The 144179-nt window shown below is 38.4% G+C and overlaps 7 protein-coding genes and 2 long non-coding RNA genes across 18 annotated transcripts; all 9 read left to right on the top strand.

Annotated features, from left to right (window-relative positions):
• Nucleotides 1–1093: 1093 nt before the first annotated feature.
• Nucleotides 1094–37034, top strand: LOC135740975 (uncharacterized). Its single transcript, XM_065259575.1, has 9 exons — nucleotides 1094–1240; nucleotides 3190–3242; nucleotides 3723–4070; nucleotides 4144–4356; nucleotides 6020–6343; nucleotides 26472–26681; nucleotides 36204–36306; nucleotides 36419–36479; nucleotides 36576–37034. Exons 1-9 carry the CDS (start codon nucleotides 1227–1229, stop codon nucleotides 36624–36626), a joined length of 1377 nt encoding a protein of 458 aa, XP_065115647.1. The 5' UTR covers nucleotides 1094–1226; the 3' UTR covers nucleotides 36627–37034.
• LOC135741219 (uncharacterized) lies at nucleotides 11568–15392 on the top strand. 5 transcript variants are annotated; one of them, XR_010529381.2, is made up of 7 exons: nucleotides 11568–12007; nucleotides 12992–13072; nucleotides 13211–13284; nucleotides 13899–13991; nucleotides 14149–14208; nucleotides 14275–14369; nucleotides 15072–15392. It is a non-coding gene; the product is annotated as an uncharacterized lncRNA (long non-coding RNA). The 5 variants fall into 5 exon arrangements; XR_012335957.1 differs by lacking the exon at nucleotides 11568–12007 and adding an exon at nucleotides 12377–12416; XR_010529380.2 differs by lacking the exon at nucleotides 11568–12007 and adding an exon at nucleotides 12429–12820.
• On the top strand, nucleotides 29525–35024 carry LOC135741061 (uncharacterized). Its single transcript, XM_073813621.1, has 5 exons — nucleotides 29525–29570; nucleotides 30235–30582; nucleotides 30656–30865; nucleotides 31535–31855; nucleotides 34825–35024. Exons 1-5 carry the CDS (start codon nucleotides 29525–29527, stop codon nucleotides 35022–35024), a joined length of 1125 nt encoding a protein of 374 aa, XP_073669722.1.
• A 5284-nt stretch (nucleotides 37035–42318) lies between the features above and the next one.
• Nucleotides 42319–48165, top strand: LOC135740832 (uncharacterized). The gene is made up of 4 exons (XR_010529270.2): nucleotides 42319–42444; nucleotides 42709–42848; nucleotides 42937–42989; nucleotides 47834–48165. It is a non-coding gene; the product is annotated as an uncharacterized lncRNA (long non-coding RNA).
• A 93-nt stretch (nucleotides 48166–48258) lies between these two features.
• Nucleotides 48259–51504, top strand: LOC135740971 (uncharacterized). Its single transcript, XM_065259571.1, has 6 exons — nucleotides 48259–48464; nucleotides 49823–50146; nucleotides 50627–50836; nucleotides 50987–51089; nucleotides 51202–51262; nucleotides 51359–51504. The coding sequence occupies exons 1-6, from the start codon at nucleotides 48269–48271 to the stop codon at nucleotides 51407–51409; spliced, it is 945 nt and encodes a 314-aa protein (XP_065115643.1). The 5' UTR covers nucleotides 48259–48268; the 3' UTR covers nucleotides 51410–51504.
• An 8668-nt stretch (nucleotides 51505–60172) lies between these two features.
• LOC135740969 (sialoadhesin-like) lies at nucleotides 60173–70712 on the top strand. Its single transcript, XM_065259567.1, has 8 exons — nucleotides 60173–60219; nucleotides 65844–66191; nucleotides 66265–66477; nucleotides 67839–68162; nucleotides 68639–68848; nucleotides 68946–69054; nucleotides 69292–69346; nucleotides 69440–70712. The coding sequence occupies exons 1-8, from the start codon at nucleotides 60174–60176 to the stop codon at nucleotides 69620–69622; spliced, it is 1488 nt and encodes a 495-aa protein (XP_065115639.1). The 5' UTR covers nucleotide 60173; the 3' UTR covers nucleotides 69623–70712.
• A 1286-nt stretch (nucleotides 70713–71998) lies between these two features.
• On the top strand, nucleotides 71999–99781 carry LOC135740967 (sialoadhesin-like). Of its 4 annotated transcripts, none has more exons than XM_073813506.1 (9): nucleotides 71999–72113; nucleotides 72535–72618; nucleotides 73066–73413; nucleotides 73487–73696; nucleotides 95876–96205; nucleotides 96874–97083; nucleotides 97183–97273; nucleotides 99201–99255; nucleotides 99346–99781. In XM_073813506.1, exons 2-9 carry the CDS (start codon nucleotides 72570–72572, stop codon nucleotides 99526–99528), a joined length of 1476 nt encoding a protein of 491 aa, XP_073669607.1. In that variant the 5' UTR covers nucleotides 71999–72113; nucleotides 72535–72569; the 3' UTR covers nucleotides 99529–99781. The 4 variants fall into 4 exon arrangements, with proteins under 4 accessions (XP_073669607.1, XP_073669606.1, XP_065115638.1 ...); XM_073813505.1 differs by lacking the exons at nucleotides 95876–96205; nucleotides 96874–97083; nucleotides 97183–97273; nucleotides 99201–99255 and adding exons at nucleotides 78450–78779; nucleotides 79617–79838; nucleotides 79954–80044; nucleotides 80257–80311; XM_065259566.2 differs by lacking the exons at nucleotides 95876–96205; nucleotides 96874–97083; nucleotides 97183–97273; nucleotides 99201–99255; nucleotides 99346–99781 and adding exons at nucleotides 78450–78779; nucleotides 79629–79838; nucleotides 79954–80044; nucleotides 80257–80311; nucleotides 80405–81087.
• Nucleotides 99782–101777: 1996 nt separating this feature from the next.
• On the top strand, nucleotides 101778–124069 carry vtg8 (vitellogenin 8). Of its 3 annotated transcripts, XM_065259560.2 has the most exons (30): nucleotides 101778–101924; nucleotides 102257–102505; nucleotides 102588–102749; nucleotides 102825–102961; nucleotides 103047–103197; nucleotides 104747–104904; nucleotides 104979–105144; nucleotides 105235–105360; nucleotides 105532–105735; nucleotides 105831–106048; nucleotides 107444–107541; nucleotides 113453–113577; nucleotides 113658–113753; nucleotides 113981–114100; nucleotides 114357–114543; nucleotides 114612–114891; nucleotides 114990–115122; nucleotides 116557–116758; nucleotides 117606–117874; nucleotides 119964–120014; nucleotides 120127–120333; nucleotides 120413–120555; nucleotides 120778–120916; nucleotides 121423–121549; nucleotides 121630–121813; nucleotides 121889–121983; nucleotides 122097–122191; nucleotides 122283–122448; nucleotides 123331–123489; nucleotides 123578–124068. In XM_065259560.2, exons 3-30 carry the CDS (start codon nucleotides 102699–102701, stop codon nucleotides 123685–123687), a joined length of 4197 nt encoding a protein of 1398 aa, XP_065115632.2. In that variant the 5' UTR covers nucleotides 101778–101924; nucleotides 102257–102505; nucleotides 102588–102698; the 3' UTR covers nucleotides 123688–124068. The 3 variants fall into 3 exon arrangements, 2 of the variants coding, with proteins under 2 accessions (XP_065115632.2, XP_073669605.1); XM_073813504.1 differs by lacking the exons at nucleotides 101778–101924; nucleotides 119964–120014 and having other exon boundaries at nucleotides 102385–102505; nucleotides 123578–124069; XR_010529309.2 differs by lacking the exons at nucleotides 101778–101924; nucleotides 123331–123489; nucleotides 123578–124068 and having other exon boundaries at nucleotides 102385–102505; nucleotides 122101–122191; nucleotides 122283–122421.
• Nucleotides 124070–127814: 3745 nt separating this feature from the next.
• LOC135740963 (vitellogenin) lies at nucleotides 127815–135480 on the top strand. The gene is made up of 28 exons (XM_065259561.2): nucleotides 127815–127952; nucleotides 128088–128108; nucleotides 128214–128365; nucleotides 128462–128713; nucleotides 128789–128950; nucleotides 129031–129179; nucleotides 129268–129418; nucleotides 129506–129663; nucleotides 130589–130754; nucleotides 130865–130990; nucleotides 131071–131289; nucleotides 131370–131587; nucleotides 131698–131795; nucleotides 131926–132050; nucleotides 132135–132236; nucleotides 132330–132449; nucleotides 132536–132722; nucleotides 132808–132910; nucleotides 133003–133188; nucleotides 133272–133383; nucleotides 133469–133676; nucleotides 133757–134097; nucleotides 134190–134234; nucleotides 134329–134406; nucleotides 134488–134694; nucleotides 134780–134922; nucleotides 135010–135148; nucleotides 135248–135480. The coding sequence occupies exons 1-28, from the start codon at nucleotides 127913–127915 to the stop codon at nucleotides 135368–135370; spliced, it is 4131 nt and encodes a 1376-aa protein (XP_065115633.1). The 5' UTR covers nucleotides 127815–127912; the 3' UTR covers nucleotides 135371–135480.
• The last annotated feature ends 8699 nt before the right edge of the window (nucleotides 135481–144179 follow it).

Below are 144179 nucleotides of genomic sequence, written 5' to 3'. Positions count from 1 at the left end.
AAGTTGATATAAGCTATGATTAGCGATGCTAGCCCTGGCACAAGTCACGGACCGCACAGACACGGTAAACATGCCGACAGAAACTTGTAAACAGAGCGAAGAGAAGAACTGAGCTCCTGCATGCTCTCTCTCTGTCTCTGTCTCGTGCACGCGTTTAACAGGCGTTCCCTCTCGGGAGGAGGGAGAGGGTTGCGTGTGCATTGTTTAAAAAATATCGAGGGGCGGTTCTTTTAAATAATTCGGGAAAATCTTCCGCTATACCTTTAAGTCAGATATAAGAATGTCTAGGTCTCGCATGCTCTGCATAGGAGGAAGAGTTGACAGGATTTCACGGATTTTGACAAATGTGGGAAAGTTTGTGGTTTCTGTCCAAAGGTTTACGAACGTTAAAATGTTACAAAACGGCTAAACTTTGGTTAAGTAAACATTAAATAGGATCATTGTGGTAAGAAATTATAAAAGTGTGTGCTAGTCGGATCATTGCTAGTGGTTTCGGACTGAAAGCGGCGTCGTGTTCATCTTGAAAGAGCATTCATGGTGGTTGTAAACATTTTGACAGATTCTGCAAATCAAAGCTCTGTTTGATGGCAGCTAGAGCAGAGGTCCTCAACCACCGGATCGCAACCCAGTACCAGGTCATGGACAAGTTGCCACCGGGTTGCAAGAACATCCTGAAAAAATTTGTATAATAGCCACATAATAGCTTATTTGGGTACATTAGACAATAAGCCTTGAAAAAATTCCCCAAACCACCTGAAAATAATTCATATGTTGGCTAGGAAATATCCAAAACCTGGTAAATTTTTTTGCAATGAGAACAAGATACAAGAACTCCAAAAGGCTTGGATAAAAAAGTAGGCTTCTGTAATGTTATCCACTCGTCATTATATTAAATCCATCCTAAAACTTGCTAGATTACGCTTGTCAACATTGCATCCGCGCCTCTTTTTGACTCCAGCTAAGCTCCGCCCACCTGCAGACGTTGCAATGTTTACAAACTTTTAAGGAGTCTATTAGACTTTTGAAATGTCTTTCATGGCTGAGTTTGAGTTTTCTGGGTTGTGGGTTGGTGGACGGAGGAGCGAGAAAAAGAGGAAGCATGAATCTGAGAAACACCCAAAGTATTTTCTCTAACTTTTGATCTTGTGCTCACTGCTGTAAAACACATTGACATCAACAACTGTGCTGGAGTTTGGAGCAGCGATATGAAAATAATTTATGCATAAATGTGCACAACTCAGTAAGTATGTTATGATTTTTATTCCTCTCTTACGTGAGGTTAATTTAGCTGTTCTGGCATTGATCTTAGTGTTTATGAGTCAGCGTGTTAAACATGGCCGAAATATCACGGGGGTGTATAATATTTAATATTTTCATATTTAAGAGTTTAGCTCCTTTTATTGACCATTTACTAATAAAGAAATTGATTCACTCGGTTTGTGTTAGACTGCATTTTACTGTTTAAGACTGTTGTAAATGTTTCACGTTGGCTTTAATAAGAAAAAGGAAGGAACTGAGATCAGCAGCTTTTTATAGCTATCAGCTTATTAAACCGAAAAACTTACAAACCACTGCTGCAACTCCAACCAAGTCAGACAACTCCACACCAGTATATACTGTATGTGTGTTTAATCTTAATAAAGCAATAAACCCCGAGAAGCAGTGGGTTACCAGTGCATTTTATAACAGCTAAGGGGCGTTGTTAGGCACGACGCGAAGCGGAGTGCCTAAACCCCCTTAGCTGTTATAAAATGCACTGGTAACCCAACGCTTCGAGGGGTTTATTGCGTTTATAAAACGGTTACTTCATATGCATAACGTTAGCGGGATTTTATAAAATAAAACCCAAAAAAGTTGTAATTATATTAGTACAAATATTACTCTTCCGCCAAACAAAGTAGTTCCTCAGAATCAAGTGTGACTGAAACAGAGCGCAGTTCCCAACCAACACAGACACAGCAAAGACACAATGAAAATATGATTTAAGACTGTGGTGTTTATTTTATAAATCACCATTCATCTAATTTATACATTAACATTTATATCGTGCAACTGTTGAAGTGATGATCAAATATGCTTGGAAGCATGCTGAACTCTTTCCCCGTCAGCGTTTTTTTTTTTTTTAAGTTGCCACCCAGTTTTAGTTTAATGCCTTCCAGAAAATTATCTGCTTTATATAAACATAAAATATCAAATGAAAGAACAGACCATCCGCTTTGAAACAAAAACAAACAAAAAAACGTTTCATCCTACCTTCATTTGATCTCTTATCACCTTTCAAATTTTTTTATTAAAAGCGGAGATAATTCCATTTTTGTGAAGAACTTTAGTAAGAGATCAGATTCAGACGGAGCCATGAACAGTACTACACGGTGTTTTCAGTGAATGCGTCAGTGTTTAAGTTGGGCAAGATCGCCACCCAGTGGATAATAGCGGACGTATGAACTTGAGTTATAAAATCCTCAGACAACGTTTTCTCTTTATCGACGAGATGACTCAACAATATTTATTGACATTCATCTGGATATCGCTATTAATTGTGCAATTGTAGACAAATTAAAAATATGATTAAAGACTGTGGTGTTTATTTTCATAAATCAATACGCAGTAACAGTGGCGCAGTGATACTTATGTAATGTGGTCTGAACCATGAGGTTACCGGTGTATTTTATCACGGCTTAGAACGCGTTTCAACCAATCAGAATGAAGAACCAGAACTGCCCGTTTTATAATCATATTTTTTTCAGCATGTTTGAATAAGGGGCTGGACACACCAAAGCTTTTAAACGCGGCTGAAAACGCCTTGAGGACGCCGAATGCCAGCTGTTTTTCAGCTGAGGGCCAGCTTTCTTCAGCTGAGCGCTTTGGTAGCTGTGATACTTCAGCTGCGAGCCGGTTGGTTGCTGTGGTAATGTCCCGCCCCTCCTCCACTGTGATTGGGCGGCCGTGTGAGAACTGACATTGACGAGCGCAGCTTTTCTCCCAAAGTTGAATCTCTTTCAACTCTCGACGCTCAGCGCCGAGCGCGGAAAAACCGCCGAGCCCCGGTTTTCAGCGCGGAAAAAACCCGCTAGCTGCTGGCTTATTTGAAAACCGCCGAGCTACCATTGGAAACAATTGAAAACATGCGCCGGCCGCGGGCGTAAAAGTTTTGGTGTACACAGCCCCTAATTGTGAATTTCTTTAAAGTGAAATGATGAACTCCAGACTCTCATCTCTGATCCTGCTGTTACACATTCAAGGTATGAACACTATTAAGTGCACTACAGTTTTAGTTGTTTTTGAAGCAAGTACTGTAGATGTACCAAAGCTTTCTTCTTGAACCTTTTTAATCTCATTTCTATATAAGAGAATTGCGTCCATACAATAAAGTGCAATTTTTGTTTCTGGTTTGTTTGTTTAAAAGTTATTTCTCCATAATTGTTGTAGTGGATTGAATGAACAGTAATATTGTTCCTCTGAAATGCTGATAGCACTAATAATATTATTTTTAATAATAATAACAAAATTGCAATATATGATTGTCAGGTAGCTATTCCATGTTTTTTTTTCATTTTATTAAAGGTTATTATACCTAAATATGTATAACTGTTAAAACATGTCAATGTAAGATATTTAACTTGAAGTTGGTTTTATTAAGATTAAAATCTTGATTTTTCTTTACTTTAAAAAACAGTTACGTTTACTGTACAGTATCAGTATTATGCCTTTTTCTTTTTCAGACTCCCTCACATTGAACAGCTTTACTGTTTACTGTGATAAACAGAATATTTGTGCTGTAAGAGGGACACAGGTGAAACTGAGGTGCGATTACTCAAACATCAACATCAAAACTGTGTTCTGGTTCAGCCAAAAACAGAAAACAAACTGGAGAAACAAAGATGAACCTGAAGATTTGACTTTAGATTCAGATTACTCAGGACGATTGGATCAGTGGATTGGAAACTACCAATCACAACTCACTATATCAGATCTGATAGAGAGAGACAGTGGAGAATATCAGCTCATGTTCATTATGAAGGATGGAGTTAAACATCTCAGCTCAGTCACAGTCAATCTAACAGTCACAGGTACATTTACATTCTCATCAGTTCAGTTCAACTCTTTTCATTTCTCATCTAATGTAAGGTTTTGATTATTTAGTTTTACAGGTGAAGATGAATCCTGAATCTACAGATGAAGTAAAACTGAGCTGTGATTCTTCCTGCAAACTGACATCTGATTACAACTGGTACAAGAATGGACGAATGGTTTCAAAATACAGCACAAACATATTTGAGCCATCCAGGGGAAGCACTGACAGCTATTCCTGCTCTCACTACACGTATGGAAAATACACTCAATCCTCTTCTGTATGTAAGTGTGACATTTAATATTTAGTTTAAAGGCTCACTGAAGTGCTTTGAAACGTGCAGCATCATTTGATGTGGTGACGTCATTTTAACTGAAACATGAAGCAGTTTTGCTATCTATTATACACAACCTTGTGTTCGGGGGACAGTACTGGGCAAACAAAATGCATACAGCTCGTCCAAAAAGTAGATCGATTTATGGCTAGGCGCTTTTTTTGGTTTCTAAAGGGGTCTGAAGAAGTGCTAAATCTAACAAACAAAGTCCCCAATTTGCCAACAATGACGAAATGTCAGAACGAAACTATCGAGAAGAACCTCCCCTCTTTTAAATAACCAAATAGCGTTTCATTTAGCACAGTCCAGCAAAGCCGTATTTGACAGCTTGTCTGCATTCGTTTGTATAGCTCTAAATTATCTCATGCTTATACTATAGTATATAAAACAATGATTAACAATAAAATGTTTAGGTGAGGATTTATTTGAGGAAAACCCTTCTCTACTTTCAGCAACCTCCCAATACCTCCTCATATTTTCATGATTCTGCCATCTTGTCCTTTGTTTAATCTAGTCTTGTGGCAGGATCATGACAGACCCATGTTTTTTGTGGGATCACGTGGTCTCAGTATTGGTTTTACTAGACCACGTGTTCACTGGGTCTTGTCACTTTTACCCTGCTCCCTTGTCATCATAACGCATATGTTTCATTTAAGGAAAGCCTAACCAGCAAACTACAGTCAGACAGTTAATTTAAAATAGCCCAACGCTAATACTTGTTACAATTTTATTGTTTAAAAAAAAACATAAACATTGTTAATTCTCATTAAGTTTCAACATTTATAGCTAAAATAGCGATATCTCTAGCTAATCGTTTGCTTCCAGTTGCCAACTCTTTATCAAAATAATGTTATAATGATCTAACACAACCAGAAACAACTGTTCAGTCCTATTTGTAAAAGGTAATTCCCCGAGACTCTTTTTGAGGCGTTTGATGGTTTGTACAGTACAAAGGTATTTTTACCTACAGTTGCTGTAAGATTAATGGAGAACTTGCCACTGCTAATATGGCAGCGCCATTGACCCACGATCCAGCAACCAATGCGCTGTCTAGTTATTTCTTTCATGTCTGTGCTCTGTGCCTCCACATTGTGCCGTTATGATTTAGGCTATTGTGCTGCGTTACGTCATTTTTCCCACTGTGTCCGATACTAAAAATCAGTGTAACATACTTTGCAAAAAGTGTGGGAATTGCCGGTGTTGATTCACTGTAAGAAATTAAATTTCTCGGTCCAGCTGTTGTTAAATTTGCAGATATGTTTTATTTTATGGCAGTAGCACAGCCTAAGCGACAATGGTTTGAAAATAGGACAAAACAGTTGAGTAACAAATACGTGACAGTGACACGTAAACAGAAATATGTGACATGTTCACGCAAAAAGGCGGATAAACTTGTCAGTGTCACGGAAAATACTCACAAAATTACATGACTATAGGTACATAATTTTGTGATACAAGGTTGCATATTTATACTAAAAGCTAAAAGTTTAATTTTGACTATAAAATTAATATCAGAATGTGTACAATCTTGTGTTTATCTATATATGAGTTTATTTATACAGATGTTTTAAATGAATTGTGAATTTTACAGCAGTGATTTGTGACTCTTTCAGGTCTTTCTAACAGTGGCTGTTGGGGTGTGACTTACACCTCTAGAAGAGTTTGTGCTTTAGTGGGATCAACAGTAGATATTCACTCTTCATACTCACATCCCACTGGATATACAGTAGAGAAAACATACTGGCATTTACCAAACAATCCATCTACAGACAAAGATTTGCGTGAGGAGCGTAAATTTTCTGGTCGTGTGGAGTATGTTGGAAACACACTGAGAATCAAAGACGTCATCACGAGTGACACTGGTGAATATGCATTCAGGTTCATCACTAACACAAATGGATTTTCTGGTTATCCTGGAGTCACTCTTACTGTTACAGGTAACTGCTCATAATGAACTCTCTGTAAAGCTGCATTCACTGATCAGATTTATAATGAATATATTTATGCTACTGATTTGGTGTCCAGACGGCTGATAAATATTCTGTTCTGGATTCTAGAAACAGTATGATCACGTTTTAAAATTAAAATATTTTATTTAATTTACCTGCTTTTCTTCCCATCAAGTTTACACTGAACGTTTGAGGTTTAAATTGCACAAAACGAACGTGCAATGGACAATAGACACAAGGGCAAATAAATAGGGAGAAACTAAACAAGGTAACAAGGGAAAACAGTTGACCATGAGAATAGAACAATAGACCATGAGACTTTCAGAACCCAAGGAACTAGATACAAACATAAAACAAGACTCTTGGCAGGATCCTGACAACATCATTATTTATTAGAGGACATCTGATCTTATCATTTGACAGATGCTTTTAAGTAAATGCCTGCTGTAAAGAATATAATACATACTTACATTTTTTATTTGTCCTAAACATCACATACACAATTAAATAAAACATGTGTTGGTCTCTGTTGGATAGGCAGTCTATTTTTGTCTATGTGGACCTGAATATTTTGCCCAGTCGATCGATGACACTCCTCTTCGTGAAGGCTTGATTTCTTCTATTTATGTTTTCTGAGTCTTAAGAAAAGTATTAATATTACATTAAATCTTTGCATTTATATTCGTAAAGTATACATTTCATCAATTTATTTTCTGAATCAAATCCATAGTCTTGGCTTTTTCATGTCATGCTCCACCAGTTGAGTTTATCGACAAACTATTTAAATCCTACTTCTGAAAAGTATTTCATGTGAATTCTGTTTTATGAAATCTCAGATACACAGGTGATAAGCAGCCCAAACCCTGTGATAGATGGAGAAAAAGTGATATTAAGCTGTTCAACCAAATGCACTCTGGATAACAAACATACTTACATCTGGTATAAGAATGGACAACAGGTAACAGATGGATTGAGATTATTAAACAAGCTGTACCTGAACTCAATCAACAGTGAGGAGATACAAGAGTATTCATGTACTGTAAGAGGTAACACAACATCTCATCATACATCTCACTTTAGTACAAAATGATAAAATAGCCAATCAACATCAGTAATTGATTCTGATTTATTCACAGCTATGACATCATCACTGAGCTACTAACATTTGTGTTTTTTTTTTTTCAGAAACAATGGACAAATCCAATGAAACAATAAATATCTCAGTGTTTGGTCATCTCACAGTCTGTCTGCTGGTGTTTCTGCCTCAGTTTCTCATTTTAGGAGCTTTGTGGATGTGGTAAGAATATCAAGTAAAATTCAAAACTGCACAACACACTGTGAATATTTTGATATGAATTCAGATTTGAAGACTGTGAATTCTGATCCTACAGGTTTTTCATCAGCATGAACAAATTAAAATCTAAAAACAGAACTGATGACAAACATGAAGAGGTGAGAAATTCTGTATATAGAGAATCTTCTGTAATACAATAAACTAATGATCATATTTTATAACATCATCTCTTTCTATGTGTTTGTCATTGTTAGACTCAAGTGGTGCACATGTCTGTGATCAGCTGAACTATTGGAGTGATGTCACAACTCTCCATGACATCATCACCTATCAAAAATCTCTCAGCAGTGACATCATTGATGCAGTGATGTCACATACATTAACATAATAATGACAGTCTTGTGTCAGTGTAGGGTGATACTGCAATCTACTTACTGATATTTTCTTCCCTCTCTTTAATGAGACATAACACAACACTTTGAGGGCCCTATCTTGCACCCAGCGCAATTGACTTTGTCAGTGACGCATGTATCATTCGTATTTTGCACCGGCGCACAGCAGGTTTTTCCCTCCACAGACGCACATCGGCAAACTAGGTAATGAACTTGCGCTCCCTGGGCGGTTCAGTGCAAAAAAGGAGGCGTGTTGCGGCGCAAACCATCCCTGATGCTATTTTGCAGTTTCAAAAAACAATTGCACCACTGACCAAAGAAAAACTAGTCTAAAGTCAGTGGCGCGTTGCGCGTGGTTCATTATGCTATTTTAAGGGCGCATGCTTGACCATAATGTATAGAGTGCACAACGCGCATACACTTTGCTTATCTAATCTACACAGATGCAACAGTTATTTTTGCAAATCATAAATTGTTACAAAAAATATTAACACATGAGATAAGGGAAATCATTGTGGTGAGCATTGTGGTGATAGTTTTTATTTATTGTGTGGAGGCGTTAAAAAATTCTCATGCAAATAAAGATTAAAATATTTTCATAAGTGTGTTGTGTGGCTGTATTACGTTTATTTTATGTAAAATAATAATTACAATGTTTTCATAAGAAACCTTAATGTATGTGAACTGGATTTGTAAATGTACTTTGGGGTTGGACCTTGCTTGCATTTCTTGGGTCCGATTTCAAAGCCCCCAAACCCTTTCAGCGGTGAGGGTGGACGCAGATCTGTGTAGAGGCAGATCCACCTCCCGTTACACAGCGAAAATCCTGGACGGGATGCGTCCGGGAAGAATGGCACGTATGGTCACCCTAATCATTGTAGCGCTTGGCGCAACGATGGGGATGCCAGCTGATGAGACTGTGGCTATTTCCTCTCACGCCTGTTTAACCGACACTGATTTGGGCGGGTTTCTCCTATCCCCATACAAAACAACTTCTCTGTCTTTGACTGCTCTTACAAGAACGTCGGTCTCCTCGGCTGTGAACCGCTCCTGGCGTGCGCCTGGTAAATCCGTCATAATAATAGCAACCCGATATGGAACTTGCGCCCTTGCATTTAAAGGGAATGTTGGATAGCGTTTTGATTGGTTTATTTGACGTAACGCCCAAACCACACCTATGAATAATGAACCTACTTCAGACCAACCCCTTATTGATTTGCGCCTGGCGCAAGAGTTATTTCTCCCGCCGGGAAAATAGCAACAGCGCCCAAGATCCGCCCACAAAGTCACTTGCGCTTTGCGCTTCGCACTTGCGTTTCAGAACGTTAAAATAGGGCCCTGGGAGTCTTATCAACATATGAGTGCTACACAAATTAAACAATATAAATTTAGAAAAATATACGCACACACACACAAACTTAAGGCTGGTGTCCAATAAAACAATTACAATTATAATTTCTATTACATTCTTACATTACTTTTAAGTTACTTTTGCATTACTTTTTCTTACTTGGCTAAGACTTGATCTCTTTCAGGCCTTGCATGTGTTTTATGTCTGAGAATTTCTGCATTCAGAAATTGCATATTTTCATTGCAAAAATGTCAAGCTCTGGCCTGCCATCTCTGTTTCTGACTCAAACTGTTCCTGCTCAGGCGCACAGAGTATGTAATTATACGTTAATATGTTCAGTTTAATTCCGTATATTATTTTATTTTTAAATTGAAATAATTCAACTGAAAAGTAACTTGCATTACTTTTTTTAAAAGTAACTAAAATATTAATGTGTACATTTATAAAGTAATGCGTTACTTTACTCGTTACTTCAGAAAAGTAATATTATTACGTAATGTGCATTACTTGTAATGCGTTACCCCGAACACTGCTTGTTACTCGTTCTGTCGGCTTTTAAGTTAAGGTCATATTTAAGTCAGGGTTTTACTTACAAGATTGCAATAATAGCAATTAAAGTTTAGTAAATGTAAAATTGAATAGCTTCTTTAAATACTGACACAATTAACCTTCTTAAGGAACTCTGCGGACCCGGTAGTGGGTCCAAAATTACTTATTATTACTTAATATAAAATATTCCTTTAATTTTTAATGGTCTGTAATGGACCCCATATGAGATACTGTTTGAAAGCTTAGAGTCTCGAATTTCTGCAGATATGCATGACTTTGAGATATATTTTACTGTAAGAAAGTTATTTACACTTAATTTACACTTTCACCCCCCCACAATTTTGTATATTATTTAAAATTCACATATTTCATATTTTTAAAATATGACAAACATGGGCAAGTCATATATCAAATGAAAGCTCTATTAATTCTCTAATTGTTCTAGTATCATCACATATCCAACAATCGTTGAATAAATAATAATAAGGTAAAAATGGTCTTTTTTAAATTTACATAAAACTTGAGCGTGAATGACCTCAGATAACACAAATGGCCACAAATGCTACACCAACTTTTAACTTAGGTCCTATTAAAAAAAAAATAGTCCATTCACATCATTTTCTTTGGTTGTGTGCATGAATAATCCCTTGTTATTTATTATATGTGCAAAACAAAACAAAGTATTTTATATGAAAAATTTATTTTCACACCCTTCAGTAAAATGAGAATAACTTTTGAATGCGACATGCTAAAGAGTTCATTCTTTTTTTGGGTGTTTACTGTCTGCTAACAACCAGACCCTTCTGCAGTCTGCTAGAGCACACAGAACCAGAGTTATACATTATCTTGACTGCAAAAATTGTATTATTCCTCCCTTCAATTGGAACAGAATAACTTTTGCATATATTATGATGGAGAAAAGCTGATATTTGCTGGAATCAAACAAAACTATCTGGAGCACTCAGGGCCAGAGCTATAGACTTTCAAATACATTTCTGTGTTTATTAGAGGATTGATAACACATACAATCATGTTTAGCACTTTCACCAGTGTTTTATGTAATTTCAAGGGGTTTCCTGTAAAATGATACCAAACTTTTGTATGTGCACCTCTGCATGTGGGAATGGGAAGCTTTTGAATTTGTGTAGGCCCAATACAGGCAGAAATACCCAAAAGCGTGACTGGTTAAGCTGTCTGACAATTTACTGGAAAAAAAACTTCTTCAGTTTTAGACTCTGTCCTGCGAAAAGAGCTAGCAAGGGCTATTGTATTTTTTCACACCAACGTCAGTAAAATATAAGGAAGAAACCTAGACTTAAAGTGAGAACTTCACAAACCACCGCTGCCACAATATGTAATGTGAATATATTAAATATTTTAAATGTAATACTGGATGATAAATAATCAACTTTAAGTTTATTTATGAAGAGACATTGTAAAACGATTAAACCTCAGGTGGTGTTGTTAACTCAAATTTGACCCTCAGGTTGAACTGGTTACAGACATGACATGAAACTCTTGGTGCTCCTTTTCTCTTCATCACAAAGGCTTTTGCATAGCCTTCAGGCTCACATCACTGAGTATCTGCTGAAATATATGATGTAATGTATACATATTATGTGGTTCTACCCAGCGGGCATATGACCGACCTTCAACGTTGAAATTTGGTTGAAATTAGGTCAGTTGTTTGTTCAACGTTGAAACAACGTTGAAACAACGGTGAGTGGTAAACGGTTGAAAAAGGTTAATAAAATGCTTAAAAATCAACGTTGAAATTTGGTTGAAATAACGTCAGTTGTTTGTTCAATGTTGATTCAACGTTGAAACAACAGTGAAGTAAATGGTTGCAGAGAGACAATAAAATAATGTTTTATAATATGTGAATCATTCAGAAAAAAATTTAAAAACTCATTTAATAAAATTGATGACATTATAAAAAAATTAACAAATAATTGAATATACAGGTAGCGAGGTGATCTCGCGAGATTACACGAGACTGGACTGTTTTAACGGCTGTCTGCGAGATCTTGCGTATCACACAAGAAAATGCTTCAGAGAAAGAAGAGGTAAGGAAATATAAAGTCAATGTAAACGCATAACGTTATTTTATTCACATATACAAAGTGGTATGACAAAAAAGCACGATGCCAAATCGGTTTTTTTTCTGTTAGTTGTGAATGTATTTGTTATAGTAGTTAATTTGCTAGTCCACGGGATGTTCCCGCCGAATTTGGACTTCGTTATTATGAATATTAATAAATTAATATGAGGTGTGTTTTTATCAACTTAACCACTTGGTTGTTTTTGCTTCAGAAAAGCAACTAGTTATAATTTTAAGGGCTTTTTTGGACAACTTCGGTGAAAAAGTGTTGATTTCGTAGTTCAGTCAGCGTAACTTATATCCGAGAGGTCTTACAGGCGCCACAGAGACACCTATCAGCCTTTTGTAAGGAGGAGCAGCTCGAGTGCGGTGCGGTCAGTGTTAAGCTGCTTAGTTTCTCAAATTCATATTACTGATAAAGTGTTAAAACTTAGATGAGATGTTGGTGTTTTATGGCTCACGAATTCGCAATAACGGATACGTATAGCAGTTCGTGTTAATGGCATTAATCCAAACTTATTGATAACGTGATGACGTGAACATGGGCGTCGAATCCAATATTAATCATGCTGAGGTTTTCTCGATGGGGTAATGTGTATAAATGCTGTTATAAAATTAAAAGGGACAAGATAGTCGACGTGACCCTCATGTTTCCATGGCAATGAGTCAATTACATGTTACGCTTATGATCGCACCTGCGGTCATTCGCGCAGTATCCATGATTTTAAGCGGCATGAAACACTTAAGTTAACTCCTTTGTACGAAAATATCATGTCGTGTAAGTTGGCATGTTCTATTCGAATTGAAATACATTGTAATGGTGTAATTTTGCTTACTTGTTAAATAGTTAGCAAGTTTTAATGGAAATAGAAAATATTGGTTATCTAGACAAATGTGCTCTTGTTTTAAGTATATTTTTATAACTCTTTTGTAATGTCTTCGTTATCAGAGCCCTTCAAATTAGAATAGTGATGATGATCTTGTCAATGCTGAGATTTTCATGCATCAACAGCCACTACATCTGGATCAGGTAATGTTGTGTTAACCCTGCTATTCTACAATATTTACTTAAATACAGTATGCAAGTGTATGTATTCATGTTCTGATAAAAGTCATTATAATTCTCTTCCAATATTGCACTAATTTTACTTTTTTATATTTTGTCAAGATTGAACAAGAAACAGACAGCAAGGGTTGTCAGATCAGAAACAGAATGACACACAAACACAAGAAACTTCACAGGTGAGAATTGAGAGTGGCTTTTTAAAAACACCTGCTACTTTCTCAAGACTGGTTTATCATTGTCATTAGGAAAATATAAGAAACTAATTTAGGATACAATGGTTAGTTTTCAGCACAGCAATTAATTTCTTTTGTATGCCACTATTCCTTCTACAGTATGTAGGCCTACATATTTCAAACCCTTTGTTTTCAGTATACAGAGACAAAAGTTAATCCAGTGTTCAGAGTGGATGGTGATGCAAGTTTTATAGAGGCTTCATATTGACAGAAAAAAATGGGTCTTTGTGGTGGTGTACATGACAGCATTTATTTGTTCTTATCTTTATGTATTATGGCTTTAATCATAATTTTTTTAATTGTCAATGAGCTACCACCTACCCTGGTAATGCACCACCAAGATACCATGTTGTAATAGAAATCTGTAATTTAACATTTCTTTTTTGTGAAGCGTCTCCCCTAAAACCTTACAATGCATTTAATATTTGTTTTGTAACCAAATCAAGTTCTACTAATCCTAATAATTAAGATGCAGTGTTTTGTATTTCACAATTTATGTTTTCTTTTTAAAAGGGGCTATGACTTGTTTTTATTTTATTATGTGTTTTAAATTGTAGGCAGATCAACATGCAATTTGAAGACGTGTGATAAAATACAGAGAGGTGAAGTAGTGTGTCTTTCCAGATCCCCAAATCATTCCCCCTTAAAAGGTAATGAATTGTTTTATGACAAAATATTTAAACATTCTTAATTTCTTTAAAAGTTGTACTTGGGCCACAGTTTTCTGTATTTCTTACCACAAGATTACATTTATATTTCTATACTAATGAAATATGTTTTTCTTTTTCCAAAATTTATCAAATGCAGGCCTGAAGAGGAGATTTGGGAAGATGCTGTTTCATAAGTCGCTTTGCCAGATCACCTGTGGTAAGTTTGTAAAACATATATTAAAAATAGGATTATAACATCTCCTAATCAAAAGTTTTTGATCAGGTCGGGATGTCTGCTAACAAGATGCCTTGCTGGTCTGGGCGAGTTTAAAGGCTTACACAGTCCAGAAGTTCTGAAGTCCATCTTCGATTTCATTGGTAAGGGACTACACAAAAGGCTGTTTGACCCACACGTAAAGCAACCTGTCAGTGTTTGCTTTAAGCATCTCATTTGGGTGTGTTGAAAATATAAAGTTAATATCACTTAAGCATTCAGTATTGGACTCATTTGTAACCAAATCGATCAGAAGCACCATTCACTACCATAGTATTCTTTTATCCTACTATGTAAGTCAATGGTGCTTCTGGTCAGTTTGGTTGCAGACATTCCTTAAAAAATCTTTGTGTTCATCAGGACGCTTTAAGGTGTAGAAACATCTCAGCAACCTCAAGAGAAATTGGAGGCAACTGAGCTAAATTGCAGATGTTGTTTTAAAGGGTCTGAATATGTATAATGTAAATATGATGTGTTTTCTTTTTTCATACATTTGCAAAAGTTTCTAAAATTCTGTTTTTAACAATTATATCTAAACAATTACAGTATCATGCAACAACATAAAATTGAAAGTGAAAGGTGTATGATTTCTGAATGCACTGTAGATGATCTTAATTGAACCTCATTGTCATCTTCGTAAACACAACAGCTTTGTTCTTTCATCAGATGGCTATGCAATGTTTCAAGTCAGACTATCAAAGAAAACGCATCTTGCCCTGATGTGTAATAACAAGATTTTTTTGTACATGGGCTAAAATGCAGCATTTTTTGAAAATTAAATATCTTGTGTTTTTTTCCCTCCTTAGATGCTGTCATCGTATTAAGTACAGCATGAGCCAGAATAGATGGGTGGTGGTGGCCATAAGAAGACTGTCAACTAAACCAACAACAAAATTCATAATTGCAGTTTTTCTTGAATAAAGTTTTTCTATTCAGATTAATAAAATGACTTTTAAACATGATTTTGTTTCATATTTTATGATTTTATTCTATATTTAGAAAATTCCACTTCTGCACTACTAACTGGAAACCTAACTGTTTGAAAGAATGTGTTTTTATCCATAAAAAATATTTTTAACAGCTGCTTTCATGTTTATTTGGAAAGGGTAGGCACCTGCCATCTTATTTGTCCACATTTAAACTTTACCTTCCTTAAGTGTTAAGTTTTATGAATGGGGTTGTACTGAAAGTTATGCGTAGCAAGTTGCATTCATATGATAACTGCACTAAAAATGACACGTTTACAGTAAATCATTTAGTGAGTATTGCAGTGTAAAGTAAAAATCTATATTTAGTGTTAAAAACAACAAGGAAATAGAAGGTTGAAATTGCATCATGATATCAACCATAATTCACCTATGTTGAAAGTGTGACGTTGAAACAACGTCGTGATTTCAACGTTGAAATTTTTTGCAAAACCTAAAGGTAATCCAACGTTGATTCAACGTTGGTTCCTGACGTTGATTCAACGTTGAATCAACGTTGAAATGCCGACTGGGTAAGATTGTAATTTTATATTTATGTTAAGTATTATTTTAAAGGTCATGGTGCGATGAGTAAAAAGGTCTCATTCCTATAAGTCTAAGATAAGATGGATTAAGGTTTTAGAACTTAGGATAGAAGATGCATTTCTTGTAGAGGTGGGGTTTTTGCCAGGATACTTCTGACTAGTTTGACCAGGTGTTCTTTAGTATCACTTGGTACAGGTCAAACTGGATTTTTCTCAAACTGTGTATAAAAGGTGGCCTGGCAAAACATTCTGAGAGCCATTCTGTAACCAGAAGCTCTTTTAAGAAATATTGGAAGAAATCTTTAACAAGAATCTTCCTAGACCACTTTGTGTGTATTTAATTGCCAGGTATGATTTTGACATTGTGCTGATCTTTTTAGTTGTGGATATTTTTGATTGATGAATGATTGATTTAAGTGTCTTAAAGTCTTTTGTTATATTTTATAAATATACTGGAGGGGGGTAGAATAGGAATTACCTCGACTGAAAATATGATTGGAGTAAATACCCACCGTTGTAGATTGGAGGTAATAATGACTCAATCACCACATAGATGGATCCTTCTATTTTATAGTGTGGTTGGATAAACCTCTGACTTTAAGTTAGAAGGAGAAATGCTTCTACACCCAGCTGTACGGAACTGCCTTAAGCACCTCCAGAGATACATTATATTCTCTATGTGAATGCAATTCATTCTAAATAATTAAGAGAATTAAAATATAATAATAGTGAATATAAATTGTGATCAGCATCAGAATAACATTGATAACTAATAAATTGGAGTCAGATTATAATTTAACCACAGAGGTCAAAGAAACAAATTAAATAAATGGAATTATTCTTCTAGAAGCGCTACGGACGTAAAGAACACGTGATCCCTTCACCACGCCATTGGATACCTTCGTTGAACCAGTGGGTGGAGTCTTACATAAGTTAAAAAAAAACATGTTTGTGGTCATAAAAGTTGTGTTTTACTGTTATTATAATTTAACTTCAACGATTAAAATCAAGTTAAGACAGAACAATTAAATGATGAATGATGATGAAAAGAGAGGTGAATTTATATGTGCGTCAGGTGCTCCTCTGAAAACCTCCTCACTCCTCCATCCTCAGCTTCTCGCTCTGCTATTAGACTTTTGAAATGTCCTTCATGACTGAGTTTGAGTTTTCTGGGTTGTGGGTTGGTGGATGGAGGAGCGAGAAAAAAAGGCAGCATCAACCTAAGAATCACCCAGAGTATTTCCTCTTCCTCTTGATCTTCTTGTGTTACTGGCAGCTGTAAAACACATTGACATCAACAACTGTGCTGGAGTTTGGAGCAGCAATATGAAAATAATTTATGTGTAAATGTGCACAACTAAGTAAGTTATGATTTTTATTCTTCTCTTACGTGAGGTTAATTTAGCTGTTCTGGCATTGATCTTAGTGTTAATGAGTCAGTGTGTTAAACATGGCCAAAATATTGTTCAGTGGATTGAAAAAACACAAAGTGTATAATATTTATTTTGACACTGAAATTGTATTCAATTTTTTCGAAGAGTTTAGCTCCTTTTACTGAACATTTACTAATAAAGAAATTTATTCATTCGGTTTGTGTTAAGCTGCATTTACAGTTTAAAGGCGGTTTCACGTTAGCACTTTGGTGCACACCCGGGTTCGATTGACGTCAGAGTTCGGTACGTTTGGATGATGTGAACGCTGTCTTCCGAGAGACTGAGTGTGTGTGTGTGTGTGTGCGTGTGTGTGTGTGTGTGTGTGTGTGTGTGTGTGTGTGTGTGTGTGTGTGTGTGTGTGTGCGTGCGTTTGTGTGTGTGTGTGTGTGTGTGGTCAGGTTTATATTACGTTGTGGGGACCAAATGTTTTCTGTGATGGGTAGGTTTAGGGCTAGTGTAAGGGGTAGAATATACAGTTTGTACAGTAAACAACCATTAAGCCTATGGAATGTCCCCACTAAGATACCAAAACAAACGTTTATGTGTGCATGCGTGCACTTACCTTGACGACAAGCGTGATTGACAAACTGCAAGCAAAGAGATGATTTCTGAATGCCTCTGCAAAAATTGACGTTGGCTTACAGCCTGTTGTTTTCAAAACGACTTTAGTATATTTGCGGCAGACAGACGAAAGTGCATTTCTGTATTATTTCTTTGAAAACAAAACCAAAGTTTAAAAAAAATAAGAACCAAAGTCAAGCAAGCAATTCTATGCATTTTGGCACTTCCTTGTTTACAGTGGTTGCCAAGCAACATGAGTACACGCCGGCTGCAGCTTGTTGATACAAAAATAATATGTGAACACAATCCATCGGGGGCAGGTGGAGGAGGGGAGCAAATTAACTCGGGTTCGGACCAGGCAATCGCATGATGTGTGAACCGTCCTAAGGCTGTTGCAAGTGATTCAGATTGGTTTTAGTAAGAAAAAGGAAGGAAGTGAGATCAACAGCTTTTTATAGTTATCAGTTTATTAAACAAAATCTTAAACACCACTGCTGCAACTTAAAGTCAGACAACTCCACACCAGTATATACTGTATGTATGTTTAATCTTTTAACTGAAGTTGAATTATTGGAATAAAATTTTATTTTCAGCATGTTTGAATAATTGTGAATTTCTTTAAAGTAAAAATGATGAACTCCAGACTCTCATCTCTGATCCTGCTGTTACACATTCAAGGTATGAACACTATTGAGTGAATGACAGTTAAGTTGTTGTTGGAGCAAGTAGATGTAACAAAGCTTTCCTCTTGAACCTTTTTAATCTCATTCCTGCTATATAGAAGAAAATAGTATAATAGTAGATGTACAGTTGCAGACAACAATACGGAAACAATACAAATGAAAAACAAAATAGAAATCATGGTTGTTTAAAATGCTTTTCAAATGTTGTAATTCTTAACTAACTTAAGTGCAACTCCAGCAACAGATAAACTAAAACAAGATAATATCAAAACAAAACAAAGTGTGACATCCCTTCACAAATCTTGTGATGACAACCGGCAATAAACACTTATAAACACACAATAAAGGCTTTTAAATGTTGTGATCGAGCACATGAGTTAACCAACTCATGTCACGTGGGTAAGTTACACATATCCGTGTATGTATTGTTTACAAACGAGGACGCGTTACTCACGTGGCGTGTATTTCTCTACATGTCGTGCAGTAGACACGGTATTACATTCGCTGTTATGTTATCTTAATAGTAAGGATGCACTACAGGATATTTTAAGTGTGTGCTGTAATATGATTCCATACATTCAGTTTATACGCGTTTACAGAAACACACGCATTAAAACATTACTAAAAACAGAAGCTTACCAATCAGTCAATGGGCATCTGAAAACAGCTTTTTATATAACGAAGCACTGCAGATGTTCACCAAGTGCTGTGAGAAAAGGCTTTAAATATCCACATCCATCATCCTCACACACAATATAACCTACTAGCCGGGTCTCTTTCATCATGTGTGCAGAAATGACGTAATGACGCAAACACGTGCTCAAATTTCCCGCGGAAATCCACCAGTACCACTGGAATTAAAATCATTATTACAAGCTTACCGTTTTGAATCAAGCTAAGGCAAGCAGATAGTTTTGAACACTGGCAGGTTATGTATTTTCCTCAAAAATGTTTTTTTTTCCGGATATTTTTAACCCTCTGGGGTCCGACTATTTTGGGACACTGGCAGAGGTTCTCACATGCTCTTACATATGGTCTTTTTTCAGTTGCTTTAAACATATTAATGGCAAGTGTCTTATAACACTGCGTTCAGCATGAACTGGGCTACAATATTATATGAGCTACATGTATGTACATGTTTGTATTTTTGAGAAAATAATGTTTATGTGTGGTTTTTAAAAAAGCTAAATTTTTAAGTCACTGATATAAGTCCACAAATCCCATACCAAACATGTTTTAACAAGACTTCTCTAAACAGAATCTAGTAGTCTAGAGTTTTTTCTTTAAAATGATGTGAAAATCATTCTGACTAGTCATTCACATAAAACAATATATTGACATAAAAATTGTAAGACACTTTTTTTAAAGGGGCGGTATGCAAGAAGGATTGATTGACAGCTCAGGAAACAAAAAACTTGTATAATGAGCTACATAATGAGCCTTTAAGCAGGAATGTGAGAGCGAACAGTAAAGAAAGTAAGGAGGACATATAAATGTATACATGTTTTTTGAGGTTTATTAATAAGCTAACAATATAATCAAAATAGAAATGAAGGTCAGTAGGACATTTTCAGTTTTTTTGGAAACAAACCCTATTCAAAAACTTAACTTGTATAAACTAAGAAAGTGATACACAACAGAGCTGCTCATGTGGCTCATGTTACCATATAACTTCATGTCCAAAAAATGTTAATATGTTTTTCCACTTCATAGTTTTGTACTGATGAGAGGGATGCAGACCTGTAAGAGAGTTAGAAAACAGCTGTTAGCATAAATTGTCCACAGAAATACCCTTACATACATAACTGATGGGTAAATATCACTGATAGCACTACATTCAGATAAACTATCATGTACATAAACTAAATTCAGAACATCTCAGATAAACATCTGCAGTGATTAGTTATATAAAAAGCTGTTCTCAGATGACTGTTTTCAGATGCCCATCCCCTTATCGTCTAGCTTCTGTTTGTAACAATGTTTTAATGTGATTCTGTAAGCGCGTATGAACTTAAAAAACACATTGCATATGGCGTCCATGTGCGCGAGTACTCGTGTCTCCACATAAAAAACGCTGCACTCATAAAAACGGTGTCACGTGTAAAGCGCAATGAATTGCGTTGCATGTAAACAATATATGGAATCATATTACAGCACACAGTTAAAAGATCCTGCAGTGCAGCTTCACTCAAAGTTGCCATGAAGGATACGAAAGTGAATTACTGTGTTTAACACTGTACGGCCTGTAACAGTTACCCGCCATTATGTGAGTTCACGCGTCCTCGCTTGTAAACAATGCGAAAGTTTTACAATCAGAAGCATGCAGGCTGCTGAGGTCGCTTATGTAGGCTGAACTGCACAAGCCATAAGCATATTACATGATAGCAAATATAAATGAGGATAAATTAACTTTTGCTTACTTCAAGTATATATCCTCCTCCATTGTGCCTTCCATTGTTCTTCTTCTTAGGTAACGTTAAAGTTAAACGCTTCTCTTCCTCAATGTCCAGACATAAATGAAGATATTCCTCACATGTGTGTATAAAGTTTATCATCCAAACATGCGGTAAAGTCTTTAAATCTGATCAAACTTTACACTTTGTTTGTTACTGTTTGAACTGTTCGTCTGTTCATTACCATGTGAACATCGGGTACCCCCTGTGGGCGTGACCGCATTAGAGATAATGAAGTCAGCCAGGAAAAACTGTACTGTCTTTACTTCAATACAGATTATATAAACAGGCAATATTTGTTTAATGATTATAATTAGCTTGTTTAAAAATAGACATCATGAGACCTCCTGCAGACCTATTATAGATTGTGTCAAGAATGACAGGCTGATGACATCAAAGTACCGCTAGGGTGAGTCGAGAAATCATCGGAAGAGTTTGCTTTTGAACCGCTCTCCCAGCACTTTGATGTAATCTGTTTGTCGGTTCCTGTGTTATAGCATGAAGTCGAACACACGTATAAATTATCCCTATTAGTGATGTACCAATGTTCAGATATATTCTACTAAAAATAGAGGGTATGGCAACTGCAGAGACAGTAAACTAGACAGGAATAACTTGACTTGACAAAGTAACAGGATCTCAAAAACTCACAATGTAACACAAAACAAACCAACACAGGACAGCAAATGCAAGTGCATTCAATAATGCAGCAAATCAAGAGGGGAACAAGTGATGATCATGAAATAATAATGGGATAATAAATGAGGAGAACGAGACAGGGAAAGCACTGGACAAACCAAGGCACATGCTTTCACACAAAACATGTGGATCTGTCATGATCCTGTCACTAAAAAACTGTGATATGAAGACAAGATCATGTCAATTTCTCCATAATTGCTGTAGTGTATTGAATGTGCAGTGATAATAGTTTCTCTAAAACACTGATAGCACTAATATTATTATTATTAATAATAATAATAACATTGACATATGTGATTATTTTCTTAAATAATTTTTATATCTAAATATTTATAACTGTTAAAATAATTCAATTTGAGATGTTTAAGTTGGTTGGATTAAGATTAAAACCTTGATTTTGCTTTACTTTAAAAAAAGTTACCTTTACAGTACAGTATGTTACAGTACAAATATCAGTATTATGCCTTTTTCTTTTAGGGTCTTTAACATTGAACAGCTTTACTGTGAGCTGTGATAAAACAAATATTTGTGCTGTGAGCGGGGCAGAGGTGACAGTGTTCTGCACTTACTCAAAAATCAACATCAAAACTGTGTTCTGGTTCAGCCAAAAACAGAGAACAAACTGGAGAAACAAAGATGAACCTGAAGATTTGACATTAGATTCAGATTACTCAGGACGATTGAAACAGGAGATTAATAAAGATTACATAAAACTCACAATATCAGATCTGATAGAGAGAGACAGTGGAGAATATCAGCTCATGATCATTATGAAGGATGGAGTTAAACATCTCAGCTCAGTCACAGTCAATCTAACAGTCACAGGTACATTTACATTCTCATCAGTCCAGTTCAACTCTTTTCATTCCTCATCTAATGTAAGGTTTTGCTTATTTAGTTTTACAGGTGAAGATGAATCCTGAATCCACAGATGGTCGAGTAAATCTGATCTGTGATTCTTCCTGCAATCTCATATCTAAAAAGAAATACCACTGGTACAAGAATGGACATTATTTTAAATACAGCACAAGCATATCTGTGCCATACAGAGAAAACACTGACAGCTATTCCTGCTCTGAGGCTGTCAAATACATTCAATCCTCTTCTGTGTGTAAGTGTGATTCAATATTTAGTTTAAAGGCTCACTGAAGTGTTTTGATACGTGCCGCATTATTTGATGTGGTGACGTCATTTTAACTGAAACAGGAAGCAGTGTTGCCATCTATTATACACAACCTTGTGTTCGCGGCATGGTACAGGGCACAAAAAGCTACACTAAAGCTCGTCCAAAAGCCAGTAGCATTTAAATTACAGCACAGACCAGCAAAGTCGCATTTGAAACTTGTGAGCGTTGAGGCTGGTTGTTGGAAACGTGGGGGGTGGTCATAAGATGGTAAGAGCTGTCAGAGACCAATGACAGTGCTGACCGTTGTCACGTGGTGTACGGTGTGGCTTTTTAAGTACAGTAAAAACAACACATGTGAACATGAACCACACTAACTGAAAAATTATGTGTGAAAACACCCTAATAGAGTCCTGACTTAGATATAATATAAAACTGTTATGTAAAAAATAATTGATGACAGGCTGTTGAATTATTTGAAAATAATACACTTCCAAGGTGGTAATGCAGCACAATGCGAAGCACAGAACACAGTCTGAGTACACTATGTGCCAAAAAACTAGTAAATGTATTAGCGTCTCATTTCAGCCACTTGTTATTTTTAGGCGGAGGTGAAGTGCAATGTAGCTGGTGGGACACTTAAGCGCCTAGAGAGCATTTGATTGGACAGGAAATTTGATGGTAAGCTGAAGTGTAGTGGCGGTCGGTGACTTCTCTTCTGAGGGGCGTGAATTCAAAATATGTGTTTGAAATGTTATGTCATGTGAACCTATGAGCATCATGCATTATGTCAAAACAGGTGCCTGCTGCAGACACATCAAAGGGTTTATGATAAAGAGACGCTTGCCTAAAAAAAAAACGTCAAGACACTAACCTAACACTAAACTCTGATTATCTGGCACACACGAGCGTCTGTTTTATCATAAACCCTTTTGAAGTGTTTGCAGCAGACATGTATTTTGAAATGATGAGCCACACATGACGGGTTAAATACATATTTTCATGAGCTACGCGTCCTGCACCCTCGAAAAAAAAGTCACCGGCTGCCACTGGTAGGGTGACGTCAAAGAAAATCTTAACTGTTTTTGGGCACATGAAATGTTTTTAAAATTGAATGCTTCTATATGCAAAGCATAACAGCTTATACAGTATATACTGTATCCTTAAGCCTAACATATTTATACTAAAAGGAAAAAGTTTAATTTTGGTTTTATAAAGACTTTAAAATGAAAGAGCAAATGTGTACAATCTTGTGTTTATCTATTTATGAGTTTATTTATACAGATATTTTAAATTGATTGTTATTTTACAGCAGGATATTTTGACTCTTTCAGGTCTTTCTAACAGTGTCTGTTGGGGTGTGACTTACACCTCTACAAGAGTTTGTGCTTTAGTGGGATCAACAGTAGATATTCACTCTTCATACTCACATCCCACTGGAGATACAGTAAAGAAAACATACTGGCATTCAGGATACATTCGGGATCTACATGAGGATCATCAGTTTGCTGGTCGTGTGGAGTTTGTAAACAACACACTGAGAATCAAAGACGTCAAAATGAGTGACTCTGGTGAATATCAATTCAGGATCTTCACTAACACATCAAAAGAATTTTCTGGTTATCCTGGAGTCACTCTTAATGTTACAGGTAATCATAATAAACTCTCTTTAAAGTTTTATTCACTGATCAGGTTTATAATGAATATTATTTATACTACTGATTTGGTGTCCAGACAGCTGATATATAATTTTTTTTATTTTAGTGTTGTGGATTCTAGAAACAGTAAGATCACATTATAAAACTGAGAAGCCCAATGTTGTTAATCATTTGAGCTACAGGTTTAATTTTATCTGCTCTTCTTCCCTGAAGTTTACACTGAATGTTTGAGGTTTGAATTGCTAAGAAGAGCAGAATATTTTTCAGTATGAATAATTGATAGTTAAACATTTTCTTTACACACATAAGTAGGGTGAAGTCATTCATTTTCATACTTAAATTTAAGATTTGTCTTAAACATCCCATACAATAAAACAAAACCTGTGGTTGTTCTCTGTTGGATAGTCAGTTTATTTTTGTCACGATCGGGAAACAAAGGAGACGAGGAAAACCCAAACGCAGACTAAAATGAAGAATACTTTAATATATACAAACAGACAGAACCAAAACACCCACGAGGGGGTAAAACATTACAATAAACAGACACAAGGACTAAACTAACTAACATAAACACTGAGAACACTAAACTACATAAACTCACACAGGAGACCAGGAACAGGAATACACTCAGGGAAACTTGCAGGGAACTAGGGATGGCTCCCGCGAAACTGACGTTTCGACACTGTGTCGAGATCCCGAAGCGTAAATGTTTCGAAACACTGCTCCGAAATGTGATTCGAAACTCCCATGTCACGTGATGAAGTGATTCGAAACACCAAGCGGTGCATTTCACAAGTATTTCGAAAGGTGGCGTACCTGTCGAAACTGCTTCGAATCTTAAACTGACAGGGTAGGAAACAAAACTGACAATACCTCATAGATGCGTTTTTGGCTAGATCAAATACTAAAAATTACTGAAAATAAGTAATTTTTGCTCATAGGTATGTAACACTTAGGCTACTTACAAAAAATGCATGCCAGCAAGTGTCCCTTGTGTGAGAATGTTTTCAAAGGCTGGAGAAATTATATGTAAAAAAGTAGCTGGTTGAGTTTACCAACACAGAACAATTTATATATTTCAATAAAGATCTTTATATGTAAACAATGTGGCATATTATGGCTTGGTATATTTTATGAATCTCTTATTATTTATTTGGTATATCTCTATTCTGTTTTTTTTCATTAAATAGACCCGAATAGCCTATAGTTATCGACAATTGTGAGCCTAAAAGCTCATGTAGTTGTCAAACAGATGTTAAAACAACAACAAAACTATTTTATTATGATGACGTAGCGCATGCATTTCCCAGGTTCGATCCTAAGATCTACGAATGAGAGTCGAGAGCACTATCCACTCTCCCATTCTATCACTTGTGTGTCAATCAAACAACATGTGGGATATAATTTGTCAGGGCTCGTCTAAAATCTTGTCAAGGCTGCTTCATGTAAAGACATGCAAACGACCGCTAGGTGTCACTGTGGAGGCGGTTTCGGATTGATGTTTCGAAGCCTCGAAACATACGGCACAATTGATTCAACTGTTTCAGTGTTTCACGAAGCCTCGCTCTGCCCACCACTACAGGGAACACAGAAGAATACCAACGCACGGAGGACAGGACAGAAGGGTATTAAATAGGGAGTTCTAATAACAGACACCTGGAGCTTAATCAAACATAAGGGAGCGGGAAACAATTCACGAACCCTGAGAGAAACGTGGACCGCGGAAGGGCATGTCACACAACTCTCTCAGGGCAGACACGTACTGTCACAACCTAATCTCTCAAACTCGGATAAGACAAGAAATAGAGAGATCAGGTCATGACAATTTTTGACTACGTAGGCCAGAAAACTTTCCCCAGACGATCGATGACACTTCTTCCTGAAGACTTTATTTCTTCTATTTATGTGTTTTGAGTCTTAAGAAAAGTGTTTTTTGAAGTATACATTTAATCAGTTTTTTTTCCTGAATCAAATTCATAGTCTTGGCTTTCTCAGTTCATGCTCCACCGGTTAAGTTAATTGACAAACTATTTCAAGCCTAATTCTAAAAAGTATTTCATGTGAATTCTGTTCTCTGAAATCTCAGGTACACAGGTGATAAGCAGCCCAAACCCTGTGATAGATGGAGAAAAAGTGATATTAAGCTGTTCAACCAAATGCACTCTGGATAGCAAACATACTTACATCTGGTATAAGAATGGACAACAGGTAACAGATGGATTGAGATTATTAAACAAGCTGTACCTGGACTCGATCAACAGTGAGGAGATACAAGAGTATTCATGTACTGTAAGAGGTAACACAACATCTCATCATACATCTGACTTTAGTGTTGAATGTTTGCTGCAGTTTGTATGTAATAAATTAATCTTATTTATTTCTGAACTGGTTAGATTCAGTGTCCTCTACAGACCATGAGAAATCCACATGGTTACGAAACACATCAATCATATTGTCTGTGTTTCTGACTCTTGCACTCATAGGAGTCCTGATGTGGTACAGGTCAGTAAAACCTTTATTTAAAATGTGTTTCAATACAGTGGGATCTAAAAGTCTGAGACGTTTGTTGTTTACTTCATTAATGTGTGCTCTGAAAGTTTCTAAACAAACAAAAAATATGACATTAAATGAAGAAAACATATGTCTTGATATTTAGAATTGTGATTTATGAAACTGATCATGTTAACTCTTTAAACCTGATGAATAATTTAATCTGTTTCTTTATAAGGATGAAAAGCTGTGTCTTGTCTAGAAATCACAAGGATGCAAAGGATGAGGCACAGGTGATAATGTCTGATAAAAGATTTGATTTGTCACACATATATTTTAAAATGTTTCTTGTTTGTAATCTTAACTAAACTTTATTTTATCTTCAGTATGACTCAGTGCACATTGATGCAGCGCCGTCTGAACACACACAGAAAGAAGATTGCAAAAAAAAGGATATTCATTATAGCAGCATTAATTTTGTAAATTCAAAAACAAAGCAGACATCTTCAGACACCACAAACACCACAGGAAAAGAAGATGTTCAGTACGCCACTGTAATGTTTAGTTAGCAGACTGTTGCAATCATTGCACAAATTTGTCATTGCTATGTTGTCATGTTGTATCATTTATCCCAAACGTGTTTGTTGTAAAGAAGAAGAAATATCACCACATCCTCCTGTCGAGGCCAAGGGTGTCTCCGACACAGCGCTTCTAAGTCGTATCTCTCAGGTAGGTCATTTAGGGTATCCTGGAGAGGTGATGTCTCCGAACCCCAACGTCTCAATACCGGGGTGCCACAAGGCTCCGTGTTTGAACCACTGCTCTTTTCGATATACATGACATCCCTGGGTTCTGTCATTCGAAAACATGGCTTCATGGAGCATGTTGCCAGCACTGCCCGGAAGTCCGCCTGACCTTTCCAAAATGAGGTCCTGTCCAGGCTGGACTATTGTAATGCGCTACTGGCTGGACCTTCAGCCTGCACAACCAAACCCCTACAGATGTTTCAGAATGCAGCAGCAAGAGTGATCTTCTATGAGCCAAAGAGGGCGCATGTCACTCCTCTCTTTTTCAAGTTACACTGGCTTCCTATAGCAGCTCACATCAAATTTAAAGCTCTGCTCCTGGCTTTTAAAACCACCACTGGGTCAGCAGACTCAGCACCCCCTTACCTTCACTTGCTTATACAGCCTTATGTGCCCTCTTGATCCCTGCGCTCTGTCACCGAGTGATGGCTTGTGGTGCCATCTCATGAAGGGAAAAACATTATTGGGTACGTTCTCAGGAGTATTTTATATATATATATATATACGCACAGCAACACCACAAAAGAAAGTAAACTTTAAGTATGAAATGATAATAGGAGCAGACTCCGTGTATCTCCGTTGCTGAAGCTGCGCTGAACTGAAACCTTGGCTTGTGCATGCGCCAGACAAGGTCAACAGGTTGAACTCGCACATGCATTTTGTACAATGTGCTTTAAATTTATGATTTTTTTAATGCATCTTTGTGTAGTCCTAATGTCATATAAAAATACTATCATCATGAATTACTGATTTTATTAATTTATTCCTAAATGTCAGTTTCCACTTTCTCTCACGTACCCCCTGCAGTACCCCAAAGTACCCCTAGGGGTACGCGTACCCCCATTTGAGAACCACTGCATTAGACAATAAGCCTTGACAAAATTCCCCAAACCACCCGAAAGTAATTCATATGTTGTTAGGGAAATATCCAAAACCTGATAAAAATGTTTCCAATGAGAACAAGATACAAGAACTACACCAGGCTTAGCTAAAAAAAGTAGGCTAATGTTATCCACTCGTCATTATATTTTCTAATAAATCTCTTCTTAAACGTGCTAGATTACGCTTGTCAACATTGCATCCGCGCCTCTTTTTGCTTCCAGCTAAGCCCCGCCCACCCGGAGACGTTGTAATGTTTTCAAACTTTTAAGGGGTCTATTAGATTTTTGAAATGTCTTTCATGGCTGAGTTTGAGTTTTCTGGGTTGTGGGTTGGTGGACGGAGGAGCTAGAAAAAGAGGAAGCATCAATCTGAGAAACACCCAGAGTCTTTTCTCTTCCTCTTGATCTTCTTGTGCTTACTGCTGTAAAACACATTGACATCAACAACTGTGCTGGAGTTTGGAGCAGCAACATGAAAATAATTTATGTGTAAATGTGCACAACTAAGTAAGTATGTTATGATTTTTATTCTTCTCTTACGTGAGGTTAATTTAGCTGTTCTGGCATTGATCTTAGTGTTTATGAGTCAATGTGTTAAACATGACCGAAGTATCACGGGGGTGTATAATATTTCATATTTTCATATTTAAGAGTTTAGCTCCTTTTATTGACCATTTAATAATAAAGAAATTGATTCACTTGGTTTGTGTTAGACTGCATTTTACTGTTTAAGACTGCTGCAAGTGTTTCACGTTGGCTTTGATATGAAAAAGGAAGGAAGGAAGATCAGCAGCTTTTTATAGCTATCAGCTTATTAAACCAAAAACCTTACAAACCACTGATGCAACTCCAACCAAATCAGACAACTCTACAACAGTTTATACAATGTGTTTAATCTTAAACATATATATTTTTTATTTTCAGCATGTTAGCATAATTGTGAATTTCTTTAAAGTGAAATGATGAACTTCAGACTCTCATCTCTGATCCTGCTGTTACACATTCAAGGTATGAACACTATTAAGTGCACTACAGTTTAGGTGTTGTTGGAGCAAATAGATGTACCAAAGCTTTCATCTTGAACTTTTTTAATCTCATTCCTATAGAAGAGAATTGTGTCCATACAAAAGTGCAAAAACTGAGTGAATTTATGTTTCTGGCTTGTTTGTTTGTTTGTTTGTTTAAAAGTTATTTCTCCATAATTGTTGTAGTGTATTGATTGTGCTGTAATATTGTTCCGCTAAAACACATATAACAACATTGCAATATATGATTTTCATGTAGCTATTTCAAGTTTTTTTTCATTCTCTGAAAGATTTTTGATACCTAAATATTTATATTTGTTAAAACATGTCAATGTAAGATGTTTAAATTGAAGTTGGTTGGATTAAGATTAAAACCTTGATTTTCCTGTACTTTAAAAACGATGCCTAAAGAAGACATTTAGTCCTGAAAATTGTTTTGTTTTTATTTTTGTGTACATATTTCCTGTATTTTCTGTGTGTATCTTAAAAAAAGAGTAAAAAAATACACAGTACTGTATTTCATTGGATTAAATGTTTAAGATGTTCGCTTGAAGTTGGTCGGTTTAAGATTTTCCCTTTACTTAAAAAAATTATCTTTATTGTACAGTATGTTATAAATATCAGTATTATTCCTTTTTCTTTTTCAGACTCCCTAACATTGGACAGCTTAACTGTGACCTGTAATAAACAGAATATTTGTGCTGTGAGAGGGACACAGGTGACACTGTGGTGCTCTTACTCAAACATCAACATCAAAACTGTGTTCTGGTTCAGCCAGAAACAAAGAATAAACTGGAGAAACAAAGATGAACCTGAAGATTTGACTTTAGATTCAGATTACTCAGGACGAGTGATACAGGAGATCAGATACTACTACTCAGAGCTCAAAATATCAGATCTGAGAGAGAGAGACAGTGGAGAATATCAGCTCATGTTCATTATGAAGGATGGAGTTAAACATCTCAGCTCAGTCACAGTCAATCTAACAGTCACAGGTACATTTACATTCTCATCAGTCCAGTTCAACTCTTTTCATTTCTCATCTAATGTAAGGTTTTGTTTATTTAGTTTTACAGGTGATGATGAATCCTGAATCTACAGAAGTAAAACTGATCTGTGATTCTTCCTGCAATCTCATATATGAAAATTATTACTGGTACAAGAATGGACAATATTTAGCAGATGGCAAATCCTTATTCGTGTCATTCAGTGGAAACACTGACATCTATTACTGCTCTCAGTACATAAATGGCAAAAACACTCAATCCTCTTCTGTGTGTAAGTGTGATTCAATATTTAGTTTAAAGGCTCACTGAAGTGCTTTGAAACGTGCAGCATCATTTGATGTGGTGACGTCATTTTATCTGAAACAGGAAGCAGTGTTGCCATCTATTATACACAACATTGTGTTCAGGGCACACAAAATGCATACAGAATAGATCTCAAGCTACAGCTTGTCCAAAAAGTCTATACTGACAAAATTTGCAGAAGATATAAGCATTCAAAAATTACATTTTTAACATGTGCACAAAAAAGCAGTGTATATTTCCTATGATGTCACTCTACACTTCAACTTCGCATCAAATTTCTTGTCCAATCAAATGCTCTATATGGGCACCTAACTGTCCCACTGTCAAATGCAGCTTTGCTGGACTATGCTGTAGATGAAACGCTATGGGTTATTTTAAGGGGGGGGGGGGGGGGACTTTGCTGTTAGATTTAGCACTTTTTTAGACCCCTTTAGCGAATTATTTTAGCCATAAAAGATTATATATATACTGTGTCCTTAAGCCTTAAGTATTTATACTTTATACAGTTTTCTATTTTAATTTAAAGTAAAAGAGCAACATTTTTTCAATCTCGTATTATCTACAGTACATATGAGTTTATTTACAGATATTTCAAATTGATTGTAAATTTTACAGCCATGATTTGTGACTCTTTCAGGTCTTTCTAACAGTGGCTGTTGGGGTGTGACTTACACCTCTACAAGAGTTTGTGCTTTAGTGGGATCAACAGTAGATATTCACTCTTCATACTCACATCCCACTGGATATACAGTAGAGGAAACATACTGGGGTTTAACAAACTATAATAGTTTGGATCTGCGTGAGGTTCATCAGTTTGCTGGTCGTGTGGAGTTTGTGGGAAACACACTGAGAATCAAAGACGTAAACATGAGTGACTCTGGTGAATATCGATTCAGGATCATCAGTAACACATCAGATGTATTTTCTGGTAATCCTGGAGTCATTCTTACTGTTACAGGTAACTGCTCATAATGAACTCTCTGTAAAGTTTCATTCACTGATCAGGTTTTTCATAAATATGCTACAAATTTGGTGTCCAGACAGCTTATAACTAATTTTTCAACCTAGTGTTCTAGATTCTATAAACAGCAAGATCACATTTCTAGAATTAAAATATTTAGATTTAATTTTATCTGCTCTTCTTCCCATGAAGTTTAAACTGAATGTTTGAAGTTTTAATTGCTTAGAAGGACAGCATATTTTGTGTTTTGTTTTCTGCATATGATGCTGTTTTGCTAGTTCTTCTCATACACTGTAAAGAAATTCTGTAGAAATTGCAGCTGGGTTGCCGGCAATTTACCGTAGATTTAAATTTATGTTTTTGACTGGCAACATTTTGTTCAAAGTTAAATGAAGATTAAACGTTTACAAGTCTTTGTCTTTATAGAGTACAACTAAAAACACAGCATCAATCAAAACATTCTGGGAAACAAAATCTGAAGCAAAAAACAGAAAAAGGTTGATGATGACTTCTGGTTCCCAGAATGCTTTGCATGAGGCTGTTATTGTATAGTTTAATTCTGTAAAGATAAAAACTTGTTAATATTTAAAATGTATTTAACTTAGAACAAATTCTTGCCAGTAAATAACATAAATGTAAGTCTACGGTAAATTACCGGCAACCCAGCTGTAATATCATTGTAATTTCTACGGAATTTTTTTACAGTGTAAGATTAAATGAGTATAGAGTTAATGACATTGATGTACAGTTGTACTGTAATGTCTATGAGTAGATCATTATTCATTTGAGGACATCTGATTTCATCATTTGTCAGATGCTTTTTAGTTAATGCCTGAGGTAGAGATTTTATAAGAAATACTTATATTTTAGTTTCATCCTAAACATCACATACAATAAAACTAAACCTGTGTTTGGTCTCTGTTGGATAGGCAGTCTATTTTTGTGTACGTTAACCAGAACATTTTGCCCAGTTGATCGATGACACCCCATCATGAAGGCTGTTTTTGTTCTATTTATGTGTTTTAAAGGGTTAGTTGATCAAAAAATGAAATGAAAATAATGTCATTAATGACTAACCCTCATGTCGTTTTTCAAACTCGTAAAACATCCGTTCATCTTCGGAAACACAGTTTAAGATGTTTTAGATTCAGTCTGGGAGCTTTCTGATCCTCCATTGAAAATCTATGTACGGTATACTGTCCATGTCCAGAAAGCTAATAAAAACATCATCAAAGTAGTCCATGTGACATCAGTGGGTCTGTTAGAATTTGTTGAAGCTTAACAAATATTTTGGTCCAAAAATTTAAAAAAATCCACTTTATTCAGCATTGTCTTCTCTTCCGGGTCTGTTGTGAATCCGCGTTCAATGATGCTGCTGACGTACGACTAGGGCTGTGCGATTTAGGGAAAATATCTAATTGCGCTTTTTCTGCCAGGAATTGCGATTGCGATTTGATTTGCGATTAAATTTAATGTGCATCTGCCTCTTTAGATGGTTAGATCTTACTGATACTGCTTATGGGTCTGGTGATTTAACTGCATTTTTATGTTTTTGTATATAATTAACACTTTTTATTGTATGAAATGTAAAATGGTCTTTAGCTTGGACTAACACTGTAACAGTATTTAAATAAGTGGGTTCATTACAGCTGCAACTTTAACAACAAGTTAAAATATTTAAATGGGTGACTGAGTTTTACTGGAAAGATTTGTATGCATGTTTGTTTGTTTTTGAAAACAAAGAACTGTAATACTCAACTTCATAACTATCAAAATATTAAATAGCTACATTTGGGATTTTTAAAATGAACATAAAATCCAAATGCGTTCAATGTCATTTCATTCCATTCAAGTGACATTAGCAACCCAGTTAAATAGTATTTTAGTTCGTTTTAAATAAGGAGTCGGGCTTGTAAGCATTGTTGGGCGTGTGTGAGTAAAGTTTTAACGCATCATCCGTTTTGGGAGACGCGGGCGTGAAGTCTTGCAATGCGGACTTGCGGAGACAGGCGTGAGTATTTAATAAGCATAGAAACACAGGCTGCGCATGTGTGTCAAGTTTAAACACCTTGTCTGTTGCGCGCAAAGTCTTGCAATGCGGAAACAGCCGGGAGTATTTAACAAGCATTGAGAGACACAGGCTGCGCGCATGCTTTAAATTGAAACCCCTCGTCAGTTTAGGGGAAGCGCTGTTTTGGTTGACGTGCGTCTCACGGAGAAAGCACAGCCATACTTGCGCTCGCTCAATTGGTTAGACTGTGACAAAGCATATTTCTCAAATCGCATCATATCGCATCCTTTCACGATTTGCTAATCGCAACGTTTCACATCGTGATTGTGCTTCGATTTCGATTAATCGCCCAGCCCTACGTACGACGCTGCTGACGTGTTATCTGGTGCGCCCGAGCTTCGTGTACAGCCCGAGGGAGACGTACGCTGTATTCAAACTATTCTACATTGTTTGTATTTTGGTACTGCTATATATTTTTTTAAATGTGCATAAGTGTGCATGTTCCGGATGTCCTAATCCCTCAGACTGTAAACAAAGCTCGGGCGCACCAGATAACACATCAGCAGCGCCATTGAACGCGGATTCACAACAGACCCGGAGGAGAATTTAATGCTGAATAAATTCATAGTTTTTGTTATTTTTGGACCAAAATGTATTTTCGATGCTTTAACAAATTCTAACTGACCCACTGTTGTCACATAGACTTTGATGATGTTATATTTATTTTTGAAAGAACTAACCATTTAAGTCTTAAGAAAAGTAATTTATTAATATTACATTATTTTTTTGCATTTCTATTTAAAATGTCTTGAAGTATACATTACATTCGTTTATTTCCTGAAACAAATAATCTTGGTTTCTCATGTCATGCTCCACCAGTTGAGTTGATTGACAAACTATTCCAAGCCTAATTCTGAAAAGTATTTCATGTGAATTCTGTTATATGAAATCTCAGGTACACAGGTGATAAGCAGCCCAAACCCTGTGATAGATGGAGAAAAAGTGATATTAAGCTGTTCAACCAAATGCACTCTGGATAGAAAACATACTTACATCTGGTATAAGAATGGACAACAGGTAACAGATGGATTGAGATTATTTAACAAGCTGTACCTGAACTCAATCAACAGTGAGGAGATACAAGAGTATGCATAGGGTTGCCACCTGTCCCGGTTTTACCGGGATAGTCCTTCTTTTTAATAACCTGTCCCGGGAAATTTATCAACTCTCCCGGGACACTGAATGTCCCGGTTTTCGAAAAGCTATGTGAATATGAAATTTAGCGCGCGCACGGCAGAGAGGGAGACCTTGCGTCTGTGTGTGTGTTTGCCTCATTTAGCGCATGTAAGACAGAGAGCATCCTGATTGGCCTGTTTCAGGACATCAACCAATCAATTGTCAGTGTGGGCGGGCTTTTATCTCTTCTCCCGAACCAAACTAATCAGTGTATCTAGAAACAGGAGCGCCATGGCAGAGGGAGAGTGCCCCAAAAGCGAAAATATAAGACACATTTTACACTAGACTACACGAAAGTGTATCCCTGTCTTAAAAGAGTTTAAATCTTGCATGGTGTAGAGTTTGTAACAGTGACTTCAGCTTTTCCCATGGCGGGTTAAATGATTGTAAAATACATGTTGAGGTTAGTTCAACAAGTTTAATTTCATGTGCATATTTGCTAGATGCTATTTAGACCTGTTTAGAGTTGCAATGGAATATAAATAAAAACAGTTTACATAAATAGCATAAGCAGCTTTAATAAATTGTAAACGTGATTTACATATTTTAACATAATGAACAAATAATTGGGTAACACTTTACAATAAGGTTCATTAGTTAACACATGAACTAATAATAAACTGCACTTATAGCATAAAGCAATTTTTTATCTTTGTTAATGTTAATAATACATTTATTTAAATCTTGTTAACATTAGTTAATGCACTGTGAACTAACATGAATAAACCATGAACAGCTGTATTTTTATTTACTAACGTTATCAAAGATTAACAAATACAGTAACAAATGTACTGCTCACGGTTAGTTAACAAATAAGAATTGAAAAAAAAGAGAATTGTAAAGTGTTGCCAATAATGGCATAGGCCTATAGAAATATTATGCTATGGGGGCGGGTCATCATCGATATGTCCAGGTTTTTTATCAGACATGGGTGGCAACCCTAAGTATGCATGTACTGTAGGAGGTAACACAACATCTCATCATACATCTGACTTTAATTCAAAATGATTAAAATGATCCTTAATTCTGATTTAATCACAGCTATGACATCATCACTGAGCTACTTTCAGTATTACTAACTTTGTGTTTTTTCTTCAGAAACAATGGACTCAATCCAAACAATCTCAGTGTTTGGTCATCTCACAGTCTGTCTGCTGGTGTTTCTGCCTCAGTTTCTCATTTTAGGATCTCTGTGGATGTGGTAAGAAAAAATATCAAGTAAAATTCAAAACTGCACAACACACTGTGGATATTTTGATATGAATTCGGATTTGAAGACTTTGAATTATGAAGTGTGAATTCTGATCCTACAGGTTTTTCATCAGCATGAACAAATTAAAATCTAAAAACAGAACTGATGACAAACATGAAGAGGTGAGAAATTCTGTATATAGAGAATCTTCTGTAATACAATAAATTAATGCTCAGATTTTATAACATCATCTCTTTCTATGTGTTTGTCATTGTTAGACTCAAGTGGTGCACATGTCTGTGTGTAGATCAGCTGAACGGTTGGAGTGATGTCACAACTCTCTATATGACATCATCACCTATCAAAAATCTCTCAGCAGTGACATCATTGATGCAATGATGTCACATATGGACTACCTGCACATCTGGGAACTTGACTGTAAATTTTGTCACCACCCCTTTTTGGGGGAAAACAAACTAGACTTCCCATAGACTTCCCATTATTAGTATTTAAAAAAAAAGAGATACATCCAGGTCATTTGAACAGCACCAAAGAAAGACAAACTATGATACACTGTGCTACTGTTTATTTAAAACCTTTTAAACATTGTAGCCATTTTTTATAAAGTTGTCATGATGCAAACATGACAAATTAAGAACTACAGTCTCTTAATTAAAGTTAAATTAACAATTGTAAAAACTTAAAAGTGATAGTTCACCCAAAAATGAAAATTTTGTTTTCTCTCATGTTGTTTCAAACCCGCATAAATGTCTTTGTTCTGATGAACACAAAGATATTTTGAGAAATGTTTGTAACCAAACCATTCATGAGCCCTATTCACTTTCATAGTATTTTCTTTTCCTACTATGAAAGTGAATGGGGTCCAATGGTCCATGAAAGGTTTGGTTACAAACATTTCTCAAAATATCTTGATGTTCATCAGAACAAAGATATTTATGCGGGTTTGTAACAACATGAGAGTGAGTAAATGATGACAGAATAACATTTTTGGGTGAACTATCCCTTTAAACTTTTAAGAACCCAAACACACTGTAAACATTTTACATCAGTAAAACACTGACCATAACCTACATTAACTTTCCCCGCCATTGACGAGATATCTCGTCAATCTGCAATACCGCTATTATCCACCTGGTGGCGCTCTTCCGCAACTTATAAAAACCGGAAGTATTGCTCTAGGGCAAACAGCTGTATGTCCATGTATGTTTTAAAGATCGCTCTGCATTTGATCTCTATCAAAAGTCCTTCACAAAAATTTATTTATCTCAGCTTTTTGCTAAAAATTTTGTGTTTTTGATGAAACCTACACATATTTGAGAGGTGATAAAAACAGAACATATGAAGGTAGGATGAAACGGATTTTTTTGTTTGAAAGCAGAGGGTCTGTTATTTTATTTCATGTATGTTTATATATTTAAAAAGAAGCATTTTCTGGAAGGCATTAAACTTTTGTGAAAATCATGAAAATGCTGGCGGTGAAAGAGTTAAGGTTGAAACAATGACAGCAAAGTTTCTGCCATTTAAAGTGCAAAGAACATGAATAATTCTGAGGCAAAAGGGCTTTAAGAAAACCTTCACATTTAGATTTTCATATTGCTTAGGGTAATGTGCTTAAAGATTTTTTGACAAAAAGAGCAGCATATCCACTCTCTCTGGTTTGAGGCATGACCATTGACATGTTACTACATTGCCTGCAGTACTGAAGAGTCTTTCCGAAGGTGTGCTTGTGGCAGGAACACACAGGGATCAGCAAGCCAAACTGCTCAACCTGGGAAAGTTAATCTGGTGCTAAAGTAGCTGTTTAGCTCCGTTTCCACCACATGATGAAAATTAGGAGGTTCTTCCTGAGACACTTCTGGGGAAATCTTGAAATAGCTTCCAAGTGACTTAGCTTTCACAGATGGGGCTGCTGCTAAATCCTGCTACTCTGAGACATGTGATTGTTTCTCCTGTAACAAAAAGGGCAACAAATTACTTAAGTTTTAACATTTTCAGTTTGGAAAGAATGCTCAAAACATTTCCTCATTAAGTGCCATTTTCTTACCTTTCTTACAACATCATCATTCTGTCTTTTATGGTTGGAATGTTGTCTTGACTGATGTAATTTATTTTGAAGCGAGGATCTAAGAATGATGTAACATCCAGAAGTTCTTGAGTGGATGGGTCATCATATTTTTCCTTTAGGTACCGAAGGACTTTGTCTTTGATTGCCCTTGTCAGATTAGTGTCATCTTGATCTTCAGCGAGTGTCTTTGTCCTCAAAAGGTAAATAACTGGCTTAAGATAGGAGACACTAACATACTCCTCTCCCGAGAGCACATCTGTAAACTCCTGAAGTGGATGCAGAGGTTTGTGGATGGATTCTAAAGCCGAAAGTATACTCGGGACGTCCGCGTGACGTCATTTTCGTCATCAGAAGGGTCTGCGTGCAGCCCAAAATTTGAGACCGCGCGGACAGTGCGCATGCGCAAGAAAATATTTAGACAGGGCACTCCACTATAAACAATTATACAAAGGAAATAGACAGCTTTTGCACACACACTATCGTTTTTCTTCTTTAACTTTTACTTCTTCCAAGAACAGAAAGTTCTGGAGCATATTTGTTTGATTCCTGTTCTTTGTTGTCTTGTTGTTTGTTCTAAACTGTGTTTGCAATGGTGGATCAGTTACTTTTCTTCACCTATCCTAATGTTTTAATGTACTGTAAATGTCGCCAAATCAGTGCTGCCCTGACAGCCTGTTAGACTAATAATTTGAATAAGAAATCATTTGTATTGCGTATAGTGTCGAACGCGGCCATCCGCGTGTAGCCGCGGGGACTATACTCGGAAAGCTGCGCGGACGCGTGCGCGCGCGAGACGGACGCGGAAAAAAGTATACCCGGGCCTTTACACCTGTATGTCTTGCCATGTCAGCGTTAGATGCCTTGTTTTCTTGTCTGCAGACAACACAGGATTCAAAGCTTTACACTGCTCCAGAACCCTTGCAATCATTTTTTCCTTGGTTCCCCATCTTTTGGGGCACTCTGTAATCAATGAATGCTCAGACAGATTCAGCTCTTTTTGGGCTGCTGTCAATGCCATTCTTTTCTTCCAGCTGTAGGAGAATTGACTGACCAGCCTCTTGCAAATGCCTACTGCTCGCTGCACCCTGTCATCTTTCAGTGCGTTTTCTGAAAAATTCCATTAAAAGCTTAGCATGCAATTATCTCAGTTAGCATTAGTTAATATCCAAGATGTGAATTAATCTAAAAGGGAGGCATGAGGACTGCTGATGTGACTAGGGCAATAAATTGCCATGTCCGCACTGTGAGACGCCTAAGACAGCGCTACAGGGAGACAGGAAGGACAGCTGATCATCCTCGCAGTGGAAGACCACGTGTAACAACACCTGCACAGGATCGGTACATCCGAATATCACACCCAGGTACAGGATGGCCACAACAACTGCCCGAGTCACACCAGGAACACACAATCCCTCCATCAGTGCTCAGACTGTCCGCAATATGCTGAGAGAGGCTGGACTGAGGGCTTGTAGGCCTGTTGTAAGGCAGGTCCTTACCAGACATCACCAGCAACAATGCCGCCTATGGGCACAAACCCACCTTCGCTGGACCAGACAGGAGTGGCAAAAAGTGCTCTTTACTTATGAGTCACGGTTTTGTCTCACCAGAGGTGATGGACGGATTTGTGTTTATCATTGAAGGAATGAGCGTTACACCAAGGCCTGTACCTTGGAGCGGGATGGATTTGGAGGTGGGGGGTCCGTCATTGTCTGGGGTGGTATATCACATCACTATCGGACTGAGCTTGTTGTCATTGCAGGCAATCTCAATGCCTTGCGGTACAGGGAAGACATCCTCCTCCCTCATGTGGTACCCTTTATGCATGCTCATCCGGACATGATCCTCCAGCAGGACAATGCCACCAGCCATACTGCTCGTTCTGTGCGTGAGTTTCTGCATGACAGCAATATCAGTGTTCTGCCATGGCCAGCGAAGAGCCCGGATCTCAATCCCATTGAGCACGTCTGGGACCTGTTGGATCGCAGGGTGAGGGCCACCCCCCCCCCCCCCCCCCGAAATGTCCAGGAACGTTCAAGGGCCTTGGTGGAAGAGTGGGGTAACATCTCACAGCAGGAACTGACTAATCTTGTCCAGTCCATGAGGAGGAGATGCACTGCAGTACTTCAAGCAGCTGGTGGCCACACCAGATACTGACCGGTACCTTCATTCAGGGACACATTATTCTATTTCTGTTAGTCACATGTCTGTGTAACATTTTTAGTTTATGTCTTATGGTGTTGACTCTTTTAGTGTTCATACAAATATTTACTCACATTAAGTTTACTGAAAGTAAAAACAGTTGAAAGTCAGAGGACGTAAGCTTTGCATTTCTATTCAAAATGTTTGTGAAGTATACATTTCATCAGTTTATTTCACGAATCAAATCCATAGTCTTGCCATGCTTCACCAGTTGAGTTAATTGACAAACTATTTCAAGCCTTTATATTCAGTATGATTTAGTGCACATTGATGCAGCGCCGTCTGAACACACACAGAAAGAAGATTGCAAATATGAGGATATTCATTATAGGAGCAATAATTTTATACATTTAAAAACAAAGCAGACATCTTCAGACACCACAAACACCACAGAAAATTAAGATGTTCAGTACGCCACTGTAATGTTTAGTTAACAGACTGATGTCTGTTTGTCATTGCTATTATGTTGCTGTGTTCATTAATCCTGAACATGTATGTTGCAAAGAAGAAGAAGAAAAAACAGACAAATTGAGTCTTTTAGCTTTGCTTTTGAAGCGCTCAAAACACCTAAATATTGCGCCACCTGCTGGTGAATATGTTGTAAAAGCTCAGAAGATCTCAGTCCAAACATTTTACACTTTATACAAAATAATTGCAAAGGTTTTTCAAAAATATGTTTTTAAGAAAAATAAATTATTTAACGTAAGATATTAAGTAAAAGTGTATTCTTTGTTTTTAGTTTTATTTAGGGCAAACAGATCATTAACACTCTAGCTACACTTTTAATTATGCACATGTTTGTCAATGGATCTGTCTATAAACATAAAGTGGATAAAATGGTAGCGTTATCAGTCAGAGGGATGAATGTTTTATGAGTTTGCATAATAAAACTAACCCCAGTTCACCTAACCATATTAGACACTGGTCATTAGTGATCAACTCCACCTAGTGGAGAAACCTAAACGTTTTGAAACAGTTATGACGTCATGAAGCCTCACTTGCTAAAATCACGTGACTTGGGCTTCGTCCAAATACACACACTTGACTGCTTACATGACGTATTTCCTGTATTTGGCCCAAGTGTTTTATTGCAGTAGTTCACAACCTTTTTCACTTCAAGGGCCCCTAGTTGCCCACAACAATATTTAAAGGCCCCCCACTCACTAAAGTTTTTCCACATAAAATTAAGTAGAACTTAGAATGACTACACAGATGTATATTCGCTACTAAAATTGAAACTTCTTGATTTTTTATTGTATTTATGGCACACCAACGTCAGTAAAAAATAAGGAAGGAACTTAGACTTAAAGTGTGAACTTCATAAACCACCGCTGCCACTTAAAGTCAGTCAACTCCACAACAATATGTAATGTGAGAATATTTAATATTTTAAGTTTAAAAAGAATGTTTGTGGATATAACAGGTGTGATTTACTGTAATTATAATTTAACTTAAATGATTAAAATTAAATGAAGACAGAATGATGTAATGATGTGAAAAGAGAGGAGAATTTATATGTGCGTCAGGTTTTGTCAACACAACACGTTCACGTATGACACACCTGTGTATCTTTCACAGCTCCTCTGAAAACCTCCTGACTCCTCCATCCTCAGCTTCTCGCTCTGCTATTAAACTTTTGAAATGTCCTTCATGACTGAGTTTGAGTTTTCTGGGTTGTGGCTTGGAGGACGGAGGACCGAGAATAAAAGGCAGCATCAATCTAAGAAGCACTCAGAGTATTTCCTCTTCCTCTTGATCTTCTTGTGTTTACTGGCAGCTGTTAAACACATTGACATCAACAACTGTGCTGGAGTTTGGAGCAGCGATATGAAAATAATTTATGTGTAAATGTGCACAACTAAGTAAGTATGTTATGATTTTTATTCTTCTCTTATGTGAGGTTAATTTAGCTGTTCTGGCATTGATCTTAGTGTTTATGAGTCAGCGTGTTAAACATGGACGAAATATTGTTCAGAGGACTGGAAAAAACACAAAGTTTATTATATTTATTTTGACACTGAAATTGTATTTATTTTCTAAGACTAAAGTCTCTTTTATTGACCATTTTCTAATAAAGAAATTGATTCATTCAGTTTGTCTTAGACTGCACTTTACACTTTTTACAGACTGTTGCAAGTGTTTCACGTTGGCTTTAATAAGAAAAAGGAAGGAAGTGAGATCAGCAGCTTTTTATAGCTATCAACTTATTAATCTTAAACATCACTGCTGCAACTTAAAGTCAGACAACTCCACACCAGTATATACTGTATGTATGTTTAATCTTTTAACTGAAGTTGAATTATTGGAATAAATGTTATATTAGCATGTTTGAATATTTGTGAATTTCTTTAAAGTGAAATGATGAACTCCAGACTCTCATCTCTGATCCTGCTGTTACACATTCAAGGTATGAACACTATTGAGTGAATGACAGTTGTAGTTGTTGTTGGAGCAAGTAGATGTTACAAAGCTTTCTTCTTGACCCTTTTTAATCGCATTCCTATAGAAGAGAAATGCATCCATACAATAAAGTGCAATTTTGGTAAATTAATCTTTCTGGTTTGGGTGGACAGAACCCAAGCGCAGACAGGTATAAACTTTTTAAAGCTCCACTGTGTAAGATCTACTCCCATCTAGCGGTGAAATTCTATATGACAACCAACTGAATATTTCTTTCTAGCTCCCCCCCCCCCCTATTCGAAGCGCGTTTCATGCCAAAGTTAACATGGCTTCCAATACAAAGCAAAAGCAATGAAAAATAACTTTTTTTGTTATTTTTGCCTGTGATTGTTCATAGCACACAGATCATTATATGTCCGCTTTAAATCACATACAAAAAGCAACCATAAATGTAGCTTAGACACTCCTTTTTCATCGAGGCGAGGAAAAATATCTTAGGGGCTGTTACACCTGGTATTAAGATGTGTTTTCATCAATCAGATCACAAGTGGATGAGAGAGACACATCACGTTTAGATTACTCCAGATTACTGAGGGGATGGTCTGTGGACGAGTCCCTCTCCTGTCAGGGAGTAATGACGGATTTAAATGGACGCAAACTAATATTATGTCAGATATTATGTCAGAGTCCACTGCTTGTGTTGTAAGTAAACATGCTACACAATGTTTTGTCCGTGTATACTGTTTTTAAGAGCTTTCTCTGATATTTCAGCGCAATTGCTGAAATAAGATTGCCCAATTTTTATACGCTTGTAAAATGAAACGAATAAAAGCAGATCAGCCGCTTTAGTTTTATCAATGAAAGGCTGTACACCGTATGTTCACGCTAGAGATCAGAAAAGATGCAAAACATTGATCTCAGTACCTCAGATTACATAAATGGGCAGAGAGATGATGTATGGCTGTTCAAACACATTCAACCACATGTGCGTTTACACTAACAAGACGTAGTGTTATGCATAACCATGCTATAGTTGGCCAAGGAACTATAAAACTTCGAGTTTACACAATAGACTGTATTGATTTAAACGAATATGCTGAATTACCTGTGGAGAAGATAGAAAGCAGGCAACTTCGGTATCCCTTTGCGACTTGTTTTAATGTCCTCGAGAATAGGTCTTCAACAGGCTTTCAAGTCTGCCTCAAATCAAAACTGTGTGTGGCTGTTGTTCAATCCGAAGGCTTTCAGCCTACACTAACTGAGCATTATATTCGCAGGTCATAAGCATATTACATCAATTTACAATTAACTAAGAATAATTGTCAGCTTTATAGTTGTTAAAGGGACACAAGACAGCATTTTTATGTCAATAAATAATCTTCGTAAGTCGGTATATGGCTAAATGACTCAATACAGGACGAATGAAGACTCTCTCATCTGTCCCTACGGCCTGTAGGAAGAATACCCCACTTGCAAGTTTGCTGTATCCGACCCGCCATCCTTCAGTCTCGCAAAGTATCAGATACAGCAAAGTCCAGCAGCCATATCACCCTGTAGCCCAAGACAGCTTGCCCACTGAAGCTAAGCAGGGCTGAGCCTGGTTAGTTCTTGGATGGGAGACCACCTGGGAAAACCAGGTTGCTGCTGGTAGAGGTGTTAGTGAGACCAGCAGGGGGTGCTCACCCTGTGGTCTGTGTGGGTCCTAATGCCCCAGTATAGTGACGGGGACACTATACTGTCAAAAAAAGCACCGTCCTTCGGATGAGACGTTAAACCGAGGTCCTGACTCTCTGTGGTCATTAAAAATCCCAGGATGTCCTTCGAAAAAGAGTAGGGGTGTGCCCCGGCATCCTGGCCAAACATGCCCATTGTCCTACTAATCATCCCTCATACTAATTGGCTATATCACTCTGTCTCCTCTCCACTAATAAGCTGGTGTGTGGTGGGCATTCTGGCGCAATATGGCTGCCGTCGCATCATCCAGGTGGATGCTGCACATTTGGTGGTGGTTGAGGAGATTCCCCCATTCATATGTAAAGCGCTTTGAGCACTGGAAAAGCGCTATATAAATGTAACTAATTATAATTATTTTTTTTTATTTATATTGCGAGAAGCAGGATCAGTTTACGGCAAACAACTCGGAGGTATTGTAAACCAGAAGTGCACATGGAATAGCGTGAGCTTAATCAGATAGGGTCTACTTCAAAATGCAAATGCAAAATCTTTCATTCTGGACGGCAAGGGCAGTGACTGTAACATTGAGCATATGTAAGCAATAAGGTACTTGAGGCAAGTGCTGTATCGTGAATAAGTTACGGATGAAGGGGTTTCAGGCCCTTCAGCCGTTACTTATTCACGATACAGCACAGCCTCTCGTACCTTATTGCTTACATATGCTCAATGTTACAGTCACTGCCCTTGCCGTCCAGAATGAAAGACTTTCAACTTAAACCCATTGTGCGAGCTGTCTCTTTAGTACCAGGTGGTTTATTTACATGTTGCTGCTGATTGGACTGCAGTTCTGACACACCCACCAATTTGAAGTTGGTCGGATTAAGATTAATACCTTGATTTTGCTTTACTTAAAAAAACAGTTAAGTTTACAGTACAGTATGTTAGTGTTGTAGTCAAGACCACCTAAACCGAGACCAAGTCATGACCAAGACCAAGACAGGCCGAGACCGAGACAAGACCAAGACTATTGCAAATCACCGCATTAAAACATTATGATAAAATGTGGAATATGCATATGATTAGGCACTTCTTGTCTGTGTGTGTGCACGTGCGTGTGTGTGTGTGTGTGTGTGTGTGTGTGTGTGTGTGTGTGTGTGTGTGTGTGTGTGTGTACCTGGTAATTATCACGTTGTGGGGACCAATTGTCCCCACAAAGATAGGAATACCAGTGTTTTTGTGACCTTGTGGGGACATTTTGATGTCCCCATGAGGAAACAAGCTTATAAATCAAACAAAATGATATTTTTTGAAAATGTGAAGTAGTTGAAGGGTTTCTGGTTGGGGTTATGGAATGGGGCAGGTAAGGGGAATAGAATATACAGTTTGTGTTGTATAAAATGCATTATGCCTATGGAATGTCCCCACAAAACATGGAAACCAGAATGTGTGTGTGTGTGTGTGTGTGTGTGTGTGCGTGCGTGCGTGCGTGCGTGCGTGCGTGCGTGCGTGTGTGCGTGTGTGTGTGTGTGTGTGCCATCAGAGAAGTTGAAAAAATAATCAAAGGCATTGCAGATATGTGGGAATTTATCTTTGTCTATAAGCAAATAAAAGTGAACAAACACTAAAGAGCTGAAATCAACTTTTTTTCTGAACTGTCTTTCCATGGCTTGCCATCCACTTGACACAATGCAGGTGTTTTTAGTAATAAAATTAGAAAAATTGTCATTGGGAGAAACTTAAACAATGCTTAAACAATGCCAACATCATATGCCAAAACTGAATAAACTGCATAAACTTAATGATAAAAAAAATAAAGCTGTGAAGTGCACTGCAAAAAATGATTTCAAGAAAAAATGTTCTTAGTATTTTTGTCTTGTTTTCAGTAAAAATATCTAAAAATTCTTAAATTAAGATGCTTTTTCTTGATGAGCAAAACTACCCAAGAAAATATGTCTAGTTTTTATATCAAAAATATCAAATTTAAGTGATTTTGTGAATAAACAAGCAAAAAAAATCTGCCAATGGGGTAAGAAATTTTTTGAACCTTTTTCTTAAACACTAAATTCAAGAAAAAAATTTGTTTTATGCAGAATTTGATATTTTTGGTCTAAAAACTAGACTTATTTTCTTGGGTCGTTTTGCTGATAAAGAAAAAGCATCTTAATTTAAGAATTTTTAGATATTTTTACTGAAAACAAGACAAAAATACTAAGATTTTTTTTTTCTTGAAAATCATTTTTTGCAGTGTGCCATCAGTTGTGGTCTTGACCAGTCTTGAAATAAAATTCTGAGTCCTCTTTGTCTGAGACCGAGTAAAAATGCGGTCGATTCCAAGACGAGACCAAGACCTTTAAAAAGTGGTCTTGAGACCGGTCCTGAGACCGAGACCGGTCTCGAGAACTACAACACTACAGTATGTTACAACTAAGGGATAATGTAGAGGCAGCCGGTAGTTATCGGGAAATAAGCCCCGACAGTGTGATCAGGACCCGGCGCGAAGCGGAGGGTCTTGTATCACACTGAAGGGGCTTATTTACCCGATAACTACCGACTGCCTATACATTATCCCGCTTATTACACGGTTACTTGCCACATAAGAAAAAAAACTGGACATGAATATGAATTTGAAACATTTTATTGGCATATTTGTTTTAAATTAAAATTTTTATCCTTCCACGAAACTTTGCGCAGATGCATAAAATGATCGTAATACCTTATTAAGATCCTCTGCTTCATACTTGTTTCCATTTTTTTCTCTTTTAGCCAGTCTTTGAGAAGTTTTAATGCCCATTCTGTATTTTTTTGTGTGTTGGCTTCGTAGCTGTCATGCTCTCTTTTGTCAAGTTCAGTCTCAGTAAGATCTCTGTGTCTTGTCGTTGTTCGTTCTTCTATCCACTGTTTAAATGTTTTGATTTTACCGTACATGTTAATGTCGACATTTTCCATTGTTAATTGTTGTTGTCCAGTGTTTGACACAAGATGGCGCCAAACAGTAGCCTAATCTTTGTTGGTGCGGAGGGATTTTAAACATACAAGTAGTACCGGCTATGCGTTATTACTTTGGAGCGGTTATTATTTGAAAAGAACGAACCTGCAAATGTCTCAACTGACCAATCAGAATCAAGCATTCCAGAGAGCCATGTAATAAATATCAGTATTATGCCTTTTCTTTTTCAGTGTCTCTAACATTGAACAGCTTTACTGTGATCTGTGGTGAACAGAATATTTGTGCTGTGAGAGGGGCACAGTTGAAAGTGAAGTGCTTTTACTCAAACATCAACATCAAAACTGGGTTCTGGTTCAGCCCGAAACAGAGAACAAACTGGAGAAACAAAGATGAACCTGAAGATTTGACTTTAGATTCAGATTACTCAGGACGAGTGAATCAGGAGATTACAAACCGCAAATCAGAGCTCTTAATAGATGATGTGAGAGAGAGAGACAGTGGAGAATATCAGCTCATGATCATTATGAAGGATGGAGTTAAACATCTCAGCTCAGTCACAGTCAATCTAACAGTCACAGGTACATTTACATTCTCATCAGTCCAGTTCAACTCTTTTCATTTCTCATCTAATGTAAGGTTTTGTTTATTTAGTTTTACAGGTGAAGATGAATCCTGAATCTACAGATGAAGTAAATCTGATCTGTGATTCTTCCTGCAATCTCATATCTGAAAAGAATTACTACTGGTACCAGAATGGAAAAAATATAAAATACAGCACAAACCTATTAGTGCCATCCAGAGGAAACACTGACAGCTATTCCTGCTCTGAGGTTGGCGTAAACACTCATTCCTCTTCTGTATGTAAGTGTGATTCAATATTCAGGTTAAAGGTTCACTGAAGTGCTTTGAAACGTGCAGCATCATTTGATGTGGTGACGTCATTTTAACTGAAAGGGAAGCAGCGTTGCCATCTGTTATACACAACCTTGTGTTCACGGGGGTCTAAAGGGGTCTGAAACCAATAGCATTTAATTTACAGCACAGCACAGTCAACTTGTGAGCGTCACTGTTTTTTTAAAATAAAGTCTGATAGAGTCCTGATTTTTATATAAAACTGTTATTTAAGGAATAATTGATGATGGGCTGTTGAATTATTTGAAAATAATGCACACCTAAGGTGGTAATGTGGCACAATGTGAAGCCGAGTACACAGTCTGAATTGTTTCTTATCCCCTACAGAGTGCACTATGTGCCAAAAAAAAACTAGTAAATGTATCGACAAGTGTCTCATTTCAGGGACTTATTATTTTTAGGCAGAGGTTAAGTGTAATGTAGGGTGTGGAACACTTTAATGCCTAGAGAGCATTTGATTGGACAGGAAATTTGATGGTAAGCTGAAGTGTAGGGTGCAGTGGCGGCCGGTGACTTCTCTTCTGAGAGGCATGAATTCAAAATATGTGTTTGGAGTGTCATGTGTGTTGCTCGTCATGTCAAAATATGTGTTCAGTGAGGCATGTGAATCTATGAGCATCATGCATTATGTCAAAATAGGTGCCTGCTGCAGACGCATCAAAAGGGTTTATGATAAAGACACGCTTGCATAAAAAACTCCCAAGAAACTAACCTAACACTAAACTCTGATTATCTGGCACACACGAGCGTCTGTTTTATCATAAACCCCTTTGAAGCGTCTGCAGCAGACATGTATTTTGAAATGATGGGCCACACATGATGGGTTAAATACATGTTTTCACGAGCTACACGTTGTGCGCCCTCGAAAAGAAGTCACGGGTGGCCACTACAATTCAGCTTACCATCAAATTTCCTGTCCAATCAAATGCTCTCTAGGCGCTAAAGTGTCCCGCCCCCTACATTGCACTTAACCTCTGCCTAAAAATAAGGCTGAAATGAGACACTTGTTTATACATTTTTTTGGCACATAGGGTCTAGGGTGAAGTCATAGAAAATCGAAACCGCTTTTTGTGCACATGCAAAAATTTAAATTTTGAATGCTTATATCTTCTGTATGCAAAGTTGGTTTTGGGCCATAACAGCTTATATACACTGTGTCATTAACCCTAACATATTTATACTAAAGGAAAAAGTCTAATTTTGATTTCATGAAGACTTTAAAATGAAAGAGCAAAATTTTTACAATCTTGTGTTTATTTATATATGAGTTTATTTATACAGATTTTTCAATCAATTGTTTCTTTCAGGTGTTTCTAAGAGTGGTTGTTGGGGTGTGACTTACACATCTAGAAGAGTTTGTGCTTTAGTGGGATCAACAGTAGATATTCACTCTTCATACTCACATCCCACTGGATATACAGTAAAGGAAACATACTGGCATTTGGTAAACAATCCATCTAAAGACAAAGATCTGCGTGACGATCATCGGTTTGCTGGTCGTGTGGAGTTTGTGGGAAACACACTGAGAATCAAAGACGTCAACACGAGTGACTCTGATGTATATCAGTTCAGGTTCATCACTAACACAAATACATTTTCTGGTTATCCTGGAGTCTTTCTTACTGTTACAGGTAACTGCTCATAATAAACTCTAAGAGCAGCAGCGTATTTTGTGTTTTGTTTTCTGCATAGGATGCTGTTTTGCTAGTTCTTGTCCTAAGATTAAATGAGAAAATAATTTAATGCATACTCATATTTTAGATTTGTCCTAAACATCACATACAATTAAACAAAACATGTGGTTGGTCTCTGTTGGATAGACGGATAGACAGTCTATTTTTGTCTAAGTATTCCAAAAAAATTTGCCCAGTTGATTGATGACACTCCTTCCAGCAGCTTTATTTCTTTATTTCTATTTATGTGTTCTGAGAAAAGTATTAATATTACATTAAATCTTTGCATTTCTATTCAAAATGTTTTTTTATTTCCTGAATCAAATCCATAGCCTTGGCTTTCTCATGTCATGCTCCACCAGTTGAGTTAATCAACAAACTATTTCAAGCTTAATTCTGAAAAGTATTTCATGTGAATTCTGTATTATGATATCTCAGGTACACAGGTGATAAGCAGCCCAGACCCTGTGATAGATGGAGAAAAAGTGATATTAAGCTGTTCAACCAATTGCACTCTGGATAACAAACATACTTACATCTGGTATAAGAATGGACAACAGGTAACAGATGGATTGAGATTATTAAACAAGCTGTACCTGAACTCAATCAACAGTGAGGAGCTACAAGAGTATTCATGTACTGTAGGAGGTAACACAACATCTCATCATACATCTGACTTTAGTACAAAATGATTAAAATGATAGCCAATCCGGATCAGTCCTTAATTCTGATTTAATCACAGCTATGACATCATCACTGAGCTACTTTCAGTATTACTAACTTTGTGTTTTTCTTCAGAAACAATGGACTCAATCCAAACAATCTCAGTGTTTGGTCTTCTCACAGTCTTTGTGCTGCTGTTTCTGTTTCAGTTTCTCATTTTAGGAGCTCTGTGGATGTGGTAAGAAAAAATATCAAGTAAAATTCAAAACTGCACAACACTCTTTGGATATTTTGATATGAATTCAGATTTGAAGACTTTGATTTATGGAGTTTGAATTCTGATCCTACAGGTTTTTCATCAGCATGAACAAATTAAAATCTAAAAACAGAACTGATGACAAACATGAAGAGGTGAGAAATTCTGTATATAGAGAATCTTCTGTAATACAATAAACTAATGATCATATTTTATAACATCATCTCTTTCTATCTGTTTGTCATTGTTAGACTCAAGTGGTGCACATGTCTGTGTGTAGATCAGCTGAACTGTTGGAGTGATGTCACAACTCTCTCTATGACATCATCACCTATCAAAAATCTCTCAGCAGTGACATCATTGATGCAATGATGTCACATATGGACTACCTGCACATCTGGGACAGAGGTGTAAAGTACTCGAGTAAATGTACTTCGTTACTGTACTTAAGTATTTTTTGGGCTACTTTGTACTTGTACTGAGTATCAAAAATATAGGCAACTTTTACTCTCTACTCAATTACATTTTTGATTTGGTATTTGTACTCTTTACTCCACTACATTTGAAATAACACTTAACGTTACTCGCTACATTGTTTATTCGTCAAATAAAAACGAGACGAAAGTGTCAGAGGGTGATGATGGATAGAATCTGTGGTCGCGAGGTGTTACACGCACACACACAACTGAGGGACTTCATTTGGCGCTGCGCAGAGCAATAGTATGAAATCAAAGTACTGCGACAGCGAATCAAATGCATATGGAGAAGTCTGGTCTCGCGGTACTTTGATGTCAAACGCTGAATGGCTTGCGTTGAGCCACCGTAGCGGGACATCTGCGTGCTGCGTATGTCATAAACTGTAGAGAAAAGTTCGCGTCTGGACTGAAAGAAGAGATAAAGAGCAAACATATGGATGCATATCACATTTGCTTCAGTCAAGGGACCCTTTGTTAAACATGTGATGCTACAATCAAAACAAAAGTGATGCGCGATTGCAGGAGGGTCATCCCGCAACTCAAAGGCAAGCACAAATGTTTGTATACTCTGATGCTACCTTATCAGCTAACCTGAGTTACATAACTTAATATAACTTACTATATAAGCCAAAATAAACCAGCGATGTCCTGTACTGATTGCCTGAGTAACTTGAGTACATTATAAGATTGATAATAAGTTAATTTCACTGTCCTCACATTTAATCAAGTATGCTGTAATGTATTTACTGTAAAGAGGGATGCATGACGGAAGAAATGTAGTGCACTTAATGTGAGAGAGTGGTGTTAAGTACTACATGTGTTTACAATTAATCTTTCAAATGAACTACTTCACGTTTTTAATATGCATTATCATATATCTGTTGGTGTAATTTTAGTTTACTGGATTTTTTTTAAATATTAAAATTATATCTTTTTTAGGATAGGCCTATATAAGAATATTTGGTAACACTTTACAATAAGGTTCATTAGTTAACAGTAGTTAATGTATTAACCAACTTGAACAAACCATGAGCAATACATTTGTTACATTATTTATTCATCTTTGTTAATGTTAGTTAATAAAAATTTAAGCTTTAATTGTTTGTTCATGTTAGTTCAGAGTGCATGTTAATGTTAACAAGATTTAAATAAAGTATTAGTAATTGTTGAAATTAACATTAACAAAGATGAATAAATGCTGTATAAGTGCAGTTCATTATTAGTTCATGTTAACTAATGTAGCTAACTAATGTTAACTAATGAACCTTATTGTAAAGTGTTACCATATATTTATATCACAAAGTTAGGCTATATATTTTTCAGCATGGCACATTCAAGTACACAATGACACTAGACTAAAATTAAATGGGTTTAAATTAAATTTTATGTAGATTTCTAGACCAAAATCTCATGGCATTTAGTTGAATAAAATTAGACTAAAACTAAATCAATTCAGATGACAAAAATATGACTAAAACTACATTAAATTTTAGTCAAAAGACTATGACTATGTTTAATCTGTGTTTGTTCTGCCAGGTCAAAATTTTGAGGTGTTTGATTTCTTTTCTATATTATGAAATAAAACCTCATAAATAAACTTTCTTAGTTTTCACTGCCCAGACCTACAATGTCTCTGTGTTGAGGACTAGTGCATCTTTGAGCCAACATTCAGTACGAGTAAAAATACTTGAGTACTTTTAAATTGGGTTACTTTAATACTTTTACTCAAGTCATATTTAAATTGGTGACTTGTAACTTGTAGTGGAGTAATTTTTACAGTAAGGAATTTGTACTTTTACTCAAGTATGGCTTTCAGCTACTCTTTACACCTCTGATCTGGGAACTTGACTGTCAATTTTGTCACCACCCCTTTTTGGGGGAAAACAAACTAGACTTGCCATAGACTTCCATACAAAATAGCAGAACAAAGCAACGTTCGTATACAGCCGACAGGCGTAAATAATATGAGAGGACTTCAAAATGTCAAAGATTATCAAGATCTTTATGAAGATATATTTTCTACTCTTGAACAAAAAATACAGCAAAAGGAAGAATGCAATTTTTATAAAAACAGAACAGTCAAACCTGCTCAGTTCTGTACATCATTAGCAAAAGCAATCATTACTTTATTAGTAATAGTAATAATGTAATAGATATTATAAATGTACCTACAAAAGAGTTACCACTAAAACAAAGTTATGGCTTGTTTCTGCATTTCGAGCAAAAATACCCCCGCCCCCCATTCACTAGATGGTTTCTTCCAGTCTTACCTCTCAAGAGTCGCATCTTCTGGAAAAACAGCAACATGCAAAGAATGAGAAAAAAACAAAGGATATTTGGAAAACACCTTTATTACAAACTTTATTAGACACCAAAGAACACACCCACAAAAGTTATTCACGTTAACTCATCATCTGCTCGCTCTATTAGACTGCCACTGTCTCCCTGTTAAAAACATGAGTGAAAATAAACCCTTTAAATCTATGTTGTTGTTTTTTTAGTATAGAAATGGATGGCTTTTCTTAAAAAAAGAAAAAAGAAAATATTGGTAATCTCAATGCCTTGCGGTACAGGGAAGACGTCCTCCTCCCTCCTGTGGTACCCTTTATGCAGGCTCATCCGGACATGATCCTCCAGCAGGACAATGCCACCAGCCATACTGCTCGTTCTGTGCGTGAGTTTCTGCATGACAGCAATATCAGTGTTCTGCCATGGCCAGCGAAGAGCCCGGATCTCAATCCCATTGAGCTCTTCTGGGACCTGTTGGATCGCAGGGTGAGGGCTAGGGCCATTCCCCCCAGAAATGTCAAGGAACTTGCAAGGGCCTTGGTGGAAGAGTGGGGTAACATCTCACAGCAATAACTGACAAATCTGGTCCAGTCCATGAGGAGGAGATGCACTGCAGTACTTCAAACAGCTGGTGGCCACACCAGATACTGACCGGTACTTTTGATTTTGAGCCTCCCTTCATTCCGGGACACATTATTCTATTTCTGTTAGTCACATGTCTGTGTAACATTTTTAGTTTATGTCTTATGGTGTTGACTCTTTTAGTGTTCATACAAATATTTACACACATTAAGTTTACTGAAAGTAAAAACAGTTGAAAGTCAGAGGACGTAAGCTTTGTATTTCTATTCAAAATGTTTGTGAAGTATACATTTAATCAGTTTATTTCATGAATCAAATCCATAGTCTTGCCATGCTTCACCAGTTGAGTTAATTGACAAACTATTTCAAGCCTTTATATTCAGTATGATTTAGTGCACATTGATGCAGCGCCGTCTGAACACACACAGAAAGAAGATTGCAAATATGAGGATATTCATTATAGGAGCAATAATTTTATGAATTTAAAAACAAAGCAGACATCTTCAGACAGCACAAACACCACAGAAAATGAAGATGTTCAGTACATCACTGTAATGTTTAGTTAGCAGACTGATGTCTGTTTGTCATTGCTATTATGTTGCTGTGTTCATTAATCCTGAACATGTATGTTGCAAAGAAGAAGAAGAAAAACAGACAAATTGAGTGTTTTAGCTTTGCTTTCGAAGCGCTCAAAACACCTAAATATGGCGCCACCTGCTGGTGAAAATCTTGTAAAAGCTCAAAAGATCTCAGTCCAAACATTTTACACTTTATACAAAATAATTGCAAATGTTTTTCAAAAATATGTTTTTAAGAAAAATAAATTATTTAACTTAAGCTTTTAAGTAAAAGTGAATTCTTTGTTTTAGTTTTATTTAGGGCAAACAGATCATTAACACTCTAGCTACACTTTTAATTATGCACATGTTTGTCAATAAATCTGTCTATAAACAAAAATTAGACAAAATAGTAGCGTTATCAGTCAGAGGGGTGAATATTTTATGAACTTGCATAATAAAACTGACTCGAGTTCACCTAACCATATTAGACACTGGTTATTTGTGATCAACTCCATCTAGTGGTGAACCATTGGATTTTCAAAAAGTTTCGAAACAGTTATGACGTCATGAAGCCTCACTTGCTAAAATCCCGTGGCTGCGCACAAATACCCACACTGGCGGTCTTTGCACTTGACTGCTTACATGACGTATTTCCTGTATTTGGCTCAAGTGTTTTAGTGCAGTGGTTAACAACCTTTTTCACTTCAAGGCCCCCTAGTTGGCTGTGAACGACTTTTGCAGACAAGGCCGCGTTATCCTAATGGGCAACATGGGCTGCAGCCCAGGGCCCCGAACACTAGGGGGCCTCCGAGACAATTCTATTTTGAGTTTTTAAAAACATTTTGATTGACGTAATTATGTGTAAGTGCTACCTAGAGCAGAGGCCCCCAACCACTGGGTCGCAAGAATGTTCTGAAAAAAATTGTATAATAGCTAATAGCTTATGGGATATTTTGTCCTTTAAGAGCCGACAAATAACATCGATCATTTCCACTCTTGTACAAGGCCGCGGTCTCTCTGGGACCTTCAGCCCACCAGGAAAAATTATAAATGGAGTACTAGATTGAAACCTTTGATACTGTACATGCAGATAGCATCCAAGACATAATCTATTAAAGACTTCTCTCTGTATTAATTTCGTGTAAGAAGGCTGTGTCTTTATTTCTTGTTTGTGTATGCATCGACTTTTTTCTTAGTTAAACTGTTGGATGGATGCATGAATAGCCATCTTCTGTGGTAAGTCCTTACATTAAAAAAATTTTTATGCAAAAGCGAAGTTGTAAGATAAGGCAACATGCATGTTTATTCTGTTTCATGTTTATTTCGTTTCGTTTTGTATAGCCCTTTTTATTTTTTTATTTCTGCACCCGTTGCAACTGCGAGCAGCAGAGCAACCTGCCTTCGCTTTTTAAAAATAGTATGTGTTGATAATAAACGTTTAAACTAACATTGTGATATGCTGAAAATATTTATTTAAATAGTTGTTATTATAGGCAAGTGTTGATTTAAGAGGCTCAATTCATCATACATGTCGTCAACTTGCTGACGGCCGCTAACCACTAGTTATCATAAAAACTTTAACAAGCAAAAACTGCTCTGAAATGTAAATAAAAAAGAAATATAACTATTTTGCAATTTAAAACAAAACTGAACTGCTTTAATTGCTGCAAGAGTACAGCTGTACACGCTGTGTAAGCAGTTATTTTTTGCTATTTCTGCGGATTTCTTTTGCAAAATCTATGCGGAATTTTGCAGAATGATTTAAAATGTTTTAAAACGATCCGAGAGAATGTGAGCTGTGAATATTACAAAACAATAAAATATTTTATAACGTATTATACATTTTATTAAAGGATTATCCTGAATTAAACTGGACCAACATGAACCAACAGATAATGGATAATGTGCTTTCACGACCATAGAGTTTTATATAATATATTACTGTCTACAGTGTAACAGTAAAAAGAAAAGGCTTCTCATAATAATTGTAGCGTATATAGCAAGATAATTACATCAGTTTAACAACACAATGTATATATATTTATCTTGTAAACGGATTTGAAATAATAAATAATTGTCGCGTCACGTAGCAAGAGAGACGATAGAGATCTCATTAATTTCTCCGCAGTAAGTTTTATTTCAAATTCAAGTTTTACATATTAAATAGACTATTAAAAAGTTTGTGCTGCTCTCATAAAAACCTCACAGCAGACAGCACTCACAGACTTCTACTCACAAACATACGCGATGCAGTAACTATATCTGCGGACACAGATTCCTAATGGGGAGAATTAAAAAGTTCGGACTCGGGTCGGACTTGGGCTGAGAATTCTGGGCTCTACTACTTTTGCATCAACTTGATTTTAATAATTTAAATGAGGAATTATATTTAAAGAAGAACAGACAGAAGCACTTTTAGTTGTGAGTTGCATTTAATAAATGTTATTTTCTGGGCTGTTTCTGATTGTAAAATTATTACTTGATAATATTGTTTAATTTATTTAAATAATTTTAGCCATTTAATGTTGCACATACGCTGTAAAAACACTGGATTTACTAAAAAATATAGACAGTGCATCGTTTTTGCATCCCCTTTTTTTAGTAAGTTTTACTAAAAAAAAATTTGCAATGGGGCACTTAGTAAATCCAGCCTTTATTTTTTTTAATGTATATTGGGGGGGGGGGGGCCTCAAACCAGCGTTAGCCCAGGGCCTCACAAAGGCTTAACCCGGCACTGTTTGCAGATTATGTAAAGTAGATCGGGCCAGAGCTAGTTGAACACTATCCTTACGGTGTCTTTCCACTCACGTCTAAGTGGAGGAACGCCCCTCTCTCCTCTCAAACTCTTCCAACAGACAGCCATAACCATATGTAAATTAAATCTTCCTACCTTTTTTTCTGGTTAATCCGGAACGTCACCAAAGAATGTTTGCCCACGCGTCCTCCACCATTAACTGTGAACAATGAAATTCCCTTCCATGATTTCTCGATCGTTTTGCACGTCAAGCTGTGCTGCACACAGTTTCTCGCTGACGATCGGTAATAGTTGATGAATTAAACTTTATCCAAAACCTGTCGGGAGTAGAGAAACAACTTAATCTCCATTTAAAATGTTTAACAAACACTTTTCTTGTTCGGGCTTAAGTTGGCAAGTGCCGGTTCTCCACAACAGACCAAATAGCTTTCTGTGCCTCCATGTCCACTACAAACTACAACCGTACATTCTGCGCTTAGCATCTACGTCACGGCTCTCAGCCCGCCCTCTGTTCGTTGATTGGACGGCCGTTTTGAGACCGGAGGAAAACGGTAAGAATGGGAGGTATCTCAGACTGAGTACAGAAGCGTAATGAAATTTAGCGGTAGTACAAAGTCTGACGTAGTCAGGCTACTAGTTGCCCACAACAATATTTGAAGCCCCCCCCCCCCCCCCCCCACTCAATACATTTTTCCACATAAAATTAAATAGAACTTGTAATGACAACAGAGATGTATATTCACTACTAACATGGCAAACATCTTGATTTTTTATTGTATTTTTTCACACCAATATCAGTAAAAAAAAAAAAGGAAGAAACATAGACTTAAAGTGAGAACTTCACAAACCACTGCTGCCAATTAAAATCAGCCAACTCCACAACAGTATGTGAGTATATTTAATATTTTAAGTGAAAAAAGCATGTTTGTGGTCATAACAGTTGTGTTTTACTGTAATTATAATTTAACCTAAATGATTCAAATCAAATTAAGACAGAATGATGTGATGATGAAAAGAGAGGAGATATGTGCGTCTGGTTTCGTCGACACAACACGTTCACGTATGACACACCTGTGTATCCTCGCTCACAACTCCTCTGAAAACCTCCTCACTCCTCCATCCTCAGCTTCTCGCTCTGCTATTAAACTTTTGAAATGTCCTTCATGACTGAGTTTGAGCTTTCTGGGTTGTGGCTTGGAGGACGGAGGAGTGAGGAATAAAAGGCAACATGAATCTAAGAAACACTCAGAGTATTTCCTCTTCCTCTTGATCTTCTTGTGTTACTGGCAGCTGTAAAACACATTGACATCAACAACTGTGCTGGAGTTTGGAGCAGCGATATGAAAATAATTTATGTGTAAATGTGCACAACTAAGTAAGTTATGATTTTTATTCTTTTCTTACGTGAGGTTAATTTAGCTGTTCTGTCAGTGTGTTAAACATGGCAAAAATATTGTTCAGAGGATTGAAAAAACAAAAAGTGTATAATATTTATTTTGACACTGAAATTGTATTTATTTTTTCTAAAGAGTTTAGCTCCTTTTACTGAACATTTACTAATAAAGAAATTGATTCATTCGGTTTGTGTTAAGCTGCATTTACAGTTTAAGGGCGGTTTCACATTCGCACTTTGGTGCACACCCGGGTTCGATTGACGTCAGAGTTCGGTACGTTTGGATGATGTGAACGCTGTCTTCCGAGAGACTGAGTGAGTGTGTGTGTGTGTGTGTGTGTGTGCGTGTGTGTGTGTGTGTGTGTATGTGTGGTCAGGTTTATATTATGTTGTGGGGACGTTTGGTCAGAGAGCAGAGAGATGATTTCTGAATGCATCCGCAAAAATTGACTTCGGCGGACAGCCCGTTGTTTTCGAATAGACTTTAGAATATTTGCGGCAGACAGACGCAAGTGCGTTTCTGTATTATTTCTTTGAAAACAAACACAAAGAACAGAAGAACAGAAGTCAAGCAAGCAATTCTATGCATTTTGGCACCTTCTCGTTTACAGCGGTTGCCAAGCAACATGAGTATGCGCTGCCTGCAACTTGTTGATGCAAGCATACTGCGGTTCGGATACAAAAATAATATGTGAACACAGTCCATCGGGGCAGGGGGAGGGGGAGCAATCGAACTTGGGTTCGGACCAGGCAATCGCACAATGTGTGAATCCGCCCTAAGGCTGTTGCAAGTGTTTGACATTGGCTTTAGTAAGAAAAAGGAAGGAAGTGAGATCAACAGCTTTTTATAGCTATCAGCTTATTAAACAAAATCTTAAACACCACTGCTGCAACTTAAAGTCCACAGTATATACTGTATGTATGGTTAATATTTTAACTGAAGTTGAATTATTGGAATAAAATGTTATATTAGCATGTTTGAATAATTGTGAATTTCTTTAAAGTGAAATGATGAACTCCAGACTCTCATCTCTGATCCTGCTGTTACACATTCAAGGTATGAACACTATTGAGTGCACTACAGTTTAGTTGTTGTTGGAGCAGTAGATGTACCAAAGCTTTCTTCTTGACCCTTTTTAATCGCATTCCTATAGAAGAGAAATGCATCCATACAATAAAGTGCAATTTTGGTAAATTAATCTTTCTGGTTTGGATGGACAGAACCCAGGCGCAGACAGGTATAAACTTTTTAATGCTCCACTGTGTAAGATCTACTCCCATCTAGCGGTGAAATTCTATATGACAACCAACTGAATATTTCTTTCTAGCTCCCCCCCATTCGAAGCGCGTTTCATGCCAAGGTTAACATGGCTTCCAGTACAAAGCAAAAGCAATGAAAAATAACTTTTTTTGTTATTTTTGCCTGTGATTGTTCATAGCACACAGATCATTATATGTCCGCTTTAAATCACATACAAAAAGCAACCATAAACGTAGCTTAGACACTCCTTTTTCATCGAGGCGAGGAAAAATATCTTAGGGGCTGTTACACCTGGTATTAAGATGTGTTTTCATCAATCAGATCACAAGTGGATGAGAGAGACGCATCACGTTTAGATTACTCCAGATTACTGAGGGGATGGTCTGTGGACGAGTCCCTCTCCTGTCATTTAAACATGAGCGAGAGTAATGACGGATTTAAATGGATGCAAACTAATATTATGTCAGATATTATGTCAGAGTTCACTGCTTGTGTTGTAAGTAAACATGCTACACAATGTTTTGTCCGTGTATACTGTTTTTAAGAGCTTTCTCTGATATTTCAGCGCAATTTCTGAAATAAGATTGCGCAATTTTTATACGTTTGTAAAATGAAACTAATGAAAGACGCGCAGATCAGCCGCTTTAGTTTTATCAATGAAAGGCTGTACACCGTATGTTCACGCTAGAGATCAGAAAAGATGCAAAACATTGATCTCAGTACCTCAGATTACATAAATGGGCGGAGAGATGATGTATGGCTCTTCAAACACATTCAACCACATGTGCGTTTACACTAACAAGACGTAGTGTTATGCATAACCATGCTATAGTTGGCCAAGGAACTATAAAACTTCGAGTTTACACAATAGACTGTATTGATTTAAACGAATATGCTGAATTACCTGTGGAGAAGATAGAAAGCAGGCAACTTCGGTGTCCCTTTGCGACTTGTTTTAATGTCCTCGAGAATAGGTCTTCAACAGGCTTTCAAGTCTGGCTCAAATCAAAACGTTAGATCGCGAGATTCTCACTGTGTGTGGCTGTTGTTCAATACGAAGGCTTTCAGCCTACACTAACTGAGCATTACATTCGCAGGTCATAAGCATATTACATTAATTTACAATTAACTAAGAATAATTGTCAGCTTTATAGTTGTTTAAGGGACACAAGACAGCATTTTTATGTCAATAAATAATCTTCGTAAGTCGGTATATGGCTAAATGACTCAATACAGGACGAATGAAGACTCTCTCATCCGTCCCTACGGCCTGTAGGAAGAATACCCCACTTGCAAGTTTGCTGTATCCGACCCGCCGTCCTTCAGTCTCGCAAAGTCTCAGATATTGCGAGAAGCAGGATCAGTTTACGGCAAACAACTCGGAGGTATTGTAAACCAGAAGTGCACATGGAATAGCGTGAGCTTAATCAGATAGCGTCTACTTCAAAATGCAAATGCAAAATCTTTCATTCTGGACGGCAAGGGCAGTGACTGTAACATTGAGCATATGTAAGCAATAAGGTACCTGAGGCAAGTGCTGTATCGTGAATAAGTAACAGATGAAGGGGTTGCAGGCCCTTCAGCCGTTACTTATTCACGATACAGCACAGCCTCTCGTACCTTATTGCTTACATATGCTCAATGTTACAGTCACTGCCCTTGCCGTCCAGAATGAAAGACTTCCAACTTAAACCCATTGTGCAAGCTGTCTCTTTAGTACCAGGTGGTTTATTTACATGTTGCTGCTGATTGGACTGCAGTTCTGACACACCCACCAATTTGAAGTTGGTCGGATTAAGATTAAAACCTTAATTTTGCTTTACTTAAAAAACAGTTAAGTTTACAGTACAGTATGTTAGTGTTGTAGTCAAGACCACCTAAACCGAGACCAAGTCATGACCAAGAACAAGATAGGCCGAGACCGAGACAAGACCAAGACTTAAAAAGGGTCGAGACCGAGTCAAGACCAAGACAGGCAGAGACCAAGTCAAGACCAAGACTATTGCAAATCACTGCATTAAAACACTTATGATAAAATGTGGAATATGCATAGGATTAGGCACTTCTTGTCTGTGTGTGTGTGTGTGTGTGTGTGTGTGTGTGTGTGTGTGTGTGTGTGTGTGTGTGTGTGTGTGTGTGTGTGTGTGTGTGTGTGTGTGTGTGTGTGTGTGTGTGTGTGTGTGTGTGCGTGTGCGTTTGTGTGTACCTGGTAATTATCACATTGTGGGGACCAATTGTCCCCACAAAGATAGGAATACCAGTATTTTTGTGACCTTGTGGGGACATTTTGATGTCCCCATGAGGAAACAAGCTTATAAATCAAACAAGATGATGTTTATTGAAAATCTAAGATACAAGAAGGGTTTTTGTGATGGTTGGGGTTAGGGAATGGGGCAGGTAAGGGGAATAGAATATACAGTTTGTCATGGGCGTCGGAACCATTATACGTGGGTGGGACAGGACCCACCCACTTTTTAAGACCAATGATAATGGACCCACCCACTTTTTCTCTAATTTAGCGCATTTGTCTGTTCACTTATCAAAGCGCTGTTAGTCCAAATCCATTCCACTAGAGCAGGGATCCCTAACCTTTGCTTTTTTTACACCGCGGACCCGTTTCAGCTTTTAAACATAATTCGCGGGGGTGAGTGGACGCTGAGTTGCTGTTTGAACAAAGTGCTGAAAAACCTCCTTTGCCAAATGTTTTAAACAGAAGTAAATGTCAAACAACCATGCATTAAGAAAATTAATAACTGCTTTATTTATAGTATATTTTCTATAGACGTGTAAAACCATATTATAGCGGATTATTTTACTTTCATTGTTTCACGAGTTTGCCTGCCCATTTAGTCTTAATAATTAACGGTAAACGAACTTAGCTTGGTGTTCTTAAAGGCAGCTCAAACCTTAGGTCGGACTCGAGCCCCAAGTTCAAGACACAGAAGAAAAAAAGAGGAGATGATGAGGAGAGATGCCAGAAGAATTGCGTCTGTCGCGGAGGCACAGAGATCCCGTTTAGCTTTTAATGATAATTAACACAGCACTAAATGTGGTTCCTTTCAAACGTTAAAAGTGTAGGCTAATCGTTAAAATATTATTACTGCTGTAAAATAGTTTATTTTTATTATGGTCCCACGATCGCTGGATAATTTTCAAGTTTTTTTTTTTTACAGAAGCCTGCAATTACTTTTCATTTGCGACATGAACGTCCTCACGTAGGCTATTGTTATTATTTGCGAGGTACATTTGCAGATAATTCATAAAGTCATACCTCTGTTTAATCGATTGTGTTTTAGAAGTACACATGCCCAAACTCTTATGACAGCATTGTTTCCCAACAGATACCATAAAATAAAGTGATCTCATTTCCAGAATCTCACATTTATATTTCTCTAAGAGAGAGAAAGAGAAATTGGGTATAACAAATAAAAAAGGTATACAAAAGTTGTATCAGTTTACCTTCATTCGTTTTTCTTACCTTTTATTTCCTCAAAATAAAAAATAAACATTGTAGCCTACTGTCAGCAGAGTAGAGAAAAAAAATGACACAGAGAAAGATAAATGAAACATGATCTGTCATTATTTGCAAAATATTTAAAGGGCTATTACCAGAATTTCGACCGTAATAGGCTACTGTCTTTAATTTAATAAACGCAAATGTTCAGGCTAATTAAAAGGAAACATGAAAATGTCATCTATTGCAGTAAATGTATTTTTCGGGGGGGGGGGGGGGGGTTATGTGGGGACCCACCCACTTTTCATATGCTTCCGACGCCCATGCAGTTTGTGTGGTATAAAATGCATTACGTCTATGGAATGTCCCACAAAACATGGAAACCAGAATGCGTGTGTGTGCGTGTGTGTGTGTGTGTTTGTGTGTGTGCCATCAGACAAGTTGAAAAAATAATCAAAGGCATTGCAGATATGTGGGAATTTATCTTTGTCTATAAGCAAATAAAAGTGAACAAACACTAAAGAGCTGAAATCGACTTTTTTTCTGAACTGTCTTTCCATGGCTTGCCATCCACTTAACACAATGCAGGTGTTTTTAGTAATAAAATTAGAGAAATTGTCATTGGGAGAAACTTAAACAATGCTTAAACAATGCCAACATCATATGCCAAAACTGAATAAACTGCATAAAATTAATTAAAAAAATAAAATTAAGTTGTGATGTGCACTGCAAAACAATGATTTCAAGAAAAAAAAATCTTACTATTTTTGTCTTGTTTTCAGTAAAATGTCTAAAAATTCTTAAATTAAGATGCTTTTTCTTGATGAGCAATACTACCCAAGAAAATAAGTCTAGTTTTTATATCAAAAATATCAAATTTAAATGAATAAAACGAGCAAAAAAATCTGCCAATGGGGTAAGAAACATTTTTGAACCTTTTTCTTAAAAACTAAATTCAAGAAAAAAATGTGTTTTATGCAGAATTTGATATTTTTGGTCTAAAAACTAGACTTATTTTCTTGGGTCGTTTTGCTCATAAAGAAAAAGCATCTTAATTTAAGAATTTTTAGATATTTTTACTGAAAACAAGACAAAAATACCAAGATTTTTTTGCAGTGTGCCATCAGTTGTGGTCTTGACCAGTCTTGAAATAAAATTCAGAGTCCTCTTTGTCTGAGACCGAGTAAAAATGCGGTCGATTCCAAGACGAGACCAAGACCTTTAAAAAGTGGTCTTGAGACCGGTCCTGAGACTGAGACCGGTCTCGAGAACTACAACACTACAGTATGTTACAACTAAGGGATAATGTAGAGGCAGCCGGTAGTTATCGGGAAATAAGCCCCGACAGTGTGATCAGGACCCGACGCGAAGCGTCTACTTGCCACATAAGAAAAAAAACTGGACATGAATATGAATTTGAAACATTTTATTGGCATATTTGTTTTAAATTAAAATTTGTATCCTTCCGCGAAACTTTGCAAAGATGCATGATAAAATGATCTTAATACCTTATTAAGATCCTCTGCTTCATACTTGTCTGTCTCCATTTTTTTCTCTTTTAGCCAGTCTTTGAGAAGTTTTAATGCCCATTCTGTGTGTTGGCTTCGTAGCTGTCATGCTCTATTTTGTCAAGTTCAGTCTCAGTAAGCTCACTGTGTCTTGTCGTTGTTCGTTCTTCTATCCACTGTTTAAATGTTTTGATTTTACCGTACATGTTAATGTCGACATTTTACATTGTTAATTGTTGTTGTCCAGTGTTTGAAACAAGATGGCGCCAAACAGTAGCCTAATCTTTGTTGGTGCGGAGGGATTTTAAACATACAAGTAGTACCGGCTATGCGTTATTACTTTGGAGCGGTTATTATTTGAAAAGAACGAACCAGCAAATGTCTCAACCGACCAATTAGAATCAAGCATTCCAGAGAGCCGTGTAATAAATATCAGTATTATGCCTTTTCTTTTTCAGTGTCTCTAACATTGAACAGCTTTACTGTGACCTGTGGTGAACAGAATATTTGTGCTGTGAGAGGGGCACAGGTGAAAGTGAAGTGCTTTTACTCAAACAACAACATCAAAACTGTGTTCTGGTTCAGCCAAAAACAGAAATCAAAGTGGAGTAACAAAGATGAACCTGAAGATTTGACTTTAGATTCAGATTACTCAGGACGAGTGAAACAGTGGATCACAAACACTGAATCAGAGCTCATAATAGATGAAGTGAGAGAGAGAGACAGTGGAGAATATCAGCTCATGATCATTATGAAGGATGGAGTTAAACATCTCAGCTCAGTCACAGTCAAACTAACAGTCACAGGTACATTTACATTCTCATCAGTCCAGTTAAACTTTTTTCATTTCTCATCTAATGTAAGGTTTTGTTTATTTAGTTTTACAGGTGACGATGAATCCTGAATCTACAGATGGACGAGTAAATCTGATCTGTGACTCTTCCTGCAATCTCATATCTGAAAAGAATTACTTCTGGTACCAGAATGGAAAAAATATAAAATACAGCACAAACCTATTAGTGCCATCCAGAGGAAACACTGACAGCTATTCCTGCTCTGAGGTTGGCGAAAACACTCATTCCTCTTCTGTATGTAAGTGTGATTCAATATTCAGGTTAAAGGCTCACTGAAGTGTTTTGAAACGTGCAGCATCATTTGATGTGGTGACGTCATTTTAAATGAAAGGGAAGCAGTGTTGCTATCTATTATACACAACCTTGTGTTCACGGGGGTCTAAAGGGGTTCTGAAAAGTAACCAATAGCATTTAATTTACAGCACAGTCCAGCAAAGCCGCATTTGACAACTTGTGAGCGTCACAGTTTTATTAAAATAAAGTCTGATAGAGTCCAGATTTTAATATAAAACTGTTATGTAAGGAATAATTGATGATGGGCTGTTGAATTATTTGAAAATAATGCACAGCCAAGGTGGTAATGCGGCACAATGCGAAGCCGAGTACACAGTCTGAATCGTTTCTTATCCCCTACATAGTGCACTATGTGCCAAAAAAACTAATAAATGTATCGACAAGTGTCTCATTTCAGGCACTTGTTATTTTTAGGCAGAGGTTAAGTGCAATGTAGGGGGTGGGACACTTTAACGCCTAGAGAGCATTTGATTGGACAGGAAATTTGATGGTAAGCTGAAGTGTAGGGTGCAGTGGCGGCCGGTGACTTCTCTTCTGAGAGGCATGAATCTAAAATATGTGTTTGGAGTGTCATGTGTGTTGCTCGTCATGTCAAAATATGTGTTCAGTGAGTCATGTGAATCTATGAGCATCATGCATTATGTCAAAATAGGTGCCTGCTGCAGACGCATCAAAAGGGTTTATGATAAAGACACGCTTGCATAAAAAACTCCCAAGAAACTAACCTAACACTAAACTCTGATTATCTGGCACACACGAGCGTCTGTTTTATCATAAACCCCTTTGAAGCGTCTGCAGCAGACATGTATTTTGAAATGATGAGCCACACATGATGGGTTTTCACGAGCTACATGTTGTGCGCACTCGAAAAGAAGTCACGGGCGGCCACTACAACTCAGCTTACCATCAAATTTCCTGTCCAATCAAATGCTCTCTAGGCGCTAAAGGTTCCCGCCCCCTACATTGCACTTAACCTCTGCCTAAAAATAACAATGAGACACTTGTTTAAACATTTTTTTTGGACATAGGGTCTAGGGTGAAGTCATAGAAAATCGAAACCGCTTTTTGTGCACATGCAAAAATGTAAATTTTGAATGCTTATATCTTCTGTATGCAAAGTTTGTTTTGGGCCATAACAGCTTATATACACTGTGTCATTAACCCTAACATATTTATAATAAAGGAAAAAGTTTAATTTTGATTTCATGAAGACTTTAAAATGAAAGAGCAAAATTTTTACAATCTTGTGTTTATCTGTATATGAGTTTATTTATACAAATATTTCAAATCAATTGTTTCTTTCAGGTGTTTCTAACAGTGTCTGTTGGGGTGTGACTTACACATCTAGAAGAGTTTGTGCTTTAGTGGGATCAACAGTAGATATTCACTCTTCATACTCACATCCCACTGGGGTTACAGTAAAGAAAACATACTGGCATTTGAAAAACAATCCATCTAAAGACAAAGATCTGAGTGACGATCATCGGTTTGCTGGTCGTGTGGAGTTTGTGGGCAACACACTGAGAATCAAAGATGTCAACACGAGTGACTCTGATGTATATCAGTTCAGGTTCATCACTGACACAAATACATTTTCTGGTTATCCTGGAGTCTTTCTTACTGTTACAGGTAACTGCTCATAATAAACTCTAAGAGCAGCAGCGTATTTTGTGTTTTGTTTTCTGCATAGGATGCTGTTTTGCTAGTTGCTAGTTCTTAAATGAGAAAATAATTGAATGCATACTCATATTTTAGATTTGTCCTAAACATCACATACAATTAAACAAAACATGTGGTTGGTCTCTGTTGGACAGCTGGATAGACAGTCTATTTTTGTCTAAGTAGTCCAAAAAAATTTGCCCAGTTGATCGATGACACTCCTTCCAGCAGCTTTATTTCTTTATGTCTATTTATGTGTTCTGAGAAAAGTATAAATATTACATTAAATCTTTGCATTTCTATTCAAAATGTTTTTTTATTTCCTGAATCAAATCCATAGCCTTGGCTTTTTCATGTCATGCTCCACCAGTTGAGTTTATCGACAAACTATTTCAAGCTTAATTCTGAAAAGTATTTCATGTGAATTCTGTTTTATGAAATCTCAGGTACACAGGTGATAAGCAGCCCAAACCCTGTGATAGATGGAGAAAAAGTGATATTAAGCTGTTCAACCAAATGCACTCTGGATAACAATCATACTTACATCTGGTATAAGAATGGACAACAGGTAACAGATGGATTGAGATTATTAAACAAGCTGTACCTGGACTCAATCAACAGTGAGAAGATACAAGAGTATTCATGTACTGTAAGAGGTAACACAACATCTCATCATACATCTGACTTTAGTGTTGAATGTTTACTGCAGTTTGTCTGTAATAAATTGATCTTATTTATTTCTGAACTTGTTAGATTCAGTGTCCTCTACAGACCGAGAGAATAACACATGGTTAAAAAACACATTGATCATATTGTCTGTGTTTCTGACTCTTGCACTCATAGGAGTCCTGATGTGGTACAGGTCAGTAAAACCTTTATTTAAAATGAGTTTCAATACAGTGGGACCCTAAAGTCTGAGACCACTTTGGGATTTTGTTGTTAACTTCATTAATGTGTGCTCTAAAAGTTTCTAAACAAAGAAAAAATATGGCAAATAAATGAAGAAAACATATGTCTTGATATTTAGAATTGTGATTTATGACACTGATCATGTTAACTCTTTAAACTTGATGCATAATTTAATCTGTTTCTTTATAAGGATGAGAAGCTGTATCTTGTCTAGAAATCACAAGGATGTAAAGGAGGAGGCACAGGTGATAATGTCTGATAAAAGATTTGATTTGACACACATATATTTTAAAATGTTTCTTGTTTGTAATCTTAACTGAACTTTATTTTATCTTCAGTATGTTTCAGTGCACATTGATGCAGCGCCGTCTGAACACACACAGAAAGAAGATTGCAAAAATGAGGATATTCATTATAGCAGCTTTAATTTTGTAAATTCAAAAACAAAGCAGAAATCTCCAGACACCACAAACACCACAGAAAATGAAGATGTTCAGTACGCCGCTGTAATGTTTAGTTAGCAGACTGTTGCAATCATTGCACAAATTTGTCATTGCTATGTTGCCATGTTGTATCATTAATCCATCAAACGTGTTTGTTGTAAAGAAGAAGAAATATCACCACATCCTCCACCACACAGCGCTTCTATGGTTCAGGTCTTATCTCTCAGTTAGGTCATTTACGGTATCTTGGAGAGGTGATGTCTCCGAACCCCAACGTCTCAATACCGGGGTGCCACAAGGCTCCGTGTTTGGAACGCTGCTCTTTTCGATATACATGACATCCCTGGGTTCTGTCATTCGAAAACATGGCTTCACGGAGCATGTTGCCAGCACTGCCCGGAAGTCCGCCTGACCTTTCCAAAATGAGCATGCTACGAAGGTCCTAGTCCAAGCTCTTTTCCTGTCCAGGCTGGACTACTGCAATGCGCTACTGGCTGGACCTTCAGCCTGCACAACCAAACCCCTACAGATGATTCAGAATGCAGCAGCAAGAGTGGTCTTCAATGAGCCAAAGAGGGCGCACGTCACTCCTCTCTTTGTCAAGTTACACTGGCTTCCTATAGCAGCTCACATCCAATTTAAAGCTCTGCTCCTGGCCTTTAAAATCACCACTGGGTCAGCAGACTCAGCACCCCCTTACCTTCACTTGCTTATACAGCCTTATGTACCCTCTTAATCCCTGCGCTCTGTCACCGAGTGACGGCTTGTGGTGCCAATTTTCCTTTTTCTTTATTCTTTAAAAAAAAATAATAACCAACACTTGGCTATGTATACTGTGTTGGACTTGATGAGACTATTTCTAGTGCACTTATGTATTGCTGTTCTTGTGTTGCTATAATTGCTTCTATTGTTTACCTCATTTGTAAGATGCTTTGTACAAAAGCGTCTGCTAAATGACTAAATGTAAATGCAAAATTGGAATTTATAATATTTTTTTTATTTTTAGTTCACTGTTTGGTTTATACAGAGCCCCTAAGGTGACGTTTAGTTTCGCGTGTGCACATGAAATAACTAAGCATTGGCATTATTGTGTAATGAGACTTTATTTTATTTATGTCCCCAGATATTGGGGATGTCAGGGTGAGACATTCAGTGCATCTGGGTTTTTCCTAAGTCATTTCTTTCATTTCCTTTAATAAAATCCTGAATTTTGGTGCATAACATTTATATTGTTGTGTCTTCTACAAAACACTATTACTAACACTGAAAGTATAATTTTCTTAATCCAGCACGATGCAATGGAAACATTCACTAATGTTGGTAACTCCTTCTTCCAAACAGTTACAAATGTTTAACTATGAATCTAAAGGAAACAGAGATATCATTTTTCCATGTAATTCATCTATTTCAATCAGTAGCAAAACGATAAAAACATCTTTTTTGGGTTAAATTCTGATATGCGTTGCTAAATGACACATTGTTAATAAATTGGAAAAAAACAGGGGAAGAGACTTTCTGTCAAAAAATCATAATGTTGAACATTTTATTCTGATGCTAAATTTCCATCTCCTGATGTTTCAGCGCTTCTTAAGTCAGATATAAGATTGTCTAGGTCATGCATGCTCTGTGTGGGAGGAAGAGTTGACAGGATTTCACGGATTTTGACAAATGTGGGTAAGTTTGTGGTTTCTGTCCAAAAGTTTACGAACGTTAAAATGTTACAAAACGGCTAAACTTTGGTCAAGTAAGCATTAAATAGGATCATTGTGGTAAGAAATTATAAAAGTGTGTGCTAGTCGGATCACTGCTAGTGGTTTCAGACCGAAAGCGGTGTCGTGTTCATCTTGAAAGAGCATTCATGGTCGTTGTATAAATTTTGACAGATTCTGCACATCAAAGCTCCGTTTGATGGCAGCTAGACCAGAGGTCCTCAACCACCGGGTCGCGACCCAGTACCGGGTTGTGGACAAGTTGCCACCGGGTTGCAAGAACATCCTGAAAAAAAATGTGTATAATAGCCACATAATAGCTTACTTGGGTACATTAGACAATAAGCCTTGACAAAATTCCCCAAACCACTCGAAAGTAATTCATATGTTGTCTAGGAAATATCCAAAACCTGGTAAAAAATTTTGCAATGAGAACAAGATACAAGAACTCCAAAAGGCTTGGATAAAAAAGAAGGTTTCTGTAATGTTATCCACTCGTCATTATATTAAATCCATCCTAAAACTTGCTAGATTACGCTTGTCAACATTGCATCCGCGCCTCTTTTTGACTCCAGCTAAGCCCCGCCCACCCGCAGGCGTTGCAATGTTTACAAACTTTTAAGGGGTCTATTAGACTTTTGAAATGTCTTTCATGGCTGAGTTTGAGTTTTCTGGGTTGTGGGTTGGTGGACGGAGGAGCGAGAAAAAGAGGAAGCATGAATCTGAGAAGCACCCAGAGTATTTTCTCTTCCTTTTGATCTTCTTGTGCTCACTGCTGTAAAACACATTGACATCAACAACTGTGCTGGAGTTTGGAGCAGAAATATGAAAATAATTCAGGCATAAATGTGCACAACTAAGTAAGTATGTTATGATTTTTATTCTTCTCTTACGTGAGGTTAATTTAGCTGTTCTGGCATTGATCTTAGTGTTTATGAGTCAGCGTGTTAAACATGGCCGAAATATCACAGGGGTGTATGATATTTAATATTTTCATATTTAAGAGTTTAGCTCCTTTTATTGACCATTTACTAATAAAGAAATTGATTCACTCGGTTTGTGTTAGACTGCATTTTACTGTTTAAGACTGTTGTAAATGTTTCACGTTGGCTTTAATAAGAAAAAGGAAGGAACTGAGATCAGCAGCTTTTTATAGCTTCAGCTTATTAAACCGAAAAACTTACAAACCACTGCTGCAACTCCAACCAAGTCAGACAACTCCACACCAGTATATACTGTATGTATGTTTAATCTTAAACATTAAAATGTTTTTATTTTCAGCATTTTTGCGTAATTGTGAATTTCTTCAAAGTGAAATGATGAACTCCAGACTCTCATCTCTGATCCTGCTGTTACACATTCAAGGTATGAACACTATTGAGTGCACTACAGTTTAGTTGATGTTGGAGAAGTAGATGTACCAAAGCTTTCTTCTTGAACCTTTAGAAGAGAAATGCATCCATACAATGAAGTGCAAAACCTGAGTGAATTTATGTTCCTGGTTTGTTTGTTTGTTTAAAAGTTATTTGTTATAGTGTATTGAATGTGCAGTAAAAAAGTTTCTCTAAAACACTGATGGCACTAGTAATATTATTTTTTAAGAATAATAACAAAATTGCAATATATATTTTTTTCATTTTCTTAAAGATTTTATATACCTAAATATTTATAACTGTTAAAATAATTAAATGTAAGGTGTATAACTTGAAGTTGCTCGGATTAAGATAAAAACCTTGATTTTGCTTTACTTTAATAAACAGTTACGTTGCAGTACAGTACATGTTACAAATATCAGTATTATACCTTTTTCAGGGTCTCTAACATTGGACAGCTTTACTGTGAGCTGTGGTGAACAGAATATTTGTGCTGTGAGAGGGGAACAGGTGACACTGTGGTGCTCTTACCCAAACATCAACATCAAAACTGGATTCTGGTTCAGCCTGAAACAGAAAACAAACTGGAGAAACAAAGATGAACCTGAAGATTTGACTTTAGATTCAGATTACTCAGGACGAGTGAAACAGGAGATCAATGAAGACTACTCATATATCATAATAGATGATCTGATAGAGAGAGACAGTGGAGAATATCAGCTCATGATCATTATGAAGGATGGAGTTAAACATCTCAGCTCAGTCACAGTCAATCTAACAGTCACAGGTACATTTACATTCTCATCAGTCCAGTTCAACTCTTTTCATTTCTCATCTAATGTAAGGTTTTGATTATTTAGTTTTACAGGTGAAGATGAATCCTGAACCTACAGATAAAGTAAAACTGAGCTGTGATTCTTCCTGCAGTCTGACATCTGGAAATTATTACTACTGGTACAAGAATGGACAATATTATACACACAGCACAAACATATTTGCACCATCCAGAGGAAAAACTGACAGATATTCCTGCTCTGAATATGGCAAATACTCTCAATCCTCTTCTGTGTGTAAGTGTGATTCAATATTTAGTTTAAAGGCTCACTGAAGTGCTTTGAGACATGCAGCATCATTTGATGTGGTGACGTCATTTTAACTGAAACAGGAAGCAGTGTTGCCATCTATTATACACAACCTCGTGTTCACGGGACAGTATAGGGCACACAAAATGCATACAGATCTCAAGCTACAGCTCATCTAAAAAGTAGATAGAATTATAGCTAGGTGTTTTTTGAATTCTAAAGGGGTCTGAAAAAGTGCTAAATCTATCAAAAAGACCATCCCCCCCTTTTAAATAACCAATAGCGTTTCATTTACAGCACAGTCCAGTAAAGCCGCATTTGACAGCTTGTGAGCATCACAGTTTTATTATTATATTAAAATCAGGACTCTATTAGACTTTATTTTAATAAAACTTATGTAAGGAATAATTGATGATGGGCCGTTGAATTATTAGAAAATAATGCACACCTAAGGTCGTAATACGGCATGACCCGAAGGGGAGAACACAGTCTGAGTAGTTTGTTTTCCCCTACATAGTGCCCTATGTGACAAAGAAGTAGTAAATATATTAACAAGTGTCTCATTTCAGCACTTGTTATTTCAGACAGAGGTTTCGCACAATGTAGGGGGCATGACCACATCTGTCAACATTTGGATTCCGAAATTCGGGAGACCGCTGAGACCTCTGGGGGATTGGGGATGTGGGGAGGGTCGCAAAGAGTGACAGTCTGCATTCATTTGTATAGCACTAAAATAATATCATCCTTATACTATAGCATATATATAAAACAATGATTAACAACATGAGGATTATTTGAGAATTTATTTGAGGAAAACCCTTCTCTACTTTCAGCAACCTCCCGATGCCTCCTCATATGTTTCGCTTTAGGAAACCCTAATCATCAAACTACAGTCAGACAGTTAATTTAATATAGCCCAACTTTAATACTTGTTACAATTTTATTGTTTAAAAAAAAACATAAAACATAAAAACATTGTTAATTCTCATTAAGTTTCAACATTCATAGCTAAATAGTGATATCTCTACAGTAGCTAATCGTCTGCTTCCAGTTGCCAACTCTCTATCAAAATGTTTTTATAATGATCTAACACAACCAGAAACAACTGTTCAGTCTCTTTTTGAGGTGTTTGATGGTTTGTACACTACAAAGGTATTTTTACCTACAGTTGCTGTAAGATTAATGGAGAAGTTGCCACTGCTATAATGGAAGTGCATTTGACCCATAATCCAGCAGCCAATGCGCTGTCTAGTTATTTCTTTCATGTCTGTGTTCTGTGCCTCCACTTTGTGCCGTTATGATTTAGGCTATTGTGCTGATTACGTCATTTTCCCCACTGTGTCCGATACTAAAAATCAGTATAACATACTTTGCAAAAAGCGTGGGAATTGCCGATGTTGATTCGCTGTAAGAAATTAAATTTCTCGCTCCAGCTGTTGTTAAATTTGCAGCTATGTTTTATTTTATCACTCGACTCAACTTCCCTCATTTACCTGCGCAGATATCAACAGCACAACTGAGTTTGCAACCAAAAATTGGTTCAAAATTGTATGATGTGTCTATTGTGTCAGTATGATGCGTTTCATGCAAGATCTGGCAACTGGACAACCTTGGAATAATATATTGATGTGATTATACATATAACGAGGTAGGGCCATTTAAATTAGGTCAGGAGATAGGTATGAAATAATGGAAAAGTGTTGGCAGGTATGGGCAGGACGCTTCAGCACCTAGAGAGCATTTGATTGGACAGGAAATTGGATGAGAAGCTGAAGTTTAGATTGACGTCATAGTTTTTTTGTTTATGTGTCAAAATGTAATTTTTGAATGCTCATATCTTCTGTATGCAAATGTTTTCAGTGTTTTGGGCCATAACAGCTTAGATACACGGTGTCCTTTAGACTAACATATTGCAACCCAGTATTACGAAATTACATACCTATAGTCATGTAATTTTGTGAGTCTTTTCACGAGTTCACACTTACAAATAAGTTAAAAGAATTAAATTAGTAAACGTATTTGGCGTGCTGTCCGGGGAGAGGGCTCTGAGCAGGGAATGAGCCTGAAACACAGAGTATCCCCCCCCCCTCTTAAGGAAATAACTTGATAAGTGAGAGGAGACGGGGTGGAGGAGGGATTCTGAAAGATGCGAAGGATTTTCAGTGAGTTCAACTGTGATTTATATATGGCTTGCTTTCGAGCTGATTGGGTGTATTGTTGATTACCGATTGAAAGCGGCTGGTGCAATTGACTACTGATTGAAAACAGCTGAAGTCACTTAGGTATTTTATTTGACATGTTCCTCCCGAACTTTGTTAATAAAACATCATTTCACGAGTTCACACTTACAAATAAGTTAAAAGAATTAAATTAGTAAACGTATTTGGCGTGCTGTCCGGGGAGAGGGCTCTGAGCAGGGAATGAGCCTGAAACACAGAGTATCCCCCCAAAAGGCAAAATAGATTATTCGGACAGCAGCCGGGAGCTGTGCCCCCCAAACGTAGAAATGATGAGGCTGATGTTTGCTGAGAAGACATCTGGAATCGGGAGTATGGGTCTGTTTCCGATGGAAGATTAATATATGCTGCACTGTTGGATGGGTGAGCCCGCCACCGCCGATGAGCAGGATGATTTAACGGGGTTTTGCGACGTCCGACGGGAGTTCAATACTCGCTGCGATCGGACGTGTAAGCCCTGCTGGCGGTGGGATGGGCAATTTGGTTAAATTATTTACGGAGGCTTTTGCTGTGTCCGACGGGAGTTCAATACTCACTGCGATCGGACAGGTAAGCCCCCGTTGATGGTGGGCAATTTAATAATTTCTATTTAGGATGCTTTCTAATAGTGCCCGACGGGAGTTCAATACTCACTGCGATCGGACGGGTAAGCTCCCCACTGGAAATGGGGAATTTGTTAATTTAGGAGGCTTAGTGGTGCCCGACGGGAGTTCAATACTCGCTGCGATCGGACAGGTAACCTCGCTGGCGGAGAGATAGGCGATTTGATTATTTATTTTAAGAGGCTTTTTAAGTGGTGCCCGACGGGAGTTCAATACTCGCTGCGATCGGACAGTATAGCCTCGCTGGCGATGAGATGGGCAATAATAATTTATATTAGGGGGCTTTCTAGTGGTGCCCGACGGGAGTTCAATACTCGCTGCGATCGGACAGTATAGCCTCGCTGGCGATGAGATGGGCAATAATAATTTATATTAGGAGGCTTTCTAGTGGTGCCCGACGGGAGTTCAATACTCACTGCGATCGGACAGGTAAGCCTCGCTGGCAATGGGGTGAGGAAAGTTGATTATTTGTATTAGAAGGCTTTCTGGTTTGTTTCATATTGGCAGGGTTTTGCGAAATTTGACGGGAGTTCAAAACTCGCTGCATCGGATGGTTAGCCCCCCTTTTTGTGATCGGAGTTAATTTAACTGATAAGAGTTTGGTGCGCTTTTTTAATGTGGAAGCGGTTAGATCTGATATAGCTTTTAAAAGCTTCGGATGACCAACGACCAAGAGCTTGGATCTGCTGCCGCGAGAGTCCTTTTTGGGCGGCTGTGGTTGCAGCACCTATACGGAATGAGTGACCTGAAAGGTGTTCTGCTGGGATGCCCGATTGGATTAGGACTAATTTTAAATGTTTTTGAAACCAGAAGCGTGTGATTGGATGTTTTGCGTCGTTTATAAAAAGTGGGTCTGAGGGGTCTTTGCTTGTTAATTTTCTGAATTGAAGGTAGGATTTGAGGGTTTGGTAAGGTTGGATAGGTGAATGGAGGTTGAAAATATATTCTGAAAGATGCGAAGGATTTTCAGTGAGTTCAACTGTGATTTATATATGGCTTGCTTTCGAGCTGATTGGGTGTATTGTTGATTAACGATTGAAAGCAGCTGGTGCCATTGACTACTGATTGAAAACAGCTGAAGTCACTTAGGTATTTTATTTGACATGTTCCTCCCGAACTTTGTTAATAAAACATCATTTATGTGACACGGACTAGCTTTTTCCACCTTTTTGCGTGAACATGTCACTTATTTCTGTTTAAGTGTCACTGTCACGTATTTGTTACTTACCTGTTTTGCCCTATTTTCTTACCATTGTCGCTTTGGTTTAGGGTTAGATTTACATAAAAATTGCATACCTTCCCCAAACCCAACTCTAACCCTAATGTCAGGCAACAATGGTTTCAAAATTATAAAATATGCCGGAGTCAATGGTATAGTGGACGGTGCTCCGACACATGGTGCAGATGCACTGCTGGCGACCCATCCCATACCCATCTCTTCACCCAATAATTTCCTGTCATCTCCTTAATTACTTTCTTTCCAAAAATGGCCCCAAAAAATTTATAAAATATAAAAAATTAATCATGAAAAAAGCTATAAACCAATACTTAAAGTGACATCCTAATGCAAACACCAAATCTAATCCTAAACCGAAGCAACAATGGTTTGAAAATAGGACAAAACAGTGACAGTGACACGTAAACAGAAATATGTGACATGTTCACGCAAAAAGGCAGATAACTGTGTCAGTGTCACGGAAAAGACTCACAAAATTACATGACTATAGGTACATAATTTCGTGATACAAGGTTGCATATTTATATTAAAAGCTAAAAGTTTAATTTTGACTATAAAATGAATATCAGAATGTGTACAATCTTGTGTTTATCTATATATGAGTTTATTTATACAGATGTTTTAAATGAATTGTGAATTTTACAGCAGTGATTTGACTCTTTCAGGTCCTTCTAACAGTGGCTGTTGGGGTGTGACTTACACCTCTACAAGAGTTTGTGCTTTAGTGGGATCAACAGTAGATATTCACTCTTCATACTCACATCCCACTGGATATACAGTAAAGAAAACATACTGGCATTTAACAAACAATCCATCTACAGACAAAGATCTGCTTGAGGAGCGTCAATTTTCTGGTCGTGTGGAGTATGTTGGAAACACACTGAGAATCAAAGATGTCAACACGAGTGACACTGGTGAATATGCATTCAGGTTCATCACTTATACATCAGATGGGAAATTTTCTGGTTTACCTGGAGTCACTCTTACTGTTACAGGTAACTGCTCATAATAAACTGCATTCACTGATCAGGTTTATAATGAGTACATTTATGCTACTTATTTGGTGTCCAGACAACTGATAAATATTTTTTTCATCCTAGCATTCTGGATTCAAGAAACAGTAAGATCACGTTTTAAAATTAAAATATTTTATTTAATTTACCTGCTCTTCTTCCCATGAAGTTTACACTGAACGTTTGGGGTTTTAATTGCACAAAACTAACGTGCAATGGACAATAGACACAAGGGCAAATAAATAGGGAGAAACTAAACAAGGTAACAAGGGAAAACAGTTGACCATGAGAATAGAACAATAGACCATGAGACTTTCAGAACCCAAGGAACTAGATACAAACATAAAACAAGACTCTTGGCAGGATCCTGACAACATCATTATTTATTAGAGGACATCTGATCTTATCATTTGACAGATGCTTTTAAGTAAATGCCTGCTGTAAAGAATATAATACATACTTAAATTTTTTATTTGTCCTAAACATCACATACACAATTAAATAAAACATGTGTTGGTCTCTGTTGGATAGGCAGTCTATTTTTGTCTATGTGGACCTGAATATTTTGCCCAGTCGATCGATGACACTCCTCTTCGTGAAGGCTTGATTTCTTCTATTTATGTTTTCTGAGTCTTAAGAAAAGTATTAATATTACATTAAATCTTTGCATTTATATTCGTAAAGTATACATTTCGTCAGTTTATTTTCTGAATCAAATCCATGTCCTTGGCTTTTTTCATGTCATGCTCCACCAGTTGAGTTTATCGACAAACTATTTCAAGCCTAATTCTGAAAAGTATTTCATGTGAATTCTGTTAGATGGAATCTCAGATACACAGGTGATAAGCAGCCCAAACCCTGTGATAGATGGAGAAAAAGTGATATTAAGCTGTTCAACCAAATGCACTCTGGATAGCAAACATACTTACATCTGGTATAAGAATGGACAACAGGTAACAGATGGATTGAGATTATTAAACAAGCTGTACCTGGACTCAATCAACAGTGAGGAGCTACAAGAGTATTCATGTACTGTAAGAGGTAACACAACATCTCATCATACATCTGACTTTAGTGTTGAATGTTTACTGCAGTTTGTCTGTAATAAATTGATCTTATTTATTTCTGAACTTGTTAAATTCAATGTCCTCTACAGAACAAGAGAAATCCACATGGATACTAAACACAGCGATCATATTGTCTGTGTTTCTGACTCTTGCACTCATAGGAGGCCTGATGTGGTACAGGTCAGTAAAACCTTTATTTTTGAATACAGTCAGATCCTACTTTGGGAAATTATTTTTTGATTGAAATGTGTGCACTAAGGAAAAACTAAGAAATAAAAGAATTTAGCATAAAATGAAGAAATATATGTCTTGGTCTGAAGAATTGTGATTTATGACACTGATCATGTTAACTCTTTAAACCTGACGCATAATTTGATCTGTTTCTTTATAAGGATGAGAAGCTGTATCTTGTCTAGAAATCACAAGGATGTAAAGGAGGAGGCACAGGTGATAATGTCTGATAAAAGATTTGATTTGACACACATATATTTTAAAATGTTTCTTGTTTGTAATCTTAACTGAACTTTATTTTATCTTCAGTATGACTTAGTGCACATTGATGCAGTGCCGTCTGAACACACACAGAAAGAAGATTGCAAATATGAGGATATTCATTATTGTAGCGTTAATTTTGTAAATTCAAAAACAAAGCAGACATCTTCAGAGACCACAAACATCACAGAAAATGAAGATGTTCAGTACGCCACTGTAATGTTTAGTTAACAGACTGTTGATCATTGCATAGCTTTGCAAAGTGCTATTTGCTAAAAAGGGAAGTTGTGATTCTATGCTTAGCCCAGCTTCCTCTTTTAGGAGAAAATGCATCAACGCAGCAAAAGTGTTGCACTCGCTGAGATCAAAGTGAGATTGGGGTCATAGTGAAGACCGTTGTTTGATATTTTTGATACTTTATTGGGCTGTTTATATAAGTAAATAAAGCCAATTAATCCCTGGTGTATATGGGAAACTTTTACAGTCTGTCACTATATTAATTTTAATGTTAAAGTTTTGTCATATACTGTATATGTTTTACTGTAAAAAATATAAATATTGATTGAATTAGGATTTCATGAAGTCATTTCTAGTTTAGGCTTCTGGTAAAATATGTTTATGTCTTGTTGCAATCCTTACCATTAATGTACAGCATTCTTAAATGTGTGTATGTACTGTAAACTGAAATGCTAATGTGATAACAAATGAACGCAGATGTGACACTTTAAAAAGGTTCATATTGTAACATCTGTCAGGTGGAGTGCCTTCATACTCCACCAGAGGGAACTCTAGCCATATCTTACAGAGCATCCTGCACAACTTCTGATTCAGGCCTTTAATAATGTAATCTGTGAAGATGTGAAAATAGAGGAGAATTTATATGTGCGTCTGTCGACACAACACGTTCACGTATGACACACCTGTGTATCTTCTCTCACAGCTCCTCTGAAAACCTCCTCACTCCTCCATCCTCAGCTTCTCGCTCTGCTATTAAACTTTTGAAATGTCCTTCATGACTGAGTTTGAGTTTTCTGGGTTGCGGGTTGGTGGAGGAGTGAGGAAAAGAGGAACCATGAATCTACTTGAAGCACCCAGAGTATATCCTCTTTATCTTCTTGTGCTTACTGGCAGCTGTAAAACACATTGACATCAACAACTGTGCTGGAGTTTGGAGCAGTGATATGAAAATTTTTTTTTAATAAATAATGCACAACTAAGTAAGTAAGTTAATATTTTTATTCTTCTCTTATGGGAGGTTAATTAAGCTGTTATGGCAAAAATATTGTTTAGAAGATTGAACAAAATTACAGAGTGTATAATGTTTATTTTGACATAATGGAATTGAGTTGAACTCCTTTTACTTATTATTTACTAATAAAGAAATTGGTTCGTTCGATTACTGTTAGACTGCATTTTACAGTTTAAGACTGTTGCAAGTGTTTCACATTGGATTTAGTAAGAAAAATGTCGGTAGCACTATATTCTACAGCAGTGGTTCTCACACTTTTTCTGCGTGCGGCCCACCTTATGTATGGTGCATTTCTTCGCGCCCCCCCCCCCCCAAAGAAAATTTATGACAAAAACTGTTCTAAAATTAAACATTTTAATTAAACAAAACATATTAATTTATACAAAGTTGGTTAGTAGCCTTATTTTTTTTAGGTTTAATTACACAGAATTCATGATAAATTAATGTATTTTATAAAATGTCATAAAACTGGGGCCCCCCTGGCACCATCTCGCAGCCCCCCTGGGGGCCCCGGACCCCAGTTTGAGAACCACTGTTCTACAGTACGGGTACCTACCTAGTACATATATGATGTACTTGCAGACAAATGTGTGGTACTTGAGTATCTACATGGTAATTAAATGGTATCATTACTGTACTTACCAGTGGTACATACTTGGTAGTTATTAAGTAACTCTAGATAAGTAGGCTACTAGGTAATGCCAGATACATACAGTACTTATAGTGTAGGTATAGCATACTGTAACTAACAAGAAACACTATATACAAATTGTATATACATGGTTGAGTTTGTAGTACTTATAGGCCAGTGTTGGATAAATAATTGTTTTAAATTAGCTGTTAAATTGAAAGTGATAGCGTTCTGGATAGAGATCATTCATTTTTTAACCATATTTTTTTTCAAGGTTGTTGAAAAGTCCTTCACTAGCATTAAATGAGACCCATCCAATGTAGCTACTACCATCTATTGGCAGCAGTGCATTATGATGAACTTGAATGCATTTAGGAGATAACAACACCACGCTCACATTATCCAAAACCATGCCCCAGTGCGAGCGTCCCCCCTCCCTACTCCATGCACGCACTCACACTGTACTTGTATCAATCTAAGCCCTTGCACGCTTTCGTCATTAGAATGCATTTGTTTTGAACAAAGCAGGAGGTAAAGCACTCTCTTAAGACTTGAACCCATCGTCATGTTAAGTCTGTGTTTTTTTTATTCAGAGTCGTATGAAGCCCCCTCACATGCCTATGATATCGCTTAGTTGATCTGTCGCGTGTGCACCGTAGATATTCACTAGCCCTGCTGCGCGCATTAAAAGGTTTTGACGAAGGCAGATGAAGGTGAGTGCTCGTGCAGTTGACATCTCCTTATGAAACGGGCTCTGTCGCGATTGCGCTCACACTGCGCCTAAAAAGCTTTGAAGTATAAACTGAAGCTTTGTTTATACTCGCGCTTATGTCCGCAACGCAGGCCTCCGCGGATCGCGCGCGCGTATCACCAAACGGACGAGGCGTTTACGGAGCATTCACACGGGGCGTAATAAGCTCTCTCTCATTTCCCCCGGCACTCATCTTTCCACGGCCTTAATTTGAGACCGGCCTTTATTTGTCCACGATGATCACGCCCCTGGCCACTATCAAAGGCCCGGCGTTTATTTGAATAACGGCTTTTATTTGAGGATTTACGGTATATGATAACTAATACCAAACACTACTGATGTGCCATTTTTGTACTCAGTATCTTTGTTCTTTATTGTATCCTTTAATCCCAAGCATTGAATACCATACGCATTAACTACTGGGTATATTTACTTGTACATCCACAGTAACTGCATGGAAATGGGACTGTAAAATTTCCATATATTACCATATATGTACAAGTTAAGTACACATACTGTAAAATGTTATTTTAAGCATGTTTGCATAATTGTGAATTTCTTCAAAGGGAAATGATGAACTCCAGACTCTCATCTCTGATCCTGCTGTTACACATTCAAGGTAGATGTACCAGCTTTCTTCTTGAACCTTTTTAATCTCATTCCTATAGACCATTTTACTAATGTGATCAAATAGCCTGCGTGCGCATCTTGGCAACAGAAGTGATGTTGTTCCCCAGTGGTTCTAACGTGTTAGCAACTCAAAAAGTTTATTAAAACGGTTTCCAAGTGTCACTGGCCTCACTGTTTTCAATAAATTCAGTTATCCAGCCACTAAACACTTCCACAATAAACTCCACAAATGCAGTTAATGAAGTTTAATCTTGAAAAATGTGAAACTACAAAAAATAGAAAAATACACAAATATAAATTTCATCAAGTTAACAAATCATCAAATAAATGAACATTCTGAAGTACACAAGGTTGTATATCAACAGCATAGATGAATAATTTGCAAACTTAAATAGAATGTTACAAACATGCTTAACTGAATACTTTAACAAATAGCACAGCAATAAAGTACTCAAAATGCTCACAAAACAAAGTTAAACAAACACACTTACAGATATTGCATTTCAAAGGGCTTTAAATGGCATGATGATGTTTGATGGAGTACCTTGTAAAACTAAAGCAGTAAAGTAATATGGCCTACTTCCTCTTAAAACGGGAAACAATAGGAAGAACGTCTCGGTTACGTATGTAACCCTCGTTCCCTGAAGGAAGGGAACGGAGACGTCACGTCGTGACCGACGAATTGGGAACCGCTTCGCAGGTGACCTATCTACTTCGAGAACTATAAGAAACGCCAATGAACTTGGCATGCAGGTATTTGCATAATGCCGGCGCCGCCCCGCCAGGTGCGTATATAAGGCGCAGGTGCACAATACCAAATTAGCTATATTATTGCTGAGAAGCCGAGCAGCAGTGCCCGGCCTGAAAACAGCAATGGAACAGCAAACTGTGGCGACGGGACGTGACGTCTCCGTTCCCTTCCTTCAGGGAACGAGGGTTACATACGTAACCGAGACGTTCCCTTTCAGTCGGTCACTACGACGTCACGTCGTGACCGACGAATTGGGAATCCCTACCAAAACGCCACTGCAGCTGAACCCTTCCAGTGTCTGAAAAAGCCCTCCGCCCTCCACGTAAGGGGCGGAACCTAAGGCGAAATGCAGAAGGCCGGTCCCTACCTGTTCCTTAACCCACGATAGTGAAGCAGCTAACTGGGGAAGCGTCTAAACTGAGCGGAGCTAGAACACTGCGGAAGCCATCCCCTAAGAAGGTTGAATGGATGACATAAAATATGAAACAACCGAAATGTTGCTCATAAAAAGTCTCTGAACAAAACATAGTATGCAGAGAGATGCAGAGCAGGCTCTGCTAAGGAAAACGTGGAGGATTAGTACCCCACGGAGTATACACACAAATGAACCCCACGTAGGGGACAAATGTGGACGCCTAGCCTACACAGGTTTACAGAGAATACATCAGTGATAGGTTGACAGCGGATGCTCCGCAACATCGGCTATCAGGGCGGTGGAGGAGAGGCAAAAACAGTTTTTTAGACGTTTTTGCCCCGATGGCCTTCCATATTGGTGCAGATGTGCAGCACCAAAATAGAGGCTCCAAGCCGACACACGAGCCGACCCTCGGCATTCTTAACTAGTTAGTAGAAAGAACCCGAGTGGAAACCGGTTCGACACGAACACTATAGAATCTTGTGAACGTATTAGGTGTCGCCCAGCCTGCAGCTCTACAAATATCTGTTAGCGAGGAACCGCGAGCCAGTGCCCAAGATGATGCCACACTGCGTGTAGAGTGGGCACGTAAATTAAACGGACAAGGCACATTCTGCTTTTGATATGCAAGGGCTATAGTATCCACAATCCTATGGGACATCCTCTGCTTGGTGACAGCTTTTCCTTTCTGCTGACCACCGTAACAAACAAAGAGCTGATCTGAGGTCCTAAAGCTTTGCGTCCTGTCTATATACACACGTAGTGCACGAACAGGGCATAACAAAGCCGTGGCTGGGTCTGCCTCCTCCAAAGGCAGCGCTTGGAGGTTCACCACTTGATCTCTGAAAGGAGTGGTGGGAACTTTGGGCACAAAGCCGGGCCGGGGTCTCAGTGTTACGCTGGATGCAGCCGGCCCGAACTGAAGGCACGATACGTCGACCGAAAATGCATGAATATCCCCTATCCTCTTAACAGAAGCCAAAGCAAGGAGAGTTAATGTTTTCATAGTAAGAAATTTAACACTCACACTATGCAGAGGCTCAAATGGGGCTTCCTGGAGTGATTTCAGCACCAAGGACAGGTCCCAAGGAGGAATAGAGGGAGGACGCGAAGGATTCAGTCTTCGAGCGCCTCTGAGAAATCTAATGACCAGGTCGTGCTGACCCACTGTTCTACCGTTTACGGGTGAATGGTGAGCTGATATCGCAGCGATATCGACTTTAATAGTGGATGGTGACAGCCTATTCTCCAAACGACGCTGGAGATATAAAAGCACAACACTAATCGGGCATTCTCGGGGGTTTTCACTTTGGGAAGAACACCAGTCGACAAACAGGTTCCATTTAAGCGCGTAAGCCTGTCTCGTAGACGGCGCTCGCGCTGCAGCAATAGTGTTAGATACCTCTTGCGGTAAATCACTCAAATCCTCCGTGCCCCGTCCAGAGACCACACATGGAGGTTCCACAGGTCGGGGCGCGGGTGCCATAATGTGCCCTCTTGTTGAGAAAGAAGGTCCTTCCTCAGGGGAATCTTCCACGGAGGGGCTGTCGCGAGGAGAGAGAGTTCTGGAAACCAACTCCTGGTTGTCCAATACGGTGCCACCAACAGCACGCTCTCCTCGTCCTCCCGGATTTTGCATAGGGTTTGCGCAATGAGGCTCACCGGAGGGAACGCGTATTTGCGCATGTTTCGCGGCCAGCTGTGTGCCAATGCATCCACGCCGAGCGAGTCGTCGGCTAGTGAATAGAACAGGCGACAATGGGTCGTCTCTGGGGAAGCAAACAGATCTATCTGCGCTTTGCCGAAACGTCTCCAAATCTGCTGAACCGCAATGGGGTGGAGTCGCCATTCGCCGGGACACGCAGCCCGAGAGAGCGCATCCGCCTCTACATTGAGCGTGCCCGGGATGTAAATGGCACGAAGAGACCTCAAATTCTTCTGACTCCAAGTGAGGAGATGACGGGCGAGATGCGACAGGTGACGCGAGCGTAAACCGCCTTGACGATTGATGTACGCCACGGTCGCAGTGTTGTCTGTGCGAACTAATACATCTTTGCCCTGTAACTCGTTGCTGAAACGGACGAGCGCAAGATATACAGCCCACATTTCTCGGCAATTTATGTGCCAATGCAGCTGGGGTGCCGTCCAGACCCCCGAAGCCGCAAGCCCATCGTACGTGGCCCCCCACCCCGTGTCCGAAGCATCTGTGCATACTATTGCATGCCTGGAGACCTGTCTCAGAGGCACACCGGCTCGGAGAAAGGCACGGTCTGACCACGGAGTGAAAGTGCGACGACACGCAGGTGTAATGATAACACGGTGAATGCCGCGCAGCCACGCTCTCCTCGGGACTCGATCGTGAAGCCAATGCTGAAGCGGTCGCATATGGAGCAGTCCGAGCGGAGTTACAGCTGCGGCTGCTGCCATATGCCCCAAAAGCTTCTGAAATTGTTTCAGCGGGACCGCGCTCTTGCTCTTGAATGTATTCAGGCAAGTCAGAATCGACTGTACACGCGCTTCTGTTAGACGAGCTGTCAAATCGATCGAGTCCAGTTCCATACCGAGAAAAGAGATTCTCTGCACGGGGCAAAGCTTGCTCTTTTCCCAGTTGACCCGAAGACCCAAACGAGCGAGGTGTTTTAAAGTTAAATCTCTGTGATCGCACAGCGTCTGACGTGTTTGAGCTATTATTAGCCAATCGTCCAGATACGCGAGAATGCGCACACCTCTCTCTCTCAGGGGTTTTAAAGCCCCCTCCACTACTTTGGTGAATACACGGGGCGACAGAGAGAGCCCGAATGGGAGGACTTTGTACTGGTATGCTCGCCCCTCGAACGCAAAGCGGAGAAACGGCCTGTGCCGGGGGAGAATCGATACATGAAAGTACGCGTCCTTCAGGTCGATAGATGCGAACCAATCGTTTGGACGAATGCATGGAAATATGCGTTTGGGCGTCAGCATTTTGAACGGCATTCTGTGAAGTGCACGGTTCAGCGAACGCAGGTCCAGGATCGGTCGCAAGCCGCCGCTTTTCTTGGGTACAATAAAGTAAGGGCTGTAAAACCCCGACCTCATCTCGGCTGGAGGGACCGGCTGGATCGCGTCTTTCGCCAATAAGACAGCGATCTCCGCACGGAGGACGTGCGCATCGGCAGCTCTCACCGTAGTGAAACGAACGCCGGAGAATTTGGGGGGACGCCGGCCAAATTGGATCGCATAGCCGAGACGAATCGTGCGTAAAAGCCAATGCGACGGGCTGGGAAGCTGTTTCCACGCCCCCAGATACTGTGCGAGGGGGACTAAAGGCACGATCGGTGTACCCGCGGCGGGCGCAACGGAGGTGATCGCCGGTGTGTGCGTAACGGCCGCACCGACAGCAGTGTTGTGTGTGATAACACTCACCTGAGTCCGTTGCTGGGTGGTTGAGTAAGGGAGGCTCTGCTGAAGACACCTCTCGCCACTCGATGCACCCTCTGGCGAAGGAGGAGGGAGACGATGGGTTATGAGCCCGTAGCTGTCTCCTACCGCCTGAGAAGTTGGAGAGCGCGGTGGGGTTATGAGCCCGTGCGCCGCTCTCGTTCTCCTCTGATTAGTCGGAGAACGAGGGGGGGTTATGAGCCCGCTCGTGTCTCCGGCGCTCATCTGAAGACCTAGAGATGGAAGTGGAATTCGCTCTTTTTGTGAATGTGGGTGCCGACTGAAAAGTCGGTGGAACAGAAAAATGAAACAAAAGATTCCCCAACCGGCCCTCCTCCGGTGGGGGGAGTGGTGCCTTCACCATCTCCCGAAGAGCGATCCCCTCCATCTCTAGGTCGCCCGTCTCAGGGCCGCTTAGATCTTCTTTTACCACCCTTTGAAGCGGGCTGAGCGGGCGGGGCGGGCTGCTGACGACCGGTTCCTCGCTTCTTAGAAGAGCCCCGGGGAGGAACGGAGGCGGCCGCCGCAGGACGCCCTCGGCGAGGAGCAGGCTGAGGCGCCGACGTGGATGGGGCAGGCGCAGGACGCTTCCGACGTGGCATAATCTGAGCGATGGCCTCAGTCTGCTTCTTGGCCGCGGAGAATTGCTGCGCAAACTCCTCGACCGTCTCGCCGAACAGGCCGGTCTGGGAAACCGGAGCATTCAGGAGCCGGGTTTTATCGGCGTCCTTCATGTCCGCCAGACACAGCCAGAGATGGCGCGTGCGGTGACCTTGGTCGCACGAAGCGCCAGATCCGTAGCCGCACGTAGTTCAGAGAACTCCGCCGAGTCGTGACCTCCCGCGTGCAGGTCCCTCAGAGCCTTAGCCTGGTGGACCTGCAGCAATGCCATGGCATGCAGGGCAGAGGCTGCCTCCCCACAAGCCTTGTAAGCAGCACCGGACAGCGCCGAAGACTGCTTACAGGCCCGTGAGGGGAGAGTAGGCTGGTCCCGCCAGGAGGAAGCGACACCGGCCGGACACAACTGCATCGCGACCGGCCGCTCCACTGACGGGATACCAGTGTACCCCTTGGCATCTCCACCCTCGAGAGAGGTGAGGGGTGAAGGCTGAAACGGTCGGTTCCGGGCGGAAAACGGGGTTTTCCACGACCGCGTCAGCTCTTCATGCACCTCGGGGAAGAAAGGCACCGGGGGCGAGGACTGAGAAGCCCTGGCACCCCCGAAGAACCAATCATCGAGGCGGGACGGTTCAGGTGGGGGAGGTTTAGTCCACTCCAAGCCGACCGCCTCCGCCGCCCGAGCGAGCATGGCTGCCATCTCGGGGTCGAACACAGAAGCCGCAACCTGGCCCGAAGGCGGGAGCGGATCTGGATTGACGTCCGAGGCTGACAACCCCCCTTCCGATGTTACGGTGGACATCGCGTCGGGTGGAGGCTCGACAGAGCGCGAGGACACCGTAGAACACGGGCCGCTCGTCTCCATCGGGACCTCCGCTGGCAACGGATCAGGGCGCTGGGAGCTGCTGGACGAACCAGCAGACCGACCCAGCACCGTTATACGGAGGTCATCCTTCGCAAGTCTGGTAGCTGCGCTCTTAGCAGCACCAGACTTGGAAGGCGGGCGCCGTTCCCGGAGAAACGACACCCGTCTCCGCAAATCCGCCATAGTCATGCCCTCACAGATGGAGCATGAACTATCACGCAACGCTGCCTCTGCGTGCTGGAGCCCCAGACACGAAAGACAACGCTGGTGGCCATCCCGGGGGGCGATGAACACACCGCATCCAGAAACCGAACACGGACGGAAATCCATCTTTAAAAAGACGACCCCGACCGTGACACGAATGAGTGGCTGTCTTTAAAAAGACACAAAGCTCAAACGTGCTGCTCTTTTAGGGAAATCACTCTTTTGTGCAAGCTGGTGAAACACACAGGGAGAGGCAACGCACTCACTCGAACTCAAGTCCTAAATTAAAGAGACAGAGAGAGAGAGAGAAAGGGTGGAGAAAAAAACACTGCGAGCCTCCGCTGAGGTGTCTTCGCCCAACCAACTTTGGCAAGCTGAGATCTTTTTTCTTCCCACAGAACAGGATCTACGAAGATCAGTTTTTTCAGAATAGCTTCTCGTGAGCAGATGTCTGCCGGCTTCGAAGCAATAAAGCTAATTTGGTATTGTGCACCTGCGCCTTATATACGCACCTGGCGGGGCGGCGCCGGCATTATGCAAATACCTGCATGCCAAGTTCATTGGCGTTTCTTATAGTTCTCGAAGTAGATAGGTCACCTGCGAAGCGGTTCCCAATTCGTCGGTCACGACGTGACGTCGTAGTGACCGACTGAAAGGGAACTATGGAAAAAAAGTCAAAACTATATCAAAATAAAAGTCCTTCTTTAGAACACAAATTAAAGTCCAGCACACTCCCCGTCTGGGGTTTGAAAAAACCCCACTCAAAATTACTTTAGTGTCTTAGGGGGAGTAAAGTAGAACTACTTCTGATATAGGACGAATGAAGGTTTTCTGTATTCCTTCTCTAATGAATTTCAGCTCCACTTTTCTCACAAGACCATCTTTGCTAGGTAGCGTTTTTGCAATGATAGCCAAAGGCCACTGATTTCTCTTAGCCTGGGCATCTTTCATCAACACAATGTCTCCTTCCTTGAGACAGGGTTTCTTATCTTGCCACTTCTGCCTACTTTGTAGAGTGGAAAGATACTCACGGGGCCACCTTGACCAAAATGTTTCAGCTAGATTTTGGACCCTTTTCCATTCAGCTTTGAAAAGATCTTTATCGGTAAACTCACCAGGTGGCGGAGGACTTGAACAGGTTTTCTGGGTCAGCAAAATAGCAGGGGTGAGTATTAAAGGAGCTTCAGGATCTGAAGACACTGGGATGAGAGGGCATGTGTTAATGATAGCGGACACTTCAGCAATAAGGGTTACAAGAACTTCATGTGTAAGATGCAGGGATTTTGCTTCAAGCAGCATGCAGTCAAGAATAGGTCTGGCTATGCCCACCATCCTTTCCCATGCACCTCCCACATGTGATGCATGTGGAGGGTTGAATATCCATGTACAAGCATTTTGTTGTATATACTTCTCAAGATCAGAGCTAGATGTTTCTTTGTTCATCTTGAGCTCCTGCACTGCTCCAATAAAATTTGTGCCACAATCAGAGCGTATCGTTTGACAGGTCCTCTTATTGCAAAGAAACGCCGCAGAGCATTAATGAATCCACTTGCACTTAAGGTCTCTACAACTTGAATGTGCACTGCTCTTGTGCACATACATGAGAAAATGACTGCCCATCTTTTGGAATCGGAGCAGCCACCTCTGGTACGACGAGAAATCACCTGCCATGGTCCAAATACATCGACTCCTACATATGTGAAAGGTGGAGCAACTTGAAGTCTTTCTGCGGGCAAATCTGCCATTTGTTGGAGCTCTGTAGGACGGCGAAGCTTTCTGCATGTCATACACTTGTTAAGTAGACTTTCAATGCATCTTTTGGCACTCGTCAGCCAATACCCTGCTGCTCGTTGTCGCTCCCTCAGTAAAATGCCTTCCTTGATGCTTGACTGCTTGATGGTAGTGTCGAACAAGCAAGGTGGCTACATGATGTTTCCCCGAAATAATCACTAGATTGCATTCTTCTTTCTCAAAACCTGCCTGTGCAATACGGCCACCAACACACAGAAGACCTTTGTCATCCAGAATAGGATGAAGTTTCCGTATAGTACTACTAGGTGAGAGATTGCATCCTGCTTTTGTATCACTTAGCTCCTCGGAATAGGCTGCATGTTGAACACTCTTCAGGATAACAATCCTGGCCTTTTCCAACTCCTCATTTGTGGGACTGTTACTACATAAATGCCGACCACTACATCTTGACTGTTTTGTTACATGTGAGAAAGACTGGGAGATGTGGCTTAAATGAGCGATCGCTCTGATTAGCTTACTCAAGCTGGAGAAGCGTTCAAAACGTTCAGAAGTCAGAAACTGATTTGATACTGCAGTAAGACATAAAACCACTTGTGGTCGGATTTCTGGATCCAATGCAAGATCAACCAGATCATAGTTTTCTTGGGACAAGGAGTTTAAAGTTGAAGAGTTCAAAAGAAAGTCTGGCCCTGTAAGCCAAGTTGTGCTATGGAGATGCTCAGCTGCTACAGATCTTGACCCATGATCCGCAGGATTGACCTCTGATGGAACATAGTTCCACTGACTAGGAGTAGATGACTGAAGAATGCGTTGGATTCTGTTGCTCACATACACATAAAAGCGTTTTGTTTGATTAGTAATATATCCAAGAATAACTTTACTGTCTGTGTAAAACTGGACATTGCTGAACTCCAAGACTATTTCTTCTACAATTATGTCTGCGATCTCAACTGCAAGGACTGCAGCACAGAGTTCCAATCTTGGAACAGTCAGATCTGGCTGTGGTGTTAACTTTGTCTTTCCAAACACAAAGCCAATATCTGTTCGGCCATTGTGAGAGGTGGAACGCAAATAAGCTACAGCTGCAACAGCTCTCATAGATGCATCTGCAAATATACACAACTCCCTTGTCTGAACCTCTGAAGTAGGAAAAGATGAGTAAGTACGTGGTATCTTTAGATCTTGCAGGTTTTGTAAGGAGTCCCTCCATCGTATCCAATCTGGCTTTAACTCATCAGGCAATGGAGAATCCCAATCTTCAGCCTGCATGGAGAGTTCCCGAAGCAACAATCTGCCTTTAATGGTTACAGGAGCAATGAAACCACATGGATCATATAAGCTGTTTACTGTTGACAGTACACCTCGCCGAGTAAATGGCTTCTTATCATCAATGGCTTGGAAAGTAAATGTATCTGATGCTAAGTTCCATGACACTCCTAGACTACGCTGGACTGGAGTATCTTCAAAAAAAGGTCAACATTTTTGATATCCACAGCCCGATCCTCAGGGTGAAATGCATCAATCACTGCAGGTCGATTAGAGATTATTTTATGTAGCCTAAGGTTTGCCACCGCAAGCATGTCTTGAGTTTGCTTGAGAACATTGATTGCTGCTGCTTCAGTCGGGAAGGATTTCAGAGCATCGTCAACATAGAAGTCATGTTCAACAAACTCCTTCACTATTTCTCAAAGTTCTTTTCCTCCTCTTTAGCTGTTCTGTGCAAACCATATATAGCAACAGCAGGAGAGGGACGATTGCCGAACACGTGAACACACATTGTTAGACAGGCATCACATCCATCTTTCAATTCGCTGCTTATCTTTTCACTGTCACTGGCCTCACTGTTTTCAATAAATTCAGTTATCCAGCCGCTAAACACTTCCACAATAAACTCCACAAATGCAGTTAATGAAGTTTAATCTTGAAAAATGTGAAACTACAAAAAATAGAAAAATACACAAATATAAATTTCATAAAGTTAACAAATCATCAAATAAATGAACATTCTGAAGTACACAAGGTTGTATATCAACAACATAGATGAATACTTTGCAAACTTAAATAGAAAGTTACAAACATGCTTAACTGAATACTTTAACAAATAGCACAGCAATAAAGTACTCAAAATGCTCACAAAACACAGATAAACAAACACACTTACAGATATTGCATTTCAAAGGGCTTTAAATGGCATGATGATGTTTGATGACTGCAACCACATGGAGTACCTTGTAAAACTAAAGCAGTAAAGTAATATGGCCTACTTCCTCTTAAAACAGGAAACAATAGGAAGAACTATGGAAAAAAGTCAAAACTATATCAAAATAAAAGTCCTTCTTTAGAACACAAATTAAAGTCCAGCACACCCAGCATCAAAATGTCTGGTTCTTGCGTTTGGTTGCACTAATATAATATACTACTAATATACATATAAATGTATCTGGCCACTTTATATTTGGGTATCTGCTAACGTCGTCTATCCACTCCACTATAGTACACGGATCTGGTAGCTGTGTTGAAAAAGTTGATAAAGTCAACTTTTTAAAATAATTGTCTCTGTGTTGCTTCACTGCTGATTCTTGCCATACTTCCGTTGCCGAGATGCGCGCACATACGCTGCCAGGTCATCATTGTGTACAAATAGTAAAAGGGTCTATAGAAGATAATTGTGTCCATACAATAAAGTGCCAAAACTGAGTGAAAAATTGTAATTTCATCTTTCTGGTTTGTTTGTTTGTTTGTTTATAGTTATTTCTCCATAGGCTAGTTGTTACAGTGTTTCAGAGATTTTTGTCTTTTCATTGTACCACAGATTCCACAAATCACTAACAAACATTAACCTGCGTGTATTGAATGTGCAGTATTATTGTTCCTCTAAAACACTGATAGCACTTATAATGTTATTTTTAATAATCACGTTGAGATATCATATTCATGTAGCTACAGTACTGTGCAAAAGTCATAGGCCACCATGCTACCATTAGATTTGTTCTTTTTGGAATTGCATACTGATCATATATAATAATTTCTTAGTCTCTTTATTAGAATACAACCAGAAAATACAGGAAATGTGTATGCAGTATTAAAAACAGTATAAAAATATAAGCTGAAGTGTCAAGTATTCAGGGTAAACTCTCCTTCCACTTGAACAATAGGAGGAAAGTGCAGGATCTCTTAAACCTAAATAAAATTAAATCCTTATTTCTAATTTTAAAGAAAGTTTTTTTAATTCATTCTGCTTAAAAAAAACGCTCAAGATGTGTTTAGTGCCAAAAGAGGTCACAACACTGACGATGCCTAAAGAAGACATTTAGTCATGAAGATGTTTTGGTTTTATTTTTGTGTACATATTTCCTGTATTTTCTGTGTGTATCTTTAAAAAAAAGAGTAATAAATACACAATACTTAAAAAAGTTATCTTTATCGTACAGTATGTTACAAATATCAGAATTATTCCTTTTTCAGACTCCCTAACATTGGACAGTTTTACTGTGACCTGTAATAAACAGAATATTTGTGCTGTGAGAGGGGAATGGGTGACAGTGAGGTGCGATTACTCAGACATCAACATCAAAACTGTGTTCTGGTTCAGCCAGAAACAGAGAACAAACTGGAGAAACAAAGATGAACCTGAAGATTTGACTCTAGATTCAGATTACTCAGGACGATTGAAACAGCGAATCACAAACTACAATTCAGAGCTAAGAATAGATGATGTGAGAGAGAACGATAGTGGAGAATATCAGCTCATGATCATTATGAAGGATGGAGTTAAACATCTCAGCTCAGTCACAGTCAATCTAACAGTCACAGGTACATTTACATTCTCATCAGTCCAGTTCAACTCTTTTCATTTCTCATCTAATGTAAGGTTTTGTTTATTTAGTTTTACAGGTGAAGATGAATCCTGAATCTACAGATGGACGAGTAAAACTGAGCTGTGATTCTTCCTGCAATCTGACATCTGTAAAAGATTACTACTGGCACAAGAATAGGCTATATTTTACAGAAGGCGAATCTAAATCCATATTCTTGTCATCAAGTGGAAACATTGACAGCTATTCCTGCTCTACATATGGTAGTCCCTCCTCATATGTGTGTGAGTGTACCATTTACTGTAGATTTACTGATAGATTAAAGTCGAAGTGCAAACAAAAACTTTCATGCATCCAGAAATTTGTACAGATATTTTAAATGAATTGTTAATTTTACAGCAGTGATTTGTAATTCTTTCAGGTGTTTCTAACAGTAGCTGTTGGGGTGTGACTTACACCTCTACAAGAGTTTGTGCTTTAGTGGGATCAACAGTAGATATTCACTCTTCATACTCACATCCCACTGGAGTTACAGTAGAGAAAACATACTGGCATTTACGGAAAGGAAATGGATGGGATATTCGGGATCTACGTGATGATCATCAGTTTGCTGGTCGTGTGGAGTTTGTTGGAAACACACTGAGAATCAAAGATGTCAACACGAGTGACTCTGGTCAATATGCATTCAGGATCATCAGTAACACATCAGAGGAATTTTCTGGTAATCCTGGAGTCTTTCTTACTGTTACAGGTAACTGCTCATAATAAACTCTCTGTAAAGCTGCATTCACTGATCAGATTAATAATGAATATATTTATGTTACTGGTGCTTAGGGGTCCAAAGAGCTGAGAAATATTTTTTTTCTATCCAGTATTATAATATAAGAAGATATAGAAAAAGTTGATTTTGTGCATATGTGTCATTTTATAAGAATATTGTATAACAGTAGCATCATGAAAAGACTAGAACTTACTTTTTAATAGTATAAAGTAATAGTATAAATATCAAGGGACAGCAATCATTTCTTGCATTTATTCTTCTCCTAAGATTAAATGAGTTAAGAGTCAGTGACATTGATGTACAGTTGTATTGTAATGTATACGAGTACGCCATTATTTATTAAAGGACATCTGATCTTATAATATGTCAGACACTTTTCAGTTAAAGCCTGCTGTCATTCCGGCAGCTTTATTTCTTAGATTTATTTGAGTCTTAATGAAAGTATTAATATTGCATTAAATCTTTGCATTTCTATTCAAAATGTTTCTGAAGTGTATATTTCATCAGTTTATTTCCTGAATCAAATCCATAGCCTTGGCTTTCTCATGTCATGCTCCACCAGTTGAGTTAATCGACAAACTATTTCAAGCCTAATTCTGAAAAGTATTTCATGTGAATTCTGTTATATTAACTTCCAGATACACAGGTGATAAGCAGCCCAAAACATGTGAAAGATGGAGAAAAAGTGATATTAAGCTGTTCAACCAAATGCAGTCTGGATAACAAACATACTTACATCTGGTATAAGAATGGACAACAGGTAACAGATGGATTGAGATTATTAAACAAGCTGTACCTGGACTCAAGCAACAGTGAGGAGCTACCAAAGTATTCTTGTGCTGTAGGAGGTAGCACAACATCTCATCATACATCTCACTTTAGTGTTAAATGTTTACTGCAGTTTTTCTATAATAAATTTCTCTTATTTGTTTCTGTGTCATCTACAGAGCCAGAGAAAAACCCGTGGTTACAAAACACAGCGATCATATTGTCTTTGTTTCTGACTCTTGCACTCATAGGAGTCCTGATGTGGTACAGGTCAGTAAAACCTTTATTTAAAATGCTTTTCAATATAGTATAGTCTGAGACAACTTTGGGATTTTGCTGTTAAATTAAAAACACAATTGAGCACACTCTGAAAGTTTCTAAACAAAGAAAAGTTACAACATAAAATGAAGAAAACATGAAAATGCAAAACATGCATCTGACATGTTTTCATGTAAATGAGCATTTTTTTTATCAAACTGTTAATTCATTCTGCCCACAAAACTGCATTTCTAAATGGCTGAGGCTGAAATAAAGCGGATTTTAAGTGAAAGTATTTGATGAAGACAGAATTCATGCTCCGAGCATTCAGTTAATATAGTAGTGATCCTCACACGGGGCACCAATTAATGTAGTGATCATCACACAGGGGACCATTTGGGGTAGTATGCCATACACAAGACTTCACAAACACAAAAACTTCACTTGACTCTAAACTAGACAGGATAACTTACAGGCAAGACACAAAACAAAACGAACATAGACAGAACACAGAGCACAAAGACTTTAAATAGGAAGACCTAATGAGGGGAACAGGTGACAATGATTAAACAATAAAGACAAGAGGATGACAAGGGAGCAGGGTAAAAGTGACAAGACACGGGAAAAACGTGGTCTAATAAAACAATACTGCGACCACGCGTTCCCACACAAAACATTGTATTTTCAGAACCCTGCCATACTGAACTAGATACTAATACTTAACAAGACTCTGGCAGGATCCTGACAAAATACCTTTTGGATCGTCCTGAATGTAATAAGTATAAACATGACAGTAACACATTACTATATCATGCATGCATTCATTCAATTGTTATTAACTGTGATTATTTGAACAGTTGCATAACAAAGATATATTTAAGAATGCTAATGTCTTTAAATGAGTATAAGGTAAAACGGTGATGGTTTTGTGTCCATTTTATGGTTGAAAAATGCAAAGATTTGTTATTTGTTTAGCCAACACTTCTGCATGGCCATGCTGTTTCTCAAAACATTTTATGATCAGGCTGGCTTAGGGTGAGATTAAAGGGGGTTTGGATGGATAAAGAGAAATGCGGTGGACCAATCAAAATATCCTCTTTTCCCAATTTTGGTACTGAGGTCAGCCTTGCTAGCCTGGTCCAACCAGACTCTCTTACATTCATGTCATTTGTACAGAGAGTCTGGCCACGCTCCATTGCAAAGCGTTACTTCCGTTAAGGATGGTCCTCTGTTGAAGTTGAAAACTATTGGATCTGCGCAGAGTCACGCAGGATCTGCCATAGGCGATCGCTAACATGTGGTATATCAAGTGTCGAAACCGTCCAGAAACAACAAGTCCAAATAATCAGACCAACAAAACTTAGCAAACCTGGTTCTTGCTCCGGCTTTAACTTCTGTATATTCGGCAGTTTTGCAACAACGGACCGAATAGCTTTTCTCAAGTCTTTCTCCGCTGCCATTACTGAACTACAACTCAAACTGACGCACGACCTCAACGTCATCGTTCTTAGCCACCCCCCTCTGTTTGCTGATTGGACCTGCAGATTTTTGCAGGAGAAAACGAAACTCTACATAGCAGTCCCAGACGTAGTACTGAAGCGAAAATGAAAATTAAGCGGACGCACGTAGGCTACAGCCTTGCTACCCTAGAGGTGTCTGGCAGTCTTACCTGAAGAAACTGGGTATTTGTTTTTGTTAACCCACCAAAACCAGTCCCAATGTAGCAAACCCTTCTCCAAGGGGCACAGGAATGCCTTGTAATACGTTGTTTACTCCAATATCATTATCTCATTTTTGACAGAAGTGTTGTTTAGAGGCGTTTCCATCTCTGCTCCTCATATGTCTTGGTCTCTAGAATTGTGATTTATGACACTGATCATGTTAACTCTTTGGTTAACTCTTTAAAACTAATGCCTAGTTAAATCTGTTTCTTTATAAGGATGAGAAGCTGTATCTTGTTTAAGAAGGTAAAGAATGCAAAAGAGGAAGCACAGGTGATAACAAAAAGATTTTATTTGCCCTATATTTATTTCAAAACCTTACATGCATGTTATCTCATCTTTGCTTTGTTTTCTTATCTTCAGTATGACTCAGTGCACATGGATGCAGCGCCGTCTGAACACACAAAAAAAGATGATGGCAAAAATGAGGATATTCATTATAGCAGCGTTAATTTTGTAAATTTAAAAACAATGGACACATCTTCAGAGACCACAAACACCAAAGAAAATGAGGATGTTCAGTACGCCACTGTAAAGTTCAGTTAACAGACTTTTGTAATCTTTGCGTAACTTTGTCGTTGCTACAGTATGTTGGCATGTTGTATTATTAATCCCACACTGTAAAAAAATTGCTGTAATTATGCAGCTGGTTGCCAGTAACTTACTGTAGAAGATAAAGACTACTTCTGTTCATTTAACTTTGAACAAACTGTTGCCAGTAAATAACATACAGTGCAAGCATGTATGTTGCAAAGAAGAAATAAAATAAGAGTTGTTGGATCTACATAATTTAATTATGTACAACAGTTAAACATGATTGAATCAAGGTTTCTTAAAATGAAATTAATTTTAATTTAATTTTAAGAATAAAACCTAATGAACCTAATTCAATCATGGCCAACCAGAGTCCACAAGGATTTTTCAGTGTATTAAATGGATAGTCTTTTTTTATAGATTATATAATTTAGATGCATTGTCTGATATAATCTTCTTTTGGTTTGTGGTTATAGTGAGTGGTAGACAGCTGTTAACTATAGGCTATTTGCTTAAATGGGAAGTTGTGATTTTTTGCTTGTCCCAGCTTCCTCTTTCGGTAGAAAAAGCATCAACACAGCAAAAACATTGTACTTGTTGAGATCATAGCAATTTTAAATTTTATATTTTTTTAAATACCTTTTTGGTTGTTTATATTAGTAAATAAAACACATACATCCCTGCTGTCATGAAAAGTTATGATATATTGGTTAATGTCAAGTTGTCATAACAAAAACATCTCAAACAATGTCATATTTGCATTAAAAATGACATAATTGAACGAATGACACTCAATGACAGTTGTCATAAATGTGCATAAAATCTCCTTCATGTTCATGACACGTGACACTCATCTCGTTGAAGGACGGTCAGTAGATCAGTGGTGTGATGACCTTCACAGCTGCAGGTCTTGAGAGAGATACATATATATTTATATATATAAATACTATCGGGTAACGGGTAAGCGAATTAAACTGGTTCCACCGGTGGTCACAGATCAGGCATCGGCTGGTCATCTCGTTGAAGGACGGTCAGTAGATCAGTGGTGTGGTGATCTTTACAGCTGCAGGAACTGGGTCTGTCTGTCTCATTGTCCTCAGGGTTGGGCGTAGGGGCCGCTAATGCAAGTGTCATACATTATAGTGGTTTAAGTCACCTCGGTTCCAGACAGGCTAACTATTGCGGCATAAGTATATTACATGAACACCCCTTCAAGTAAAGTGTTACCAGAATTAGTAATGAATACTTAAATAATCTTTAAATATTTTTATTTTTGTGCATATATCATATATTTTTTGCTTCTATTTTAGTATACAGTACTGTGCAAAAGTCTTAGGCCACCATGCTACAATTAGATTTGTTGTTTTTGCAATGTATAATGATCATATATAATTGTTTCTCAGTCTCTTTAATAGAATACATCCAGAAAATACAGGAAATGTGTATTAAAAACTGTATAAAAATGTAAACCGATGTGTCAATTTTTTAGGGTAAACTCCCACTTGAGCAATAACAGGAAATTGCAGGATCTCTTAAAATAAATGCTAATTTCTAATTTTAAAGAAATTAGTCTTTTTACTTTTTACATTCTGCTCAAAAATTCTCAAGACATTTAGTCATGAACTTTTTTTGTTTTTTTTACAAATTTCCTATATTTTCTGTTTGTGTCTTAATAAAACAGATTGAAAAATATATGGATGGACATTTAAAACAACTTCTAGAACAACAAGTCTGGTGGTGGTGGCCTAAGACTTGCAAAGTATTGTATGTTAATACATATGAATATATTGTTACAACATTGTAGGCTTTCTCTCTAGATCTAATGATAAATGGATCAAGCATTGAAGTCCAGGTTACCCTGGTCTCTCATGCACTTCTCTGTTAAACCAATGAGCTGCTTAGACTGGATACATGTTGATTCTAGTTAATCATACATTAGTATCAATATTTTGCCAGCAAAGCTTGACTCTAAAGCCATAACCATGAGAGCTGTTATCATCATGACCCTGACAATAGCCCTTGTGGGTAAGTAACCTAAAATTTAAATCATTGTTCATTAGTAAAAAAATCATAATACCCATTTCCAATAAAACCAAAATTTCAGGACTACTATTAAACTTTCCTTGATATTGCAGCAAGCCACCATGTAGATCTTGGTAAGCAAACTGTAAAATCGAATTTTATTGTATAAATCTCATTTTATTGTGTAAATATTATGCATCTTCAAATGTGTAAATATGTTATTTTGCATTTTAGTCCCTGTGTTGGCAGGAACTGAAACCTTTGTGTACAGATATGAAGCTTTGCTCTTTAGCGGTTTTCACCAAGAGGGTCTGGCCAGAGCCGGCATCAAGATCAACAGCAAGGTGTACATTAGTGCCGTATCTGACAATACATACATCCTTAAGGTAAGCAGACATACCAAGAATAACGAGTATTTTTACTAACAAATCTAGGCTAAAGTCTCATAACGTAATACTGAGATTAGCATCAACGTTTGATTTTAATCATTGATTTCACTTTAAAGAGAGAGTTCACCCAAAAATGACAATTTCGTCATCATTTACTCACCATCATGTTGTTCTAAACCTGTACAAGTTTTTTTTTATTCTGATGAACACAAAAGGAGATATTTTGATAAATGATGGTACCATTGACGCTACCAATTATACGCAAGCTCGCATATAATTGAAAAGCAGCACGTAAATGTATGACTACTAATAGTTTGACATTTCTTCAGCTTTTACATCTTCAGCTTTTTGAGTACAATGGAGTCTGGCCTACAAGTACGTTTTTTACTACTAAGCTTTCTTCAGCCCTGGCCACACAGCTGCAGATTCCTATTAAATTTGAATACCATAATGGTGTAGTTGGAAGGATATTCGCACCTTCAGAAGTCCCAACCACCATTGTCAACTTGCACAGGGGAATATTAAACATCCTTCAGCTCAACCTCAAGAACACTGAGAACATCTATGAGATTGAAGAAGTGAGATCAACAGAAATAAAAATTCAGTATATGAATCTAGATATTCAGTTCAGTCTTAATGCATTGTCTTGTTTCTGATAAGGATGGAGTTCATGGCATCTGCAGAACTCAATATGTTGTCCGTGAAGATGAAAAAACAAACAATGTTGTCATCACCAAGTCCAAGGATCTTAACCATTGCCAAGAGAGGATAATGAAGGATGTTGGCTTAACCTACATTGAAAACTGCGCCGACTGTCAGGAGGTCAGACTAAGAATTCTCCTGAAGTTATCTAAGCTAAAGTTAACAATTTTGATAATGCTGATTTTCTCAAAATAGGGAGTAAAAAGCATCACTGGAGCTGTAACGTACAACTACATCATGAGGCCAATACCCATTGGTCTTCGGATCACTGAAGCAACAGTCCAAGAGCTTCATCAGTTTACACATCTTGATGAGACACAAATGGAAATCAGGTTAATTTGTATATACTTTTATTGTTGACGCGCAAACAAAAGTATAGATTGGCATGGGAAAAATATGTTTTAATTTTTTTTTCAGACAAACCCTAACTTTTTTGGAGACTAAAGCAAATCCCATCATTTTAATCAGTGCTGAATATTTAGCTCGTGGATCTTTACGATACGAATTTAGTACTGAGACTCTCTGGAGCAGCATTCAGCTAATGAGAATAAGTAATCCACAGGCTCAGGTGAGAATATATTATATATGATATGTGACCATGTCTGTGAAAACAAAAGTAAAGTCTTTAAGCAAAAAATCTGCCAATTGGGTAAGCAAATGTTTCTTGAATTTTTCTTGAATTTAGTGTATTAGAAAAATGTTCAAGATTTTTTGCTTACCCCATTGGCAGATTTTTTGTTGTTGCTTGTTTTATGCACAAAATCACTTCAATTTGATATTTTTGGTCTAAAAACTAGACTTATTTTCTTGGGTGTTTTTGCTCATCAAGAAAAAGCATCTTAATTTTTTTTAAAACAAGACAAAAATACTAAGAAAATTGTTTCTTGAAAATCATTTTTTGCAGTGCAGAGGGGCAGGGTTTAGATTAATCCAGGATAAGGCCTTAGTTATTTTAGAATATTTAAGTAGTTTTTACAAATAAACATTAAAAAACTAAACTGGTGCGCATCCTGAGACAAAACAATGGGTGTCATTAATTTAGCATGCGTACTCACAAGTTTTTGCATGAGATGTGCGTACGGATGTTTTCACGAACAAATTGTGATTCGACAAAAACTTTCAATCAAAATTTCTTGTAAATGTACGCAACGATTCAAGAAAACCTAAAACTATTTGTACGCAATAATCCCGCATGCTATAATCAAATACTAGGCTATGATTATAATGTTTATAATAATGTTGATATGTAAAATTAACATGATTATATTTTATATTATAATATTTTCTGTATTATATATTATTATACATGATCTATATTATTATTATTATTATTATTATTATAAACATTATTTTATATATTATTATAGCCTACTTATTTTAACTACACAAATAAAGAAGATGCACGTAATGACAAATCGTCACGCTTTCCTTCCTCACTTTTTAAATCTGTATGAAAGCGTCTGCTTAATGCCTAATGTAAACGTCACGTAAATGTAATTAGAAGTCCAAACGTCAATCACTTGATCTCCTGTCTGTTTTATTTTAGATACAGATGTGCGTCTCTGTCATATTAATTAAATGTCATATTTGTTAACGCATCCAATACTACTTTAATGTTAATACAGTCGGTGGACAGCACTGGCTTCATCCAGCAACAGCAAAACCTCACAAATAAAAATTTCTAATCAAAACGTAACTTTACCGATAATAAATATGATCATGGATTTCTTTTCAAACAAGTACAAGAACAAACTCATGTGCGTACACATGGGTTGTGAATTAGGTGGAAAGTTTTTGTGAGAAGTTTAAGTGTGCGTATAAATACGAAAAATGTATGCAATTATTAGTGAATGAGACCCAATGGTACGGATATATGTTAAAATATGTCAGTACACGGTGTTTTGAAACTAGAATAAGACCTGTCCGGAAAACAGCCTCATAATCTAATGATGAGATTTGGAGCATCATAGTTTGAATTCAATATTTGACATGATCTATGTCAATTTTAAAGATATCAAGGTTATATTTTCACAGAATGCTCTTGACATTATGTAGGGTAGAGTTGAGTTAGTATGTCATATTATTATTATAATAGCTTTCTATATTTTTTCATTAAGATAGTAGATGCTCTGAATCACCTTGCTACCATAAAACTGGAAGAGGTCCATGAAGATGTTCCTTTAAAATTTATTCATCTTATCCAGCTTATGCGTTTTGGAAATCTTGCTGATATTGAAGGAATCTGGGCTCAGTTCAAAACCAAACCAAATGTCAGGTACATTCAGGTTTAATTCAGTCTTAAACCGTTATGTGGACATTTTTACTTATCTACAGTATAACTCTTCTTAGGAAATGGATCCTAGATGCAGTTCCTGCTGTTGGCACTCTAGCTGCTTTGAAATTCATAAAGAAGTCATTTTTGGCAGGTGAACTTTCCATCCCTGAGTTTACTCAGGTCCTTCTGGCTATGGTGCACATGGTCACTGCTGATTTGGACACTATTAAGATGTACTCAGTATGTATACTCATATATGAAGATTAAATCAAGTTGTAAACTCCTAGCATGTCATATAATGTCTATAACCTGTTTGTATATAAACACAAGGGTCTGGTTATGAGTCACAAGGTTCAGCAAATACCAGGTATACGTGAGGTTGCCATGCTTGGCTATGGGACAGTGATTGCCAGGTACTGCGCTGGAGCTCATGTATGCCCAGTGGAGATTTTAAAGGTAAAACAAATTCTTAACTTTATTTATTTTATTTATATGAGTGTATATGTATGACCCTGTCTGTGAAATCTAGGCTGAGCTTTTACAGAATGTTCCTTACATTATGTAGGATCATTTTATTTACAGTCAGGGTCACATATGTAGAGATAATTCTTTCTCTTTTTCTTCAAGCCTATTCATGACATTGCAGCTGAAGTGACTGCTAAGAATGATATTGCGGAAATCACTCTGATTCTAAAAGTCTTGGGCAATGCTTGTCATCCTGCTAGCATTAAACCCATTGTTAAGGTTCTATCTACATCTGCATTCCCCTTGAAAGTTAAAGTGGACGCCATTTTGGCTCTAAAAGCTATTGCTAAAAATGAACCCAAACAGGTTAGTTAGAGATATCTGAGTTTTGCTATGCTATATTACTAAATTGTGAATGATCACGTTAGTAATTGCCTTGTTTATTTATGTTTGCGCTTCAGGTGCAAGAAGTAGTTCTGCAGATCTTTATGAACAAGGATCTCCACCCTGAGCTGCGCATGGTCGCATGGATTGCTCTTTTCGAGACAAAGCCAGGCATGGGTCTGGTGACCACTCTTGCACGTGTTCTGCAGAAGGAGACAAATTTACAGGTGGCCAGCCTTGCATACTCTCATATCAAAGCTTTGACAAAGAGTACTTCACCTGACCTCTCTTCAGTGTGAGTTACACTCAACACATGTCTGAAATACAGTGGGGTCCGCAAGTCTGAAAAACTAAATTTAATATCTCATTTAAATCTTGAAATTGTTACTGAATTTAAATAGGGTACATATATTTTAGCAAAAATGTGTTCCACCTAAACCAAGAACAAGCCAAAAGTGTGTTGAGACCAAGGGACAACCTTCTGTTCTCTGTTGTGAAGCCAACAGGCAAGTGACATAACTGTGATTCATCTGCTTTCAATACTGCTAGGCAGGCATGGTTTTTGCCCATTAAGCTGCAAAGAAGGTGATAGCAGGCTCTGCCTACTTTGGGCTTCAAAAAGGCAAAGTCAAGGCCATCTTAAATAGGACCTGCCAGACAAAGTGAAGTAGACAAAAAGATAATCAAAAGCTACACATAATGTGAAAGTAAAGTAATTGTGATCTATCTTTCTGGAAAAGGTTATAAAGCCATTTCTAAAGTTTTGGGACTTCAGCGAACCACAGTGAGAGCCATTATCCACAAACGTTGAAAACATGAAACAATGGAGAACTTTCCCAGGAGTTGCCGGTCGATCACAATTACCACAAGAGCACAGCAACGACTCATCCAAAAGGTCACAAAAGACCCTACAACAACATCCACAGAAATGCAGGCCTCACTTGCCGCAATTATAGTCAGTGTTCATGACTCCACCATAAGAAACAGACTGGGCAAAAATGATCTGCATGGCAGAGTTCCAAGACGAAAACCAAACTAATGCAAACTTGGGTTCTGCAGCAGGACAATAATCCAAAACACACCAGCAAGTCAACCTCTGAATGGCTGAAGAAAAACAAAATGAGATTTTGGAGTGGCCTAGTCAAAGTCCTGAGTTCTGAGTTCCTGAGAACTCAGGAAAGCAACATCATCTTGGAAGGAAGCAGAGAAGATCGCCCAACATCGAACCACCTGGAGGAAGTTCCCCAACAGAGCAAAAGGGTGTAGAAGAAGAAGTCAAAGTCCTGACGTGAATCCTATTGCTATGCTGTGGCATTACTTAAAAAGGCGGTTCATGCTCAAAAACCCTCCAATGTGGCTGAATTACAACAATTATGCAAAGATGAGAACAGACTACTTGCAAGTTATCACAAACGCTTGATTGCAGTTGTTGCTGCTAAGGTTGGCCCAACCAGTTATTAGGTTTTGGGGCAAACACTTTTTCACGCAGGGCCATGTAGTTTTGGATTTAGTTTTTCCTTAATAATAAAAACCTTCAATTACAAATTGGTTGTTGTGTTCAATAAAAATTGTTTGAATATCTGAAACATTAAAGTGTGACATATGCAAAAACATAAGAAATCTGGAGGGGGGCCATTACTTTTTCACACCACTGTATATCTAACAATCACAATTGTTTTGTTTTTTTCAGTGCTGCAGCCTGCAGTGTTGCCATCAAGATGTTAAGCCCCAAACTGGACAAACTCAGCTACCGTTACAGCAAGGCATTACTCTTGGATGGTTATCAGAGTAAGGAAATCTTAATGGTAACACATGCACACCAATGTTTTCCTCTTAAGTGTTAAGAGGAAAGTGTTACTGTTTTCCAGTAATAACTGGTTGGGCCAACCTTAGCAGCAACAACTGCAATCAAGCGTTTGTGATAACTTGCAAGTAGTCTGTTCTCATCTTTGCATAATTGTTGTAATTCAGCCACATTGGAGGGTTTTTGAGCATGAACCGCCTTTTTAAGTAATGCCACAGCATAGCAATAGGATTCACGTCAGGACTTTGACTTCTTCTTCTACACCCTTTTGCTCTGTTGGGGAACTTCCTCCAGGTGGTTCGATGTTGGGCGATCTTCTCTGCTTCCTTCCAAGATGATGTTGCTTTCCTGAGTTCTCAGGAACTCAGAACTCAGGACTTTGACTAGGCCACTCCAAAATCTCATTTTGTTTTTCTTCAGCCATTCAGAGGTTGACTTGCTGGTGTGTTTTGGATTATTGTCCTGCTGCAGAACCCAAGTTTGCATTAGTTTGGTTTTCGTCTTGGAACTCTGCCATGCAGATCATTTTTGCCCAGTCTGTTTCTTATGGTGAAGCAGTTATCAACAGGAGTCCACAGAAACGTGTAAGTGTATTTGATTTTAGACTTGTGAAGTTTTAGCGCAGTGTCGTTGCTAAGAAACGCTCTCTTGTTTACCTTTGTCTCACGTGCTGCAATCCGCGTTTGTTCTCGCGTGTCCTCGCGTGCTTTAGTGTATTACAGTAAATACAGTAGTAGTTTCGGCCATTAACGTGTTGTTGATTGTTTTCGGGCGTGGCCAACGCCAGGAGAGTATTTAAACAGCAGTAAACAGTTCAGTCTTCAGGTGAAGCAGTTATCAACAGGAGTCCACAGAAACGTGTAAGTGTATTTGATTTTAGACTTGTGAAGTTTTAGCGCAGTGTCGTTGCTAAGAAACGCTCTCTTGTTTACCTTTGTCTCACGTGCTGCAATCCGCGTTTGTTCTCGCGTGTCCTCGCGTGCTTTAGTGTATTACAGTAAATACAGTAGTAGTTTCGGCCATTAACGTGTTGTTGATTGTTTTCGGGCGTGGCCAACGCCAGGAGAGTATTTAAACAGCAGTAAACAGTTCAGTCTTCAGGTGAAGCAGTTATCAACAGGAGTCCACAGAAACGTGTAAGTGTATTTGATTTTAGACTTGTGAAGTTTTAGCGCAGTGTCGTTGCTAAGAAACGCTCTCTTGTTTACCTTTGTCTCACGTGCTGCAATCCGCGTTTGTTCTCGCGTGTCCTCGCGTGCTTTAGTGTATTACAGTAAATACAGTAGTAGTTTCGGCCATTAACGTGTTGTTGATTGTTTTCGGGCGTGGCCAACGCCAGGAGAGTATTTAAACAGCAGTAAACAGTTCAGTCTTCAGGTGAAGCAGTTATCAACAGGAGTCCACAGAAACGTGTAAGTGTATTTGATTTTAGACTTGTGAAGTTTTAGCGCAGTGTCGTTGCTAAGAAACGCTCTCTTGTTTACCTTTGTCTCACGTGCTGCAATCCGCGTTTGTTCTCGCGTGTCCTCGCGTGCTTTAGTGTATTACAGTAAATACAGTAGTAGTTTCGGCCATTAACGTGTTGTTGATTGTTTTCGGGCGTGGCCAACGCCAGGAGAGTATTTAAACAGCAGTAAACAGTTCAGTCTTCAGGTGAAGCAGTTATCAACAGGAGTCCACAGAAACGTGTAAGTGTATTTGATTTTAGACTTGTGAAGTTTTAGCGCAGTGTCGTTGCTAAGAAACGCTCTCTTGTTTACCTTTGTCTCACGTGCTGCAATCCGCGTTTGTTCTCGCGTGTCCTCGCGTGCTTTAGTGTATTACAGTAAATACAGTAGTAGTTTCGGCCATTAACGTGTTGTTGATTGTTTTCGGGCGTGGCCAACGCCAGGAGAGTATTTAAACAGCAGTAAACAGTTCAGTCTTCAGGTGAAGCAGTTATCAACAGGAGTCCACAGAAACGTGTAAGTGTATTTGATTTTAGACTTGTGAAGTTTTAGCGCAGTGTCGTTGCTAAGAAACGCTCTCTTGTTTACCTTTGTCTCACGTGCTGCAATCCGCGTTTGTTCTCGCGTGTCCTCGCGTGCTTTAGTGTATTACAGTAAATACAGTAGTAGTTTCGGCCATTAACGTGTTGTTGATTGTTTTCGGGCGTGGCCAACGCCAGGAGAGTATTTAAACAGCAGTAAACAGTTCAGTCTTCAGGTGAAGCAGTTATCAACAGGAGTCCACAGAAACGTGTAAGTGTATTTGATTTTAGACTTGTGAAGTTTTAGCGCAGTGTCGTTGCTAAGAAACGCTCTCTTGTTTACCTTTGTCTCACGTGCTGCAATCCGCGTTTGTTCTCGCGTGTCCTCGCGTGCTTTAGTGTATTACAGTAAATACAGTAGTAGTTTCGGCCATTAACGTGTTGTTGATTGTTTTCGGGCGTGGCCTGCTGAGTTTCAGCCCACATTTGAAGCACTTATTAAAGCAGGCAGTCCACCGCGGCAGCGGTCGCGTGCAGCCCTCGTCGTGTGAAGACCGAAGAGTGTAAAGACCATCGACTCTACCTGCGCGACTCCACCGAGCAGGGACACCGACTGGGCACTTGAGTATTGCACTTTTTGTACTAACTTTTTATATTTTTCTATTTATCTATATAGCACTCTTTTTCCTCTCTTTTACATTTCCTATTCTTATAATTTTACTATGTGCTTTCAAATCTCTACTGTCATTACAACTCGTAAATCTGTTGTATCACGTCGCCGTGGGAGAAATATTAATAACCTCCGCACTCTCCCACCTTCCACTATTGCCTCACTCTCTCTTCCCATTGGCTTATGGAACTGCCAATCTGCTGTCAACAAAGCAGATTTCATTACTGCCATTGCCTCACATTCTGGCCTTTCTGTTTTAGCACTTACTGAGACATGGATTAAACCAGAGGACACGGCCACTCCGGCTGCCCTCTCCAACAACTACACTTTCTCACACAGTCCCCGCACAACAGGAAGGGGTGGAGGAACTGGTCTGCTCATCCCAAAGGACTGGAAATTCCAACAGCAAACCCCCTCATGTGACAGCAACTCTTTCGAATCGCATATTGTTACTATCATCCACCCTACTAAAATGCATTTTTTAGTTATCTATCGCCCCCCAGGTCAACTTGGACACTTCTTGGAGGAGTTAGATGTACTTCTGTCTTCATTCCCTGAGGATGGTACTCCTTTAGTAGTACTTGGTGACTTCAATATCCACCTGGAGAAACCACAGGCAGCTGACTTCAACACCCTGACTGCGTCGTTTGACCTCAAGCGAGTCCCTACTTCACCAACACACAGGTCTGGTAATCTTTTAGATCTTATCTACACACGCTGTTGTTCCACCTACCACACCCAGGTCACCCCACTTCACACATCTGATCACTTCCTAATTACTCTCGACCTCGACCTGACTCCCCCTGTCGCTACATACGATCCCCCATTGGTCACGTTCAGGCGCAACCTGCGCACGCTCTCTCCCTCCCGCTTATCCTCTGCGATTGTTTCCACGCTGCCCGCTCCCAGCCAACTCTCTCTGTTAGATACTGACAATGCCACAGACACACTTTGTTCCACTCTTACATCCTGCTTAGACACATTATGCCCTCTGACATCTGGACCGGCCCGGGTCACACCTTCTGCTCCTTGGCTAACTGAGGTTCTCCGTGAGCATCGCTCCACACTCAGGGCTACAGAGAGGAAGTGGCGCAGATCGAATGATCCTTCTGATCTCTGCCTCTATCAGTCTCTTCTTGCCTCCTTCTCCAAGGATGTCTCCTCTGCAAAGACCCTATACTACCATTCAAAGATTAACAACTCACCTGACTCTCACACTCTCTTCAAGACCTTCTCTACCCTTCTTTGTCCCCCTGCCCCTCCACCTTCATCCGACCTAACGGCTGATGATTTTGCTTCCTTCTTTGTGAAGAAAACGAAAACTATTAGCAGTCAGTTCTCCGAGCCGCCGCTTCTTGCGCATTCTCAAATCCCTGAGACATGCTCCCTTCCCTCCTTCTCTCTCCTATCCGAAGCAGATGTTTCCAAGGTCTTGGCTTCTAATCATCCGACTACCTGCCCGCTAGATCCCATACCCACCCATCTCCTCCAGGCCATCTCTCCGTCTGTTATCCCTGCTCTCACTCACATTATCAATTCATCCCTTTCCACTGGCACCTTCCCTGTAGCATTTAAAGAGGCCCGGATAACCCCGTTGCTGAAGAAACCCACTCTCAATCCTGCTATGCTAGAGAACTACAGACCCGTTTCTCTTCTTCCCTTCATTTCCAAGACTCTTGAACGCATTGTGTTCAACCAGCTCTCCACTTTCTTCACACAAAATAACCTCCTGGATAGCAATCAGTCTGGATTCAAAAGTGGTCACTCCACTGAGACTGCGCTGCTATCAGTCATTGAGGCCCTAAGGCAGGCAAGGGCAGCCTCCAAATCATCTGTGCTGATCTTACTGGATCTATCTGCAGCTTTTGACACCGTCAATCACCGCATCCTCCTGTCGACTCTCATGTCTATGGGTGTCACTGACACAGCGCTTTTATGGTTCAAGTCGTACCTCTCAGATAGGTCATTTCGGGTATCCTGGAGAGGTGACGTCTCCGAACCCCAACGTCTAGATACCGGGGTCCCTCAAGGCTCTGTGCTTGGACCGCTGCTCTTTTCGATATACATGACATCCCTGGGCTCTGTCATTCGGAAACATGGCTTTTCCTACCACTGCTATGCAGACGACACTCAACTCCACTTGTCGTTCCACCCTGATGATCCTACGGTTTCTGCCCGCATCTCGGCATGCCTGAGGGACATCTCACTCTGGATGAAGGATCACCATCTCCAGCTTAACCTTGCGAAGACAGAACTGCTTGTCATATCATCCGAACCAAAGATTCAGCACAACTTTTCCATTCAGCTAGGTTCCTCGACCATCACGCCTTCCAAGACGGCCAAAAACCTGGGAGTGGTCATTGATGATCGGCTTAGCTTCACGGAGCATGTTGCCAGCACCGCTCGCTCTTGTAGATTCATCCTCTACAATATTAGGAAAATTAGACCTTTCCTAGATGAGCATGCTACGCAGGTCCTGGTCCAAGCTCTTGTCCTGTCCAGGCTGGACTACTGCAATGCGCTACTGGCAGGACTTCCAGCCTGCACGACCAAACCCTTACAGATGATTCAGAACGCAGCGGCAAGAGTGGTCTTCAATGAGCCAAAGAGGGCGCACGTCACTCCTCTCTTTGTCAAGTTACACTGGCTTCCTATAGCAGCCCGCATCAAATTTAAGGCTCTGCTCCTGGCCTTTAAAACCACCACTGGGTCAGCACCCCCTTACCTTCGCTTGCTTATAGAGCCTTATGTACCCTCTCGATCACTGCGCTCTGCCACCGAGCGACGACTTGTGGTACCATCTCAAAAAGGGAAGAAAACACTAACGCGTACCTTCTCAGGAACTGTCCCACAACTGTGGAATGATCTGCCGGTCGTGACACGATCAGCTGACACTGTAGCTGTCTTTAAGACTCGGCTAAAAACCCATCTCTTCCACCATTACCTAACTTCCTAATTACAGATTTACTATCTTTATTTAGTTACCCTTCTCTTTATCTCTTTCTCTATCTACCTTCCTCTTTATCTAAAAAAAAAAAAAAAAAAAAAAAAAAAAAAACCACTAACATACCCTTGGCTATGTATATTGTGTTGGACTTGATGAGACTATTTCCAGTGCACTTATGTATTGCTGTTCTTATGTTGCCATAATTGCTTCTATTGTCTACCTCACTTGTAAGTCGCTTTGGACAAAAGCGTCTGCTAAATGACTAAATGTAAATGTAATGTAAATGTACTAATCTGTTTCCTTGGTCAGATCCTCTAATGGCTGGTGTAGCTGGAAGTGCTTTCATCATCAATGATGTTGCCACCATCCTGCCCAGAGCTGTTCTAGCTAAAGCACGTGTTTACCTGGCTGGAGCTGCAGCCGATATGATTGAGGTACAGTTAGTTATAACTATTTCTGTGTTTCATTTCTTTTTCGAATTTCTGCATGACCTCAAAATAGTGATTGCATTCAGGTTGGTGTCAGAACCGATGGAATTCAGGAGGCCCTTTTTAAATCTCCATTTTTGAATGAGGACAGACTTCCCAGGATGAAACAAGTGCTTAATGCAGTAAGTGTATTATATTATAAAAATATTTAAGTAGTTTTTACAAACCCACCTTACTGGTGTGCATCTTGAGACAATACAATGGCACTGATATATGTTAAGATCTGACATGTATTTAAGTCGGGGACTAGGATAGGCTTTGTCCAGGAAACTACCCCAATATGTATTATTAATTCAATGTTTCTTTAAGATGACATATTTTCTTGTCTGTTAACTCTGGTACACTGCAGCTAAAGGCACTCAAGGCCATGCCAAACAAGCAGCCCTTGGGATCAATCTATGTGAAATTCCTTGGACAAGAAATTGCTTTTGCAAACATTGACAAAGCGGTTCTTGATCAAGCAACACAGGTATGTATTTTGGTCATATGTAGAAAGCAATAGCCATCATTGTTTGTTTTCAATTATTTATTTATTTTATTTCTTTTTGGGTGGGGCTATGGTTGGACATTTATTGATTTTTTTACTGACGGCCCAAATTTTGCCTTGTTTTAGCCTGGATGTCTGGGCTCTATTTAGACGTTATTTAAATGCAAAATGCTTGTTTGGCTCAAATTTCTTTGTAGTCGACTAAAGCATTTTTGGAAATATAAATCCATTTCTATAGTTTGCTGTTGGATGTTACATACGTGAGCTGGCTGTTGAAGCCCTTAAAGCCTTGCAGAATGGCATCGCCTTCCAGTATGCCAAGCCCCTGCTGGTAACAGAAATGAGGCGCATCTTTCCATCAGCAGCCGGTGTGCCCATGGAGCTCAGTTTGTACACTGCCGCTATTGTGGCTGCTTGTCTGAAAGGTAAACCTGTTTTAAAAAGAACAATCATTTATTTAAAAATTGTAAACCTGATATACTATTATGTCCAGTTCAGGCTATTGTTACACCACCTGTAAGCGAGACCATCAGTATCGCCCATCTGATGAAGACAGATGTGAAGTTAACTGCTGAGGTGTCACCAAGCGTTGCTCTACAAACATTTGCTGTAATGGGGATGAACACTGGCTTTATTCGGGCTGCTTCAATGGCTGGAGGAAAAATCCACACATTTTTGCCTCTGAAAGTCGAAGCCAAGTTTGACATCCCAAATGCTAATTTGAAGATACAGGCCTTCCCTGTTGTCTTTCCGGTGCATGTTGCAACTGCACGGTACACAATATTTGGACTAGTTATATATGCTTACCAACATTATCTTTACTACATTGATAGCTGAATTTCAATTTTCTTTCTGTTTAACACTACTGTAGTTTTAATACTTCGGCAGTAGCTGGACACATTGGGGAGGTCGTTGCAGAAAGGAGTATAACAATTGTGCCAGAAACAGTAGTTGTGCAACATTCTCAAGAAACACTTGGGTCTACAGGTTCAACTGGAGGTGTGGTAAGACAACGGTTGCATATGTGACTCTACTGTAAGAGCTCACAAGAACTGCTAATGCAATGGTCGGATTTAGCAGGAAATGTCAGTTGTTTTTCAATACACCTAAAGATAAGTACGTAAAGCCCAAAGCAAAGTTTGTTTTGTTACATTTACATGAACGTACTTGCACAGTCTACACAAACATTTGCGACAAAATGCAATGCATCTCCTGGGCTACATACTACTGTACATTCCTCTTTACACACATGCGCGACAGGTTACAAAAAATTCAGCGGTGCACAGACTATTGCATGCATACTATTCTGATCAGGAAATTTGCGTCATGTGCACTGTTCACATACCCTTGCATATGCGTTAAAACTGAACTTTACTTACAGCTTAACCTGCAATTGACCTATGGCTAAGCCACGCCCCACTCACTTGGACAAACAATCAACATCCGGTGACAGGCGCTATGGCAGCTGTCACAGTAGGAGACATTTCACAGGAGGCAATTGATGATTTTTGTAGACAAAAAGACTCTACATCATCTCGAAGTCACCAAAAGGGCATTAACTATGCATTGGAGGGTTATATTAATAATTTTATTGTTGAGAAGGTCGAATAGCTTCAGCTCCATGCAAAAATGAACATGTCACAGTGTAAACGCGATAAAACGCATCTCGTTGCCAACATGATCAAATTAAATATGTAAGTGTTACAGGTCTAAGTTGCATACGTTTTCAGGACAAGCCTTTTTAAAGCCTTATTACCATCTTTACCAAGAGTACCTATTCGTTAGTTTGGTGCTACAGTATTTACATGAATCATTCAGCACAACATTGCTATTACAAATAAAACATTTTATCTCGGTTATTTACAGACACGTTAATGAAGCTTAGTGACATGATGTACAACCGAGCTATAAGCTAACGTTAACGTTTTCTAATGTTAGGTTAACGTTACGTTAGAGATGTTAAAGATAACGTTCAAATACGTTGTTGACTTAGCTTAGAACAGATGTAGACATCCGTGTTTAATTTATCCACGTTCAGTTGGTGTTGAGGTTTACCGCATAACTTAATCCAGAGCAGACACTTATCTTGGTTGAGATGTGGCTTAGGAAAGGGTAAAAAATTCACAACGTTGCCCAGCATCTCGAGATACCTAGTGTCGGAGTTGCATGTACCCATGCACACCATTTGACCATTTTAAACTTAAAATATGACAAGAAAAAACATATAAAAACAAATGAAAACTGACTAACTGCAATGCATTTCAATGGACGTGAAAGCAGAGAATGTTCGAGTCTATTGGGTTGCTATCCACAGTGTGATTGGCTCATGGCCTTTGGGGGCGTGGCTTAGCCATAGGTCAATTCTATGTTTCAAACAGAGATGGCGAAAGAGAAGTAAAACTAATAGATTGCTAATCTTTTTGTTCTTGTTTACACAGTCATCTGAATCTGTTACGCCACCTGCTATGGAGTCTGAAATGAGAACTAATGTTCCAATACACAAAACTCTCTGTTCTGTTTTACCTCACATTGGAATCAAAGTATGCATGGAGGTTATGTCTTGTAATGCAGCCTTTATCGAAAACACCACCCTTTATAACATGATTGGACAGCATGGAGTACACATTACAATAGCTCGAGGCAAGTGACAATATTTAAACATATGGAAACGCAAGTGTGCTTGACTTAAAGGACAAGTTCAGTATTTTACACTTAAAGCCCTGTTTTAAGATTGAACGGTTGAAATTTCGACATATGCGGCTGGCCCGAGAATTTTCAGGTGTTTCTTGTATCACCCCCCACCTCTACAATGGCTGCATAGGTGCACTGGAACAAACCTTACTAAAATGCATTAAACTTTCGTTTAACAAGACGTGAAACGCACCGAGTAGTCAGGGGTGTTCACTGATATGCTCACACAAAAATCGCTGCAAAAGATGCTTTCCAACAGGTTTTATCGTAGTTTTTGTCCAACTCCATTGACTTGTATTAGATGTGCTGTGAGGTACGGTATAACTCTGCCGCGGGAAACGGAAATGGAGTTGTTTGTATTCTTGTAATTGGCAAAGGTGGATTATCGCCACCAACTGGGCTGGAGTGTCTATTATTCAAGCTCTCAATGGAAGAAGGTACGGGTGAGAGGGGTTTGGAAAAATAGGTCCACAAGTTTACAACGAATGGTAAAACACTTGTTGGAAAACATCTTTTGCAGCGATTTTTGTGTGAGCATATCAGTGAACACCCATGACCACTCGGTCAGTTTCACGTCTTTGTAAACGAAAGTTTAATGCATTTTAGGAAGAATTTTCCCAGTGCACCTATATAGCCATTGTAGAGGTGGGGGTTGATACAACAAACACCCGAAAATTCTCGGGCCAGCATCATTTGTCCAAATTTCAGTGAAAACAGGGCTTTAAGTGTAAAATACCGAACTTGTCCTTAAGTACTTTAGTGGAAATTTGTTATTTGATCATTTCTTCATTGACAGCCGATGGTCCTGCAGTTGAGGGTCTTGAGTTGGATGTCCAGGTGGGCCCAAGAGCAGCTAAGAAACTTCTTAAAAACATCAATGCTAATACAGAGACCTCCAAAGTCAGGAGCATACTACAGAAACTGAAGTTAACTTTGGAGGGTGAACAAAGGAACAACAATTTAAGCTCAACCAGGTTCTTCAAAGCCAATATATTCAACTCCCCTGACAGAAGCAGCAGCCAAAGCTTCAGTTCTAGCAGCTCTTCCAACTCCCATTTGTCGAAAGTGAGTCTTTTTATTAGGATAGATGACACTTCAGTTTATTCATCATTGTAAAAAAGTTAAGGTAACACTTTATTTAGATAGTCCACTTTAGACATTTTACTAACTATAAGTAACTTTGTAACTACTTATCAACTACCAATCTTTAGAGAATTAGTAGAATGTCTGCTTAATATCTACTAACACTTTTTGGTGATGATATCTCAAAAGACATTCAACTGTCTATAAGTATCTTTGCAGGTGCATGTCAACTTATTCCACTAACCCAAACCTCTTCCCTAACCCCAAGCTTTACAGTCTACTAATACACTAATGACAGTTAGTTGACGTATAGTTGCAAAATACTGAAAGTTAGTTGACATGTAGTTGCAAAGTTGTTTATAGTTAGTAGAATGTCTAAACTGGACTATCAAAATAAAGTGTAACCAAAGTGAATATCAATATCATTTAAAGGAGACATAAATTGAAAATCTGACTTTTTCCATGTGTTATAATTGGGCTCCCCAGTGCTTCTATCAACCTAGAAAATCTAAAAAGATCAATCCAGTAACTAAGTTTTGGTAAACCATTCTCTGTAAGCATGTGAAAAAATAGGACACTGAAATTTGGCTCCCCTTGTGATGTCAGAAGGGGATAATACCGCCCCTTAATCTGCACTATCCAACCACGGCACAGCCATTTAGTGCAGAGATCAGATCATTTGCATTTTAAAGGACACGCCCAGAAACGGCACATTTTAGCTCACACCTAAAAAAGTGGCAATTTTAACATGTTATAATAAATTATCTATATGGTATGTGGTTTGAGCTAGAATTTTACATACGTACTCTGGAGATACCAAAGATTTATTTTACTACTTAAAAAGTTTTGTAAAAATGTCCCCTTTAACTTATTTTAAAATTTATCATCATACGAAAAAGGTGGGTGACTATTTTGTTGCACAGCCTATACATACACACCACCTTAATGTTGGTTATTTGTATAGTATAGTATTTTTCATTTTATATATTTAATATCTCTTTTTACATATATTCCTTTGTTTATATACTTCCATTTAATGGCTTTATAACTATATATTTAACTTAAACTAAGGGATTAATATAGATGGAAATCAGTCATGTGACCTTTTACGTCATGCCGCCATCTTGAGGACCTACCGAGTACTACCAAACCACTGACAAGCATTGGTTAGCTTGCTACGATTTACGGATTTCTTATCTTTTACTGTCTATGATTCTTACTGATACAGTAAAGGGCTACGAAAGACAACATGTCGCATCTCGACTGTCATGAAAAGAAACGCTACTTTAAAAAATATATATCTTGGTTAGGGTGTGATGCCTACTCGATCCCTGATGCGTTCTTTCAGCCGCTGTCCGCTGCTACCGAACTACCACTATTTTACAACATAAGAAGGCGCAACACAAAATGAAACTTTGCTCGAAGTATCACCTGGATCTCTACACATGAACGTGAGCATTGAGAACATTTTTTGTGTACACAGAGTTTACTAGAAGGAAAGGTTTTGTACAAATGACTGTGGCTGTTATGTGTCCGCTCGCCGTCTCTGCCAGACGTAAATAATCGATTTCCGAATGCGAATGAATGAATCTCATATGAGGCTCCTTTTTCAACTAGAAGGTCAATATTGTTTTTCACTTGCGACAAAACAATGAATTATCCGTGCATTTTTATGGAACTATGCTTTAGGAGATATCAATCTTTACTCTCCTCCCTCCTTACGTCGCAATTGGAGATCGATACATCTTGACTGGGAAGAAGGCGGCGAGCGGACGCCAAATCATCCAAAGTCAGTTGTTCAAAACCTTTTTTAGTAAACTCTGTGTTCACAAACAATGTTCTCAATGCTCGAGTTCACGTGAAGAGACACAGGCGATACTTCGAGCAAAATATCATGTTGTGTTGAGCCTTCTTAGTGTTGTAAAAATAGCGATTTTGATGCTTACAGCATATGAAGGCATAGCTTCTAGTTCTTTTGCGACCACTTCAGGTCCTCAAAATGGCGGAAGACAAGTGAGTGACGTCAGCTGATATTCATGTATAGGGCAATAAAGGGCTTATCTTTTTCCAGGAGCTCTCCAATCAAAAAAGAAGTGAAGGTTTTAAGGCCATTCAGGAAGCGGTATGATCAGTTCATTTGATCAGTCTGTAATTTTATTTACCCTCTAATTACCACTTTGATGTTGTATTCCTAACATAGTGGTAAGCATTCACGTGTCTTTGCATTGCTATAGGCACGATTTCTTGGCGATTCTGTTCCTCCACTGGTTGCTATCATTGCACAAGTTGTAAGAGTTGATCGCAAGTTGCTGGGGTACCAGTTAGCTGCTTACTTGGACAAGCCCACCTCAAGAGTGCAGATCATTGTGGCCTCCATTGCAGAAAAAGACAACTGGATGATGTGCGTAGATAGTCTTCTGCTGAGTAAGCACAAAGCTGCTGTAAGAAAATCGAACTCGTTTACGGTTAAGTCACCTCTAACCGTTATGATGAAACATTGAAAACTTACTTCTAATCTAGGCAAAGATTGCCTGGGGTGCACAGGGCAAGCATTATGCAGCAACCATCAAAGTACAGACTGGTTCCTCAGATACAAGTCCTGTGGTCCATTTTAAAGTGAAGTGGGAGAAGTTGCCCACTTTCATCAAGAAGTATGCCAAGAGGTTGGTTCCTCTTAATCAAACTTTTATCTGTTGATCACACCTGAATACCACTGGGATTGGGAAATAGATATTTACGAGTAATCACTTTATTTATAGTATACTGACAAGTATATGTATATGGGAACAAGCCACCACTCAGTCCAGGTCTGTGAAAAGGTCAAATGTGTGTAGTGTTTGGTCAACTCACAGGCAAAACATTTTTCTTTAAATTTTTATTTCAAGGTTGTCCAAGTACATTCCTGCTGCAGCTCAAATGACTGGATTTTCCACCAACTATGTAAAAAACAATGCGAGACAGATTGAATTTATAATGCGTGTCCCAACTGAAAGAACCCTAGACATCGTTATCAAGACCCCAGCAGTAAGTAACAGTCTATTGTAACTAAAAAGGATTGTACCTGCATACCTATGCCTAAAATACGTTTTTCCTGGTATTTACACTGTCCTTGCAGTTTAATTTTTATAAAACACAGCCGGTTAAAACATGCAAAAGTTACAGTAAAGAATGATCAATATTCATCAGTAATTTGCCACTACGCTTCCTGTAAACGACAAGTTTTTGACATACCTCAGCCAAATACGATTGATCCTGACCATAGGCGCCAATTTCGATTTCCGCAAGTAGGTGTGCAACGCTTAGGTTGCTTAGTAACAGCAGACGCTACGGGAGCGCCAAAGTGCATTGGTAAGAAGGCGCAGTCGCACTTTCTGTGTGGCTTTAGACACTAAATGTAAGTTCCTCCAGTGCCTCTAGTGGACACTCCAACTGAAAGATGCAGCAATATGTACCAGGAGAAACATATTTGTGAAAAATTTAGGCATAGGTACATACGTAATTTCAAAGAGCCTGTGTATTTTGATTTACAGATGACACTGTCAAAGTCTGGCTTGGTTCTACCTCTTGCTTTGCCTTTTACAAGCGAGTCTACATATTCCGATGAAGAAAAAGATTTCAAAGGCATCATGTGGAATCTTTATATAGAGAGTAGTTCAGGTTTGTTAAAAACAGTTAATAAACAAACTTCATGTTTTGTAAAAAAAAAGTCTGCAACTTTTGTTCCTCTTGTGATTTAGCTAAATGCATTATGGTGGGAAAAACATTGACGACATTCAACAACAGGCAGTACAGCTTTGAAACTCCATATTCCTGTTACCAAGTCTTGGTTCAAGACTGTACTACAGAGCATAAATTCATGGTCCTAATGAGAAAGGATGATGTTTCTGAGCACAAAGTCCTGAAAGTTAAGGTGGCTGACATGTAAGTCCAGCCTTCTGGGTTCTTTATTTCATCTTTGCAGTATGTAGAAAATCACAATATTTCTTTACACAACAGTGATGTTGACCTATACCACCAAGAGAGTGCAATTAAATGTAAAATCAATGGAACTGAATTATCAACCAACAACCTCCCCTACAAGCACCTAAAAGGTTGAAAATCTTTTCACATCAAATGGTGAAATAAATGTGTCTTTTGATTATAACTGTTATGATATGCAATTAAATTTTTCAAAATAAATTAATGAGGCTTTTCTTTGACATAGAAAGCATACAAATTGTAAAGAAAGGTGAAGGTATCTCCCTCTATGCCCCAAACTATGGTCTTCAAGAGGTCTATTATACAACTGGACAGTGGAAGGTAACTGGACGATCAGTAATGATTTTATAGGAAACTGGTGGATATTGCCATCTAATTTAAAGTAAGATAAAAAATCTTCTTGATTCTGCAGATTTATATTGCGGACTGGATGAGAGGGCAGACGTGTGGTCTTTGTGGAAAAGCGGATGGAGAAATCAGGCAGGAGTATCACACACCCAGTGGATACCTGACCAAAAGCCCAATTGTCTTTGTCCACTCATGGGTGCTTACTGCTGAAAGTTGTCTTGATACTAACCGTAGGTGTTGAACTGTTAAAGGGATGGTTCGGCCAAAAATGATATTAAACCCATGATTTACTCACCCCCAAGCTGTCCGAGTTGCATATGTCCATCGTTTTTCAGACAAACACATTTTCGGATATTTTAAAAAATGTTTTAGATCTTTCAGTTGATTATATAAATAAATGTAATGTTACGGGGTCATCCCATAGTCCACGACCTTCAAGTCCAAAAAAAGTGCGTCCATCCTTCACAAATTAAATCCAAACGGCTCCAGAATGATAAACAAAGGTCTTCTGAGGGTAATCCGAGCGGTGTTGTTGTAGAAATATTCATATTTAAAACTTTATTAACGAAAATAAATACCTTCCGGTAGCGCCGCCATCTTAGACTCCTCTGTATTCAGGAGAGAGTATTAGCGTAGTGTACGCACTTTTCTTAGTGACGTATGACAAATTCGGAGGGCGGGGGCACAGAGCAGCAGCAGAGTAGCCTCCGTAGGCTGCGTAAGCTCTCATCCTGAATGCGGACGCGACTAAGATGGCGGCGCTACCGGAAGGTATTTATTTTCGTTAATAAGGTTTTAAATATGGATATTTTTTACAACAACACCGCACGGATTACCCTCAGAAGACCTTTGTTTATCATCCTGGAGCCGCTTGGATTTAATTTGTGAAGGATGGACGCACTTTTTTTGGACTTGAAGGTCGTGGACTATGGGTGGACCCCGTAACATTACATTTAATCAACTGAAAGATCTAAAACATTTTCTAAAATATCCTAAAATCATGGGTTTAATATCATTTTTGGCCGAACTATCCCTTTAACTATGTAACAACATTGTATTAACAAAATGTAGTGTAATGTAATCAAATTATTTATTGTATTTTTTTGTTGTAGAGTGTCACATGAAGCTTGAAACTGTGCAACTGGAAAGGCAGATGTCTGATAAATATCATTCTGAATGTTACTCCGTTGAGCCTCTGTTGCGCTGTTTACCCGGTTGTGTGCCAGTCAGGACTAACCATATCGTTGTCGAATACTACTGCTTTCCATCTAGTAAGATGTATTACCTCTAAATTTCCCCAATTTATATTGATTTTTGTATTTATTTAGCATTAATTATGATTTGATGCTTTGATTTTAGACTCCAGATTGAACTATACTGAAAATTTGAGCAGCAACTTTAAGAAGAATGAAGATCTGAGGGAAACAGAAGTTCACATGGACTGTTATTGCTCTGAAAGCTGTGTTTAAACTGTATGTCAGCTTTTTAAAGTGCATCTGATTGTGAAAATAAATATGTAACGTATGACTTTGCTATAGGTGGTCCTGTAAAAGATTTTATCCACATGAAATAAAGGTTTACATAAATCTGCAGATGATGGTGGCCTAAAATTGTCAAATAAATCATTGTCATTTGTATTGTGTTGTATTGTATTTGTAGCCATGTTTTGCATTTTTTAATATCACACAATCATCAATGACCATACAGAAATGTGATTTACAATTATTATCTTAATAAACAAGTCACTACTTTCTCACAATTAATAGGCTTAATCCAATAAATGACGTAACACTAATGTTTCAAGTTTTTTGGTCACATACATACATAATGTGCGGCTTGTATTGGTCACATACATGCATACAGTACAGCTTGTCTTATGTAATGCTTGGTACAAATTATTCCCACGCAGTTCATAGTAAGATATGTCAGTCAAGGTGTTTTTAAATGAAGGCACATGAAACATGCATGTTAGTCTGGGACTAAATGCATATAAATTTGATATGCATTGTGGTAAGCCAAAGGGTAGTAGTATAATGGTAGATGTGCAAAACAATCTAGATTATGTTTTGTAAATGTACATTGTACAAAGTCAAAGTTGAGTTGGAAAAAGTGGTTCTTACACTGCAAAAAAAATTATAATTTTCAATAAATTATTTCTTCGTATTTTTGTCTTGTTTTTTAGTTAAAATATCTAAAAATTCTTAAATTAGGATGCTTTTTCTTGATGAGCAAAACAACCCGAGAAAATAGGTCTAGTTTTTAGACCCAAAATATCTAATTTTAGTGATTTTGTGCATAAAACAAGCATCTTAATTTAAGAATTTTAAGATATTTTTTACTGAAAATAAGACAAAAATACTAAGAAAATTTTTTTTTTGAAAAGAAATGTTTCTTGACCTTATTACCATAATAATGCGTGTTGCCATTGCCTTGATATTGCATGTTTCTGTTACGAGAATCATCTTATACACAAAAAATCAGCAGCAAAGTGCACACTGCAAAAAATGACTTTCTTACTTAGTATTTTTGTCTTGTTTTCAGTAAAAATATCAAAAAATTCTTAAATTAAGATCTATTTTCTTGATGAGCAAAATGACCCAAAAAAAAAATCTAGTTTTTAGACCAAAAATATAAAATTTAAGAAAAAAAAGCAAAAAAATCGGCCAATGGGGTAAGCTAATTTTTCTAGATTTTTTCTTGAATTTAGTGTTTAAGAAAAATGTTTAAGATTTTTTGCTTACACCATTTTTTCTTACCATTGTCGCTTCAATAATTAAAGTGACATCCTAAAGCAAACACCAAATCTAACCCTAAATCGAAGCAACAATGAAAAAGCAGTTGAGTAACCAAAATGTGACAATGACGCATAAACAGAAATTTGTGATACGATCACAAAGAAACACGGAAATTCGTGACAGTATCACGAAAAAGAATAAAAAAAAAACTATAATTTCATCAGACTGGCTAGCAGCAAGCATAACTCTCAGAAAAAAAGGTACAAATGTTGTCACTGGGATGGTACCTTTTAAAAACGTCCTAATATGTACCAATTTGGTACAGATATTTACCTTTACTTTTAGATAATAATATGCACTTTAGGTGTGTAATCTCAATTAGAAAGGCTTCATTTAATTCTAATGATCATTGTATCAATTTCCCAGTAATCTAAAACCAATGCTTGTGTGGCTTTTTGAATTGTATAATAAAATGTTTATGTTCATTATCTCACAGTTCATTTCTTACATTTATTTTATTCTTTGATAATTCCAAGAATTATTATTTTTTATTTATATTTAACAAAAATATTTACCTCTATTACATTAAAATATAATTAAACTTCTATAATTAACATGTGTAAATTTAACATGCATGTATTTAACATTGTAAACATGGTCATTGCATACAGTAAATTTAATTTGACTTTAAAAACAACTTAATGTACATATATTAAACACACACACACACATATATATCAAACATACTGTACATTGAACATGCTAAAAGCTGCTTAACGCAGTCACTGCATTGACTGAATATTGATTTTTAAAATTGTAATGTAGAAAGTTAATTAAAAGTTAGAAACCGTCAGTGTTCATGTTAATAATATTATTGATCCTGCTAAATTAAATCTGTTTTTTTTTTCTGAGTTAAACCATTTGAACCTTTTTTCTGGTTTTGTGTTTATGAAGATTTGAGCCATTCTGGTGGGCCTTGTTCGGGTAGAAAGACAATAAAACGTGTTTTTTAAGCATTTTAATTATTTGAACTTAAAACTTGTACCTGTGCAAAATGTATCTATGCGAAAATGGCTTACATAAGGTGTGCAAAGTTTATGTTTGTTATCTGTCAATCAGTTAAATAAACTAATTTGAACTTTATTTATTTATTTTTTTGCTGACAGACTTAGGGACCAGGGTGACCTAACCCAAAACTGATCAAGCCAACTTAACATCATGATTATTTTTCTAATGTAATCAAGTTGGGACATACCAGCTTGCTGCTGCCCAGCTTATCAAAGGGAAAATTTTAAAATAAAGGCAATAGGGCAAATTAATTAAAAAGTCAGCTGCATTAAAAAATTAAAGGTACACGATTTAAAGCAGTTTAAAAGTTGGATTAAAGTAAAAATTACTTTTAGTTCATTAAATTTAATCTTTTAACCAAAGTCTTAAATTCATGAATCTTTTTAAAAACCTAATGGTATTAATGTAAATTGGCACATATTCCTTACAGTTTAATGTTTTTACAAGACTCGGTAACACTTTATTTTACAACCCGCAATGTACCACGTAATAGGCTTTATGCCCAGCTGCACTACTTCCTAAACTTCAGCCAGCTCCTTGTTTCCTGTCTGCCATTATTGGACAAACTGATTAATCCAGGTGTGTCTGATTATTGTTGTTGTGACTACTGAAGTCAGGCACACCAGGATTAATCAGTTTGTTTGTGACTACTGAGGTCAGGCACACCTGGATTAATCAGTTTGTCCAATAATGGCAGACAGGAAACAAGGAGCTGGCTGAAGTTCAGGAAGTAGTGCAGCTGGGCATAAAGCCAATTAAACCAAATTTACAGCGTACCTATTTGTAACAACAGAGTACCTCTACAGTACGTACTTGTAGGTATAAGGGAACAATATGTTATGTTTGGGTTAATAAGGGGGTAAAAATATGGCAATTAAGTGGTATGTATGGCAATTAAGTATAAATCATTCATAATTTTCCATATTCTTTCCCCCTTATTACCCTAAACTTAACATATTTGTCCCTTATACCTACAAGTACATACTGTAAAGGTACTCTGCTGCCACAAATAGGTACACTATAAATTCGGTTTGATTGTGCGGTAAATTGCGGATCGCAATATAAAGCGTTACGCAAGACTCTATCAAACAAAGTGCTAACTTTGTAATACTGTACATTATTTCTTATGTATGTTTTACTTTATAATTGGGGTAGCCCAGGGAATGAATGTTGCCTCACAGCATAAAGATCTCCGGTTCAAGCCCTGGTTAGGTCAAGTGGTGGCCTATCTGTGTAGAGTTTGCATGTGCTCCCTGTGGGTTTACTCTGGATACTTCGGTTTTCTCCCACAGGCCAAAAACATGTAGGTTAACACCACCACACAATAAGAGTTAATCGGGCAAAATTTGGGCCAGTTTTCACCCTTAAGACAATCCTAGGTAAAGTCCTGGTTGTCTTTGTGGTTGTACCGATAATCTTATTGGATTTTCCTGTGGTGCGTGGCATGCTAAGAGATCTGCTTGGAAGCACATCGGAGGCACTCTGATCATAAACATGTTGACACTGGCCCTCCAGGACCGAGTTTGGGTACCGCTGGTTTAAAGCATACGCAGACCCATATCAAACTGTCTTTTTTGGCAATATTTAAAATACAAATATTAGAGAACTGAAAGTGTGATTTGGTTAGACCTAACTGGACTTTTTGCATGAGCTGACAATCCATTCTGGACATTGTCCTGGTGGACGACCAGATGACAGGCCAGGGTAACCTAACCTCAATGTTCAAATCAGTTGACTTGTCTCAAGTACATATTGATATGCATCTAATTGATATCTATGTACAAATCAGTTGACAAAATGTTAATAATTGATTTAACAAACAAAACTTTGTCAGCAAAAATTCACTATAAAAACTCAATCCCTCTGTGGAGTTTTTCACAAACCACCAGCCATGAGAGCGGTAGTGCTAGCCTTGACAGTCGCCCTTGTGGGTAAGTCAGAGTTTACATTTTTAATGTTGTATTTAAATATTATAACTTTTTAAATACATTTGTTGGCAGTTTAAAAAAAGCTTTAAAATCCTTATTTAAACAATTAAATGTGATGGTTTGTTTTGTTTCTTATAGCATGTCAGCAGATTAACCTTGGTATGTATTATGAATTGGTTAAAAAAATCCCTTTTAACCTTGCTGTTTAAAGCATAAATGTAATATTTAAAAATTGGCTCTAATAATGGTCTGAACTCTTTTCAGTTCCTGAGTTTGCCCCTGATAAGACCTATGTGTACAACTATGAGGCTCAGCTCTTGGGTGGTCTGCCTCAAGAAGGTCTGGCCAGAGCAGGAATAAAAGTCAGCAGCAAGGTTCATCTCACCGCTGTGACAGAAAATATCTTTCTGATGAAGGTATACACTGTTAAGAACCTAAAATGTTTTGGGAGTAGCATACCCCAGCTCTAATATTAAGCATTACTATATTTAAGTAAAAATGTTTCTGTACAGCTCATGGATCCTCTGCTCCACGAGTATGGTGGCATCTGGCCCAAGGATTCTTTCATTCCTGCCACTAAGCTCACTGCAGCACTGGCAGCTCAGCTTCAGATTCCCATCAAGTTTGAGTACGCTAATGGTGTGGTCGGAAAGGTATTTGCCCCAGCAGGAGTTTCCCCTACTGTCATGAACTTGCACAGAGGAATCCTCAACATCCTTCAGCTCAACCTCAAGAAGACCCAGAACATTTATGAACTGCAAGAGGTAAGATGTGACCAATGTACCTTTTTTATCCATTTTAACATATGTTATCTAATTTGTTTGTCCTTTTCTTGAAAGGCTGGAGCTCAGGGAGTGTGCAGGACCCACTATGTCATCAATGAGGATCAAAAGTCAAACCACATTATTGTCACCAAGTCTAAGGACCTTAGCCACTGTCATGACAGAATCATGAAGGACATTGGCTTGGCATACACCGAGAGATGTTCCGAATGCACACGGGTAATACAAAATACAAAAGAACTAAAAGACTTTATACATATTATATTATATAAAAAATGGCACGTTCTCTTTTTCAACAGAGGGATAAGAGTCTGATTGAAACTGCAACTTACAACTACATCATGAAACCATCCGCAAACGGTGTACTGATAACTGAAGCAACAGTTGAGGAAGTGCATCAGTTCTCACCCTTCAATGAGATCCATGGTGCTGCTCTGATGGAGGCAAAGTATGATTGGTCCTGTGAGAAATTCTACAAACAAATTGAATATGCAATTTTTAAAGAGTTAAGATTAAGAAATTACAATTTGTTTCAGACAAACACTGGCTTTTGTTGAGGTTGAGAAGAATCCAGTTGTTCCCAGTAAAGGTGATTACTTGCACCGTGGGTCTCTGCAGTATGAGTTTGCAACTGAGGTTCTTCAATCCCCAATTCAACTTATGAGGATCAGTGATGCACCAGCCCAGGTTAAATATTAAAGTTAATTTACGAGTTTTTGTGTTGAGGCATGAATATTGTTAACCAGGAAACACCTGAATATTGTCTTTAATTAGATCATAGAGGTCCTAAAGCACTTGGTTGCTAATAATATGGCTGCGGTCCACGATGATGCTCCTCTGAAGTTTATTCAGCTCGTTCACCTTCTGCGTGTTGCCACCTTGGAGAATGTTGAGGCTATTTGGGCTCAATTCAAGGACAAACCAGTTTACAGGTAAATATTTTCATGTCAATGTAATGTCAATAAGAATATACATTGAGATTAGTAGCCTGACGTTGTCATACTCAATTCTAGTCAGAATTTGAGTCTGATACCGCTCCATTGAGCTATAATTATGAGGCGTGTCTCAACCGAAAAATGCCTCTGCACTCAATTGGATAGACCTACGACCAATCAGAGCAACGGGGTGTGAGACGTATGTTGAAATGACGTATTTGCAGCTTGACCGAACTGCTAGTTATTTCGCTACGACACACACTACAAGTCTGAGTTTGCGAACGTACATCAACACCTACTATGTTTACAACATTTCATTTATATCACATTAAGTCATACAGTAAGACTATCTCTTACCATTTGTACATTAGTTGAACTTCATCCACGACGATACCCATTACGTTTGCTTGTTATATCCATCTCGTCGTGCACACCGAGTTGCATCGCCGTGATACCCATTTTAGTTGCTTCTTTAACTTGATCTTTCATAAGTGCGACAACTTTTGTCGAATCCCGTAGGACGGCAAAAACATCAACAAATGCCTTGCTCGCGTTTCTCTGTTCCTCTTTTAAAATCAATGCTCTGTCGATATCTTTTAGAACAGACTCAATGTCAGAGTCCACACATCTGATTTCTACCGCGGCAGCCATTTCGTTGTAAACAACAGATTCAACACACGCGCTCTTTGGTGACGTGGTTGATTTACGTTACTGATCATCTGTCCATCATCATATAAAGCCCGCCCTGACAATTTGATTGGTTCGACCAGCTTTGGGTCGAGCATAGTAGCAACTCAACGGTGAAACTCCAGACCGATCTTCCCGTTCCTCAAAATGTTGTGGGCGGGGCTAAGATCGGCTGGCACCCAGGCTATGAGATTAGTGTTGTTTTTATATTTTACTAAAACAATTTATCTTTTAGGCGCTGGCTTCTGGATGCTCTTCCTGCTGTTGGGACACCAGTCATTGTAAAATTCCTTAAGGAGAAGTTTCTGGCTGGGGAACTTCACAATTATGAATTCATTCAGGCTCTTGTGATGGCTTTGCAAATGGTCACTGCTGATTTGGACACAATCAAGTTAACTGCTGTGGGTATATTTTACTCTCAATATCAAAAGTGTTATCAAAGTGTGGATTTGTAAATATGGCCTGAGCCAAACCTGATTGCAGTTTCTTTAATTGAAATCTTTTTGAACAGAGTTTGGCAATGAATGACAAAGTTGCCGCAATCCCAGCAGTACGTGAAGTGGTCATGCTTGGATATGGTTCTATGATCGCCAAATACTGTGATGCAGTACCCAACTGCAATCCTGAGCTCCTCAAGGTAAACGCATCAATCCACCAATTTGATAAGGATTTTAACTATTTACTGTTTTCTGATTGCGCCTACATCAAACTCCACAGCCTATTCATGATATTGCTGCAGAAGCCATTGCCAAAAACGACATTCGTGAAATCTCATTGGTTCTGAAAGTTCTGGGCAATGCTGGTCACCCTGCCAGTCTTAAAACAATCACAAAGGTCCTTCCAGGACTGAGAACTGCATCTACTACTCTACCCATTAAAGTCCAGGTTGATGCCATCCTGGCCCTGAGGAACATTGCCAAGAAGGAGCCAAAATTGGTAAATGTCAGAAATAATTGGAATTCAGTCATGAAAAACCAACTGTGTACATTTCTCTAAAACTTTGTTTTCCACATCAGGTTCAGCCACTTGCCTTGCAGCTCTTAGTGGACAGGGCTCTCCACCCTGAAGTGCGCATGGTTGCTTGTATTGTTTTGTTTGAGTCAAAGCCCTCAGTGGCTCTCGTCTCCAGCCTTGCTGGTGCTTTGAGACTTGAGACTAACATGCAGGTGGCAAGCTTTGCCTATTCTCACATTAAGTCATTGACCAGAATCACTGCTCCTGATATGGCATCTGTGTAAGGATAACAAACTTTTTTTTTATTAAGTATTTTATAATATTTTATAATACATAATATAGATATAATAATATTTGAGCGCAAGAGGTAATCGTGGTTTCTATTTTCAGGGCTGGTGCAGCAAATGTTGCAATCAAACTTATGAGCCGCAAGCTGGACAGGCTTAGTTACTATTTCAGCAGAGCCCTTGAGCTGGACATCTATCATAGTAAGTCAAAAAAATGGTACATCATACTAGTCATCAAAAAGAAGGCACCATAAGCAATTGTTTAATTCTTTTTTATGCGAAATTACAAGATTTATTCATTAATTGAATTGTTTTATCTGTCAATGTAAAGCTCATCTGATGATTGGAGCTGCTGGTAGTGCCTATATGATCAATGATGCTGCCACCATCCTGCCCAGAGCTGTCATAGCTAAAGCACGTGCCTACCTGGCTGGAGCTGCTGCTGATGTTCTTGAGGTGAAAGATTAAGATTATTTTCCTAAATATCAGACTGGTTTAAGACACTTTCAGTGCATTTACTTGGTGGCATCTTTTAAACAGATTGGCGTGAGAACTGAAGGAATCCAGGAAGCTCTTCAGAAATCACCTGCTGCAGATCAAACTGCTGACCATATGACAAAGATAAGGCACACAATAAGAGCAGTAAGTGATGTCTATTTTATTGTTTAATTGTAAATCTTTAACAAACAGCATTGCATTTTGCCTAAAACATAATTTCTTTTTCAATTCCTTAAGCTCACAAACTGGAAGGCTTTGCCAGACAATCAGCCATTGGCTTCAGTCTACATGAAATTATTTGGACAAGAAGTGGCTTTTGTCAACATTGACAAGACTGTCATTGAACAAGCAATACCGGTATTGTGATGTCCTCTCACTCATTGCTATGAATTAACATTTTTTTACAATCAGATTGATTAATTTCTCATAAATACTATCCCCAGCTTGCTACTGGACAAAAGCAACGTGAACTGTTAAGGGAAGCCCTTAAAGCATTGCAGGAAGGATTTTCCATGCAGTATGCCAAACCCCTGTTAGCAGCTGAAGTGCGTCGTATCTTACCAACAGCAATTGGTGTGCCAATGGAGCTCAGTTTGTATACTGCTGCTGTTGCTACTGCAACCGTCAATGGTATGTTTTTGTGGTCAATTTTTCATGTTTTGTATTATTATATAAAAATCTTCTAGTTTTAATTTTGTTCTGTTTATCCTTCAAGTTAAGGCCACTATCACACCTCCTCTTCCTGAGCAGCATGACACCTTAACTTTTGACCAGCTGAAGAGGACTGATTTTCATCTGCAAGCTGAAGCTCAACCAAGGTACATATAGTGTAATAATAGCTTTACTCATAAAGACAGAAATAAAGTATAGAACTGTTTTAAAAATATAATCTGTCTAATTCTTCCTTCAGTGTTGCTCTGCAGACCTTTGCTGTGATGGGAGTAAACACTGCCTTGATCCAAGCTTCTGTAATGGCCAAAGGAAAGATCCGTACAATCCTCCCTGGAAAGGTAGCTGCAAGGGCAGACCTCCTTAAGGGCAACTACAAGGTGGAGCTCCTGCCTGTTGCAGTTCCTGAACATATTGCTACCATGAGGTAACACAGTTAGTAGAACTGATATAAAATGTAAAAAAATAAAGACAGCTAACAGTACATTATATTTTTCTTTTTTTGGACAGTTTTGAGACTCTTGCTGTGGTCAGAAATATTGAAAATCCCACTGCTGAGAGGATTGTTTCTTTGGTACCAGAGTTATCCGCTCAAAACTCTCAGACTAATTCTGGTGAACAGGTAGCTTTAAATCAATTTTTTAACCTGGATATGCAGCAGCATTTTAAAATTAAATTTGCTTGAAGTTTTATTTTTTTCTTGACAGTCTTCCGAGGGACGTAATTATGGTGTATCGTCTGAAGTCCGATCTGTGAGATCTGCTGCTCCACTGCACAAGACTATGTGTTATGTTGTCCCATACATTGAAATCAAGGGATGCGTTGAGGTGAACTCCCACAATGCTGCTTTTATCAAGGATGCTCCACTATTCTACATAATTGGACAGCATTCAGCACGTGTTGCTTTAGCAAGAGGTATTCTTATAAACAACATAACATTCATGCAAATCAAAATCTTTAAGAGCAAATATAAAGGTTTGTTGTTTTGTCTGCAGGTGATGGTCCTGCAGTTGAAAGATTGGAGCTTGAGGTTCAAGTTGGCCCTAAAGCAGCTGAGATGCTCAATAAGCAAATCAACCTTATTGACGAGGAGACTCCAGAGGGAAAGACCATCCTGTTGAAACTGAGGCAAATCCTGGAGGCTGAAGCCAAAAATGCTACTTCTAGGAGTAGTAGCAGCAGCAGCAGCAGAGGCAGCAAAAACAGCAGAAGCAGCAGCAGTAGCAGCAGAAGCAGCAGGAGCCGCATCAACCGTTCCAGCAGTTCCAGCAGCTCCAGCAGCTCCAGCAGTTCCAGCAGTTCAAGCTCCTCCATTTCCAGCTCTCGCATGAGTAAGGTGAGGACATGGATTGTTGCTTGCAGGTTAGGCATTGGCTATCATGAAGTTTCTCTTAAAAACTGCTATAATCATTTTATATGCATTTTCAGAATCCCACCATCATTGAGCCTTTTAGGAAATTCCACAAAGATCGGGTAACTATACTAAATTTATGATTGTTAACAGCAATGTAGACATTTTTAGCAATTCCAATACAGCATTTGTTAAAAAACTTTTTTCTGCTTGCAGTTCATGGCACCCCATGGAGCCTCAAAGGCAAGAAGCAGTGGAAGTTCTGGATCTAGTTTTGAGAAGATTCAGAAACAAGTGAGTCAGTTTGTGTTGTGTTGTTCCTAATACAAATATAAAAACTAACATTATCTTACTAAGGTTACTTATGTTTTTTAGGCTAAGTTCCTTGGAAACTCTATCCCACCTGTTTTTGCCGTCTTTGCCCGTGCTGTGAGAGTTGACAAAAAACTCCTGGGCTACCAACTTGCTTATTATTTTGACAGGCCAACTGAAAGAGTGCAGCTTGTTGTGTCCTCAATTGCTGAAAATGACAACATGAAGATTTGTGCTGATGGTGCCCTGCTTAGCAAGCACAAAATCATGGTAGGAGTGGATCTTGAAAAAATCTAACTAAACAGATTTAAGTTGAATTGAAGTAAATTTAACACACCTCAAATGTCCTTTTTAGGCAAAGGTTGCTTGGGGTCCAGAGTGTCAACAATATCAAGTCACTGCTAAAGCTGAGGCTGGTGTTCTTGGAGAATTCCCTGCTGCCCGTCTGGAGCTGGAATGGGAAAGAGTTCCAATAATTGTCTCCAACTATGCCAAAAAGTAATGTTAAACAATGCACAACATATTCTTAGGCTATTTAAAGAAAATTAAATATAACCTCTGCTCTTTGTTTCACTTCTCCAATAGGCTGTCTAAGCAAATCTCTATGGCAGCTCTCCAAGCAGGATTCAAACTTGCAAGAGCAACAAACAGCGAGAAAGAGATTGAACTGACTGCAGCCTTGCCAAATCAAAGGACTCTGAATGTCATTGCCAGGATTCCAGAGGTAAGAAGAAAAGAATCATTCATTTACATGTTTATTACTCACAAAGAGTAATATATAACGTGAAAAACAACTAATTTACTTTTGTTTCTGCTGCTTTAGATGACAATGTCAAGAATGGCGATTCATCTCCCTTATGCTGTTCCCATCAATCCAGATGGAACTCTTTCCATTCATATTGATGAGGACATTCTGACCTGGCTTAAGAAACAATTGGATGAATAATTAACAAATTAGACTTTACATTTTCTGAAGAAAATGTTTATATGATTGTTGTTGACATTTTAATTGAAAATATTTGTAATGTGATCTTAATAAATTTTCAGCAAGCATCAGTGCTTTGTAAATTCTTATTTTTATAATGACAACCTGCAACACCCATAATGAATGCAATATAAATGGTCAACATATTGTATTTAATGATACACTATATAACTACTTCTCTTATCAAAACAATCATACCTAAAGATTATTAAGGACATTTAAAACACACAAAGCATAAGCATCAACGTGGCATTGAATGCTGTTATGACATCTTTCAGACAGAATGAAAAGGTTAATGCCTACCTTAATGCTGGATAACACTGTATTGAGCAACTACAGACCAATCTCAAATCTTCCTTTCATAGGCAAGATCATTGAATAAGTTGTTTTCAATCAGCTGAACAAATTCTTAATTTCTAATGGTTACTTTTGGTGACATTTTTCAATCTGGTTTCCGACCAAACCACAGTACAGAGACAGCGCTTATAAAGATAATAAATTATATTCGCCTCAATACAGACACAGGCAAACTGTCAGTGCTGGTGCTACTCGACCTCAGTGCTGCTTTTGACACTGCCAATCACAACATACTTCTTGACAGGCTGGAAAACTGTGTCGGGCTTTCTGGGTGGTCCTAAAATGGTTCAGGTCATACTTAGAAGGTAGAGGTTATTATGTGATTATAGGTGGCCATAAATCTGAGTGGACATCCATGACATGCGGAGTCCCGCAAGGTTCAATTCTTGCCCCACTGCTGTTCAACCTGTATATGCTCCCACTAAGCCAAATAATGAGAAAGAACCAAATTGCCTATCACAGTTATGCAGACGACACTCAGATCTACTTAGCTCTATCCCCTAAAGACTACAGCCCCATTGACTCCCTGTGCAAATGCATTGATGAAGTTAACAGTTGGATGTGCCACAACTTTCTTCAGTTAAACAAAGAGAAAACTGAAGTCATTGTGTTTGGAAACAAAGTTTCTCAAGGTGAATGCATACCGTGACGCTAGGGGTCAAACAAGTAAAAATCAAGTCAGGAATCTTGGTGTGATTCTGGAGTCAGACCTTAGTTTTAGTAGTCATGTCAAAGCAATAACTAAAACAGCATATTATCATCTCAAAAAAATCGCAAGAATTAGATGCTTTGTTTCCAGACAAGACTTAGAGAAACTTGTACATGCTTTCATCACCAGCAGGGTGGATTATTGTAATGGCCTCCTCACTGCCCTTCCCAATAAGACCATTAGACAGCTTCAGCTCATTCAGAACACTGCTGCCAGGATTTTGAGCAGAACCAGAAAATATGAACATATCACACCAGTCCTCAGGTCTCTACACTGGCTACCAGTTACATTTAGGATTGATTTTAAAGTATTATTAATGGTATATAAATCACTCAATGGACTAGGACCTCAATACATTGCAGATATGCTCATTAAATATAAACCCAACAGATCACTCAGATCATTAGGATCACATCAGCTAGAAATACCAAGGGTTCACTCAAAGCAAGGAGAGTCAGCTTTTAGCTATTATGCCAGTCGCAGCTGGAACCAGCTTCCAGAGGAGATCAGATGTGCTCCAACAATAGTCACATTCAAATCCAGACTCAAAACACATCTGTTTAGCTATGCATTTACTGAATGAGGACTGTGCTGCATTCGAACAGATTGCACTATATTTTATATGCACTAAATTCTTTTTTATTTCTCTTGTTTTTATTTTAATTTTAAACTGTTTTATACTTTTATTCCTGTTTTATTCTTTTTCACACATTTAAACAGTTTTTATTAAAATCACTTTTTTTCTTTTAATTGATATTTTAAATCCTCACTCAATTTACATCATAAACATGACACAATGATGATGCCAAATGTTACAAGTTTCAATTTTAAAAAAGTAACATTTACTGAACTTAAAAAATATATATATTTAACAAATAGTAAAAACAGGTGAGAGGTTATGGAACCATGAACTGCACTCTCCGCAATGATGAGGAACTATCCTAGCTTAGTTTAATCAGGAAATATAACTAGTTTTGACAAACATGCCTTACCAAAAACATTACTTGTGTCCATTTTGAGGCAAAACACAGGGCACTGATGTATTTTAAGATATGTTAAAGAGAGATGTTATTAGTTTGGACAGTTCTTACATTTACTTTAGTCTAGGACTAGTCTAATCTCTGTCCAGGAAACCGCCCCATAGAGGTGAGAAATAAAAACCCGCTTCCCAGCTAACAGGGAACGTTCTTATAACTTTGGCTAACGTTCTGTAAAGGTTCTCCCAAAGTTATCCAAAAATGTTCTTGCAATAACATTAGTAGAACGTTTCCCTAACGTTATCTGCAATAAATAAACGTCCTTAAAACGTTAGCATTAGAAACTTTTTTATTGTATTGTTAGTGGAACGTTCTACACACTCAAGCATTGCAAGTGTTACCATTGTGTATGTAATGTAACGTTCTTAAAACGGTAGCATTGCAAACATTATAATTGCATTGTTAGCGGAATGTTCTACATACCCTAGCATTGGAAACGTTACCATTGTGTATGTAATCTAACGTCCTTAAATTGGCAACATTGAAAACATTACCATTTTGTATGTAATATAACGTTCTTAAAACGGTAGCATTGCAAATGTTATAAATGCATTGTTAGCAGAACGTTTTACATACCCTAGCATTAAAAATGTTACCATTGTGTATGTAATGTAACGTTCTTAAAACAGTAGCATTGCAAACGTTAAAATTGCTTTGCTAGCAGAACATTCTGCACACCCTAGCCTTAAAAACGTTACCATTGTGTATGTAATGTAACGTTCTTAAAACGGCAACATTGAAAACGTTACCATTTTGTATGTAATGTAACATTCTTAAAACTGTAGCATTGCAAATGTTATATATGCTTTGTTATCAGAACATTCTGCACACCCTAGCATTAAAAACGTTACCATTGTGTATGTAATGTAACGTTCTTAAAACGGTAACATTGAAAACGTTACCATTGTGTATGTAATGTAACATTCTTAAAACGGTAACATTGCAAACGTTATATTTGCTTTGTTATCAGAACATTCTGCACACCCTAGCATTAAAAACGTTACCATTGTGTATGTAATGTAACATTCTTAAAACGGTAGCATTGCAAACGTTAAAATAGCTTGGTTAGCAGAACATTCTGCACACCCTAGCCTTAAAAACGTTACCATTGTGTATGTAATGTAACGTTCTTAAAACTGTAACATTAAAAACGTTACCATTGTGTATGTAATGTAACATTCTTAAAACGGTAGCATTGCAAACGTTATATTTGCTTTGTTATCAGAACATTCTGCACACCCTAGCATTAAAAACGTTACTGTTGTGTATGTAATGTAAAGTTTTTAAAACTGTAGCATTGAAAACGTTACCATTGTGTATGCAATGTAACTTTCTTACAATGGTAGCATTGAAAACGTTATAATTGTATTGTAAGCATTACAACATAACCATTGCATAGTGGAATATTCTAAAAATGTTAGCATAAAAAATGTATCTTCTGGGGATTTAAATTGGGGTGAGCCGATCCGATATGCAGTATCGATATTAGTCCGAAATTGGCAAAAATGGCCAGATCGAATATTGTAGAAGGGAGTACCCCAGCTAAGAATTTTACGTTATAAAAACGTTCCCGGAACGTCTTACGAAAGTTTGGAAAAGGTTTTTTTTAACGTTCTTACAACGTTAAAAGCGTCCAGTTTTTTAGACGTGGTATTAACGTTAATGTGTGGTTATAAGAACGTTATTAAAAGCGTTATTAGAAAGGTTCAGTCTGTTGTTATATTAATGGTCTAATAACGTTTTTAAAAACGTTATTGAAACGTTCCATTCACCATTACATTCATGTTCTCAGAACGTTTTTCTAACGTTCGTAACAGGTTATAAAAACATTGTTTAAACGTTCTTAGACAGTAAAAGCGTCCTGTTTTTAGACGTAGTATTAATTTTATTGTTTGGTTACAAGAACGTTTTTAAAAATGTTTCTAGAATGGTTCGGTTTGTTGCTATATTAATGTTCTAAGAACGTGTTTCAAAACGTTAATAAAACATTCCATTCACCATGATATTAATGTTCTAAGGACTTTTTTAAAACCGTTCTTGAAACCTTCAATTTGTCATTATATTAACGTTTTAAGAACGTTTTTCTAACGTTTGTAACTGGTTAGGTTTAGGTATCAACAAATACTCAAGGTTATGGTATCGACATCGGTATCAGACATGGAAAAAGTTGTATCGGCCCAGTCCTAGATTTAAAGAAATTTAAGTAAATGTAAGGATGAGAAAAATAAAAAAATGCCTAGTCCTGGATTAATATCCTAATGCTTTTTGGCATAAATCAAAATCTAAAATTTTGAGCTATAAAATGAATTGTTGGCTATTGCTACAAATTTACCTGTGGTACTTATGACTGGTTTTTGTGATTCAGTCACATTTTATTTTAATCTAATTGATTATTTCAATGATCCAGTCTTGACTCAACTGTGGGGTGGGAAGGCTAATGAATAATCTTTAAGCTTTCCATTTTATAATTTCTATATTGGAATTTTAGAGACAAATATAATTGCAATAACATTTACATACAAAAACGTTGAGAATATTTAAGTGAAAGGAATGTTATTTTTTTAAATATATATAAAAAACATTGTTTATATGAGTGATGTAACGGATTTGCCAGGTTTTCCCCTCACTCACTTCACCAGATCAAAATCACCCAATTACTAATCACGATCACCTGGCACACCTTATCATCTCTGCACCATTTAAGACTCTCACACACAAACACACTGTCCAGTGGTAGCTATGTTTGTATGCTGCATGGACTAATCTGACTCTATCTACCAGAGGCTTTCAGCCATTGTCGTCATTTGTGTTGGATATTTGGATACTCTGGAATACACCTGTGACTGGGTGGTGTGTTTGTGCCTGCTCTTCACCTGGACTTTCATTTTTTTACCATTACAATTTACCACAACTTTTAATAAACTGTTTGATTTTATTCTCTGCCTCTGTTGTCTTCTGTCCCTGACAAGTGACTTGAATGTTCCTCTAAAAATGTTTTGAATAATGTTCTTATTGTCATGGTTCTGCCATCTTGTCCTTTGTTTAATCTAGTCTTGTGGCAGAATCATGACAGACCCATGTTTTGTGTGGGTTCACGTGGTCTTGGTATTGATTTACTAGACCACGTGTTCCCAGTGTCTTGTCTCTTTTACCCCGCTCCCTTGTCACCCTCCATTATTGTTTAATTCCTGTCACCTGTTGCCCTCATTAGTTGTCCTCTATTTAAGATCCTTGTGTTTGTTGTCCTGTGCTTGTGCATTGTTCCAAATATCTGTGAGTACGCTGTCATCGAGGTCTTGTCTAGTAGTGTTATATATATATATTAAGTGTTTTGTCAAGTTTATTGTTAAGTGTACCCTGTTAAGTGTAGTTATAGTCTAGTCTTGTTTAGTGTTCACTTCCTGTGGTAGTATCGTGTTTATATTGTTTTGCCCCCTCGTGGGTTTTGTTTTCTGTTTTGTTTATAATAAAAGTCTTCAGTGTTCATCCCTCTGTCTGCACTTGGGTTCATCCTTCATCCACATAACAGAATGCACAAGCCTCAACAGAACCCAGCGGACTGGATGTACCGGCGCTGTGCAAGGAGAGGACGCAGTTTTTCTGTGGTACTTGAACCGGGTCCCACCTGGTACGATCCTCTCCTGTTTGGACCCGGGGTCAATTCTAGGAGGGAGCCAGCCAGAACCGCTGGTCCCATCCCTTTGTCTGCCATCCCGGAGGGTCTCACCGTGGGAGTTCTGGCGCTGGAGGACCCAGCGATCACCACTCCAGTTCCTGCCAGCTCTGTCCAGCCCCCTGACCTTCGTGGTAAGCGTGAGAGGAGGGTTTCGTGGGAGTCGCCGTCCGAGGGGTCCTCTTCGGAGCCTGCTGCTCCCACCACTGTCCTCACCTCACCTGCCACCGCATCTGCACCACGCCCGAGAAGGAAGAGGAGGAGAAGGGGGTTGACCTCACAGTCGCTGCAGCCCCTGCCGTCTGCGCAGCCTCCGCTGCAGCCCCTGCCGTCTGCGCAGCCTCCGCTGCAGCCCCTGCCGTCTGCGCAGCCTCCGCTGCAGCCCCCTGTCACGGTCCCTGTCTCGTCTGCGCTGCCGGACGCAGCGCCCCCTGTCACGGTCCCTGTCTCGTCTGCGCTGCCGGCCGCAGCGCCCCCTGTCACGGTCCCTGTCTCGTCTGCGCTGCCGGACGCAGCGCCCCCTGTCACGGTCCCTGTCTCGTCTGCGCTGCCGGCCGCAGCGCCCCCTGTCACGGTCCCTGTCTCGTCTGCGCTGCCGGCCGCAGCGCCCCCTGTCACGGTCCCTGTCTCGTCTGCGCTGCCGGACGCAGCGCCCCCTGTCACGGTCCCTGTCTCGTCTCCGCTGCCGGACGCAGCGCCCCCTGTCACTGACTCTGTCCCTGTCTCGTCTCCGCTGCCGGCCGCAGCGCCCCCTGTCACGGTCCCTGTCTCGTCTCCGCTGCCGGCCGCAGCGCCCCCTGTCTCACCGGCTCCCTCTGTTGCTTCCTCCCCTGCCACTGTCTCCATGTCCTCCCTGAACTCTCTCCCCTACCCAGTGAGTCCTGGCTCGCCCCCGTCTGCTACCTTGTCTACCCATACCACGCCCTGGAACCCTGCCTTGCCTCCTTTTGTTCCCCTTTCCCAGCCTGCATCCCCAACCAAGCCTGTTGCCTCCAAGCCTGCCCGGACTCCTCGTCCCAAGCCCTCCACCACCCCTGAACCCAAGACCCCTTGCCCACCCAGCTCCACCCCACCAGGACTTCCTCACATGAACTTTGTTTTGCCTCCGCCCCCCCCCTCCCTTGTTTGTTGTTTTTATTGTGTCACCCCAACCCTCTTGTAATTTTATCTTGTCTGCCCCTGTGTATATTTGTCATGTTTTCTTGGTGTTTGTCTATCTGTCAGTCTGTCTTGTCCCATGTCTAGTGTTCCCCTGGGGAGCGTCTGGTAGCCGCTCCTTTAGGGGGGGATTCTGTCATGGTTCTGCCATCTTGTCCTTTGTTTAATCTAGTCTTGTGGCAGAATCATGACAGACCCATGTTTTGTGTGGGTTCACGTGGTCTTGGTATTGATTTACTAGACCACGTGTTCCCAGTGTCTTGTCTCTTTTACCCCGCTCCCTTGTCATCCTCCATTATTGTTTAATTCCTGTCACCTGTTGCCCTCATTAGTTGTCCTCTATTTAAGATCCTTGTGTTTGTTGTCCTGTGCTTGTGCATTGTTCCAAATATCTGTGAGTACGCTGTCATCGAGGTCTTGTCTAGTAGTGTTATATATATATATTAAGTGTTTTGTCAAGTTTATTGTTAAGTGTACCCTGTTAAGTGTAGTTATAGTCTAGTCTTGTTTAGTGTTCACTTCCTGTGGTAGTATCGTGTTTATATTGTTTTGCCCCCTCGTGGGTTTTGTTTTCTGTTTTGTTTATAATAAAAGTCTTCAGTGTTCATCCCTCTGTCTGCACTTGGGTTCATCCTTCATCCACATAACACTTATAACCAAAAAAGCCTTAATTTAATGCAAACGTTAAGAAAACGTTAATATAATGGGGATGAAACATTATAATGTTTTAAAGTTATTTGAACATTTTTATAAAAAGACTGGAACGTTCTAAAAACTTTCTAATAACGTTATCATAACCAAACAAAGTTTATAAAAATGTCAAAACGTAGTTTTTAACGTTCTAAGAACGTTTAGAACATAATGTTTTTGTAACCTGTTACAAACGTTAGAAAAACGTTCTGAGAACATTAATATAATGGTAAATGGAATGTTTTAATAACGTTTTTAAAAATGTTCTAAGAACATTATTACAACAACAGATTGAACCTTTCTAAAAACGTTTAAATAACGTTCTTATAACCAAACAGTAACGTTAATACTACGTCTAAAAAACTGGACGCTTTTAACGTTCTAAGAACTTTTAAAACAATGTTTTTATAACCTGTCACAAACGTTAGAAAAACGTTTTAAGAACATTAATATAATGGTGAATAGAATGTTTTAAGAACGTTTTTAAAACGTCCTTAGAACATTAATATCATGGTGAATGGAATGTTTTAATAACGTTTTTAAACTTGTTCCTAGAACATTAATATAACAACAAACCGAACTATTCTAGAAACGTTTTTAAAAACGTTCTTGTAACCAAACAATAACGTTAATACTACGTCTAAAAAACTGGACGTTTTTAACGTTCCAAGAACGTTTCAACCAAAGGTTTTTGTAACCAGTTACAAACGTTAGAAAAATGTTCCTAGAACATTCATGGAATGGCAAATGGGACGTTTCAAGAACGGTTTTAAAAACGTCCTTAGAACAGTAATATCATGGTGAGGGGAATGTTTTTATAACGTTTGGAAACACGTGCTTAGAACATTAACATAACAACAAACCGAACCATTCTAAAAATGTTTTTAAAAACGTTCTTGTAACCAAACCATAACGTTAATACTACGTCTAAAAAACTGGACATTTTTAACGTTCCAAGAACGTTTCAACCGAAGGTTTTTGTAACCAGTTACAAACGTTAGAAAAACCTTCCTAGAACATTCATGTAATGGCAAATGGGACGTTTCAAGAACGGTTTTAAAAACGTCCTTAGAACAGTAATATCATGGTGAGTGGAATGTTTTAATAACGTTTGAAAACACGTGCTTAGAACATTAACATAACAAC

Source organism: Paramisgurnus dabryanus, chromosome 24, assembly GCF_030506205.2.
Source record: "Paramisgurnus dabryanus chromosome 24, PD_genome_1.1, whole genome shotgun sequence".
NCBI classification, from domain to species: Eukaryota; Metazoa; Chordata; class Actinopteri; order Cypriniformes; family Cobitidae; genus Paramisgurnus; species Paramisgurnus dabryanus.
Note: the sequence above shows the minus strand (reverse complement) of the source record. Positions and strands in the feature narration are given on the sequence as shown.

Coding starts and splice junctions, on each gene's coding strand:
- LOC135741061 (XM_073813621.1), top strand. CDS start 29,525: ATGAACTTCAGACTCTCATCTCTGATCCTGCTGTTACACATTCAAG. Junction 29,571..30,234: donor CCTGCTGTTACACATTCAAG/GTATGAACACTA, acceptor TTTCTTTTTCAG/ACTCCCTAACATTGGACAGC. Junction 30,583..30,655: donor AGTCAATCTAACAGTCACAG/GTACATTTACAT, acceptor TTGTTTATTTAG/TTTTACAGGTGATGATGAAT.
- LOC135740975 (XM_065259575.1), top strand. Junction 3,243..3,722: donor CCTGCTGTTACACATTCAAG/GTATGAACACTA, acceptor TTTCTTTTTCAG/ACTCCCTCACATTGAACAGC. Junction 36,307..36,418: donor TTAGGATCTCTGTGGATGTG/GTAAGAAAAAAT, acceptor CTGATCCTACAG/GTTTTTCATCAGCATGAACA.
- LOC135740967 (XM_073813505.1), top strand. CDS start 72,570: ATGATGAACTCCAGACTCTCATCTCTGATCCTGCTGTTACACATTCAA. Junction 78,780..79,616: donor AGTCACTCTTACTGTTACAG/GTAACTGCTCAT, acceptor GAATTCTGTTAG/ATGGAATCTCAGATACACAG. Junction 80,045..80,256: donor GGAGGCCTGATGTGGTACAG/GTCAGTAAAACC, acceptor TTTCTTTATAAG/GATGAGAAGCTGTATCTTGT.
- LOC135740963 (XM_065259561.2), top strand. CDS start 127,913: ATGAGAGCGGTAGTGCTAGCCTTGACAGTCGCCCTTGTGG. Junction 128,366..128,461: donor AAAATATCTTTCTGATGAAG/GTATACACTGTT, acceptor GTTTCTGTACAG/CTCATGGATCCTCTGCTCCA. Junction 134,098..134,189: donor CCAGCTCTCGCATGAGTAAG/GTGAGGACATGG, acceptor ATGCATTTTCAG/AATCCCACCATCATTGAGCC.
- LOC135740969 (XM_065259567.1), top strand. CDS start 60,174: ATGAACTCCAGACTCTCATCTCTGATCCTGCTGTTACACATTCAAG. Junction 66,192..66,264: donor AGTCAAACTAACAGTCACAG/GTACATTTACAT, acceptor TTGTTTATTTAG/TTTTACAGGTGACGATGAAT. Junction 69,347..69,439: donor ATGTAAAGGAGGAGGCACAG/GTGATAATGTCT, acceptor TTTTATCTTCAG/TATGTTTCAGTGCACATTGA.
- LOC135740971 (XM_065259571.1), top strand. CDS start 48,269: ATGAATCCTGAATCTACAGATGAAGTAAATCTGATCTGTGATTCTTCC. Junction 48,465..49,822: donor CACTCATTCCTCTTCTGTAT/GTAAGTGTGATT, acceptor TGTTTCTTTCAG/GTGTTTCTAAGAGTGGTTGT. Junction 51,263..51,358: donor CTGATGACAAACATGAAGAG/GTGAGAAATTCT, acceptor TGTCATTGTTAG/ACTCAAGTGGTGCACATGTC.
- vtg8 (XM_065259560.2), top strand. CDS start 102,699: ATGAAGGATGTTGGCTTAACCTACATTGAAAACTGCGCCGACTGTCAG. Junction 115,123..116,556: donor CAGGTTCAACTGGAGGTGTG/GTAAGACAACGG, acceptor TTGTTTACACAG/TCATCTGAATCTGTTACGCC. Junction 120,015..120,126: donor TTAAGGCCATTCAGGAAGCG/GTATGATCAGTT, acceptor GCATTGCTATAG/GCACGATTTCTTGGCGATTC.